Source organism: Phyllostomus discolor, chromosome 13, assembly GCF_004126475.2.
Source record: "Phyllostomus discolor isolate MPI-MPIP mPhyDis1 chromosome 13, mPhyDis1.pri.v3, whole genome shotgun sequence".
NCBI classification, from domain to species: Eukaryota; Metazoa; Chordata; class Mammalia; order Chiroptera; family Phyllostomidae; genus Phyllostomus; species Phyllostomus discolor.
This window is the reverse complement of record NC_040915.2, coordinates 2421342-2544943: the sequence shown is the minus strand read 5'-3', so window position 1 is coordinate 2544943 and position 123602 is coordinate 2421342. Positions and strand designations below refer to the sequence as shown.

Below are 123602 nucleotides of genomic sequence, written 5' to 3'. Positions count from 1 at the left end.
TGGGACAAAGAATTGAACCAAACACCCAGAGTTTATAGCAGAGAACATGGGAGCAGGCCAACTCCAAGCAGAGATTGACTTATGGGCTGGAAGGACTTTATTCTTATAGGGCAGATCCTTCCTGGCTAGTTTTGGTGGGCTTTACTGCGCATGTAGTCTCCCATGATCCTCCCCGATTGAGCACCAGGGAAGAGGGTCCCACAGTGCTACCAAATTGATCTCCATTTCTTCTGGGGTCCCCCTGTACTAGGTTTGCCTTTTCCTAGGCCAGAGAATTATAGCTCTCCATGTTAGGGATTGGTGAAAAGGAAAGGAGTTATTTATTCAAGTTACACAGCCTTAAGAGTAATGGTTTAATGTCTTTGTTAAAATCCCAAAGTCCCTTAAAACACCCACAAACACACACAGTCTTTTTCCCCCCTTTGCCCAGTTTGGGGTACCATATCTCAGGGAAAGAAGTTTAAGTCCGTGGCTTAGGCAGGTTCAAGTTCTTCCTAGTAATCTGTGCTTGGCTGGTAGGACTCCCTCGGTTCCCAGCACCACCAGCTGTGGTGCCGGGATCCCCAGCTAATGCTGCGTGATGATTCTTTGCTAAAGCCGCTTGGTGATTTTTCTCATGGCTGCGGGGAGGGGGGGGTGTCCCCCTGTGCCAAAAGTGCGTGGTCCTCCTCACACGGCTGCAATGGCGTGCTTCTCTTTAATGGGTGCTGAGTTTGGGTTTAAATATCCTTCCAGCTTTACTGGGCTTCATTATGAGTCTGCTCAGGGGTGGCCCCATGTCATGGAGCCAACCGAGATATCCAAGCTTTCACGCAGGCACTGTAACTAGGGGGGTGGCCTCCTAGGTGCTGTAACTAGGGGAAGTTCCTTCCATCCCCTTGGCTCAGAGTGTGGCCACAGCTATTTAACGTATCTATGCAACCAGTTAAAGGTTATAGATATGTTAAATGACCATGGCAGAGGTTAGCTGCAAAGGTTAGTTGCTATGCAAAACAGCTCTGAATGGCCCTGCTCCAAGTGTCCCTTCCCCCAAATCACACCTGTAGTGGAGGGTGAGGACATTCTATGTATCTTTATAATATTCCCTGGACACCTTGAGTTCAGAACCCCATTACAAATCCTTCTTTTGGGGGCCCTCTGGGTGTACCCTCCTGCACCATCACGCAGGTGAAAGCACAAGGCTCCCAGAAGGTCAGGGGCTTGAAGTGGGGGGGGGCAGAGGCCAGAGTCGGGGCGCCCCGTGGAGGCTCGTCTCAGCCTGGCAGAGAGGCCAGTGAAGGAGGCCTCTGCCAGCTCCCTTCTGTGGGATTGGCCGGGGCGCTGTGCCTGTGGAGGGCCCAGGGCTCTCCTTCAGCTGTGCCCTCCTGTGGGTTTGGGAGAAAGATCCAAAGGTGACCACACCTTCTTGCCCTGCAGCAGAGATTGCAGATGTGGCTTCTTTCAAAATACTGTGACCTGCACAGTGACTAAAAAGACTAGAGTCGCTGCCAGCGGATTTAGTTCCCAGAACTACTGTGACAATGCCCGCCACATGTGGCATGTGGCTTAGAGCAACAGAGTGCCCGTCTCTCCTGGAGGCGGGAAGTCCAGGTGTCAGCAGGGCCATGTCCCAGGGGAAGGTCGTTTTGGCTTCCTCTGTCTCCCCGCCACCTCTGAGGTCCTTGGCCTGTAGATGCATCACTACAATCCTGAGTTCACCTTCGCATGGCCTGTCCTCTATATGCGTCTGTCTGTCTTTGTCCCGATTTCCCCTTTTTTATCAGGAAAACTAGTCATGTTGGACTGGGGCCCGCCTTAACCTCATTTTCATTGGGGTCTGTAAAGACCCTATTTCCAAATAAGGTCAAATCTGAGTTTTATGATTGAGTTCAACATAGCTTTTTAAGGGTACACAGTAATGGTAACAGTTAAAAAATAGTGACTACCCAGGAATATAAAGTACAGCATAGGGAATATAGTCAATGATACTGTAATAAGTGTGATGGTGTCAGATGGGTACTAACTGGGGTATTACTTTGTAAGGTATAGAAATGTCTAATTGATAGGGGTTTAAGACTTGGGAAAATTTAGCTTAAGGTAAATAGTCATAAATCCAGCAAGTAATGTGTATGTTAAGTTTTTGTTTCAGTAACTACAGATAAGGCCCATCCTGGCACCTGGGATTCAGCAGTTGACCTCCTGGGTCACTGGCTGGAGATTACCTCAGTCTGAAGACGTTTGTACCAGGAAGAAGCAAGCGACTACCCTTCCCCCCTGGAGGCAACTGTTGAATTTCAAAGGCTTTCGCTGACACCTTGTTTGCCCTCCTCCAACCCCCTTATAAAAGACCTGACTGGGAAAGAAAGAGGGAGATGGTTTGTTAGGGTATGAACCCGCCATCTTCTGGGATCTCCGGCCATCTGGATAAAGCGCCTATAAAAGATTCCATCACTGTCATTGCTTATTGGATTTGGTAGTGACAGGCAGCCCGAACGCCGGTCTTTTCTGGTTACATAATCACTATGTTACACACCTGAAACATGAAATTGTATGTCAACTAACTAAAAAATAATTGTTTAAAAATAACTTTAATTATTTTTAGGATTTTATTTATTTTTAGAGAGAGGGGACAGAAGGGAGGAAGAGGGAGAGAAACATCAATGTGCAAGAGAAACAGATTTGTTGCTTCTTGCAGGTCCCCAACTAGGGACCTACCTGGTCCTCAACCCAGGTAAGTCCCAGACTGGTAATCTAACCAGTGACCTTTTGGTTTGGAGCCCGGCACTTTTTTTTTTTTTTTTTGCCTTGCTGGGTAGTTCAGGTGGTTAGAGCTTTGTCCTGATACATTAAGGTTGTTGCTTCAAAAATCTGGTCAGTGCACATACAGGAAGTAACTGGTGAGTGCATAAGTGAATAGAACAACAACATGATGTTCTTCTTGCTCCCTTCCTCTCTAAATCCATTGAAAACATTTAAAAAATTGAAACCCTGGCTGGTGTAGCTCAGTGGATTGAGCAAGGGCTGTAAACCAAAGGGTCACTGGTTCAATTCCCAGTCAGGACATATGCCTGGGTTGTTGACCAGGTCTCCAGTGGGAGCCATGTGAGGCAACCACACATTGATGTTTCTCTCCCTCTCTTTCTCACTCCCTTCCCCTGTCTTTAAAAGTAAAATGAAAACTTAGTAAAACCTTAAAAAACATTTTAAAAATTGTAACCATCCTCTTTAGTTGTGCCATAGTCCTTATCAATCTATATCCTTGAGTCTTGAGGCAAGGGACACCACAGTGTACTGCTCTGTACACATTACCTTTGCCTTAAGCTGAGAGACCACAGGGTGGGCAAGCAATGTAGCTGACCCCAGTCACGCACTCCTCAAATCTAGACTGTGTTAGGGTGATCCAGAAGTGGGTGTGTCTTCTTTACCCACTTTTTCCCATTCTGGCTGCTTGCAGCCTGTGTTGGAATTAATGGAGCCACACAGGAAAGGAACTAGGTCCAAATCGGCACTTCTGAGCTGACAGCAACCACAGACCAGGAACACCTGTTTGACAGTGCACATGAATGCAAAAGTGACAGGTGGCCTGTCTTGCAGAGTTTGCTCAGGTCCCCAGCCTCCTTTCTTCCATAACTCCAAGACACCAGGCACACAAACCACTGACAGGCTCCGGAACGGTGCCCTGTCCACCCCACCAGACTGATGTCTGAGCCCGTTCCCCATTCTGTTAAATGCAGCAACAAGCACAGCAGGATGGTCTAGATTCATGGGGTCTTGGGTGCTCTCAGGAGGTGGGAGGGGTGTGAGGAGCAGAAGCACAGGGGAGGACTGAACCCCTGCCTCTGTCAGGACCAGGGCAGGCCTAGTCTTAAGGAAGGCTTGTCTACTGCAAGTTTGGAAATTATTGGAAAGATCCTCTTCCCTCTCCCAAACAGTATCATCCTAGGGAATCTCTGCTCTTTATGAGTGCCCTTGCTGCAGGAAAGTTTGGGCATCAGTAGGTCATATAATTTGTAAGGGTCTGTGCAGTGTTTAGTGCGTTTACACCTAAAACCAAAGACCAGACACCTTGTGGGTGAGACTGAGAATGAACTGATAAAATTGCAAGTGGATCCGAGTTTATTAAGTAGGGAGTGGAGAAGGTGCGGCAGAAATAGTAGTATGCAACACCCAAACGGAAGAGAACCTAAGATTCCTGGAAAAAAAAATCAGGCACTCAATTGGCCACTTCCTCCCCCATTGACACAGGGACTTGTCAGGGCTGGTGGTTGGTCCTGGGCCTGGGAATGAACTACATGGAACTTTCAAGGCTAGGCTTTGGGCGCAGCCAAACCCACCAAGATGGCTGTGACTGTGAAGCCCTGGGAGGTGATCTGGGAGCGCATCGTGAGCTGGGGTCGCCGCCTCTGTCCCTGGTGGAAGCAACACAAGTCGTAGGTGAGGGCAGCCGCCGGTCCCAGTCAGCCTGTGGAAGGGACGAGGCAGGTGGCGCGAACGACCGCTGAGATCCCTTGGAGCTTTGGACCTTCCTTCCTCGGGTTCCGTATCTCAGAATAGTCGGGAGCGATCTAGGGGGTCTGCCTAGGTGGGAGGGGCTAGTCAATGCCGGATGTCTGGTGTTAGGAATCTCTACAGCATCTCAGGTCAATTTTCCTGCTCCAATCAGGTTCAGCCCTCACGGCAGTCTCCGCCTCTGACATTTTCTGGTCCATTTCTTTTTCCGGCCCCCTTTGGCGTCACAGGTCCTATCCTATTTCATTCCTCTCGCCATCAAAGTTTTTGTGGTTTACAGTTCCTACAACACTCGCTTGCCTATTGATAGTATTGGGTTTTCGCGTGTCTTGTGTTGGATCATTTCTTGAAAAGTTCCCGTTGTTCTAGAGCACTCTTTCAGGGTCTTTGGTGGAGCCCAAGCCTTCACATCTGGGCACCAGGGCGTTCTGCCACACTGGACCCCGTCTCATTGCCTGGGCCTAGGCCGAGGCATTTGTCGGAGGGGACAGCCTTGGGGTGATTCAGCTGCAAACAAATGACCCAGTCGGCCGCCTCCAGGCAGAACACCAGGGTTTTCCCTTGCTTACAGGCTATCGGCCTGTCTCCTGCCTTCCACTCCCCAAAGACCTTCCTTTCCTCCAACCCCTCTCGGGATAAGAGGGAGCCTGAGCAAACAAGTGTGTGTGGGGTGGGGGGGGAGGAGAAAACCCCGCCTTGCCTGCAATATTCAGGGCAGGGGTGGCCTCTTCCCGAACTAGACCCCTGCTATCGAGTGCCCACTCGGGGAGCAGACGCCGAGCGTCACTCCCGCACCTTCGCGGAGTCTGGCTCCGGCAAGTAGACTTAGGGCAGAAGCCCAAGGAAACAGACGTGGTAGGTAACTCCCTGAGTCTCCATCCCTGCGGGGTACTCCGCCCACGCGGACGAGGCTTAAAGGGCCAGGAGGGCTAGCAGGTGCCGCACAGCCCCTCCCGCTCCTAGCGCAGGCCGCACCCATTTGGGGGCGGTGCGCCCGGGCCTATTCCTCCCGCGGCGGCCCTGCTTTAAGTGGGGGCGGGACTGCATGCGGCGGTTCTGCGGAGGCCTGTGCTTCGTCGGTGGTCACGGGTCGGGGCTGCAGGGGGCCGGCCGCCGAATTCCGGGTAAATGTGGGAGAGGAGCGAACGGCCCCGGGAAGCGCGTGCGGCGGCTCCCACGGGTGCGATGCGGCCCAGGCTTGGGGAGATCTCTGGGTCGCGACGGCTCCGGGGGTGGCAGAGGGAAGCCAACCTGTGCCGCGTACCCTCAGTCTCTCACGGGGCCCAGCCCTAGCCGCAACCTATGCTGTTGTCCTTTCCACCAAGGGAGGCGGGGGTGGGGGGTGGGGGGTGGGGATGAGCGGTGCGGATATTGGACCTCGGCGCTTTCCGTAGCACGGCCTGGGAGGCGGGCGCTCGGGGTCTGGGGACGGTGACAAAAGGAGGGAAGCGGAGGGCCGTTAGAGCCCGGGAAGGTAGAGCTTGGGGTTTGGGCGCCGTTGTCCCGAGGTGCCTCTGCTCAGCCAGGCCCCTCCTGGCCTCCGCGCAGATACCTGGCCCGCCTGGCCCAGCGTGCGGAGCGAAGGTAGCAGCGAGGACAGCGCCCCCTCTGGCCCGGTGGCGCCGCCTCACGGTCCGGTGGCGGCGGGCGTTGGGGCCATTTGCCCGAGTGCGCTGCGGCGCGAGTTCGGGCCTCTCCACCTGGGTCCGGACGTAGGACTTCCATGGAAGCCGGGCCTGGACCCTGGGCCTCCCGGGTCTTCGACTTACTCCCCAACAGATAGGCGGGATGGGACGATTTAGCACCTTAGGCACCCCCACCCCTTCCGGGCCGGAAACCGGAGCCAGGCCCCTGGGGTCCCTGGGAAAGGGAAGAGTTGAATCCGTTGGTAACGTTGGTCCAAACGGTTAAGAAGTTTGGGGTCGACCAGAAATTTCTTAGGCAGGGAGAGGCCGTGACCCAGAGTCTTGGGTGTCCCGAATGGGGATGCGGGTATGGGACCTTCTGCGTTTGGAGGAGGGAGTGTGATCTGAAACAGGAAGCTGTAGTCTGGTCATCATCCTGCAGAATGAACAGAATCCCTTCCTTTGGCCTCTTTTGGGCGTCTTCCTTCCTTGAGCCAGAGGAGTGGGACTTGTGGTGGGCTGTGTGTGCTAGGGTGGTACAGCTCTGGGTGTCCATTTTGCATCGGAGCAGCGCTTTTGGGGTTCTGGGAGAGTGGCCAGAAGGGGCTTTGCGGTGTTAGGGTGCCCCCATCGCTGGGGGCAGAAGTGTGAGCTGCAAGGCAGTGTATCCGGTAGGGCAAAGCTTCTGAAAGGTCTGCAGAAGAGTCATTGGTGTGTCTGTTGAAGAAAGAAAATCAAGTCAGGAAACTTCCTGTTAAGGCAGCCTAGAGTAAGGTAGATACAAGGAGGGTGGGTAAGCAATTGCCCCAGCTTCTACAGACCCTTGTGAGGTCTTTTAAAATAGAACCTAAGTTTTCCTCGATTTTCCAGTCTGAAGTGGTGTTTCTCAGAGTGTGGTCAACAGCCTGTTTGTGACTCACAGAGATGCTATTTTAGATCATTTATCCATTTAGTCAATGTGCATTTTTTGAATGCCTACTGTATTCCATCTGCAAACTATTTTCAGCTTCCTGGGCTGCTCACTGAACCACTGTCTCTGGGTTATGCTTGGGAATCCATCTCCGGCACCTGGTGATTTAATGCACATTGAAGTTGGAGAACAAGTGGCCTAGGGCAGAATTGGCCAGACCCCAGCCAGCTGACCCAATGCAGCTTGATACCTGTTTTTCAGCCCGTGAACTAAGAATGGTTTCTACATGTTTTAAATGGTTGGGAAAAAGTCAAAAGTAATGTTTCATGACACATGAGAATTATATGAAGTTGAAATTTCAGTGTCCAGAAGTAAAGTATTGGATCATAACTACTGTTCATTTATGTGGTGTCTGGCTGAATAGTTGTAACAGACTTCATGGTCACAAAGCCTAAAATATTTACTATCCATCTCTGTTTTTATAGAGAGAATATAAAGAACGTTGTTAGCCCCTGGCCTAGTGAAAGAAGGAAATATGGAAGGAAAGAAAGTATCTGTCTAGAAAAATCATGTTTAGAAATTAATAGGTAAAGTGGATTTAGGTAAATTTTAATTAAAAAACATAGGGAATAGTGTATTCTGGATTAATGGAAAAATATTTAGATAAATGCAGACATTTACATAGGGTTTTTGTAGAGATTGTGAGCTTGTGTCCTTACTAAATTGGCTAATTTAGCCCTGGCTGCTGAGGCTCAGTGGATTGAGTGCTGGCCTGAGAACAAAAAGGTTGTTGGTTCGATTCCCAGTCAGGGCACATGCCTGGGTTGTGGGCTAGGCCCCCAGTAGGGGGCATGTGAGAGGAAACGGCACATTGATGTTTATCTTCCTTTCTTTCTCCCTTCCCCTCTCTAAAAATAAATAAAGAAAATCTAAAAAAAAATAAATTGGCTAATTTATATATTTCTTTTCATAGGCTGGGTGAACTCATGGACCTGATACTTTTCTCTTGAGAAGTAAACTAGATCAAAAGGAAAATGGCATTTGTTGCAACACAAGGGGCCACCGTGGTTGACCAAACCACTCTGATGAAAAAATACCTTCAGTTTGTGGCAGCTCTCACTGATGTAAATACCCGTGAGTTGATCCTTTTTTGTTATTAAGAAATGCATTAATAAGACTCATGCATCTCAGTTCAAAGACTGTACACACGGAGATAAATAGGAATATTAACTTTATCCTGATTTCTTCTTTCCCTGCCTTGTGGAGAAGCAAAGTGATGAGCATTACTGGCTGGAGCCCCAGAGGCACGTGTGTGCATGTGTGTGCATGTGTGTTTCTCTGTTCGGGTCTGTGCATGCACATGTATGTCTGGGAGTGTGAATGTGTGTGGCTGGCTGTAGGGACCTAGTTATGTGCCTTCTGTGGGGCCATGACAGTCAAACTGATAAGATCTGATTGCTTCTCATATTCAGTCTAGTAATTTTAGGAACATCCTTAATGTAATTGCAATTATCTGATGATTTGTTTTGTCACTTTACAGCTGACGAAACCAAGTTAAAAATGATGCAAGAAGTTAGTGAAAATTTTGAGGTATGATCTTTATTATATTTTATGCTTTTCATTTTGAAGTAAATACTCTCATAAGCTTTCCTGTTGCTTCTCTGTCAATCTTTTCACTAGTTACTCCAAAAGTATTATTTCTGTTAATGGAATTTATTGTATTTTAAAATTGAAACTCGAAAGTTTTTACATAGTGTTGTCCAGCTTTTTCATACTGATGATAGTTGCTTTGGTTTGGGTTGTTTAACATTTTTTAAATTGAAAAAACAACTATTTACTTTTAAAGAAAGGGGAAGGGTGGGAGAAAGACAAGGAGAGAAACATTGATGTGAGAGATACATCGACTGGTTGCTGATTGGTTGTGATCCACAACCCAAGCATGTGCCCTGACTGGGAATCTAACTGGAGACCTTTTGGTTCTCAGGCTGGCACTCAACCCACTGAGCCACACCAACCAGGGCCACTTTTTAATTTTTAAATGTAACTTTTTAGGTATATACTGTATTTTGCCATGTATAATGTGCACCTGTATTTTTGGCTCAACTTTTCAGGAAAAAAATCTTTCACTTTAATTTTTTAATTCAGTTATTTATTTCTTTATATTTAGAAACAAAATCATTATCGTATTCCAGAGTAGTATTTTGCACATGGGTATTTCTTTTTAAGATTTTCTTTTCTTTTTTAAAGATTTTATTTATTTATTTTTAGGGAGGGAGAGAGAGAGAGAGAGAGACAGACAGACAGACAGACATCAAATCAATGTGCGGTTGCTGGGGGTTAATGGCCTGCAACCCAGGAATGTACCCTGGCTGGGAATCGAACCTGGGACACTTTGGTTCCCAGCCTGCGCTCAATCCACTGAGCTACGCCAGCCAGGGCTTGATTTTATTTTCTTTTTAGACAGAGGGAAAGGGAGGTGGAAAGAGAAGGAGAGAACCCTGGCTGGTGTGGCTCAGTGGATTGAGTGCTGGCCTGTGAACCAAGGGCTTGCTGGTTCGATTCCCAGTCAGGGATATGCCTGGGTTTTGCATTTTAAAATTTCGGTTGTAGTTTCAGTTACAGAATTTCCATTTGGTTCTTGATAGATTTCACTTCTCTACAAATTTCTTGTATATATTTATTAAGACCATATTTTCCTTTTATTCTTTGAACGTATTTATAATGACTGCTGGAAAGCTCGTTACGCACAGCGTTTGGATTGTGAAGTTGGTTTCTGTTGACCGTGGGTCACTTTGTCGTGCTTGTTTGCATGTCTAGTGGTTTTGATTGTGTAGTGGACATTGTGTGCGAACTGTAGGGACTGCATTCTGTTACTTCCCTTTGAAGAGTGTTGACATTTTTTTTTTAAGATTTTATTTATTTTCTAGAGACGGAAGGGAGGGAGAAAGAGGGAGAGAGAGAAACATCAATGTGTGGTTGCTGGGGGTCATGGCCTGCAACCCAGGCATGTACCCTGACTGGGAATCGAACCTGGGACACTTTGGTTCGCAGCCTGCGCTCAATCCATTGAGCTATGCCAGCCACGGCTGAGTGTTGACATTTTATTGTAGTTGGCATTCTAGTTGCCGGCTAATCTTGGTTTTATGCCATGGTATGGAGGATCTGTGGGAAGCCCAAGGTGTTAGGTGAGAGGGTAAATTTAGATAGGATGTGTCGGAAGGAGTCTAGAATGGTCCTTACTTTAGGAAATTGTCCTTCTTCAGCTGTGGGGTGTTAAGGTCTTTGCACTGTGGCTAGGTTGGACCCAGCACCCTCAATTTTGTCAGAACTCTGGTGTTTCCGGCCATCTCTTAGCCTCAGAGCTGCCACTCTCTGTTAAGCTTCAGGTAGTCTTACGCTACCTTACCTGTACATGTAGCTCAGCCCTCAGTCAAGGTCTCAAGGACACATGGCAGACCATACTCACCCTCATCCTGCAGCTCCTTTTTCTCTGGGGCTCTGCCTGCACCTTTGCTCTCTGGTGTGTGCTCTGCAGGAGAGAATGTGGTATATGCAGCACAATCTCTTTGGGCCCCAGCCTGCTGAGCCCAGGTTCGGAAATTGGACCTAGGCAGAGAGGCATGGTGATCATGGGCTCTGCTTGTGAGTTCCCCTTCTCTCGGAGGTCGTGGTCTTCCACTGCTTCTTGTCCAGCACCCGAAAACTTCTCTCATGTTTTGTCAACTTTATAGTTAATATGGTGCCATTTAGTCTCCTGGGCAGATTAGTCAGTCACATGTCTTATTTTTGATGTGGGAATTACTAAACCTTTCACAATATGATTAAGAACAATAGATAAAATATTTCCTAGCCTCTGGCATGGTCATTTGAATTAGTAAACATTAAATAAATGCTAGTGGGATTCAACCAGATATCTTAGTATCTGTAGTAATGGACAGTATTTTCGTTTAAAAAAAAGATTTTATTTATTTGGTTTCAGAGAGAGGAGAAGGGAGGGAGAAAGAGAGGGTAAGAAACAACAGTGTGCAAGAAATACACCGATTGGTCACTTCTCACATGCCCCCAACTGGGGACCTGGCCGGCAACCCAGGCAAGTGCCCTGACTGGGAATCGAACCTGTGACCTTCTGATTCACAGGTGGGCGCTCAATCAACTGAACCACACCAGCCATTTAAAAAAAAAAAATAGTTGTTTTCAAAGGTTTACTGACTTAAACTGAGCTGGAAAAAAAATCCCGAGATATTTAGAGATTAAGCTAAAGAGCTTCTCTTTTGCCCAAGCCGTTAATGCAAATTGTTAAACACACAAAAAGCCCTGGCTGGCGTAGCTCAGTGGATTGAGCGCAGGCTGGGAACCAAAGTGTCCCAGGTTCGATTCCCAGCCAGGGTACATTCCTGGGTTGCAGGCCATAACCCCCAGCAACCGCACATTGATGTTTCTCTCTATCTCTCTACCTCTATCTCCCTCCCTTCCCTCTCTAAAAATAAATAAATAAAATCTTAAAAAAAAACACAAAAAAACAAAAAAGAGGTGGGGTATAGAAAAAGATAGTCCTGCATTCTGAGTTTTTTAAAATAAATTATTCTTTTGAGAGAGAGAGAAACTTTGATTTTTGAGTCTCGCTTATTCATGCATTATTGGTTGATTCTTGTATGTGCCCTGACCGAGGAGGGTAGAACCTGCAAACTCGGCCTCTCAGGACAACTTGTTAACTAACAGATTTCTGGCCGGGCTGCATTCCATGTTTTATCTACAGGAAGAACCTGTAGGGGAGAGCTGGCGCCCTGATGGGGCTAAGGGCTGTGTGAGGGGCTGAAGCCCTGGAGCAGCCTGAGCCTGCTGGAGCAAGCACACTTGGGCCGGCACCTGACTGTGGGCCTGGGGCTCTCTGGGTCGAGTGTCTGATCTCTTTTTCTCCTGTTTAGTGTTCTCCAGTCAGCAGGTCAGTTCCTGGCTTTGGTCTCAGATGTATTGACTACATTAACAGAATTAAAAGTTACTGAAGCAGGATACTTGGGCTTTTCCAAAAAGTGACTTTTGAAACTGGTACGGCATAGATATTTACCTTAAATTCAGATGACGAAGTCCCTGAAAGAATTAAATGCTGGAATGACAATCACTAGGTGATTTTAAATTGCCATTGCTGCCATCCCAGAAAAAAATACTTAAATGAAGTGAGTGAAATTGAAAAATAGCACTGATGATTTCAAGAGTCTTAGAAATTCATTTCACTAACCACTCAGTGGTGAGATTTTAGGCTAAGTAAATATCATATGGGCCATCTTCTAGGACAGGAAATAAGGAAACTGTTGAGTTAGAAGTCACTGAAAAATTCACATGGATCAAAAAGCTCAGGGCTGAGTTAAAATACTGGCAGGATAATTGGACAGTTTGTTTAATGCATCTTTTTATGGGAGAAATTTGGCACTCAGATGTTTTGAAGGCTATGGAATTATTGGTTGGTAGGGGCTGCTGTGCAGGTGAGCTTGGTTCCTGGATAATCCTGATAATATTTCAGTGTGAAGCTCGTTCCTCTCCCGTAAATCCTTGAATATGAGTGTTTCGTAAAGTTTTAACCTTTGGGGATGAAAGGTGATGAGCGGTTTTTTAAAATAACTTTATTTTTCTGTTACAGTTGACATACAGTGTTGTATTAGTTTCAGGTGTAGAACATAGTGTTTAGGCATTTATATACTTACCAAGTGATCACCCCAGTAAGTCTAGTACTTGTTGGCTGTCACAGTTACCACAGTATTATTGACTGTATTCCTTATGCTGTACTCTATGTCCCCGTGACTGCTTTTATAACTGGCAGTTTGCACATCTTAATCCTGTCTCCTTTTTCACCTGTCCTCCCAGCCCACTCCTATCTGGCAACCATTGACATGTTCTCTGTATCTATGAGTTTGTTTTGTTTGTGGGTTTAATTTATTTTCTAGATTCCATGTATAAGTGAAGTCATATAGTATTTGTCTTTCTGTTTCTGCTTATTTCATGTAGCACAATGCCCTCTAGGTCCATCCATGTTGTTGCCGATGGTAAGACTTCTTTATTTCTTCTTTTTTATGGCCAAGTAATATTCCATTGCAGATGTGTACCACAACTTCTTTATTTATTTATCAGATTGCTTCCATATTTTGGGTATTGTAAATAATGCTACAATGAACTTTTTGATCTAGTGTTTTGGGTTTTATTGGGTAAATACCCAAAAGTAGAGTTGCTGAGTCCTTATTTGTCTCTTGTTATAGTCCTTGTTTCGAAGTCTATTTTGTCTCATAGTAAGTATTGCTACCCAGCGTTTGCTTGTGTACATTTCCATGAAATATGTATTTCTCTTTTAAAATTATTTTTTATTGTTTATGCTACTACAGTTGTCCCAGTGTTTCCCCATTTGCTCCCTTCAGGGAGTCCCCACACCATTGTCATGTCCATGGGTCATGCTTGTAAGTTCTGTGGCTACTCCATTTCCTGTGCTGTACTTTATGTCCCTATGGCTACTCTGTAACTGTTTGTACTTCTTTAATCCCCTCACCCCGCTTGCATCTGGCAGCCATGAAAACGGTCTCCATACCTATGATTCTGGCTGTTCTTATTGTTTGCTTAGTTTGTTTTTCAGATTCATTTGTTGATAGGTATGTCGGTACTACTAGTTTATTGTTCATAGTTTTGATCTTGTTTTTTTTAAATAAGTCCCTTAACATTGCAGATAATAATGATTTGGTGATGATGAACTCCTTGAGTTTTTTCTTGTCTGGGAAGCTCTTTATCTGCCCTTCGATTCTAAATGATAGCTTTGCTGGGTAGAGCAATCTTGGCTGTAGGTCCTTGCCTTTTCATGACTTTGAATGTTTCTTGCCTGTCCCTTCTAGCTTGCAAAGTTTTTTTTTGAGAAATCAGGTGATGGTCTTATGGGGATGCCCCTGTAGATAATTAACTGCTTTTCTCTTGCTGCTTTTAAGAGTGGGCCTCTTTGCATCCATCTTGTTTAGGACCCTCCGTGCTTCCTGGACTTGCATGTCTGTGTCTTCACAAAATTAGGGAAGTTTTCTTTCATTATTTTTTCAAACAGATTTCCAGTTTCTTGCTCTTTTTCTTCTCCTTCTGGCTCCCCTGTGATGCCAGTGTTGGAATGCCTGAAGTTGTCCTGGAGCTGCTGACACTGTCCCTGGTTTTTTTGGACTTTTTAAAAGAAAGATTTTATTTATTTTTAGAGAGAGGATAAGAGAGGGAGGGAAACATCAATGTGTGGTTGCCTCTCATGTGCCCCCTACTGGGGAACTGGCCCACAACTCAGGCATGTGCCCTGACTGGGAATCAAACCCACGACCCTCTGGTTTGTAGGCTGGCACTCAATCCACTGTGCCACACCGGCCAGGGCATGGATCCTGTTTTTCTTGTTGTTGTTCTGATTGGTTGTTTTTTGCTTCTTTATGTTACAAATCCTTGATTTGATTCTCATTCTTTAACCTCTCTACTGTTGTTGCCCTGTAAGTTGTTCTTTATTTCAATAAGTGTATCCTTCATTTCTGACTGGATCTTTTTTATGCTGCCGAAGTCCTCACTGAGTTCCTTGAGCATCCTTGTAACCAGGGTTTTGAACTCTGCATCTGAATAGATTGCTTGTCTCTATTTCGTTTAGTTCTTTTTGATCTGTTCTTTCATTTGGACCATGTTTCTTGGTCTCCTTATTTTGGCAGCCTCCCTGTGTGTATTTCTGTGTACTAGGTAGAGCTGCTTTGACTCCATGTCTTGGTAGCATGGCCTGATGTAGTAGGTGTCCTCTAGGGACAGTGGCACAGCCTCCCGTATCGCCTAAGCTCAGTACTGGAGATGTGCCCTCCATGTGGGCTGAGCACTGCCTCCTCTTGCAGTTGAGCTTTAGTTGCTGTTGGCAGGTCAATGGGAGGGATTTACCCAGGCCAGTCAGCTGCAAGGACTGGCTGTGACCACTGACCACCAACCTCTGCCCTCCACGGAGGGGGTTAGGGCGGTGGTGCTTCGATGTGGTCTGTAGTTGTTCACTGGGTGCACAGGATCTGGGGTTTCCCCGGTGGTGCAGGCCAAGGTCAGCCCCCACCTGGGTTCTGCCGGGGTTCACCTGGCATGAGCTGTAAAGGAGCGTGAGATGGCTGCTGCTTATGCTGGTCGTGGAGATTCCCAGGTAAAGCCAAGCTGTGAATTTAGGCTGGCTGCTGCTAGTGCCGGGCCTGTTTCATAGGTTTTAGGAAGTTGTGAAGCTTGAGCCAAGACTAGCTATTCATATGGAAAAGTCATGTTAACAGTTTGGGTGGGCCCCTAAGTTGGGTGGGATGGAATCTCTGGGGATCTCCAGGGTGGGGTAAAGTGTTAGCCAGGCCTATGGAGTCTCAGAGATGATTCTTGTGTGCTGGCTATTGGCTCTGTGGGTGGAGGGCTCAGAAATGGACAGTGGCCTCTGCCAACCTTGATTCCTGACACTTCAGTTCCTCCCTGTATGCCACTGGTGTCTTTCAAGCTATTACCCTGGTGCTGGATCTCAGAGAGAGTAAATCTGAGTTAAGTCCGTGTGTGAGTTCTTTGAGAGGAACTGCTTCTGTGGTGTCTCCTCCTGGTCTGTTTGTTCTTTTATGGACTGCTCTTATCAGACTGCCTTAGTGTCATCGACAGCTTCGAGTCCAGACCAGCATCTGTGCTCCAGACGCCAGATTTCACTGCCCAGATGCTGTGTCTCGCTGGCTTCTCTGACTCAGAGTTTTGTTAGTGCCTTTTACATTCACACTTTCTCATAATTTCATGTCTTTGCATCTGCTTTCCTTAGAACCTTCTTCTTTTTACAGTTTTTCACATGGTTAAGTCCTACTGGCCTTCCATGTTTTCGTATAACCATCACCTCTTCAGGAAGATGGTCTCTGCCATTGGTTCTGTCCACAAATTACGTTCCATTGTTAGATGTTCCTTTGTCATATTGTTAGTTTTTCTTTTGATATCTGTCTTCTCCAGCACACTGCTGCCTCCTGCATCCCTGAGGGCATGAACTGCATACTGTCTTCATTTTATTTCTACTGAGTACCTGATAGGAGCTTAGCGTCTGTTTGTTAAATAAGCAGGTGAGACTTTAAAAGGAGGAAAGGACTTGGGTGTCACACTGAATTTGAATCCACTTCCAGAATATCAATTCTGACATTCAGCAAGTTTTCAACCCTTTCTTTATCTGTGAAATGGGCAGAATATTCACCTGAGGGCTGTGGGGAGGCCCGATGGGACAGAACAGAAAGCATGCAGCGCAGTATCCATTGAGCACACAGGTGTGCTGTGGACACTAACAGAATGCTTGTTGAGTGTTCACTGCACATGCTATTGTAAGCTTTATATATATCAATTTGTGTAATGTTTACACGATCACATGAGGCAGGAGATATACTTCCTTTTCATTTTTAATCTTCACCTGAGGATATGTTCACTGATTTTAGAGGGAGAGGAAGGAGGTGGGGAAGAGAGAGAGAGAGTGAAGGAGAGAAACGTCGATGGGTGGCCTCCTGCCTGTGCTCTGACCAGTGATGGGACCTGCTACCTTTTGGTGTTCGGGACGATGTTCATCCAGCAGGGCCTCGGGCCAGGGCAGATGGGACGGACCCTTTCCTTAACAGGTGGGGTTGCTGTGGCGCAGAGGTTTATAATCCTAAGTGGGGTCCAGAAGCTGCAGAAGTAGCCATTTTACTCAAAAGTATAGTGTCATTTCATATTTTCCTTTTACAATTAGTGCTAGGATAGAGAATGGATTAGATTAGATTATAATCTAATTCATCTAGACCTAATTAATAAATTACATTTTTAGATTGGAAAAAGGTGTCAGTTTGTTTCAGGTCTTTGTTTCTCTCGTAAAGAAACTCAGCTCTGGAAGCTAAATGACATCTCAGAGGTCTTGCATTTGGGGTGGCAGAGTCAGCCTGGAACTGGCCCCAAGTTCACCATTTTTCGCGGCGTTCGCATTCCTGGTTTCAGCAGTGAATTTTAGCATTCATTTCTCTTGGATTGGATTTCAGAGGCAACAGTCATCCTGATTTATTTAAAACTATGTTATCACCATAGCATCTAAAAGTATTAGAAGTTACTCTTGACTCTGGTAAAATGTTTTATATTCTTTTTAGGTTATTGTAATACTGTGTAAATTTGAAATGAAAATATGTACACAGACTTAATGGGGATTTCTTTTATTTTTGCATAATTAGAATGTAACGTCATCTCCTCAATATTCTACATTCCTGGAACATATCATCCCTCGATTTCTTACATTTCTGCAAGATGGAGAAGTTCAGTTTCTTCAGGAGAAACCAGCCCAGGTAATGTGTTTAAGAATATCAATGAGAAAAAATTAGCGTGTGGTAGGATTAAAACAACTAAAAAAATCCCGTGGTTCCACTTAAAAATGGAAGAGGTTTTGTCACATAAGGGTGACTGTGCCCAAGGCCTTTGCCTGCTCACTTGAATGTCTCGGTTTTATTTTGTCACGTCCATCTCTTTCACAGTTTTAGTTTTTCACGTTTGCTGACTTGGTGGTGTGTGGTGCACTTTTTATTACAAGTGACCAGGAAAATGTATGAAGGGAGGAACAGTGGTCTTATGATTCTCCCCATATCTGTTGTCCCAGCTCTGCTCTTACTCATTTTAATTCTTGTAGTTCATGGCCAGTTTATTTTACTTCTAGCCCCACCCGCTCTTTTTACCCTCTCCTCTTTGTGCTTTTTTAAAGCAGTCCCATCACATCATTTTTCCTTTTTAAAGATTTTATTTGTTTTTAGAGAGAGAGTAAGGGAGAGAGAAAGAGGGGGAAAGAAACATCAATGTGTGGTTGCCTCTTGTGTGTCCCCTGCAGGGGACCTGGTCTGCAACCCAGGCATGTGTCCTGACTGGGAATTGAACCAGGGACCCTTTGATTCACAGGCTGGTGCTCAATCCACTGAGCCACACCAGCCAGGGCCATTGGTTGATTCTTTCATGTGCCCTGACCGGGATCAAACTCGCAACCTTGGTGTATCTGGTTGATGCTTTAACCAGCTGAGCTCCTTGGCTAGGGCTAAATAAAGCGTTTTTATGTTGTACCATTTCAAGGTGTGTGTGTGTGTATTTGATCTATGTTTTACTTGTGAGCTCCATAGACAGAATCATGACAGCTCAGTGTAGCTCATGATGAAATTAGTCCTTGGGCCTAGGGTAATTAGAGAAAACATTGGAGGTGCTAAACTGAGATTGCAGACAGAGATCTCAGTGAAGTTCCCTTGCTGTTTTGCTCTTTCCTCGTAAATCCACTCCACTCATACCCTAATTAATGCCCTGTCTGCCTGAGGTAAGGTGTGAAAGAGGAAAAATTCGACATGCTTGATTGGTTTCGTACACTGTTGTGGAAGTATTGGACACGGTGATTTGCAGTACATGCTCTGGGTTACAGCGAGAGGGTACAGGAGCCTTCCTAAGCGGGACCCCCGCGTGGTTGGGGGTTGCCAGTGCCGGGCCCAGACAGCGGCGTGACACTTGGAGAGAGCAGGAGGGTTACTTTGGAACTTCTGCAAGGGTTTCATATTTATGTTTCTAATTTTTTTTCCCACCAGCAACTGCGGAAACTAGTTCTTGAAATAATTCATAGAATACCAACCAATGAACATCTTCGTCCTCATACGAAAAATGTTTTGTCTGTGATGTTTCGCTTTTTAGAGGTAACCTTTGGAGAATTCTTGTTATTTTGACATATTCAAAACTTTCAATGATTTTCTTAATGTAAAATCCAGTGTTATATAGCTCTTTCCTTTTCATTGAAGTTCTGATTCACAATGTCTGTTTTCCCTGTTTTGCCCACCAAATTACTCAAAGGTTATTACTTTTAATTGAACGTTCTTTTTTTCCGAGTCACTGAAGAATTGACTCTGCGTGGTGGAAATCTCCGAAAATGACTTGCATGGTGGCTGATGCACTCTGTGCAGGGCTCTTTGGCTTTGTGCATTCTGATTTTTGTGTGTGTCAGGCAACAGTAGAGGCTCACAAGGAGTTTCTTAGATTCTTGGGGCTAATCCATCTGACACCTCTAAAGTTAACTTCTAAAATTACTTTCTTGCTGTTCTTAGTATTGATGTGTTTCGCATTCTCTTGTGTCTCTGGGCCCCTTGGGAAGGTGAACCTGGGACGGGGGGAGAGCTGGATGCTGATCTTGGCTCTCACGTGTCAGCTGTGTCCTATTAGCCACGGTGCTGGTCTTTGAGCCTCAGCCTCCTGGTAGGTGCAGTGTGGGTGGAACCCCCCACTTAGAGAGTGTAGGTGTTTAGCTCAGTTCAGCACATGGGGGTGCTCAGTAATTGCTCATTCTTTTGGCAGTACCTCTAGACCTTAGTTCGTGCTGTGACTTGCCACAAATGCCAGTTACCTTGTCTGTCCGAGTGTTACTGCCGAGAACTCACAGTGGGCTGCCCTTCAGGTGGTCCACCAGGAAGACCGCAGGAGCTTCCTGTTTGGGCAGTTGTGTTCTGTGGTTCAAGGAATCTTCAACAAATCAAATCTGAGTTGGCTGATGGAGCATGTGTATACAGAAAAATACTTAGAAAATAGTCTTTAGTCCTGAGGTTAAAATAAGTCTTCAGAATTGTAACTCTTTAAATGCTTTTTCTTTTTTAAGACGGAAAATGAAGAAAACGTTCTTATTTGTCTGAGAATAATTATTGAGCTGCATAAACAGTTCAGGCCAGCCATCACACAAGAAGTAAGTGTTTTTCTTGCGAGCGTTTGTGAAGTGTGCTGACGACAGTTTTTATTCTCTTGGAGTGTTGACGGAGTGCGTACTGCTTGCAACTGCAGAAAACACAGCCTCTTTGGGGGAGGTCCTGTGTGGGGTTAGCAGTTACCTGTTCCGTTTTGAGTGTGTACACGAGTATCTAACTGGATTGTCGGCGGCTGATATGTGTTACCCACCACATTGGCTGGGCTGTCTGCATGCCCCCGGCTCTCAGAAACGTCTTAGGGGCCGGGAGGCGCCAGTCACTTCATGTTTCCAAGGGTCGAGATGTGGGTTCTGAAGGCAGAGCTGGGTGTGAACATCAGCTCTGCAGCTCAGTAGCTGTGTGACACTGGGTAAACTTTCGCCTTTTGGAGCCTTTTCTGCAAAGTGAGGACACTCACGGTATTTTCTCAAAGATTGCTTGAAGAATTTAAATGTAAAAGTTACAATTCTTAGCACAGTGCTTAGCATCTATGGAGTAAATATTAAATACTCTGTGCTAGCAATAATTAATAGTGTCTTCTGTGATGAAGACATGCTTAGTACATGCCCATTATAGATTATTTGGAAATTAGAAGCATAACAATGAAATACAACTCTTTCCATCTTAAAGACAATATGGATTTCCTTTCAAAGTTTTTAATGCATGTATAGTATTCTTAGATACTGGTGCTCTTGGTTTTAGACATTTAAAGTTATTTCAGAAAACTGTTCTTTGACTATTATTGAATATCTGTTTCTAGTTCAAATTACTTCATAGAATGGGTTTGTTAACCTAGGATTACTAGGTTGAAAGTATTAATGTTTAAACAAAAATTTTTTTTAAAGATTTTATTTATTTATTTTTAGAGAGGGAAGGGAGGGAGAAAGAGAGAGAGACATCAATGTGCAGTTGCTGGGGGCCGTGGCCTGCAACTCAGGCATGTGCTCTGACTGGGAATCGAACCTGTGATGCTTTGGTTCACAGCCCGAGCTCAATCCACTGAGCTACGCCAGCCAGGGCACAAATTTTTTTTTTAAGATTTATTTATTTATAGACAAGGGAAGGGAGGGAGAAAGAAAGGGAAACACCAATGTGTGGCTGCATCTCATGCGTCCGCCACTGGGGACCTGGCCCACAACCCAGGCATGTGCCCTGACTGGGAATGAAGCAGCGACCTTTCAGTTCACGGGCCGGTGCTCAGTCCACTGAGCCACACCAGCTGGGGCATCTTTTTTTGTTCACATTCATTGCCAGTTTGTATTTTGGGTCTGACATTTTTCTGTTTAAGAGTTCTTGTATGCTAAGATGACTAACATTTTTCTTATTTATTGTAAGCATTTTCTGTTTATAAATAACTTCCTTATACTGTCTTTCTTTTCCTTTAGATTCATCATTTTTTGGATTTTGTGAAGCAGATTTACAAGGAGCTTCCAAAAGTAGTGGTACGGTTTTAATACCAGTTGAATTCATTACTTACATTTAATCTGGACCACCTGGGTTGAAGTAGCAATGGGGTGCCAAATGTAGAACAGCAGGTCATGTTTATTGATGATGAGAATCTAGGTTGATAAATCAGTCATTTAAAAAAAGAATTCTTTTGGTTTTACTGGTTAGAATAAATACTTTATTTAATGTATTCTTATTGTAGAAATTTTGCCAGAAAACCCAGAAGGTATATCCAGAATGTTATCACTTGCAAGTAACCATTGACAGTTTTGGATTGTCTTGTGTTTTACTCGGTGCTTTCTAAAGATGGTTGTGCTTACGGCCATGAGGCCTTTCGGGGAGGTGGTGTAAACTCCTGCATTTTTCTGTATAATTATAGCTCTTTCCTGTCTTGACCAAGAGCTATTTATTTCCAGGCAGTGCTGAGAGTGTGCAAGTGTGTGGGATCAAAGAGGGGAGTCTCCTCTCCCTCTTACCCTTTCTAATAGGAGGAGTCGCTGTTAACAGTTTGGAACATCTGAGAATCTCTGTCCGGCGGCCATACCTTTTAGTGGCCCCATAATTCTTTGTCATGTACGTGCACCTCAACCGTGCGTCTCCCTGTGCTGGCTGTCCCGCTTTTCAGTTCTTTATGACAGACAGTGTTTCGGTAAAAATCATCTCGCCTCAGTCTGTTGTGTGTTAAAGATTTTTTTTAATATTAAAAAATTATTTTAAGTGAACATATGCTAAAGTTGACTTTTTTGGTATTTTGAGGATTATAGTATGCTAATTACATATAAAATTTAAAATTAATTACATTCTAAGTTATGTCACCTGCAGTTTCAGTCAAAGGTTTTCATAAGAAGCTGTTTTGTTTGCCATGAAGTCCAAATTCCCTTGAGAACTAAGGGTGTTAAAAATACCTTCTGTTCTTTGCTTCTGGTCCCGTCTGTGATCTCTACTTAGGAGACGCTTTGGAGAGTTGATTTGGTAGGGACGAAGTCCGAGTTTCTATTGCTGGAGGGATGGGGTCCGTTCTTCCTGCTGTGCTGAGGTAGTAATGTAGGCTGGTGTGCATTGCCTCTTTTCTCAGCCAGGAAGGAGCAGAAAGTACTCAGGACAAGTATTTATTTTCTGTTGGGAGGTGGAGAAATGTTGTCTCTGCGATGTTGTCTTTATGGTGTTGGAGAAAGAGGAGCCCAAATACTGTGTGATTGAGCCAGAGAAATACACAGGGTATTGGGTTCCTTCCACCACATATCAATGACATCTGTCTCATTAAGGAATGTTGTGTTGGACCCAAGGAAAAAAGGCCTTCTCCTGTTTTTCTGTAGAACCGCTATTTTGAGAACCCTCAGGTGATCCCTGAGAACACAGTCCCACCCCCGGAAATGGTTGGGATGATCACAACGATTGCTGTGAAAGTCAGTCCTGAGCGGGAGGACAGCGAGACAAGGACAGTGAGTTTCTTCAGTCGTTTTGCTTTGCTTTTATCCATGTCTTTGTATTTGGCAGAGGAAAATATGAGATAGTGACTTTTTAAAAACATTTTTAAAAAGATTATTTATTTATTTATTTATGTTAGAGAGGAGAAGGGAGGCAGAAAGAAAGGGAGAGAAACATCAATGTGTGGTTGCTTCTCTTGCGCCCCCTGCTGGGGACCTGGCCCGAAGCCCAGGCATGTGCCCTGACTGGGAATCGAACCAGTGACCCTCTGGTTGGCAGGCTGATACTCAATCCACTGAGCCACACCAGCCAGGCTTGTTTTATGAATTCTTATATATTAATACTATTAAATTTTTTCCTATGTTTATTGTAACCATTTTCTGTTTCTAAGAATCTTTGAATAAAACTTGGTAAATGTGCCCTTTTTGATACTATTCTTTTAAGTAAAATAATAGACACTAATTTAAAACTTTTCTCACATGATGTGAATTTCTAAGTTTTGAAAAATTGCCCCAGAGTTATTTACTACGGGGGGCTACACTGGAAAATATAAAAACCTCTGTATTAAATCTGTGTACCTGGCTTTAAGGACAGTGTGGCTCTTTCTCCACGGGTAGGCACGAAGGTGTGCCGGCGGTTCCGCCCTCCTTTTGTTGCAGCGGGCGAGGCTCAGCGGTGGGCTCTGGCAGGGCCTGTGGCAGCTCAGCGGGCTGACTGCAGCCCTGCCTATTGCTCTCTTACAGCACTCCATTATTCCAAGAGGATCCCTCTCTCTGAAAGTGTTGGCGGAACTGCCCATTATCGTTGTGCTAATGTACCAGGTACGTTTCCTGGGCTTTGGCGGCTGCTTTTACAGCAGAGCTCACATATGACAGTGCATCGGTGTGCAGGGTCCACACGGGCCCGCTGATGTGACGGCCCCTGTAGTGTCTATGCTGCCCCAAGTAATTTTGCTGTGGCAGAACCTGTAAAAGCATTGAAATCTGGTTGTTTGCTTGTAGCTGTACAAACTGAACATCCATAATGTCGTCGCTGAGTTTGTGCCCTTGATCATGAACACCATCGCAATCCAGGTGTCTGCGCAAGCCAGGTAAGGCCCCTTCGGACAGCGACGCAGCTGCCTGTCATGGTGCTGCATTCCAGGTCAGAACACACACACTGTTGTCATTTGTAAGCCAGAAAAATTTCAAGTGGTAAGATTTTGGTAAAACTGTATGTATTTTTTACTTTTCGAACTTGCGTTTCAATGATGGCAGTGATAGTTTCCTAATTTGAAAAGATGAGCTAATGCCTTGGTTTGTGGCATCTCGTACATTTGGGACTACCGTTAGGCATTACTGTACTCACTTCTCTCTGGGATCTCCAGGCCTTTCTCACCTTCAAGCCATTCTTTGTTCTTGCTGTTCCTTTCCGTGTGAGTGCTAGAGTGTTCTGTTTTTTGTTTTTTTTTTTTTTTTTTTTTTTAAAGGAATTTATTTATTTATTTTTAGAGAAAAGGGGAAGGGAGGGAGAGAGACGGGGAAACATCAGTGTGTGGTTGCCTTTTGTGAGCCCCCTACTGGCCCGCAACTCAGGCATGTGCCCTGACTGGGAATCGAACCAGTGACCCTTTGGTTAGCAGGCCAGCACTCAATCCAGTGAGCCACTCCAGCCAGGGCTAGAATGTTCTTTACCCTCTTTATTTCCTTCCGTTTCCCCCACCCATTGCTCTCAGTCCCGGACTAGGTGAACTATAGTCATTCTCCCAGTGAAGCTTTTTCTTAGAGTTGACAGCATTCCTCCCAAGACCTTTGTTACCTGCTTTCTTGACTTGTAGCCTATGTGGCTCTGAGTCATTTGAGGGTAGGATCTGAGGGCGAATCAGCATGAACAGTCGCGGTGGCCCTAGCATGGGCTCCTTCACTGGGCAAATACATGCCCCGATGCTGTCTGCTGGGCTAGGGGCTCTGTGGGACACGTCCTCGGGCCACTGTGGGGTGGCTGCAGAGCTGTTCACTGTGTGCCTCCGAGCCTTTGTGTTGCTGGGAACTGCGTAAGAGTGTGAGGCGCTCGTCGTTGCTGCTGTGCCGTTCTAGTCTGTGCAGAAATCGAACTTCTGGGCTCAGTAGTCCTAGGCTAATGTAAATTTTATTCATTTCTTTTTTTTAAATTTTATTTATTTATTTTTAGAGAGGGAAGGGAGGGAGAAAGAGAGAGAGAGAAACATCGATGTGTGGTTGCTGGGGGTCATGGCCTGCAACCCAGGCATGTACCCTGACTGGGAATCGAACCTGCGACACTTTGGTTCACAGCCCATGCTCAATCCACTGAGCTGTGCCAGCCAGGGCTAATTTTATTCATTTCTCATTCAGGCAACATAAGCTCTACAACAAGGAGTTGTATGCTGACTTTATTGCTGCTCAGATTAAAACATTGTCATTTTTAGCTTATATCATCAGAATTTACCAGGTGAGTTCTTCAACCTTGTTTTAAGTCAGGTGTACTGAGATAAAATTTTCATGCAGTAAAGTTCCCCTTTTGTAGGCGAATCGTAGGTCAGTTGACAAATGCATAGAGTTGGTAACCAGCAGCATATCAAAATATAGAACGTTTCTTCACCCTGCACAATTTTCCTTTGTGCATTTGTAGTCCACTTCCTCCTCCCGTCCCCAGACCCTGTCAGGCCCTGAAGTTGGAACACTGGGTTCTAGAAGTTTGAGTTGGGTCCCACTGACTCAGATTTCCAGTGAGCTTGAGCCTCCGTGGTCAGTCACCTTCCCACAACACCTCACAGGAGGTTGTGATTGGAGCTCACTGAGCTGACCGAACGTGTCTTCGGTGTCATTGGGACCTCGCCTTGATGGGGGGCTGAGGGAGGAGTATCTGTTTCATCTTAGCTTCCGTATTCCTCCTCCCCTTGTGCTCAAGTCGTCAGCACTCATTGTCAATTGAGAGCTGAGAAAACTCGGAGAAGCACGGGGGAGACACCCGTTCTCCCGCCGTGCCGAAGGGCCTGCATTTGTGCAGCTCACATCCTTGTGTGGCCGTGTGCATGCTCACAGTTAACACTCCCTGTGTGCGATGCTCATTTACCAGGCCTCTTGCTTCCAGGGGGTTGTTTGAGTCAAGCTTAGTTTTATTGAATTTTCAAAAGAGTTTATTGATTTTGGGTTTTCTCAATACACACCAATCAGTGTAACTCGGTTTCCTATTTTCGCAGGAGCTGGTGACGAAGTACTCTCAGCAAATGGTAAAAGGGATGTTACAGTTACTTTCAAACTGTCCGGCAGAGACTGCACACCTCAGGAAGGAGCTTCTGATTGCTGCAAAGCACATTCTCACGACCGAGCTGAGAAACCGTATGTCTCTTGTCTGGGGTCCTGGAGTGCCCGCTGCCCGCATCCCTGGGGCCGGGACTGGTAGACAGCCATTGTTCCCACACTGAGGGTTCCCTGCGGGAGCTTAGCACAAGTTGTGTCTGGGTGGCAGAAGGCAGCTTGGGCGTCCTCTCTCTGCCTGATGTTACCTTGTCTTGGGGAGTCTTCTTCTCGCTTCAGTGGTCAGATATTTCAGGCTTGCCTTGTCCTTTCTTTATGACTGGCATGAGTATGTCCTTCCACCTCCTTTCTCCGCCTGTCTGTCTCCACCTCTCTCCGCCTCCGAGCCTGCCACCAGGGTCCTCCCTTTGTCCTCTCAATGGTCTCGTGATTACTGTGATGGTTTCCTCTGAGTAGCTTACTTATGTTCTGAGTTGCCCTTGGTACTTTTCTGCCTCTGATCGAGTAACGTTTGAAATTCCAAATAGCCATTTGCTCTCTGACTTTGAACGTAAGAAGGAAACGGTGCTTGTGTTCTTTGTGCCGTGTAGTGATGGGTTGGTTCTGTTTTGATGCATAAGATTGATACTTGCTTTTTAGGCTGATCTGATAATTACACTTTTTCTATCAATTTTTGAATTTAAATTTTAAATACTTTTTATATTTGATATGTCCAAATCATTAGGTTGAAGTTCCATTCTAATTGTTGTGATATGATTCATTTCCTCCAGTAATTTTTCAATATTAAGTGTTTTATTTGCTTGTAAATCAGAGCATACGTAAAACTGAGATCGAGCTTCCTTACACAGTTTTTAAACATGAAAAGACATGTACAGTTTGAGAGTTTACACTTGAGTTGGTACCACAGCTCAGATAGTTTTGTGCTATTAAAATACAACAATTATGGTGTGACTCCTGTATGTGGATATTGCTGAAGGAAGATAGATTTAAAACATTTTTTGAAAAGTAGCACATACAGGAAATTGCACAGAAGTGTATGATTTCACCAAAAGTCACGAAACACACACGTGTAAAACCTCACCCAGGCCGAGCACTGGAGCGCTTGCTGCCTGAGCTGCAGCCCTGCTCACCCTCGGCACTGGCGGCTGTCGCCCCCTTTGGGGGGCTTACTTGCTGTCTGCCTTTGCTGTGTGTTTGCTTCCGAGCGGCGTCCAAGTAGCATCGTTTCAAGTGGAATGTTTCAGATCTCCCGAAGGTACCGGGCTGCGCCTGGAGTGTCGTCCTCACACCGGCATTTGTGTTCCTGCCTTGCTCGCAGGGCGGGTCTGGGGTGCGCCCGGGGAGCTTCGCAGCAGGAGGGCTCTGCCTTTCGGAGAACTGACGGATCGCAGACGCCTCCTGCTCCCCGGCGCGCACAGCCAGGCCTTCTTTCAGGCTGTGCGATGCTGCTCTCCAGGGGCCGATCGCTCAGACTGTTTATTTTTTTGTACTTTTAGACTTGCTGAATTCAGCTTTTAGGATGGTTTATTTTGAAGCACATAGGAACTCCTGGAGTTAAATCCAGCATCACCTCTCAAGTTTTTATTGTAAGAAATATTGAAAGATCATGTTAAATATTAACCATGTTGTTACAGAATATGAAAATGTCTGCACGCATTTCACACTTACACATCCACTGACATTTTTCATGTAGCCTTACTTTCTTGGCATCTCGGATGGTTTCAAATGGTAGCCCAGTTGCCCGAGTTCTGAAGAGCAGTAGTTTGTGAAACCCTGATGGTTTACCGGAGTACTCACCCATCTCTTCCGACACTCTGGTGTTCCCTCACGGAGGGGAGCTGGAAACAGTGCTGCACAGCTGCGTTTCTTATCCTTCTCCCTGAATGCATCCCCTGGCCAGCCCGCCAGCACTCCGTGTTTACGCCCTCTGCCGCTGTCCTCCTGTGCCTCCTTCCTCCTGGCCACCGCACAGAGGGCAGTGCGGGGATGCGGCCTCCGACCCTCTTGCTGTGGGCATGTCCCCCTGTGCTGCTGTGCTGTGTCTGTTGCCCAGAGGTGGTGCTGCATCTCCAGTGCACACAGTTCTTTTCTGTCTTCGACCCTCCCAAGCTGTTTGCTGGGAAGAGGGTACTTCATTTGGCTCGTTGAAGCTGGCTGTGATGGCAGGCTTGTTCCAGAATCTAGAAGGCCTTTGATGTGTATGGCCCGAGTTCCCCCAGAGGCACATGGAATAGAGGCCTAGAAAGTGCAGGCTGCCACCTGTCTGCACATCCTCAGAAATACGGAAGTGTCCCTGAGTGGAGACCAGATCTTTCTGGTCCTGTTAGGTCCTCAGGCCCGCGGGGCAATGGTTCCATCTGCAGGGCCAGGGAACAGAGGAGCCCCCCAGCTTCTGGTCAGTTTCCTCCAGGGACTTGGGACCCCTCCCCTGAGGCCCGTGCCTTTGCGAAGACCAAAATTTCCAGACCTGTGTAATTTACATGCAGAAACGTTCTTAGTTCTCCCTAAGGACTGATTGTAAAATGTGTAAGGAGGGCGGCTTTAGGGTGGTAGCTAAAGGGGGTTTAAGAGATGCCGCCGCCGTGTCCAGACAGGTTTTGGTGGATGGCGGCAGCTTTCTCAGGGTGATGGAACACACCCCCAGTGAGGGACTGGGTGGGGGCACGTTCTCTGCGGTGGGACCCGAAGCTTGCCTTTCCTCAGCTTATTCTCTGACGCAGACTGTGGCTCTGCCTCCTTCGACAGCAGAGGGCTTCCGTGGCCGGTGAAGCCGATGTCTTTGACTAAGACACAGTGTGCCTGCTTCTCTCCTCCTCCCCACTTTCACGTCTGGATTGCCAGTTGATGGGGTCGGCTGCTCTGAAAGTGCTGTTGTGCAACGTGTAACTGGTTCAGTTGGTGACATGTGCAATGGATATTTGTGTTCTAGAGTTCATTCCTTGCATGGACAAGCTGTTTGATGAATCCATACTGATCGGTTCAGGATATACTGCTCGGGAGACTCTCAGGTACGCAATTAAACTCATGATATCTGGCTAATTAAGTGTGAGGGACAGTGACTCCTGGCACTTGGTATCGGGAGCCTTTCAAACACTGGCTGTTGGGCCCTCATTCCCATTGGATTTAGAACTGCAGGACTTTCTTGAAATGCCTGAGCTTGCTTTTTGTGCCTTAGCTTAAAGGGAAAAATCAGAGTGGTCCTTTTGTTTTTAACTGTAGGTAAAACTATCTGTCATTAGCTTTGTTTTTTGCTTTCTGTGTAAGTGAATATCTTCATTGTAAAAGAATATTTGATAACCTACCAAGAAGAGAGGAGAAAAACTTCTGGTCCTACACAAGGAGCTCAAATAACACGGTTAATTCTTGGGTGTATTCTAGTTTTTATTTCTTAGGTATTTATAGGAGAAATGTATTTGTGGTCATGTTTTTGTTTCTCAAGGAAAAAATTTACATTTGATCATCTTTACAACATAAAATGAATCAACATCAGTAATTCTTTTAACTTAAATAAGGGAGGCATGGTGGATCTTCTGAAAAATAGGCAGAACCCTTTGAATGTGGTGCAGACGATTTACTGTTTTCTGTATAAAAGATGTAAAATAGTAAGTAAGACCCTACTTACAACCTGCGGTTGCACCTGCTTGAATTTGGACGTTGGATCACCTCACTCCTTCCTACTGGAAACCCTCCAGTGGCTTCGTGGCCCCCCCCCCCTCCCCCCCACCTGCGGCCCTGCCCTGGCCTGCAGCTCCTCCAGCCAGCTCCCCCTCAGGGCGCTCCTGCCTCCTCCACCTGGGAATTTCCCTGGCTTTTTGCCCCACAGCTGCTTTTTGTCCTGAGGTCTCCGTGTGGATGCTGCCTGAAAGGGACTTGCCAGGCTCCCTATTTCAGAGCGGTCTCCCACCTATCTGTCCCAGCGCCATTTTCACAGCTCCCAAGCACTGACCAGTGTGCACACTTTGTTCTCTGCTAGTGCGTTTCCCTTTCCATCATTAAGCTTCCTGAGAGCGGGGCCTCTGTTTACTTGGGTCACTATGGCCTCCCTGCTGTCTGGCCCAATGTCTGGCCAGTGGCCGATTGTTCAGGGGGTGAAAGCTCTTAATAACCCAGATGTTACGCTGCAAAGTGGCTCCAACATGGGTGGGCAAAAGTAGTTTCACAATTGTTGTTAGGGAAAATAATGCAGTAATTAATAAATAATAATACAAGAATAAGCTGTTTTGCCTACTTATAGGAGTAAACCTACCTTTTCCTCACTCTGTATACAAGGTATTAACTGACATACTGTTTGTCTTTAAGCAACAAGACCCATTTAGGGCATGATTGGGCTCCTAATTATCTCTGCTCATGTTAATGAGCCCATGTGCCTGTGTTACTGTGACATGCACGAACTTGGAAAGTAAAGAATTTAAACTCTGATGTTAGAGCTTCAATTGGTAGCTGGGGAAACCAGAGCCCTGCGAAGTGTGCCCCAGACTTGCTGTCACAGTGCCGGTGCCCTGGGTGGGCGGTGGTGGAAGGGGTGGCCTGTGGGTGTGGGCCTGCGACACACAACAGCCTAGCTCTCTGCCCGCAGGCCCCTCGCTTACAGCACGCTGGCCGACCTGGTACACCATGTGCGGCAGCACCTGCCGCTCAGCGACCTCTCCCTCGCTGTCCAACTCTTTGCCAAGAACATCGATGATGAGTCCCTGCCCAGCAGTATCCAGACCATGTCCTGCAAGCTCCTGCTGAACCTGGTGGACTGCATCCGCTCCAAGAGTGAACAGGAGAGCGGCAATGGGAGAGATGTCCTGATGCGGATGCTGGAGGTACCGTCTCGAGAGAGGCCCTGTACCCTTCTACCCCACACGCTGAAAAACTTGCACTGGTGCTTTACGGGAGAGTTTGTGGGGCCGCCAGGTAGCCAAGCATGGTCCCAGGCGTCAGCCCATTTTGGTTCAGGTCCCCGAGCCTCCCGTGAACTAGCTGAGTGAGTGTGGGTGGGGTCTGAACGTCCCTAACCAGGGATGCGCACGGTGTCTGCCTCATGGGCTGCTGTGGGAGAGTAGACACCACAGAAGGCCTCTGAGTGCGGCGCCTGGCGTGGTCCTGGCACACCCGCAGCCAGGTGCAGAATTAGCTGTGCACTCCACTGAGCGGTGTCCGGCTGGCGATGTGGGAGGGGGTAACGTGTGGCTCCTGTAGCCAGGGAGCTGTCGTGTGGGCCATCGGGCAGTCCTAGGTCACAGCCAGGCTCTGCCTGGCCATCTCCCAGCCGTCCCAAGCACATTCTTCATGGGGGCAGTGGAAGTGGTGAGGCATCTGTAGCCACCACAGGGGAAAGGTAGCGCACTATTTTTTTAAATAAAGTAATTTTTCTTTTTTTAAAGATTTTATTTATTTTTAGAGAGAGGAGAAGGAGAAAGAGAGGGAGAGAAACATCCATGTGTGGTTGCTGGTTGCCTCTGGTGTGCCCCATACTGGGGACCTGGCCCGCAACCCAGTCATGTGCCCTGACTGGGGATCAAACCGGTGACCCTTTGGTTCACAAGCCTGTGCTCAATCCACAGAGCCATACCAGCCAGGGCTTTTTTTTTTCTTCTAATTTTAAAAGAATTGACTAATCTATATTTTACTTTTTGTTTTATTGATTTTTTTTAGAGGAGGGGGAAAGAGAAACATCAATTTGTTCTGCTTATGTATTCATTGGTTGACTCATTTAAAAAAATCATTTTTATTTATTTTTAGAGAGGAGAAGGGAGGGAGAAAGAGAGGGAGAGAAGCATTGATGTGTTGGGAGACACATCTGTTGGCTGCCTTTTGCACGCCTCCAGCCGGGGACCTGGCCTGCAGCCTAGGCATGTGCCCTGCCCAGGAAATGGAACCGACAACCTTTTGGTTTGCAAGACGATGCCCAACTCGCTGAACCACACCAGGCCAGGCCAGGCCAATGGTTGATTCTTTTTTTTTTTTAATTTTAATCATTGTTCAAGTACAGTTTTCTCCCACTTGCTCCCATTCCAGCCCACCCACCCAACCCTCCCCTCTTCTCCTCCATTACCCACGACCCCTACTTTTTGTCCACGTGTCCTCCAAATTTGTTCCTGTAAACCCTACAATGGTTGATTCTTGTATGTGTTCTGATCAGGTGTTGAACCTGCAACCTTGGAGTGTTGGGTAGATGCTCTAACCTACCAGGCCAGGACACTCTCTCTTTTTTAATACGCAGCAGGTGGTTTCAGAGAGCTGTTCTCACCCTGCCTTCTGAGAGGGTGGTTGACCTGTTGAAGAGGAATGATTTCCGTCTTCCCTTCCACTTTCTCATCCTGGCAGGTTTTTGTTCTCAAGTTCCACACCATTGCTCGGTACCAGCTCTCCGCCATTTTTAAGAAGTGCAAGCCTCAGTCAGAACTCGGAGCCGTGGAAGCAGCTCTGCCCGGGGTGCCCACTGCCCCTGCAGCTCCGGGCCCTGCCCCCTCCCCGGCGCCAGTTCCTACTCCAGCCCCACCCCCACCACCTCCCCCTACCCCGGCCACCCCTGTGACCCCAGCCCCTGTGCCTCCCTTTGAGAAGCAAGGAGAAAAGGACAAGGAGGACAAGCAGACGTTTCAAGTCACAGATTGCCGAAGTTTGGTGAAAACCTTGGTCTGTGGAGTCAAGACCATCACGTGGGGCATCACTTCCTGTAAAGCGCCTGGTGGTAATTCCCCTCTTGAATTTTTTAGGCAACCATTGTTTTTCACAGAGTGGGTTTTATTTGCATTGACTTACTATGCTGTCTCTTTTCCAGAAGCTCAGTTCATTCCCAACAAGCAGTTACAGCCCAAAGAAACTCAGATTTACATAAAACTTGTCAAATATGCCATGCAGGCTTTGGATATTTATCAGGTAGGGAAGCGCCCTCACATCAGTCTGTCGAATGTGGAAATTACCCCTTAGCATTAGAGATGCTGCGTACTGAACCAAGCGGGTCCTGAGGCCCTGTTACTTGTGAATGGTCACCGCAGGGGTGCCCAGCCTTTCAGCGTCTCCACGCCACACTGCAAGGAGGTCGTCTTGGGCCCCCCATCAAACATACTGTGACATGTAACCACAACAAACATCTCGTGGTGTTTTCGGTAAATTTACAACTTTGTGATGGGCCACAAGGTGGACACCCCGGCAGTGTCCGTGTCCGCAGGTTTGCTTCAGCCTATGGCACAGCAGTGCATGTAGGGTGAGACACTTATTTAGAGTGTTCACATGTGTGTTTTGGGGTGGAAGTGTAAATGGAGTGGAATAAAAACAAGATTTAAGTTACCAAATTTGTAGTTTGTTCCTTTTGGACCACTTAACCTAAAATATTTTGAAACATTTTCTAAAATTAAGCTAAGAATAGAGAAATTGAAAGATTTTAGGGGGTGGCATTTATTACCTAATTCAAGTGCTTACTTTGAAAAATGTAGCCGTCTGATTAGGTGATGGAATGTGTTCAGAGACATGCGGTTTTAACAACCATGCTGGGTGTGTTTTTTCCTGCGGCAGGTCCAGATAGCAGGAAATGGACAGACATACATCCGAGTAGCAAACTGCCAGACTGTTAGGATGAAGGAAGAGAAGGAGGTGTTGGAACACTTTGCTGGCGTGTTCACAATGATGAATCCCTTAACTTTTAAAGAAATCTTTCAAACTACAGTCCCCTATATGGTGGAAAGAATCTCAAAGAATTATGCTCTTCAGGTATAAAACTCCTTTTTTATATTCACGTGCTTCGTTTATATGTTGAATTCTTGGTATTGTTTATTTTGAGGATTTCCTATAAATACTAAGCAAATTTAGAGAAATAGTAAAATATTTCCTCAAACTCTCAAGATACTTTGCACAAAAGTTCCTTTCTTTCTCTTTTTCCTTGTCCTCCTTTTTCTTCAAGATGTTTATTTTTAGAGAGGGGAGGGGAACAGGGAGAAAGGGAGAGAAACATCAATGGGTTGCCTCTTGAACACCCCCAAATGGGGACCTGCAATCCAGGCAGGTGCTGTGATGGGGAATCAGACTGGTGACATTTCAGTTTGCAGGAGGGCACCCAACCCAGTGAGCCACAGTCAGGGCTGGACAGGCTCCTTGGTTCGTAGAAATCCAGTGTGTGGTAGGTAGGTCTAGGTTCTTGGTATTTTATGGTCAGAATAGAATGCCAGATTAGTACTTGGATTATTCAAGTCAAGGCTCAGTAAATCTCTTTCATTATTTTTTCCCTTAGTGAATAATTTCTTGGACTGTGTGACAGGTTTGGTTTTGCATTTTTGGAAAATTTATTTCTCTTAAAGATGCTTTGAGGAAGGAATTCTTTTTTGTCACATTCGTTTCTTGTTTTGACAGATCGTTGCCAATTCCTTCTTGGCAAACCCTACTACCTCTGCTCTGTTTGCTACAATTCTGGTGGAGTATCTGCTTGACCGCCTGCCAGAAATGGGCTCCAACGTGGAGCTCTCCAACCTGTACCTCAAGCTGTTTAAGTTGGTCTTTGGCTCGGTCTCCCTCTTTGCAGCTGAAAATGAACAAATGCTGAAGGTAAAGCTCATGTAGATCCAAGTAGGGCTTTGTTTTAGGGTTTATTGTTGCTTAATTCTTGTTTACACTTTTGAACAAAAACTAGAATGGCTCTTTTTATATTTGTAAAGTGCTCTTTGAGTTCATAAAACATTTGTAACAAGTAAGGGCCAAGTGTGAAAAACATTTCATATGTTTCTGGACAAAGCTTGATTTATCTGGTAATTTAAGATGAAAACTTCAGAACACTTAGGACAGGTAGGTGGGTGGTTATTAATATTGCTGCCAGTAATTTTCCTTTTCAAATTTTAATTTTTATTGATTTTTAGAGAAAGGGGAGGGGGAGAGAGAAACACTGATTTGTTGTTCCATTTATTTATGCACTCACTGGTCACTTCTTGTGTGTTGCCCTGACTGGGGATTGAACCTGTAACTGTGGTGTATCAGGATGACACTCTAACAGGCTGAGCTACACAGCCAGGGCCTACTTTTCTTTTTTAAATTCAATGTCTTTTTCTGGATTACAAAAGTGAAATTAGAAGTACATCATCCTTGCTTTAAAAATTAAGTGATGCAAAAAATAATAGAAGGAAAAAATGTCTTCCCTTTCCTCTTATCTGATGAGATACATTAGCCATTTCCCTTTAATTTTGTTTCCTCTGTGTGTTCATATTCTCTGTGGCAATACATCAACATTCCATTTGAGGACTGTTCATTTTTTCCCCTTTAAGTCAAGAATTTGTATCATTTTTGTTCCTTAATTACAATCATCTTGGAGGAGTGTGATTCCAACATTTTTACAAATGACTAATCCTGTGTGATTTGATTCCATCAGTTGTTTGATTCTAGAAAATGGGTAGAAGCCCAATCATGGTTCTGTCACACCCTCAAAAGTGTCCGATGGCAGAACACAAGCCTTGTAAACATTCCCTTGTGAACTCATGGTGAAACTTGAGCTCCCGTAGGAAGTTGGATGTTGCCACCAGTTGAATCTGAAGAGAGACATTTTGCAGAGAAAGTCTGAAGCTGTAAATAAGACCCATGTTTGTTAGCAACCTTAACGTTACTTTTGTGTTAATGTGAAAGAAAAATACTTTTTTTTTTAAAATGAGAAGTATGTAATTGTCATATATCCCCATGGCTTGATATATTCACATAATTCAGTTTGCACCCACACTAGACACAGCTGTACAGAACCACAGCAGCAAAAACAAACCTGACAGGGTTGGTAGCTCAGCTGGTTGGAGCACTGTCCCAATACTCCAAGGTTATGGGTTCGATCCCCGGTCAGGAACTGTATAAGAAGCAACCAATGGATGCATAAATGAATGGAACAACAAACTGATGTTTCCCTCTCTTTCTCCGCCCCCCTCCTTCCCCCTTTCTCTCAAAGCAGTAAATAAAAATTGAGCATCTTCCCAGTAGGTTACTTTTTTAAGAATATACTGAAGAACAAATTCATAGAACTTTTGGTCTAGAGGACATGTATGCAGTTGGTTTATTTTGTAAAGGAAATGCATCATGCCGTATATAGGAACAAGTTCAGAATTGTACCAGTGACCATGCCAACAGTTCACAGTTCTTGGTTCACTTTGAGTGAACCTGCAAGAAAGTGTCATGTTAAATTTAACTTACCGCATGTCAAAACCAGGATTTGAAGTACAAGATTAAAAGCTCAGTGTGGGTTACAATGTTGATTAAAATTATTATAAGCTAATAAAATGCTTTTTTAAAGAAATACCTATTTTTCAACCAACTCTTCCAAAAATCTTACCTTAAATGTCTTTTGAGGCTGTTCCAAACTTTACATATTTTTAAAAAAGATTTTATTTATTTATTTTTAGAGAGAGAGGGGTGGGGGGAGAAAGTGAGAGAAACATGGATGATGTACAGGAGGTCTTGTGTATCCATTGGTTGCCTCTCGCATGCATGCATTCCCAGGCATGTGCCCTGACTGGGAATCGAACCAGTGACCTTTCGGTCCATAGGCCAGCACTCAATTCAGTGAGCCATAGCAGCCAGGGCCAAACTTGACATTTTTGATTGTTAGGGAAGTTTAGTTTCTTTAGGTGGCTTGTGGCATTTAGACTGGCATAGGACACGGGGTTCTTGCCTCTTGTTTGATTATTTAGTTGACCATATTCACAAGAGGTGCAGAGCCTACAGATGGGAACCTATTAAATGCTTCTTCCATAGCCAGACTGGTAGGAAGCAACATACATGTTGAGAGAACTGAATTTGAGTCGAATGTAGGTCGGACAGTGCTTGTCTGGTTTTCCTTCTGGAGTACATTTGTCAGATCGTCTTCCGTCTCCGAGTGATTTTGGTGAACGTTCGATGTCGCTCTCAGGGGTGCGGGCCCTCCTCGTTAACCTTTCCCCTTCCCCTCCTTCAGCCCCACCTGCACAAGATCGTGAACAGCTCCATGGAGCTTGCGCAGACTGCCAAAGAGCCCTACAACTACTTCCTGCTGCTGCGGGCTCTCTTCCGCTCCATTGGCGGGGGCAGCCACGACCTCCTGTACCAGGAGTTCCTGCCCCTCCTCCCGAACCTCCTGCAAGGTGAGAGCAGCCCCTTGGGTGCATGCCGGGTCTGACTGCTTTGGTTGCCGGGGTTCTTCTTCTGCACCCATTGGAGGTCATGGTGTGGGTGTCTGTGTGCATGTTCTCCCCTGGGGGGGTGCGGGGGTGGGGGTGGGGAGAGCATGCTCACGCCCAGTCCCAGTGTTCCACTCTTTCAAGTCAGTGGGACTTAGAAAGGAGCCCCCTGTTCAGGCCCAGGCTGCTCCTCTCTCTTCAGAGTTGCATGAGAGCTGGAAGGTTTTCGTGTCTCCAGTTAGAACTTGGTTGTGTTTTTCAGCATTTGGTGAGCAAATCTAGGAAGAAAGTTGTTTCTAGTGGTTTTGTGAGACTAGGAATCCCTAGATTTGAAAAAGAATCAGAACAAGAAGGGAAAAGACAAGTTATAAAGCTGATTTATAAATTTATATCTTTATTTAGTTGCCACTTGAAATAACCATAGTCCTATAAATCCTGTATAATTAGGAGTGCTTTCAAGGTACAGAGCTAAAGGGCATCTTGAGTCCATTCGGTGTTCATGGGTGTGAACTGATTGGAAACGCTGTCCCAGGGATTTGTGTTGTTAAGTGTGTGAGCCCCTGGCCCCGTGGCCAGGGGAAGTCATTTACAGCGTAGTGTGTCCAGGAAACAGCTTGGAAGTGTTTGTGTATGTTGCCTGTGACATGCTCATAGGCCCACCAGACAAGGCGCTGAACCACAGTCAGGCGCCACTGTTGATCTTTGGCACCATCTCTAGGCAGCCCTCAGCCTGAGCCCTCTGCATGCCCTCGGCTGCCCCAGGCTTACCTCTCCCATCCATGTGTGTTCAGGCGGAGCCCTTTCTGGGCACTTAGCCCCTCTTCCCGTCCTCCTCCTACCACGTGATGCCTTCCGTCCGCTGCTCTGCTCTGAGCTCGAGTTAACCTGCAGTACCTGGGAGGCACCTCGTGTCGGGTCTGCTGTCACACACTCTCCTCTTCCTGCTTGTCTCTGAGGGCCCTGAGAGCCTCTTTTCACCTGCCTTGTGCCGGTTAGGAAGGAGCTTGGCACGGCCTTGGCTACCCTCATGCAGAGTGGGGAGGTCGGCTTTCTAAGGAGGAGGTGTTCCTCTCTATAAAAATCAGAAGGGGAGCCTTAGAAAAATAGTTACATTTTAGAGCGTAGACATCAGTCGATCTACTGGAGGCTTGAAAAAGGATGTAAGATTGTAAATCGCAAACTTGAGATGAACATGTCATATCAGAAGCTTGTGTCTTTAGATTGGGCTTATTAATAAGTATAACATTTTTGAAAGGTCAATGTGTGATGTTTGTTTTATTGCAAGAGCACAATAGTATAGTTACAACTTAGTTTGTAATTAGGTGCAACCTGCTGTTGCTATGACTAGTGTAGACAAAGGGATCGTGAGGCAGTTATGGAACAGGTTGAGCTAATGAACATAGCAGCTTCCACAGAGGGCGTGAAGCATGTCCCCAGTGTGCAGGGCAGAGCAGTCGTGCTGTGCAGTGACTCGGGCTGGTGCCTGCACGGTGACCCCCTCTGTGCATGCCCCTCCCACCCTGCAGGGCTGAACATGCTGCAGAGTGGCCTGCACAAGCAGCACATGAAGGACCTCTTCGTGGAGCTTTGCCTCACCGTGCCTGTGCGGCTGAGCTCCCTCCTGCCCTACCTGCCTATGCTCATGGACCCTCTGGTGTCCGCTCTCAATGGCTCGCAGACGTTGGTCAGCCAAGGCCTGAGGACACTGGAGTTGTGTGTGGACAACCTGCAGCCCGATTTCCTGTACGACCACATTCAGCCGGTACGCGCAGAGCTCATGCAGGTAAGTCTGGTTCTCCTCGGCGCCAGCAGAGGGCGCCAGGTGCTCACATGTGTGGTCTTCGCTGAAGACGTAGGCAGGCAGGCAGTGCCTGGCTGCGATGACCCTGTTGAGCTCTCTACGCTCATTGGTGGACTGTCTGCAGGATGATGTGGCGAAGCTGTGAGGGACTTTGTGCGTCTTCTGGCTTGTGAGAAGGCGTAAAGACAACTGTAAGTACTGAGTGGATGCCGGCTGTGCAGCGCTGCCCCTCCTGGAGGCTGTCACAGGTGCCGCCTTCTCACCAAGTTGATGGCGTGCAAAGGCAGGTGTTGTGGCCATTGGGGAGATAGGTCCCTTTGTTCACAGAAGGTCTTGAGTTACCCAGTAAAGAGATGCAGATTCCCAAGGGAAGGCGTAGCTATCTGCACACATTTTACGTTTTTTGTTCATGAGAGCTCAAATGTCATGTACCAGATTTTCCCTTCCTGTTTTGTTGCTGTTACTGATTTGTAATGCGGTTGGTAGTTGTTAAAGGTTTGTCTGTTACTTAACCCATGTGCCATGTTAGCACATAGTGTGTGGCCCTAGGCTGGGGCCAGAATTCTGCTGGCTGTATGTAGTGGAGGCTCAGCAGTCCCTAGAGGACAGGGTCTTGGGGCAGAGTGGATTGGAGGTGGCACCTTGGAAGCCCTGAGCCAAGAATGGGTGAGCACCCTGTGGGAGAAAGAGGCAGGGAGGGCTTCCCTGGCTTCTTGCCAGCCTGTCAGGCAGGCAGCCCTAGGGAGAGAAAGGGCTCAGGCTGCTTTGGGGGGGGCACACGACCAGCCTGTCCATCAGACAGTGGCGTGAGCTGTCTCACTGCAGCTGGTCAACCAGTTCAGGCCACTTGGGCACCAGGACGCCAGCCCCCCGGGGAGTTCAGCAGATATGTGAGGAGTGGGTGGGCCAGGGGGAGGGGTGGAGGTGAGGGGACTGGGGCAACACCTCTCAACAGTCCTTGAGGAGAAGCCTCTTCGGACCAAAGGAATAGAAGAGAAATTTTTGCTTTAGAGGAAAGTACCAAGGTTTTATGTTGATTATTGCTAGATATTAATATTAGGCATTGTACCAGAAGGTGATTTAAGAAAATTATGCTTTATTAGTGAGCTTGGTAATTTTTAAGACATGCTTAGTTAGCTGGGAAAGTGGGAAAATTGACAGTTTTTTGGAATAGCTGAATGTGTGTATCCCCTTTACTAATCGTCAGTACCAGGTGCACGGTATTTGCCCCCCACAGTGCTGGTCGCGGCGTGATCCTCGTTTCCCCCCTGTGCCGTCCTTGCTGATGTGAGGTTTGAAATGCATGATTTCTGTGTCATGTTTTGAAGTTACAGAACCTAATAATAGAAGTAAAAACCTGAGAACTCACCATCTACTCCCAGGATGAGAATTAACCAGTAAATTACATTTTCCTCTATGCTCTTCCCAGTCCCATTTTGTAAAGATGCCTAAACTCTCTGTTGCTTAGTTTTCTTGCTTTTAAGCTCTGCAACATTTACTGTATGCCACCATTTGTATTTCCGGAGCATAGAGGAATGTCTGTATTTATATTTACATTTCTATAAACACAAAAAACTTTTCCGGGAGGATATACAAGACCAGTCACATGGTTTTCCCTAAGAAGAGGCACTTGGGTGTTGGGGGGGCAGGTGTGGAAGGAAGAGCACCTGCTGCACAGTCTGTTATAACTTCTGAATTTTGACTTGTGGACCGTGGGAGTGCATGACCTTGAAAGGGTTTTAATGGGGGCGTGTTGGTTTCCAGGCCCTGTGGCGCACTTTGCGCAACCCTGCCGACAGCATCTCTCACGTGGCCTACCGGGTGCTGGGCAAATTTGGTGGCAGCAACAGGAAGATGCTGAAGGAATCCCAGAAGCTGCACTACGTTGTGACTGAAGTTCAAGGCCCCAGTATTACTGTGGAGTTTTCCGATTGTAAAGCATCTCTTCAACTCCCAATGGAGAAGGTAAATGTGGAAGTCTCTGGGAACTTCTTAAAGATACTATAAGTTTCATTTTAACAAAGTTAATTTCTATTTGAAAATATGTGAACAAAGCATGTATTTCTTTGGGGATGGAATTTCTAATTCAAAAAAGAACAAGATTTATTTGGGGAGCAGCTTGGTTGGCAAGGGGCTTTCATACCACAGGAGGCTGGTGGGGGGTGTTGTCCCTGAGGCTTTGGACCCTTGAGCAGCTCCATCTTCCTGAGGGACGAGAAGGTGAGGCCCTGCCCGCCCAGTGCTGGACTGCGTTTTGACACACAGTGGGCTTTACCTTGAATGGCACTTAGAACCCAAGTTCTTGCCATTCTTGCTTCTCACCCTCGTGTCTCCAGCGGACCTTGCACTCTCCTGGCCTCTGAGCAACCCCCGCTGCCTTTCCTGGCTGCCCAGTCTGCTGTGAGCGGCTCTCTGCACGCCCTTTGGAACACTTTTCCATCGCATAAGAAATGAACAAACTGTGCCCCCAGTATCTTGCAGTGTCCCATCCAACTACTTTTGCTTTATCCTCATTGAAAAAACTGTTCTGCCCTGGCCGGGTGGTGCAGTGGTTTGGAGCGTTGTTTAAGCACACCAAAAGGTTGTGGGTTCGATCCCTGGTCAGGGCACATTCCTAGGTTGTGGCCAGGGCATGTATAGGGGGCATTTTTTTTTTAGGAGGCAACTTATTGATGTTTCTCTCTCATGTCGATGTGTCTGTATGTCTGTATCCCTTGCTCTCTAATATCAGTAAACATATCCTTGAGTGAGAATTAAAAAAGAAAACCATTCCCTCTTCATCTGCTGACCCCTCTCGGGGGTTACATGTGTATTGTTGTATTGTTCTGCGTACTTGTAGTCTGCATTGTTGCATTTGAATTTTCCTCATTGTATAACCAGCTTCTTTCTTACTGTGCTCTTTATATAGCCTTGGTTGTCACGTGTTTTCATAACATCCTTGTGTTCCTTGTATCCTGGGTATTTTAAAAAGAGTTAGTGTAGGCTTTTACATGTATCCGAGAGCTGAGTCTGTTCATTGAGCCCCTGTTGGCGGAGACTCCTGTGCCACATGCAGATCTGGCCTCACACCAGTGTTCCGTGACCCGGAGCGACTCAGCCTCTCCTTTGCTCAGGCCAGCTCTGTTCTGTCCTGCTGTTCCATCTTGTAGGGCTTGGCCTGTTAACCTGTCTGGGTAAGAATTCACCCACGTAGTGAGTTCTGTGTGGGTTTTTTAGTGTATTGGGATAGCATTGGCTAATAATGTTATAGAAGTTGCAGGTGTACAACTTTACGATACACCATGTGTATACTCTGTTGTGTGCTCGCCACGCCAAGTCTGGTCTCCTTCCGTTGCCGTATGTTTGACCCCTTAACCTTTTTCGTTCTTCCTCCACCTCCTTCCCCTCTGGTGGCCCCCCCTTCTGTTTCTGTATCTGTGAGGTTTCTTATTTGTTTTCTTTTATATCCCACATGAGTGAAATTATACAGTTCTTTGCCTTTTATCTTGACTTATTTCACTTAACATAACACTCTCAAGATCCTTTCATGTTGTAAATGGCTGTGTTGCAGCTTTTTTTATGGCTGAGTAATATCCATTGTATACATGTACCACATCTTTATCCATCCATCTATCCATCCATCAAAGGGCACTTAGATTGTTTCCATGTCTTGGGTGTTGTAAATAATGTTGCAACACAGGGGTGCATATATCTTTACAAATAAATATTTTCAATTTTTTTGTGTAGATACCCAGAAGAGGAATTGATGGGTCACATGGTAGCTCTATTCTTAATTTTTTGAGGACTCTCCATACTGTTTTCAATAGTGTATGTACCAGTTTACACTCCCGCCAGCTGTGTGTAAGGATTCCTTTTTTCCCACGTCCTCTTCAACACTTGTTTCTTGCCTTACTGATAAAAGCCATTCTAGCAGGTGTGAAGTGGCATCTCATTGTGGTTTTGCTTTGTATTCTCCTTATAGATTAGTGATATTAAACACCTTTTCATGTACCTGTTGGCCATCTGTATGTCTTCCATGGAAAAATGTCTTGAGGTCCTCTGCCCATTTCCTTCCTTTTTCCCTCCCTCCCTCCCTCTCTTCCTCTCTTCCTTTCTCCCTCCTCACCTGAGGATACATTTATTGAATTGAGAGAGAGAGAGAGAGAGAGAGAGAGAGAGAAACATCGATGTGAGAGAGAAACATTGATCGGTTGCCTCCCGTACGCTCCCTGACTGGGGATTGAGCCCACAACCCGGGTACGTGCCCTGACTCAGGATCAAACCTTGAGCCTTGTGGTGTATGGGACAGTGTGCCAACCCCCCAAGCCACCCGGCCAGGGCTGCTTACTTTTTAATCACATTGGTGTTTCTGTTGCTGAGTTGTGTGAGTTCTGTGCATGTTGTGGAATTTACTGCCTGTTGGGGGTGCTGTCTGCAGAGTGCTTCTCCATTCAGCCGGCTGCCTGTTCGTCCTGGTGGTGGTTTCTTCGGCTGTGCGGTCCCGTTCATTTTCCCTTCCGTCTCACTTTCCTTTGGGATCAGGTTCACAAAAGTCCTCTCAGACCACAGCCATACGTTTAGTGTCTGTGTTCTCTTTGTATTTTATTGTTTCAAGCCTTACAGTCAAGTCTTAGTCCATTTTGAGGTAATTTTTGTGTGGGGTGTCGGGTGGTGGTGTGCTCTCACTCTTTTGCATGTGGCTTTCCGGTTTCCCGCAGCATTTGTGCATAAGACTTTCTTTCTCCATTGCATGTTTCTGGCTCCCTTGCTGCAAGTTAGTTGCTCATACTGTGTGGTTAATCCCTAGGCTGTCGGTTCTGCTCCTTTGGTCTGTGTGTTTTTCTGCCAGCTCTAGACTGTTTTGATGACTTTTTGAGTAGCTTTGTGATATGACTTGAAGTCAGGGAGTGTGTTATCTACTGCTTTGTTCTTTCCTTCTAAGGATCACTTTGGGGCTATTTGGGGTCTTTTGTGGTTCCATACAAATTTGATTTTTTTGTTTTAAATATTTCTATGAAAAATGCCATTGGGATTTTGATAGGGATCGCATTAAATCTGTATGTTCTTTTAGGTATTATGGCCATTTTAACAGTGTTAATATCTCTAATCCATCAGCACAGAACATTGTTTCTGTACATGGAACATTATTTCTTTATGTCATCTTTAATTTCTGTCAACAGCGTCTGTACTTTTTGGTGTACGGGTCCTTCTGTTAAGTTTATTCTTAGGTATTTCATTCTTTTGTTTTGCTAGGATTGTTTTCATTTTTCTTTCTGCTATTTAATTAGTGCATAGGAGTGCAGCAGATTCTTGTATATTGATTTTATACCATTCAGCTTTACTGTATTTGTTTACCTTTTCTAATACTTTTTTCTGTGGTGTCATTAGGGTTTCTGCATATAGAATTGTGCCATCGGCAAGGAGTGACAGTTTAACTTCTTCATCCCCAGTTTGGATGCCTTTGTTTCTTTTCCTTGCCTCGCCGCCCTGGCCAGGACTCCCAGCACTCTGCTGCCGTGTAGTGTTGGTGCTGGGCATCCTGTCTTGTTGCCGAGCCCTCAGTTCTTCCCCTTTGGGCGGGAGGATAGCTGAAGGTTGGTCCCATATATGCTTTATGAGGTGCTTCTGTGCCCATCTTTACTGAGTGTTTCTGTCATAAGTGGGTGTTGTCTCCTGTCAGGTGCTTTTCCTGGGTTTGTTGATGAGGTCATGTGACGTTTCTTTTATTTTGTCAGCGTGGTGCATCATACTTATTCAAAGATGTTGGATCATATGATCCCTGCATCCCTGGGATGAACCCCACTTGATTTCGTGATTTTTTAAACCAGACCTGGCTAAGTGTTTGGGAGGGAGGATGCCCATCATGGGGAATTGTCAGGAGCTGTTTTCTGCCACCTCTCAGTCCAGTTGCCCCCACTTCCTTGCTGAGCACGCACCATTGTCCCCTTCCCCTCCCAGCTCCACCCCATGGAGTAGCATTGCCTTCTCCAGACCTGGGGGTGAGATGTGATCTCAGCTTCCCATCCAAACCTTTATCAACATACTTGCCGAGGAGATGCCGCTTCCCTTCTGAGAGGACTGACGGCTAGAATGCTCTCTGTGTTCAGGGCGAGAGTCGCTGCTGTGAGCTCCCTGTGTCGGCAGCATGTTCTCACAGTCACAGTTGCGGCTTTAAGTTAGGGCCTCTGTTTGCTTTAGCTCTGTCAGTGGCAAGGTTGATGACAAGTAGCGAAAACTAAGGCAGCTGACTCTGATTTGACGTCTGCATAGATAAGCGGAGCAAGAAAATCTCTTTAGAAGTAGTTTTTCCCCAAAGCTGCTACAGCGTGGGGGCCCGAGTTTGACAGAGAGGCGTCCACTGTCCTGCACACGCACGGAGGTGCATGGTGCCTGCTCCCCGGCGGTGCTGTGTCTGGCCTGCTGTACAGGCCTTCACTCCTTTCGGCGGGTCCTCGGCTCCCAGTTTACACTGGTTCTTCAAATTAAAATTGGGGAAATTACCCTCACATGATTTACTATTACCTGTCAATGACCGGACCAGAGGATGCAGGAGAAGCGATGGTTCTGCTGTGCCCAGAAGAACATGGGCTCGCAGCTGGGCCATGCGGTGAGCAGCCGTGTCACCTCCATGTGGCTGAGCATGCTTTGTCGCCTGGCGGGGCCTCAGGTGCAGAGCTGTTTGTCGGCTCCCTCCGGCTGCTCACACGGAGCCCTGACAGACCTTTGACACAGATGAGGTCTCTGCTGTGCATGTGCACAGGCACCATCAGGGTGATGTCCTAGTGGTCACAGGCTTCAGACTGTTTGTGTGTGAGACTGTGCGTCCCCTGCCTCCCCGGTCAGAGAGATGGAAAGGGTGAAAGTGCGAGTAAGTGTTGCTGTGCAGGTTTTCTGGGGAAAACAAATGACCTAAAACATTTTTCTCTTCTAAAGAGCAATTTAGTGAAATTTTAGGAAAGTTGTCTTTTAGTTCTGAAGTCAGACACAGGGAAGTCTGCAGAAAGTTTGTCATTCTCCTGAGCACTGTGACCCGCGTGGAGACAACCCAGAGTCCAGTGTAATCCAGCAAGTCTGCCCCCGGGGTCTGAGCTCCCTGCATTTCCAGGACCTCCCGTTGGCTATTTAAGGGCAGAATTAGCGATCTCCATTTGATGTGTTAGTGTGAACCGTGCAGTTCCTTCCTTGCTGATGCATCCACACAGGGAGCGCCCGCTAGCCTGTGTAGGCCCACCGTGATCGCTTCAGCAGGGCATGTGCATGAAGACTCTTCTGGGCGCTGCCCGGGTGGTGGGTGCGGGCCTCTCAAAGCCGTGCGGTTCCACGCACTCTAATCTCCATGTTCCTTGTCACCGCAGGCCATCGAGACTGCGCTGGACTGCCTGAAGAGTGCCAACACGGAGCCCTACTACCGCAGGCAGGCATGGGAGGTGATCAAGTGCTTCCTGGTGGCCATGATGAGCCTCGAGGACAACAAACACGCACTGTACCAGCTCCTCGCACACCCCAAGTATGTCGGTGGTCTGCTCCTCTGCATTGGCACGCCGTGTTTCGGGAGCGAGGGGCGGGGGGGGGTACTGCCCAGGTTCCTTAGCGCCGCGGGCGCGCTTCTCCAGACTGGGAGAAGGATGTGCCGCTGGCTGATGCTTGTGTCAGCTGCTGGAGAAAGACGGGAAGGAGCTTGGGTGCTGTGTGCTGGTGTTCACTTCTGCGGTGGTTGCCTTTGTGACTGCCTCCTTGTTAGGTTGAGAGTTTCAGGAACCTAGGGCCATGCACTTCTCCCCCATCTGCTTGCCCCTGTGGCCGCAGCACCTGTCATGTGGTGCGCACTCAGTGGTCCTTTGCTTTTCCAGTCCTTGGGGACACTTTGTTCCCCAGTGATTTGTCGCATGACATTTGTGTTTTGCTCCCACTGTTTAGGTTGTGGTCAGTGGTTGCCCTGGGGGTGGGGTGGGGCTGACTTTTTGGGGTCGCATGTTTCAGGGTTGGATTGTGGTGATGGTTGTGCAGCTATGGAAATGTAAATCTTGTTAAGCTGTCTAATTAAGATAAATGAGTTCTATGGCATGTCAATTATTATTCAAAAAGCTATTAAAGATCGTAATGGAAAAGAACAAATGTCAAATTGAGCTAAACACTTGCTTTAAAAATGAGGAAAAAATAAAGTAAACAGAAGAAAAGGAGAAGAAATGAACAAAAGGAAAACATACAATAGAATGTAATTAAATTAAAATTGGGGAAATAAAGCCAAAAGTTGATTCTTTAAAGTCGTAATAAAGTGGAAAAACTTCTGGCAAAGGGGAAGGAAGAGAGTTGGGTGCCAGTCCCTCCTTCCTCAGTGCGAGGCGGAGGAGGCACAGGGAACCAGTGCTGGAGGCAAGAAGGTGGTGGCAGCCCAGTGTCTTTGACGTTGACAAAGTCATGAGGAACTACTTTGTTCAGTAAGGTTTCAAATTTCAGTTAAATAGGTGAATTCATAGAACAATAGGGTAATTATTTGGCCTTATAAACTCTTTTATGACATTGACATTTCTGGAAGATGTAGGCCAGTCACTTTGCAGCGTGTCCCTAGTGCGGGTTTGCCCGTGTTTCCATGATTAGGTTCCGGCTGCTTGGCTGCCAGGACCGGGAACTGCCCTCATGGACCCCGAGGTGTTTTCCGCACAGACCCGCGAGGGGCTGCGATGCAGGCCACTCCGCTTGTGGGAGTGTTGCTGCCCTGTCCCCACTGCCAGGTTGAGATTTTACTGTTTGTAGTTGGTAAATAATTGGTGGGGAGATGGCCTGAGATGATGTGAGTGTCCTGCTTGTCATCAGGGTGCTATTTGCCAGTTACAGCGTTTATTGATGATGCTTTCCTGATTCAAGTATTAGCATGATGATTACAAAAAGGTTTTCTTTCTAACAACTTTTTTGAGGTGTGTTTTATATATCTAAGATTTATCTACTTTAGGTGTTACAATTTAATGATTTTTAGTAGAGTGTTGCAAATATAAATCAGAATGAGAACATTTTCATCCCCCCGGGAAGATTCCTCAGTGCCCATTTATAGTGAACCCCCTCCCCAGCCCCAAGCGACCAGAGATCTACTCCCCGTCTCTGTAAGTTCCCCCCTTCTGGACACTCTGTGTTTGAGCTGCTGTGTGTGCTGATGAAGGGCCTTGTGGCCTCAGGCAGAACCAGAGAGTTAGTGGGAGAAACGAGAGGCGGATTTCTTGTCCTAGGAAGAAAGTTCTGTTAGCTGGAGCTGTTCAAATTTCAAAGAAACTAATGATTTTTAAAATACTGTTGACCGTTACTTATCCCTGTGTTTGATGTCTGCTCACCTGCCTCTGCCTGCTCGGGTTCTAGCTTGTCTCCTGTCATTGGCTGGGCAGTGAGCGCTTCTCGTCCGAGGGCGCCGCAGCTGGACTCAGTGCCTGAGGTGTGATTGTTACTGTGTGACAGATGTGTAGCTGCCTTTATTTAGGTAATGGCTTTCTTTGTCCCTATGGGATCATGTTACTTCTTCGAATATCTCACACCAGGCAGGACACGTGTGGTGTCTGTCGAACCGCTGGCTGTGAGTGTTCGTGATGAGATCACCGTGTTCAGGTCCCAGTGCTGCTGGAGTCACAGCAGAGGGACTGTTCACTCAGGCCTCCCTGAGCTAGAGGAAGGGGGGCAGGTCAAAGATAAGTGCTCATGGTGGAAGCTAAGGACTTCGATGTGTGATGATGGACTTAACTTTGTCTTCCAGCTTCACGGAGAAGACCATACCTAACGTCATCATATCACATCGCTACAAAGCACAAGACACTCCGGCTCGCAAGACGTTTGAGCAGGCTCTGACCGGGGCCTTCATGTCTGCGGTCATTAAAGACCTCCGGCCCAGTGCCCTGCCCTTCGTGGCCAGCTTGATCCGCCACTACACCATGGTGGCCGTCGCCCAGCAGTGTGGTGAGTGGGGCCGAGGCAGTGGTTGTGTGGCTTCTTCAGGGCGCCTCAAAAACTGGGTCAGGACTTGGTGGTGTTTCAGAGAAGCTGAGTTTGGCTGATTGAATTCTGGCCTTTGCTTTCTGATTTTCTGCTTCATTACATTGCAAAAGATGGTTGGTGTTTCGGCAATGGGTGCTGTGTTGTGAAGACTGGGGTGCATAAAAGTCACACTAATTGTGGGCCGCCCCACCCTTGGGCCGTTTTCCACGGTGCCTCTGCTCCCCACCAGCTCCTCCGAGGCTCCCTTGCCGCCCGTCTCTGCTCCTGGGTGGCCTCCGGGCCCTGCCCCATCAGGAGTGGCCGCTGGCTCTGCTGCAGGCGTCCTTGGGCTCTGGTGGGGAAGGGCCACTTTTGTCTCTTTGGTTGTGTTTCTGACCCATCGCAGATAGTGCTTCTGTGAGAAACAGCAGGACTGTCAGGGCTCTGCCCAGTGCTTTGTAGGTTTTTGAGCACACTCAGTGTTTGTAGCTCCTCCTGACCAGTGCTGGTCAGAGGACATGCTTGGGCAGCACCACTCTGGCCCGTGTCCTCAGAGCCCTCGCCCTTAGGAACACTGTGTGGCTCTCTTGGGGCACTGTAGGATGTGGGGCGCTCTGCCTTCCCACTGGCCTTGGCCTCAGCAGTCAGCACTGTGCGGCTTTGCACTGTGGTGGTTTCTCAGAGTTTCCTCTGTTAACGTGAACGTCCCAGCACACCAGTAAGCCTCCCGGTAACCCCCTCCTGGGTGGTACTGGGCCACACCAGCCAGGACTTTTTATTGTTATTTTATGGCAGGAATGTCCAGAGGGTAGCTCATAGTCATTCCTGCGCTCTGCCCTTTGGCCTATTTAATGATTTTTTTAAAAAAGAAGGTACTCGATGGTGGGTCTCATTTTAAATTAATACATTTTGATTTATGATTGAGAGAACCTGAAAATAATACATTCAGATTATGGAATATAATGGAAAACATTCAGAAAAATTGCCTTAGTGCAAATCAGACTGCTTAGTTTACAAATAACTACAGTGCAACAGAAGTTGGTCTATTGAGTTCCTGACCCCAAAGGAAGGAAAGATGAGGTACTTTGGCAGCTTGAGGAACAAGAATATTGTTTGCATGTGCACGCTTGCTTCTCACGTGCCTGTGCACTCTCTCAGGTCCGTTCCTGCTGCCTTGCTACCAGGCAGGTGGCCAGCCCAGCACGGCCATGTTCCACAGCGAGGAGAACGGGTCCAGGGGCATGGACCCCCTGGTCCTCATTGACGCCATAGCGATCTGCATGGCGTATGAAGAGAAGGAGCTGTGCAAGATCGGGGAGGTGGCCCTCGCTGTGATTTTCGATGTTGCGAGTATCATCCTGGGCTCCAAGGAGAGGGTAAGGATGGACTGAGGTGGGTCTTCTGGTGCTGGGCCTGACAGGGACCTGCAGTAACACGGGGGCTCGTGTGCTTGTGCTTCTCCGCAGGCATGCCAGCTACCTCTGTTTTCTTACATCGTGGAGCGCCTTTGTGCATGCTGCTACGAGCAGGCCTGGTATGCAAAGCTGGGGGGTGTGGTGTCCATTAAGTTTCTCATGGAGCGACTGCCTCTCACCTGGGTCCTGCAGAACCAGCAGACATTCCTCAAAGCACTTCTTTTTGTCATGATGGACTTAACTGGAGAGGTAGGTGATGGCCGGCACCCTGACCCACCGGGCTGTCCACAAAGCTGATTAGCCTGGAGAGGAATAGTTAGCATGAGCCAGTTCCACACATTTGCTCTCCTAAAAGCTTAAGTTCTGTAACAGTATCTTTAATAAAAGGGCGCGTCGGGACCCCTCTAGCTTCTCTGGTTGTCACGAGGAGCAGTCAGAACAGACCGCCTCTGTGGGGGGAGCAGCGCTCTCAGTCTTGCCCCAGAACTCAGGTGTGTGCATGTTCCAAACATGTCTGCAGAAGCTGCTCTCTTTGGGTGGGAACCTGGCTCAGCTGTAGTGAAAAAGAGTACGGTGGGCGTTGCTGCTGGTCTGTTCCGTGAAGACGAAGATCTTGCCTGCATCCATATTCTCTTCCAAATGACAGACAGGAATTATGTATAAGAAGGTGATTTAGCTGCTGAAGTACCTGGTGCAGGTTATGACATCGTCTTAAATGAGTTAGCTGTCATGAGGGGTGCCCCCTACCCCCCGCCCCGTGGGAGTATTCGTGGTGGGCGGCTGTGCAGGAGCCATGGGGGCCCTGGGCCTGTTCCGTCTAAGGAGCCCCTGGCCTGCAGGTCTCCAATGGGGCGGTTGCCATGGCCAAGACCACCCTGGAGCAGCTTCTGATGAGGTGTGCAACACCATTGAAAGACGAGGAGAGAGCGGAGGAGATCGTGGCCGCTCAGGAGAAGTCTTTTCACCATGTGACGCACGACTTGGTTCGAGAAGTCACCTCTCCCAACTCTACTGTGAGAAAACAAGCTATGCATTCCCTGCAAGTGTTGGCCCAGGTCACTGGGAAGAGTGTGACAGTGATCATGGAACCCCACAAAGAGGTGAGATTTCTGTCACTGGAGCAGGGCAACTTGAGCAAAACTTGTGAGACTTTCTTCCCTTCAGACCTGAGGTGTAGAAGATGCATAATTTATAACTCTGTGTCCACAGAGCGCTGTGTACACGTGCTGGTTTTGATCTCAGATATGCAGAAGTCAGTGTGTTTATGTGAGCAGTGGCTGTGTCGGTGACTGTCGGAGTCAGGAGAACAGAAGGCTGGTTCCTGAGGCCAGTGTAGAGGAGTCGGGTGGTGGTGTTTTTAGGAGAGGTGACTCTGGAGCCTTAGGAATGAAATGTGTCAGACACTCACGGCCCAGGTTTAGCACGTGAAGCATCCTTTGTCACCTAACTAAAAGACATTTGTCATAGCCTGTCATCTCTTGGGGTTCTCAGATTGGTCATTGTTTTAGAGTACTGGGATGAGAGGCATTTGCTTTTTAAGGGGCAGGCGGTCAATGGTGCTTCCGCCTTGCCTGTCCTAGGTCCTCCAGGATATGGTCCCACCCAAGAAGCATTTGCTCAGACACCAGCCTGCCAACGCGCAGATCGGCCTCATGGAGGGGAACACGTTCTGCACCACGCTGCAGCCCAGGCTCTTCACGATGGACCTTAACGTGGTGGAGCATAAGGTGTTCTACACAGAGGTAGGGGGGTGGTGGTGCGCATGGTGTGGGTGGCGATGGCGTGTGTCTGGTCGCCTGTCTGTGTGTGCGGATACTGGTTGGGCAGCATTCGGAGAGGGCCGGGGAGGTGCCACAGGTGACCAGCTATAGCCCGGCCTGATGCACCACGCTTGCACATCACGTCTGGGAGTGGGGAGAAGTGGGCACAGTGACTGCAGATAGGTGTCCTGCATCCTTTGAACTCTGCATGCCCTCTCCTAGGCACCTTGCTCTTCGGGGCCTGCAGGTCGTAATCTGGAGCTACAGCCACTGTCCATGTTAGTCTTGGTCCCATCAGCTGCTGCCCAGAGTAAGACGGCCCAGAGCAAGTGCCAGCTCACTGCATGTAGAGATTGCGTGGATGTGCCGTGCGTGGTGAGCACTCCCACTTCACACGGATGCCCTCTGCAGCTCTGATGTCGAGAAGGTGCAGACACTGAGGCTGGGAGTTAGTTATTCCCTGAGGCCACGGCAGGGGCACCCTGGGCCGTGAGTGGACGCCATGATGGCGGCTTTAGAGCCTGCGTCCTGATTGCTGCCTGGCCCTGCCGGCCTCTCACGTTCAGTGGACTGGACTTGCCCTTTACTCAAGATGATGGGCCGAGGCAGATGGCATCTCACAAGTGTTTGTCACTGTTAGCTTTCCAGTGTGTGGTGATACCAGACAGTGACAAGTAGAGATTAAACTTCAGATACTGTCAAATTACAAGCATTCTGAGACTACATACGGGACTGCTCAGGTGGTCAGTCCCAACCTGCGCTGTGAGACAATCACGCTCCTGGAGGCATTGCGCTGTGGAAGCAAAGGCGTCCTGAGTCACACTTGGTCTGAATTTCCAGTTATGACAGTTTACCTCCTGGTTTTTCGGGTCCTGTGTGTCTGTTTGGGCATAGGGTCATTTGATCGTGTGGTCTGGTTCTGACTTTTTGTGCCTTGTGTCTCTTGCATAAGAGTCATCACTTCTGGGACTTGACTGAGGGTCCAGCAGAACCATCGGCAGTGGGAGGACAGCTTCTCTGTTGGTTCTGGAGGCAGATGCATTGTCACCTGCATGGAAATTTCCTCACTAAGCTCCAGACCAGAACCTGGTGGTGTTGAATGACAAATCTTGGAGAGGGAAACTAGTTTTCTAAGTGCATCAGTGTGCTAGCTGCAGCAAAACATGAGAGGTTCTTTTGAAAAATAGAGACTCTTGAGTCGTCTCTCTGGTGATTTGGGTTCAGTAGATAAATGGGGTTAGGCTGGGAATTGAACTTCTGAAAGCTTCCCAGGGGACTCTGGTGTACGGCTGTCCTGGGAACCCTGGCTTTATAGTGTGGCCACCCAGATACAGGTGTGGGTGTTCACGTCTGTGCATGCGTGCACACACCGGCCCATCTGAGGGGAGGAGAGGGGAGGGCGGTTCCTGGCGCAGGGGGACAGGGTGGCCCTTTTCCGTACTTAAAAGAAAAGCGTGGCCACTCAGATTTGAATTATAGCACGTACACATGCTGAGCACTGGCCCAGTTCTGAACAAGGAGGAGAAGGTACTTGCCATCCTGGAATTTGCAGTGAGATAAAGTGACTCTCTGTGTAAAGAAAAAACATCATAGTCTCAGTGGGTGAGAAAGTGTAGGGATTCATTTCACTAATGAGGCTGACTACGTTTGCTTAGAATTAGGAAGCTGAATCACATTTTCATATGTAAATTTTTTAGGGTTTGAGCTCTGACTGGTGTAACTCAGTGGATTGAGCACAGGCTGCAAACCAAAAGGGTCACCAGTTCTATTCCTAGTCAGGGCCAGGGCCTGGGTTGTGGGCCAGGTCCCTAGTATGAGGCACCCGAAAGGCAACTAAACATTGATGTTCCTCTCTCATTCTCCTTCTCTTCCTCTCTCTCTAAAAATGAATAAATAAAATCTTTTAAAAAGCCCCAGAAAACTGACTTCATAGTAAATAAGTAAGTAAATAAATAAATTATTTAGGGTCTGAGTTCCGTCTGTCAGTTGTTGTGTGTGTTGTGGGGTGTGTGGAAGATCGCCATGTTCTCTTATTTGCGAGGTTCTTTTGTCTTTGCAGCAGAGTGGGCTAAACCGGGGGCTTCGTCTTTTGCAGCTCTTGAACCTGTGCGAGGCCGAAGACTCAGCTCTGACGAAGCTGCCCTGCTACAAGAGCCTCCCGTCCCTTGTGCCGCTGCGCATCGCAGCCCTGAGTACGTGTGTGTAAACCCGAGAGGGGCTGCTGGGGGCAACAGTGAAAGGGGACAGGGGCTGCTTTTTGTCATCTAGGGGTTTTTTGTTTTTCCATGTTGTTTCTAAGGTTGGATCAGAAATTACATTTGTATGTTTATCAAACTAGATAATGAGATGCCAGGGTTTTTTATAGATTGTTAGGGTTTAAATTATGTGCTCTGTGATAAACTGGATTTTACTCTGTAATAACTCCTTACCATTCTCTCACACATCTCATGTTCTGGCTGTGCCGTTCACATTGCCATTTCCGCCCGACTCAAAGTGTAGGCACGAGGTGCCACAGTCTGCAGACACGGTGACTCAGTGGTGTCTGGGAACCCTTCTGTCTCAAGGCTTTCGTGGGTGTCAGTCTCCAGGGTTTGGCACTGGAATTGTGCTAAGTTTAGGAAAATACACTAGATCAGTTCTCCCTCTTTCTTTTCCCTCTTTCTTTTGGTAAATCCCAGTACAGATTTTCAGATTTGGCACTGGAATTGTGCTAAGTTTAGGAAAATACACTAGATCAGTTCTCCCTCAGTCATTTCCCTCTTTCTTTTGGTAAATCCCAGTACAGATTTTCTCAGTTGACTGTCTCTTGCTTTCTGGCTATTCTTCCTCTCAGTGAACTACCTGTAGACCCCTTGAATTAGTTAGTGGCAGAGGAGCTGAGAGACAGAGGTATAGTATAACACCCGATCCTGAGGATGGGGCTGGTGTGCTGAAGACACAGCGAGCCAGAGTGGGGGTGTAAGGCAGGCGTGTTTGCCAGCTTCTCATTCTGATGAGTTTTCTTACCTTTGGGATGCCCCTCATACATTTCCATGAGCAAATGTGGGCATTCCTCTTGGTGGAATGTTATCTCTTAATGAACATAGGATTGAGGGATGTCCCTTTTCCTAAGAGTATTTGTATTCTCAAAGCCTTGATCTCTCAAGTTGGGAGGAGGCTGCCTGACTGGACATGAATGCTGGGGGGAAGCCAGGCTGTGAGTGTCCCTTCCTTTCATCGCCAGAGCGCCAGGCTGTGCCCCTCGCACGGGTCCATCCTGAGGCTGCCTATGCAATGGCCACTCTCACCCTGTGTGCAGGTGTCTTGGTCCCAGCCGTGTCGGTGGGAACCCCCTTTGCTCCTTCGTCAGCCTTTCTCCCTCCTGCCCAAGCAGTGGGAGCTTTACCATGGCCTTTCAGGCGGGCTGTTGACTTCACCTTTAGATAATGTGAGCAGATCGTGTGTTCTTTCGTCCTTCTCGAGGTCAAACACTAGGAGAGAGGTTTAGTGATGCATATTTTTTTGTCGGTAAGAGTCTTTAGACAGGGAACTTGTTCCTGAGTTTTTCATGTTAATAATGAAATTGTATATTTCTCTCCCTAAAGATGCGCTTGCTGCCTGCAATTACCTTCCTCAGTCCAGGGAGAAGATTATTGCCGCACTCTTCAAAGCACTCAACTCCACGAATAGTGAGCTCCAGGAGGCTGGGGAAGCCTGTATGAGAAAGGTGAGGGGTGTGCATGTGTGTGTGTGTGCGCATACGCGCATGTGTGCGTGTGAACTCTGCCTCAGGAGCTCTGTGTGCCTGGCAATATCTGGGGTTATTACTGCACAGTGATTGCAATAATGTCTCTACCGGATCCACAGTCATACTGAACCTTTTAAAATATTAAGCAGTGATGACTGGTCTTCCTCATGGCATAGAAACTTCTGGAATGTGTATGTTTAACAGTCCACTTTCCCAAGAAAGACAAAAACTTGCTGCTAGAGGTGCATACAAGTTCTGTTCTATTATAAAGTATATTCTGTTACTTGTTTTCATTTGTAACCTTTCTTTTAAAATAGTTTTTAGAAGGGGCTACCATAGAAGTCGATCAAATCCACACACACATGCGACCGTTGCTGATGATGCTGGGGGACTATCGAAGCTTGACGCTGAACGTTGTGAACCGTCTGACTTCAGTCACCAGACTCTTCCCGAACTCCTTCAATGATAAGTTTTGTGATCAGATGATGGTAAGCCAAACACATGTGAACACACTCCGATAAATGGAAAAGTTTGTATCTTTAAAAATACGTAACATACGAGGTCTATCCAGTAGGCATCCAGCCATATAATATGAAAAAGAGGGATTTATTGAAGAAGATAAAAGAACCATGTACACAGGACAGTGACACCTCAGTCCCCTTCAAAGTAGGCACCTTGGGACCTCATGCAGTTCTCCAATCGCCATTAGTTGCCCTGTTGTATTTTCCTGAATCTCATCGGTGGTCTTAAATCTCTTCTTTCTCAAAGGTGATTTTAGTTTTGGGAAAAGCCAGAAGTTGAAGGACAACAAATCTGGGCTGTAGGGGGGCTGAGTCACCTGAGTGATTTGATGTTTTATCAAAAAACTCTGCACAAGACGTGATGCATGATGAGACTCCCAATCACTAGTTGCCCATAGCTGTGGCCCTCTGAATCATCTGAATAGTTTCCAAGGAGGAATGTTCAAGTTTATTGCCAAATTTGATGCAGATTCTTTGCTCTACGCACTCAGTCATTGTGAATGTGATGGCCACACAGTATACCTGCTCACTCAACAGCGTCTGCCGGGAGCCCCCACTGACTGGTACAGTGAAGTCATCATTGTTCACACATGTGCATTCCAGTCCACTCTCCATGCCTGCCAGGTTACATCGCTGTTGAGCAAACCGTTCTTGCAGTGTTAACGATAGTGGGATCTTCCTGGACAGATCTTGTATTTACGTAGTTTAAACTTCAAAGGGTGAAGAAGAGTGTGCTGTGAAAAGTCTCTCCCAACCCCTTTCCAGATTCATCCAGTGTTAACAGCATCCTGCATGTTTTTCTAGAGGTGTTTTACATTTTCAGCGGGACGTGTATCCTTTTGCTGCCCACAAAAGGAAGCATAACATACACACAGTTCTTACCTTTCCTCTTTACCACCCCACCATTTCGTATTGGAACACAAAGTGTTTCTTCACTCTCTTCTGATGACGTGATATTTGGTTATATGGGCATGCCCTTGTTTATTTCTCCATTCCCCTGCTGACGGTCACCTGGGTTCCCAGCCTTCTGCCACTGTAGACAATGGGACAGTGAAAAACTTATAAGAACTTTTAGAAGTCCTTTGGATTTTAAGAATTACCAAGGAAATAATGATGCAAATAAAATCTGGGAAAAAGAAGAGAAAAAAATTTTGGGGGGCAATTTTTTTAAAAAGATTTTATTTAGAGAAGGGGGAAGGGAGGGAGAGAGAGAGAGAGAAACATCAGTGTGTGGTTGCTCTTAGCGTGCCCCGTACTGGGGACCTGGCCCACAACCCAGGCATGTGTCCTGACTGGGAATCGGACCAATGACCCTTTGGTTCACAGTCCTGTGCTCAATCCACTGGGCCACACAAGCCAGGGCCTGTTTGGCAATTTTTTGTAAAGATTTTGTTTATTTTTTAAAGAGATGGAGAGAAAGATCGATGTGAGAGAGAAACATCAGTTGGTTGCCTCTTTTACACACCCTGATTGGGGACTGAACCTGCAACCCAGGCATGTGCCCTGACTGGGAAGTGAACCTGGTGATCTTTTGCTTTGTGGGATGATGTCTAGCCAGCTGACCCACACTGGTCTGGGCTGTTTGGCTGTATTTAAATTAGATGTGTAAATGGATGAAGGAGATTCACATATTAACTCTCTTATGTATTTGACTTTGCTTCTGCTAAACACTTATAAATGATTTAACTTACGACTTCATGGAATGTTACCGCAAATATGCATGTATTTTTCATGAGTATCCTTTGGCCACTTAAATATTTTAAGACACTAGAGCTTGAGCTGCGAACCAAAGTGTCGCAGGTCACTGATTCCCAGTCAGGGTACATGCCTGGGTTGCAGGCCATGACCCCCAGCAACCGCACATTGATGTTTCTCTCTCTATCTCCCTCCCTTCTCTCTCTATAAATAAAAAAAAATCTTTAAATATTTTAAGACACTAGGGGAGGATGGGTTTTTTTTTGTTTTGTTTTTTTTCGTTGTTTTGATACACCTTTCCCTCAGTTGCAAACAGGAGTGAGCAGATAGATTGCTACATCTAGATATAGATACACTAGTTTCTTTGTATCAGTAGACACCTAAACAATGAACAGTGACCCAAGCACCTGAGAGTTGACAGTATTATGATTGGCCCTAAAAGTTGTGATGCCCTAATTGAAGAGTAGAATTGGGAAGCAATGTTTTATGCAAGTGAGTTTTCCAAATTGGAAAACTCCTTCCCTTGGAGATTCCATACATATGTAATACAGGTGCATACCTGCCATTTACACCCACACACTGACAAGTGTGGTTCAGGTAAGTGACCGTGAGCACTTCCTCCTGGGGCACAAGCACCATTGCTGTCCTGCATAACCTTACCTCAGTGGTGCTTTCACACGGCAGGTGTGTACGTGTCTTCTCCTTGTCCTAGCGCTTCTGTATTTGTCTCCTGTTCAAAACTCGTCTCTTCCTTCTGGCAGCTGCCATTTCTCACAGTCTTTGTGTGCTGGCCTGAGGCAACTTTGTTGGGTTGTTTTTTTTTTGCACTTTTTGTGTTTTTTACCCCAGTCCAAACCCTTCAGATCTGCCCTGAGCCAGTTCCTTCAGTGAGCTTTGTTGGCCGGTCTCTTTAGAGCAGTGTGCTGAGGGCTGCCTTACAGCCTGTGGCTTCTGAGCCCAGGAGACTTTTCCCTAAAATAAAGTTACATGAGTTTGGGGGACTTCTTCCCTTCTCTGGCAGGATAGGTGCTTTCTGGGCGGTTGAAAAGCCTCTAAAAGCAGCGAGTGTTGATGTACGTGGCTGAAGAAGGGTCAGCGTTGCTGTTTGGCCATCTCCATCTGGCACCTTCTTGCCCGGGTCCACCTGGGCCCGTGTGGGTGTGTGTCTTGTGTTTGAGGCTCGGGTCTCCCCTACGGGCCAGGCTGCTGGGCTCTGCCAGGTGGGGGGTCAAGGACACACTTGCCCTTACTTCGTCATGGCCTTGTCAGCCATGCTTAGTTGCTGAGCCTTTGTTTTCCCTCATGATATATACCTTTGAGGTTAACAGCTCAAGCCTTCAGCATAATTTTGAGAGGTAAGATACCTTAAAATGGAGTGTGGGTGTTTGTGGAAACAGCCCAGGGATTTTCCTGTCTTAAAGTTTGAATTGTGAAGTCTTTTATGTGGCGAGTTGTTCTGGATCTCTCTCTGTTGAACTGGACATGGGTTCTGCATACCAGTGGCATTCTTCTGTTCCTGTGGGGACTCTGCATAGCCGAAGGGCGTCATCGGCCTCTGTGTGTGTCTTTAATGTGGTTACTTTCCCGTCTTTGTTATAAATAGCTATTCTAGTAAGGTAGGTTTTAGGAATATATATTCTGGTGATTTCCTTGAAGGAATTTTACTGGTAGAACACAGTTAGCTTAATGCACTTAATTTCTTGAAGAAATGTTTGTTGTTTTAGTGTTTCTTGATGTGTTTCTTGGAACATTGCCCCTGCAAGATGCAGGCTTTCCATGGAAAACCTACATTGGCCAAGTCTGGGAAACACAGCTCCCTGTATTCCTCCTGAAGTTCACACAGAAGGCTCACAGAAGAGTGTTCGGATGTATTTAAACCGTCTGTCCCCAAGCCCGTTCAGCCTCGAAGTCCTTTCTGAGCCACTCAACTGCTGTCCTGCAGGTGTCCGCGCCTTGGAGAATGCCTTGGGTCAGCGTGGGGTAGTGAAGGAGGACGCTTCTGGTATCTGGATGCTCCTGTGGTTTCAGCTGTGGGCGCTGAGCGCTTGTCTGCCTGGTTTTGCTGGTCACTGTGGGTGCGGTGGGTGGGACCGTGACCGCCACACGCCCATGTCAGGCAGCGGTGGCTTCAGGCTCAGGGGTGCTCTCCTGTCGCTCTGGCAGCGGACCCAGAGTCTGCACAGGGCGATGGCCCATGTTCTGCACGGAAGGGCCTGGCTGCCCGCCTGCCCTCACCTGCAGGGCCTCTGACCAGGTGGGGTCCTGAGCATTCTCGGCGGCCCCTACACTGCCCCTACTTGGCCCCTCAGAGCCCATTCCCCTCTTCCCTCTTCTTTCTGCCCGCCTGTGGCTGGCCCAGGTGCCCTGCCCCTGCAAAGCAGGCTCCTGTCACTCTGTCGCAGGCGTGTTCCTGTGCATGTTGGCACCCTCTCCCCACTGGCACCCCAACTCCGGGAGCACTGGGGACACTGGCGTGGTGCTGGGCCTGTTTCCGCCCTTGGCGAATGCACAGCTATGGCGCCGAGTTCCGGCCTCAGACATAGGCAGGGGCAGCGGCGGCGGAGGAGGACCTTAGCATGCACCCAGGTCTGGGAATGGCGCGGTTTCAGGACGTTTTCAGCCTTTCTGGTTCCAGAACACTAACCAGTTGCTCTCTGCTGGTTGGCTGGCCAGGCTGGTTCACGCACGGAGACACCGCCGTCCGCACATCACGTTGGACGGGAATGGACAGTGACTGTGTTTTCTCCGAAAAGCAGCATGTTGGACTTGGAATGCTCCCGTGGTGGGAAAGCTTGTCTAAGGGTGTCTTTTCTTCCCACAGCAACACCTGCGGAAGTGGATGGAGGTGGTGGTCCTCACCCACAAAGGGGGCCAGAGGAGCGACGGAAACGTGAGTGGCGCGGTGGCTGCTGGGAGGGCCACGGAGCCTGCCGTGGTGCACGGCATGGTGCCGGCCGGGGTCTGGTTGGCTGGGGTCAGAGCCCGTTGAGTCGCTGCACAGGTTTTATTGGCATCACGCTTTAAAATTTTCTCTTATTGTTATCGATCTTTTTTATGTTTCTTTAAAATCTCCCTTTTCTCACTTTAACATGATGTTTTTCTTGATGAGAATTCGGGGAAGCTCGAAATGTTCGTGTTTTCGTTTTACTAGTTTTGCTTTGAAGTGTATGGAGTGTGCTTTCTGGACGTTCTGGCAGCTGCTGTTCGCTCGGCGGTGACTTCTCAGCGGCTGTTATCCATCGCTCTCCGTCCCCATCACCTCATAACAAACAGCGGTTTTAGGAGAATGTAACAGAGAATTACGTAAAAATAAAAGAATGTATGTTTTCTAGGTCTGTGTCCCCCACCCCAATTGTTTGCCGGAAGTCGAAGGGCCAGTATTTGAAAACACGTATTGGTGGTTTTGAGGGAAAACCACTTTAAGTCTTTGTACTTGATAATGGTTATTGAAGATGAGCAGCTCTTGCTGCTTTGACTCTAATCTTATTTATACATGTTACTGTTAATCAAAAATATTTCTGAAGTTGGTGCCTGTCCTGTCAGTGAGGTGGCATTTCCTGGGTCCCCGTGTCGCTGGGTGCCATTGTGTCCTGGGGAGGGACCCCTGTAGCTCCACAGAGGCATAGTCCCCATGACTTTTGTCCTCCTGTGCCTGTCTGTCAGATGCCATGTTTCATCCTGACTTGGTTTTTTGTTTTGGCTTTGTTACACTTTGTTTCAACCGTTCCATGTCATGTGTTTTATTTATGTAAGTCTTGTTTCTTGCTGCTTCTAAAGAGGGAACTCTGAGCAAAGTTAAATCAGGGTTTTTAACTTTTGGGATTGGCATACAATCCGTGACCTCTCTGAAGGGTCGACATTTATGTAAACAGGAAGAAAGCCAGGGAATCTCGTGGGCAGAGCAGAGTGCATTTTAAAAAGCCTGAGCTCTTGGGAGTAGGTGCAAGTGCCTCTGTGCTTTTCCTTTCCATCTTTTGCCTCTTAGGTATCGTTGCTGTAAATTTCACACTTGTTTTTACAGTAAGCGGTTAATTATCTGAAACAGCAGTTTCAGAATAAACAGTTAAAAACCTGTGGGTAGATGAATGCCTTCCCTGAGATCACGTTGTTTTTCCAGGGGTCGTGGGTGGGGACAGTGGCACAGGGGACGCATGGTGGGCACGGGGAGCCCTTGAGCTCCTGCCAATGGAAACGTGCTGGTGGTCGCATGGGCATAGTCCTCGAGCTGCTCTGGGACACCCGGCCGGCTGCGTGAGGGAGGCCGTGGGCCTGAGCCCAGGACAGGGTGTGTGGTGTCTCCGGGCTGCGTGGCCATGGCTCCACCTGCCTCCTTCCAGGGCCAAGCCTTGCCTTCCTGCTCCTGGGCCCTGGTCACCTTCCATGCATGCCATCCAGGGTTGGGAGTGGGGCTCGGAAAGCAGTTTTTTTCCTCGTTGGTCAAGTCCCTGAATAATATTGGTTTGTTGGGAAGCCACTGAAGGCATGTTAAATAGTTGCCTGAAAATCAATAAAAGCCTCTTTGTAATGTCAGGCACCCCTGCTGATTGGAGGTTTGTACATCATCATGTTTAGGAAGGCTTGCCCATGTAGCACTGGACGTACAGGGCAGAACTCACCACCACTTGTGATGCCATGTCTGTGCACACACACCCAGAACACCCCCCCAACACATGACACACTCCCAGTGTGCACGCATGCACATACGTGTGCGCACACACACACACATACACACACAGCTTTACTTGACTGGACGTGGGCTCTTCTGAGTGTTGGGGCCTCAGAATGCGTCTCATGGGTGGAGCTTAAGCCCCCTGGTGATCTTGACTTTGGCTGGCATAGAAGTTTTTAAAAGTGTCTTAGCACGTCACAAAAAAGCTTGAAGTATTCATTCTAAACAAAACAGTTATTTAAATGTATCTGCCTACAACAAGGCTCTGCAGTCTCTCCCCTCCACAAGAATTCTGGAATTTCTGTGTTTGAGAATGTGGCGTGTGGCAGGAATGCCTTCCACTCGACGCCATCAGCGGGGCTGTGCTTGACGCCTGAGGGGGGAGGTGCTGCTGCTGCTTCTTCTTTTTTTTTTTTTTTTTTTTTGCTGTTGAGCATTTATTAATGATTGTGTGCTTTCTGATAATTGTGTCTCTACTGTCTTGTTTACTCCAATAACCCTTGCTGTGTACGAGTATACGGGAACTTTTTGTGTAAATAACATGAATAGAAAAAAGATGATTTTCCTCCCCACCCTCAGGAGAGCATTTCAGAATGCGGGAGATGCTCCTTGTCTCCATTCTGTCAGTTCGAGGTGAGAACAACCTATTAAAAGTCAGTTTGTGACTTGCAATGTGAAGAACAGTTTATATTTTCTTTTCTTTTCTTTTTTTACCTTTCTGTTGCCTTTTTTCATGCTGTGATTTTTGTTTTGGTTCAGCCTGCCATGGAAGGGGTGGAGGTGAGAATTCCAGTGGAGGTGCAGGAGGGTCGTGGCCGTGCCCGGTTTGGCTGTGACTTGTGGTTCTGTGGTGGACAGAGTGCGTTGTGCCTCGAGTGCAGTGAGCCGTACTGTCTGTCTGTGGCAAAGTCGTGTCAGTGCCGTTGCTGTGAACTGTCCGGGTGCCACGCATGTTCTCGCCCAGGGTGTCTGACCCAAGATTCTAAGTTCTCTGGTTTTCTACATGTCAGATTTGCAGTATCTCAACATTTAAGATTCCCCTGGATTTTGCTGTCATAGTTTGTATGAACTCGTACATCTAACCACTCTGGAGAGGACACTCCACAGAGACCATATTATTCCTGCTAGAAAATGGGGACAGTTAGAGAGTTACGCTGATGGGCTGCCTTGAACTTTAGACACTCATAGCTACTCTGCACCGAGCCCCTGATGTGGTCACCACACTGGGACTTTGATAGTCCAGCTCCAAGGCTTCCCTCTTCTGTAAAATGGGGACGATAATACGTCATTTCTATCCTCGGGTAGTTTTGTGACAGTGCTTTGGAAACGGAGACCTGCGACCTGAAAGCACCGTTACTAGAATGGCGCTCTTATTCCGAGCTAGAGCTCCCTCCCTCTGTCCAGAGACCCAAAAATGCTGTAGACGAGAACTCCAGAGATGGCATGGAGGTGACAGCCAGCTGACTTTTCTCATTTCTTACCCATCTCATTGTTCTGCCTTTTGGTTTAAAGGGGATTTTGGAGACGTACCTCACATGCTGTGGTCCCTCACGTCTGTGGCTTATCATCCCCATTTTACTGAGCCGAGGGCAAAGAACGTCCTGCCGCCGCACACCACCTGGGCACGTGTGCGTCAGAACGTCTTCCCGGCCTGTGGTCATGGGGGATTCCCTTTGATGGCAGACGCAGCCCTGGGGGCTGAAACTGAGAACTACACCCAGCAATTGGCCACTGAGCTGTTAGCACATTTGAAAAGTGCAAAATTCTTGGTGTTTTTCATTTTCCAATATGATTCAGTGAAGCAGTTGTCAGCTTTATTTTTAGGCCTGGCTCACAAATAATCAGTATCATGGTCAGTCATTTATTGACATTGATATTTCCAGGGCAAATACTTAAGTATTTTTTGAGGACTTAGTGTTAAGTTTTGAGGGCAAAATAATTCTTTGCCTTCAGAGCTTGGCACATTGGGAAGACCCCATGATGCCACAGAAAACCAAGGGAATCCTGCCACTCTCACGATCATACCCTCCCCTGTGGGGCCAGCCCAGGCTGCTCCCCCTCTCCTTGAGAGGGTCTGCAGGCCGAGGGGAGTTAGCTTCCTCAGGCCACAGCTGTGCTGTGGTGTTGGTGAGTTGTGCGTCTTACATGTTACCTCTTTGCTTCTGGCAGCCAGCCTTGTGAATGCAGCTAGACTGTAGTAGGGCCTGTAGTGATGTGGGCATCTCTAGCTGGTGAAGTTAATCGGCCTGTTTTGTAATTTGTTTTTTTTTTCTTCAATAGGAAATGAAAATTTGTTCGGCAATCATAAACCTCTTTCATCTGATCCCAGCTGCCCCTCAGACACTGGTCAAGCCTTTGTTGGAGGTCGTGATGAAAACCGAGCGGGCCATGTTGATTGAGGTAGTGGTCGGACTCCGGTTTAGTGCTGAGCCTTCCCCATCTGTTGCTTGTAATGCTTTCCCTTGGGTATATTTTAGGTGGGGTAGTCTAACAGTGTAACGGTCCCAGATACTGATGGTTGCTTGTGGTGTTAGCACACGAACAGTCACGAGGGAGAGAAGTGCATGCGCCTCCCATGCATTTGTGCCATGTGTTTTCTAGGCCGGCAGCCCGTTCCGGGAGCCGCTGATCAGGTTCCTGACGCGGCACCCCTCGCAGACGGTGGAGCTGTTCATGATGGAGGCCACGCTGAATGACCCGCAGTGGAGCCGGATGTTCATGGTAGGGGCGCCCGGGTGGGGTGTCCCTACCGGCCCAGTCAGTGGTGGGGCTGCAACCCGAGGTTCTGGTCTCAGAACTTGGTGGCTGGCTCCCTTCTTCCCTAATGTGCAGGGCCCATTTCCAGTCACGCCCCCTTTTTGTTACAAAGTCTTGTAGTGCAAGGTCATGAGCACGTAATTCTGTAACAGCAATATCACACTCATGCATAACATATGACATTTTAGGTGAAATGCCCAAGTTGAAACTGTAAGTTATCACACCCATGTTAGTATCTGACCAACCGCCCTGAGGCAGGCCTCACTGCTGCCAGACCCTGCGTTTATAGATCAGAAACCGCCCTGTTGTGCTTGTAAGGAGTTCGTGTCCGAGGATCGCTCCCCGCAGGTTTTGGTGGTGGTAACAAATGAGTGAGCTGCTAGTATCGTCAGAATCATAATCGTAATGTGTGATTACTGGCTAAAATGCATTTTTCAAAAAGAATGTTCAATGTTTTTCTTATTTTTTTCCCAGTTTGCCTAGAGAGATTTAAAAGAACCTTAGGAGTTCATGTCATGTAAACTTTTTGTGATTTTTTTTATTGGCTTGCTTTGTTTTTAGAGTTTTTTAAAGCACAAGGATGCCAGACCTCTGCGAGATGTGCTGGCAGCTAACCCCAACAGGTTCATCGCTCTGCTGGTGCCCGGCGGCACACAGACTGCCGTGCGCCCCGGCTCGCCCAGCACCAGCACCATGCGCCTGGACCTGCAGTTTCAGGCCGTTAAGGTAGTGTCCCTTCGTGAGACACCTGAACTCTGAAGAGCTTAGTTGAGACACAGAGAGAACCCTGCTGGGACCCTAATTTATCTTCTTTGACAGATCATCAGTATTATAGTGAAAAACAATGACTCGTGGCTGGCCAATCAGCATTCTCTGGTGAGCCAGCTGAAACGCGTGTGGATCAGTGAGAACTTCCAGGAGAGACACCGGAAGGAGAACATGGCTGCCACAAACTGGAAGGAGCCCAAGCTGCTGGCCTACTGTCTGCTGAACTACTGCAAGTGGGTGCACTGCCCGGGTTCTCATCCCATGACCCGTTCCTCCAGTGTGCGGTCTTTTCTCATTCTGTTGGGCACATGCAGTCCCCTGTGGTGTGGAGAACGGGTTACGGCACAGCCGTTTAGAATTAGACAAGGCAGAGGCAATACGTAGTTAGGAAAATCGCCAGCCACAACATACCCTGTTTTCTTCTCCCCCGCTGCAGGAGGAATTATGCAGACATAGAATTGCTGTTCCAGCTGCTCCGAGCCTTTACTGGTCGTTTTCTGTGCAACATGACATTCTTAAAAGAATACATGGAGGAAGAGATTCCCAAGAATTACAGCATCGCTCAAAAACGTGCCCTGTTTTTTTTCTTTGTGGATTTCAACGATCCCAGCTTTGGAGATGAGCTGAAAGCCAAGGTCAGCCCCACTGTCACACAGCAGAAGCTGAGGGAGTTTGAGCCAGTTTTCCAGGGAGCCAAGGCTGCTGCTTGTGTTCTGCTCCGCCTGTGCTGGCGCTCCAGCAGCAGCGCAGGGGCCTGGGGGCAGTGGCGTCGGGAAACCCAGGGCAGTCTGGCAGCAAGCCAGTGTCAGAAAGTAGCTTGTTAGTTTCCTCATTTTCACTTTTTCTAAGTGGAGTTTATTGGGGTGACATTGGTTAATAAAATTATATGGATTTGAGGTACAGTTTCCTTGTTCTTAGAAAATCACTCATTTTGAAGTAAGAAGAGTAAGCCAGACTGGTGTTCAGCCTGCCTGTGCAGTGGGCCCTTCGAGTGCGAGTCGGGGTTGTCAGTCGTACCTGTGACTGGGTTCTGCTTCAGGGGCTGCAGTGTGACCGCGCCGCAGGCCTGCCCACCGTGTCAGTGAGACACAGAGCATGGCTCTGCCCTCCTCCTTCATGACCGTCCATCTTTTTGTAGGTTCTGCAGCATATCTTGAATCCTGCCTTCTTATACAGCTTCGAGAAGGGGGAAGGAGAGCAGCTCCTAGGACCTCCCAACCCAGAAGGCGACAACCCAGAAAGCATCACCAGCGTGTTTATAAGCAAGGTGGCCGACTAACCATGCAGGAGCTTGAAAAGTCACTGGGTTGTATGCGTGTGTGTGTGTGTGTGTGTGTGTGTGTGAGAGAGAGAGAGAGAGAGAGAGAGAGAGAGAGAGAGAGAGAGAGAGAGATGGGTCCCCTGAAGTAGGCTCAGTTCTCCAAGGCTTTTATTTCCCATGATTGCATGAGTTTGTAGCTGAGCATTGTACAGCAGTCTCCCTTATTGGTTAGAGGGACCCATTCCGAGGCCCCGAGGGGGCACCTGAAACAGCGGGTGGTATTGAACCCTGTATGTGCTGCGTTTTCCTTCACCCACAGGCCTGTGGTCAAGTTCGACTTTCCAGTTAGGCACAGTTAGCGGTCAACAACAGTGGAATGGTTACAGCCATATGCTGTTGTAAAACTTGCGTGAACGTGGTCTGTCTCTCAAAGTAGCTTACTGTGCTGTGCGTACCCTTCCTCTCTGGACGCCGTGAGATGGTTCAGTGCCAGCTGTCCTGCCAGGCCTGTGGGTCACCACGCGCCCTCAGCAAGCCACCCGGCACCGCTCACCTCAGGGCCTTCCTGCTGACATCTCCATGGAGGCTCAGTGCTGACCCACAGCACACACTTCTGTCTGTGTCTTCCACCCACAGATTTAATACCTTTTCCATCTCAAGTACGTGCTTACCACGCTCGGTGGTCCTAATTTTTGCAACAGCAAAACCACTATGAAGTTCTTTCTCCTTATTCGCAATTTCACAGATAGAAGCCTCGTTCTTTAGGAAAGATCTTAGCAACCTCTCCAGCCTTTTAGCATGCTTTTTTTCTCTTCGTATTAAGTTGAGAATTTTACCTTTCCACTTAAAGGAAGCATGTCATGGCCTCTCTGTGGCACATCCGATTTGCCAGCATCACTACTCTTCAGGTCTGAGGGTGTTGTTCAGTAAAACCAGGGCTGCTTGACCATGACGCTGCGGCATCCCAGCCGCCAGTCAGATGCGGAGACAGCTCTGACGTGAAATGGGCAGGGGGCCGGTACTGTGTGCACAGAGGGATGATTCAAGTCCGGGGTGGGATGGGTGGGATGGTGAGAGATTTCATCCTGCGTCTCAGGAAGGCACACAGTTTAAATTTAGGAATTATTTCTGGAATTTTCCATTTAATACTTTCAGATCATGGTGGACTGTAGGTAACAAATTGGGGAAAGCGAAACCATGGGGGGAAGGCAGACCCTACTGTGGTTGTTAATAGTGAATTTTTAAAGGCAGCCTTGCTTTGGAGTGAATTAACTTTTCTACATTAATAGAATTCCAGTGAGAAATGATTATCATAACGACAATTCAGACACCAGAGTATTTTTGTGTAGACCCCTGTTGCCGGTTAGTAGAGTTTTGATGTTTTGTTCCATCTTTAGCTTTGCAAAGGAATCGACTACCAGCCAGTGAGAGCACTGGGCTGGATCCAGGGGTTGCTGTGACCCTTTGTAATGAAATGGCTTTGTGGCAGGACAGTGTCTGAACTTGGCTTAGGCTTTAAGGTCTTTGAATTTTCACAATAGTGTTTCCAGTTTGCACTAAAGGGTTTTTTCCATTCAGTGTTTCCTTGGGAAATGCCTGCTTTGTGTTTTCCCCAAAGCCTGGCTGGCTGTCCCATGCAGGTCCGACCGCTGGAGGTCCCGGCAGGTGCTGTCAGATGGAGTGCTCTGCACACGGGTGGCTCGTTGGGGTGTTGTGAGCGGCGGGTGGCCCAGGCCTGCAGCACACCACGTGCGTGGTGCCGCTTGCTGGACGCCGCCATCTTCTCGCCTGTCCGTTGCCTTTTCATTCGGGGGCCCACGCAGAGTGGGCTGTCGTTCCCACTGGCAGGTTGCTGGTCCTCACGTAGTCGTGCCTTCTGCAGTTCTGACCCCACTCCCACCCCCCAAGGGAGTGAGAGCTGAGCCCAAGGAAGCCTGTTTGGTCCCCATTACTGACTCAGCCTGAGTGAGGAGCTGGGGTTTTGAGTGTCAGGTGAGGATAAAAGGCTCTAGGCCAGCTGGAGCCCTGGGCGGAGCCGCAGCCAGTCCCGGGGAAGACAGACCTCAGGGCTATAGGGACCCTGACGGAGACACCGTTGTGATGGAAGGTGTCAGCCTTTCAGGTGCTCTGGCAGGCGGAAAGTAGTTAGTGTACGAAGTAGCTGAATTGGATGGTGCAGTTTAATACTTGATTCAATAGAGATGTACAGAATGGCGATCAAAGAGTGTACATTTTCTTTCCTTATATCCATGAAACACATATAAAAATCTCTCAGATACTTGACTACATGGAAAACCAGAGCAGTTTTCTTAACAACTGAGATAATATTTTTTCAGGTAACATTTTCTGATCCTAACACTGAAAAATAAGGACTGGATAATTAATAGTTGAACAGGGAAGAAAGTCTCAACTACTTGGAGATTAAGAAACTCATTTCTAACTTACCTTGTAGCATTGTAGCAAAGAGGAAGTCCTCCTTTTCCACATCAAGCCCCTTTGACCCCCTGCATTCTGACTATGAGCCTGCTCTTTTTCTCCACAGTGTTGGAGCAAATCAGTGAATTGCTACTACAGATATTAAAGGAAAATTGATAAGACATTACTGGGACTCTCGTTGTAAAACTTACATAATTCTATAGATGGGGTGTGTGTGTGTGTGTGTGTGTGTGTGTGTTTTTAAGGTTTACACTTGTATGACTCTTGGTAGGTCGCACATTTCAAAACCAGAAGTGAGTTCCTTTCCGCTGGCCTTTCCCGCAGGCCCTGGACCCAGAGAAGCAGGCGGACATGCTGGACTCCCTGAGGATCTATCTCCTGCAGTACGCCACGCTGCTGGTGGAGCACGCCCCCCACCACATCCATGACAACAACAAGAACCGCAACAGCAAGCTGCGCCGCCTGATGACCTTCGCCTGGCCCTGCCTGCTCTCCAAGGCCTGCGTCGACCCAGCCTGCAAATACAGCGGACACTTGCTTCTGGCGCACATCATCGCCAAGTTTGCGATACATAAGAAGATTGTCCTTCAGGTGCTTTGCAAGGCTCCCTCCTGTCTGCCTGACAGTCACGGGCATTTCCACACGTGTGCGTGTTGCTCCTGCACCATCGCACCCCTCCTCTTCTGTCCTACCCGATGCCAGTCAGTAGTGCCGGTCTCTGCCACTTCATGAGCACTCATTCCCGCTTTCTCCCAGCCACCGCTTTGTCACATCGCCCTGCAGCCTTGCCTTTGAAACAACATAATGTCTCTATTGTCCACCTCACTCTCCTCTACCCATTGCATTCTGGCTCCCAGTTCTTGTTTCCATTGCAAATGTTTTGGTCAAGGGCCCTGGCCACCCCTTTGCTGTGGACAGTGGGTACTTGTGAGCCTTCACCTTGGCAGCCCCTGCCATGCTGACGGTTCTGAGCACATCTTCCCCGAGTCCTCTGTGGCTTAGTTTTGATGTCAGGCAGCCCAGGGGTGTGAGTCATTTCTTCCACTCGGGAGTTCCATGGCCGCGAGTGGGCTGGTTACTGTCTCTGTGTGAGAATTCAGTGTAGGGGCAGACTTGAGTGCTCAGCCTGTCTTTCCCATTAAGCATTTGGGAAGTAGCTGCTCTCGTCCTGTCTGTGAGGTCACTTTGTTTCCCCCTCACCGCCCCCTTGTGACTGTCTGTGGTGGTAAAGCCCGGGCCCTGAAAAGCCAGTGGCCTCTCAGAGGTCACCTGCCACGGACACTTGAGCTCTTGTAAACACAGTCTCTGTCATTGGCCCTGCTCGCCCCAGTTGCCCCGGCCACAGCCCTGAGGGCCGTCTGCAAGGCCCTTGCGTCCCCGCCGAGTCAGGGCCTGGGCAGCCCTGTTGATGTCCAGCCCCTCCTGTCCCTCCACCCTCAGTACCACTGGGCAGTTGTGGTGTCCCCTGAACTTAGGTACCTGAGCACCTCACCACTCATGTGAACTGTTGTGAGATCACTTCTGATTATGGCCCCTTCCACTCCGTTTTTCCTACTGTGGCCAGAGTGGAAGGGTTTGTACACCTTGGCTGACTTCTCACAAGTAAAGCCAGACATTGGCCTCAGCAAGGAGCTAGTCTCGTTCCTCTTGCTGCGCCCCCCCAGCCAGGCCTGGGCGAGAGGGGAGCGCGAGGGGAGCGCTGGAGTGCGTGTGTTCATTGGTTGGGATTGACGACGGTGGGAGCAGCTGTGTCGTTTCCCAGTAAGTGAGCCTGGAGGGGTTTTGTGAAAACTGTTTTGTGTCAGTCTGCCTGGGTTCTAAGAGACTGTCTTGTTTTAAAGCCTTCACTCTCACCTTAGGGAAGCCTTTCTCTCCTGCCTCAGGTTTTCCACAGTCTTCTCAAGGCTCACGCGATGGAGGCCCGAGCCATTGTCAGACAGGCAATGGCCATTCTGACTCCAGCCGTGCCGGCCCGGATGGAGGATGGGCACCAGATGCTGACCCACTGGACACGCAAGATCATCGTGGAGGAGGGGCACACGGTCCCTCAGCTGGTGCACATTCTGCACTTGATAGTGCAGCATTTTAAGGTTCGTAAGGAAGTGCTATAGATTGGCGTGTGAGGCATTTTCAGGCTTTCAGTTTCTACAGTAATAAGGGTTATTCATCTTTCAGTAGAGGGGTTTCAGGTCCACTGGTTGTGTGTGTGTGTGTGTGTGTGTTTGAGTAGCTCCATCAACATGGAAGTCACTGTAGTGCAGAGAACGTGGCCGTGTCTTCTTTCCATTTGGACTGTGTGTTTCTTGTAAATGCTCAGTGAGCAGTGGACACAGATGGAGTGTTGCTTTGGGTGGGGTCATCATTAACTGTAGGTTCTGGTGACTTGGCTCAAAAAGTTATTCTTGTTGCTGGCATCTCCTCTCTCTAGCCATTGCCTGCCTCGTTGCATTTATGTAAATTCAACAAGTGTAAATATTGTAAATATGTAAGTATTTCGTGTGGATTTTGGGTCGAGGAGAAAGGAATTCGTGGTATTGAGTTGAAAGCTGTTACAGCCAACTCTGTTAGCATTGGGAATGTGCTTCTTGGCATGGCTGAATCGCGGTGACAGCGAGTCTGAAGGTGGATAGACGTGACCAGACCGTCTATCTAGAGAGAACTGAGTGATCAGCATTTTTAAGAGATGGCGCTAAAACATGGAGACACACACTGGTGTATTGGAACTCTGCCAGGGACAGGGGAAGTGTTTTGGGTGCAAGGCAGGTTGTACGTGTGCCCGTGTACCTGTGTGCTGGGGTCACAGCGTCCCCGGTGTGACCGAAGCCTCGTGCCCACAGGTGTACTACCCGGTGCGGCACCACCTGGTACAGCACATGGTCAGTGCCATGCAGAGGTTGGGCTTCACCCCCAGCGTCACCATCGAGCAGAGAAGGCTGGCCGTGGACCTGTCCGAAGTCGTCATTAAGTGGGAGCTGCAGAGGATCAAGGACCAACAGGTAGGGGCGGCAGCCCTCTCCCGTCGGCCCTGCCTGTGTTCACTGCGCCGGGGGAACCCGCAGAGTCAGACATGTGTTCTTTTTAAGCCGGATTCCGACATGGACCCGAACTCCAGTGGGGAAGGAGTCAATTCCGTCTCGTCCTCCATTAAAAGAGGCCTGTCGGTGGACTCCGCACAGGAAGTGAAACGCTTCAGGACGGCCGCGGGAGCAATCAGTGCGGTAAGCCTGCGTGTGCGCCCTCCCAAGGGCTCTGCACCTCCTGTGGGGTGTGTGCCCTTCCTCCGCAAACTTGGAACGCGGCCGTGGGCCCAGGCCAGTGCCGGAGGTGCAGCCAGGAAAGGCTGCGCTTAGCAGAGACACCTGGTGGCCCACGCTCTCCCGAGGTGTCCCTGCCCTACCAGACACGTTTTCCTTCGTGCCCCTTACTGCCGTTGTAGCGTGGTGACGTGATTGATTACTTACAGAAAGGCACCAGGAGAAACGCTTCGGGGCAGGAAAATTGATTGAGACCATGTGCGCCCAGAGTGTGCTCAGTTTTATAAAAGATAGTGTGTTCCACTTCATTTGGGGGGCATGGTGCCACAAGAGCCCTGGGGTGCTCACTGTCCCTCCCACCCCTCTGTTCCTCCTGCGTTCACCCTCGCTCAAGTTAGAGACCTGGAATCATCTGCACTCTGTCCGTTTCCTTCTTTGCACACGTCAAGAGCAAGTGCTGGCAGCCCGGCCACAAATCCCCACCCTCTTCTGTTGGTTCTGCCACCACCATTGTGGTGCAGGCCGGCGCCCCATTGCCTCTCCCTGGGGTCCCTGATGCTGCCTGCCAGTTCCCTCGCTCCTCCTCCCTCTGCGTCACATTGTCACAAGCCCGAGGACCAAAACACTCTCTCTCCCCAGCTTCAGCCTGGGCAAGCTGGGTGAAGCGTACATGGGGCCTCTGTGCTGTCTTTGCACCTTCTTGTGAATATTCTAGTCATTTCAAATAAAAATCTTAAAAAATGAAGACAGGCTGTCTTTTCCCTCAGCCAGCCTTCCTCTTGACTCTGGCCTCCAGAGCCTGCGTTGCCCAGCCCTCTGATGGAGTCCCTGCCCTGTGCCTGCTCACGCCGCCCCAGCTACCCATCCTTCGCCCCACTCTGGAAGCACACTGGTTTGGTGCTGTTTTAGGGCTTGTGTGCTGGGCCAGCCCCTTACTGGCTTGGGTCTCCCCCACAGCTGGGTCTTCAAAGTCCGAGCGCCACCTCGATGGCAGCCTTTCACTCTGGACCACGCCCCCTGCCTGTCCCAAGCACGTGACCCATCACCTTCTCTGTGGCTGCTTTGTTCATTAGTTGTCTTGTGGCCGGCTGCCCCAGGTGTCCCCTGTGCCTAGAACAGCGTCTGTGCCCTGTCGAGGGCTGCTCGGGTCAGCTCGTCACTGAGGGGCTGTCCTGCTGTTGCAGGTGTTCGGGAGGAGCCAGTCTCTGCCCGGGGCAGACTCCCTGCTGGCCAAGCCCATCGACAAGCAGCACACCGACACCGTGGTGAACTTCCTCATCCGCGTGGCTTGCCAGGTGAGCGTTCTGAGTGTCCTGTGTCCCAGGCTCTTCAAGACGAGGACTGCTTGGTCACCTCTCGAATGTCATCCGCAACAGTTTAGCCAGAAAGGGATAGACAGTAGACAAACCGAGGCCTGACAGCTAGTCCTGTGACTTCATCCTGAGTGTGTTTGCTCGCATGACAGGCTGATAATTCTGAAATCAGGCCTTGCCTTACATTTTGTATGATTTCTAAGAAATAGGTTTTCTTTTAGTGGTGATGAGTGTCTTGTAATTGACGAAATCATGGTGCTGGTGAAACTCGGCCCGGCCATTCAGCGGTCCTGGGCAGATGACTGAACTGCCGAGGGACGTGGTTCACAAAGGGGGTGGGACGGCCTCCACGGCACCGAGCAGCTCGTGCGCTTTCACAGCTTGAGTTTGCGTGACCCTTCTCGTCAATGTACATTTTCACGGAGTTACTGGGGACCTGCCTCTAAAACTTCAGTTTTATATTTCATAAAAACATTGTAAATGGAATTTCTCTAAGTAGTTTTTTTTTTTGACTTGGGAATCTTAAGTTTTTATAATTACTAAAAAAAAATAGTGTGTCATGTGATACTGTCGAGGCTTCCAAGTACTGAAAATAACCTACTAAACCAGCGATTTTCCATCTTTCTCCTCTTATGGCACACATAAACTAATGACTCAAATTCTTCGGCACACCAAAAATGTATTTTTTGCTGATCTGACAAAGCAAGTAATTATAATTTTGATCCATTCATGCTGGATGGCTACTGTTGTGCTGGCTGTTGTCATTATTTTATTTGACAACCTAAGGGAAAGGAGGTCAGTACCCTGCCTCCATAGTCAGGGACTGCATGTGTTACAATCCCTTGCAGCTCGAGGGCTGAAACATCTACCCAGCCAGGACCTGGCTGCCTGCTGCTGTGGGTAGTCAAGGTCCAGAGGGAAGGAGCCCAGGTCCTGCCCTTGGGGAGCCTCTTGGTGTTAATCTGTCAGTCACACACGTGATTGCGAATCACCACCCACCCGCTGCAAGGGAGAGGGAGGGCCCTGTGAGGGAGGCTACTGGAGCCCCAAGGACTGAGTTGAGGCAGCCAGGAGAGAGAGTGGCTGTGAGGGAGCTGGGGTGTGGGGTGTGGGGTGTGGGCAGGGAGCGGTGTCCCGGCAGGACTGTGAACATGCGGTGACACTGAGTGACTGGACTTCCAGGTCAACGACAACACCAGCACGGCCGGGTCTCCTGGAGAGGTGCTGTCCCGCCGGTGTGTGGCCCTCCTGAAGACGGCCCTGCGCCCGGACATGTGGTCCAAGTCTGAGCTCAAGCTGCAGTGGTTCGACAAGCTGCTGATGAGTGTGGTAGGTGTGCGGGTTGCTGCTGTGGCCCGGCCCGTGGCTGAGCTGCCTGAGTTCGGGTGTTCCGCCTCTGTGGCCGGTTGTGGTCTCTTCCACTCTCTCTTCTGGCCACTGCTGACCTTAAAACCCAAAGCCAGACAGTTTACCAGCAAAATGGGACTAGCAGAGGAATTCTAAGCTACAGCAGAAAACCACAGAGCCAGTCAGCAAGCAAAGGAGGGGAACGTTGCTTCCTAGAGGAAAAGCAGGAAGGTGGGCGGGGTTGTTTCAAACCGAAGGGCTTTGGAGGGATGGAGGAAATGGGGAGTTCAGAGCGGTGACGGTTTCGTGTTGGCTGCTGTGCTGGGGTAACAAGGTTTGTGCAGTTTTTCCCCTGTTGAGGTCTGTGATTGACGGTTCTTCCCAGTGGGGTCTGTAATCAACCGAGTGGCGGTGCCCAAAGGCTCCCCCTTCTTGCCTCTTCAAACGAAGCTTCATTTATTTAATTTTCATACTGCTAATGGGTTGGAGGAAACTTCACTTCCTGTGAGCGGTGGTGAAATTTCAGCTCTCACAGCACCAGGTGTGGTTAGTTTTGAAGACGTGGTCTCATTTCTTAAGTTGACATATTGACTGGCATGAAATAAACATTTTTAGTTGACTTATGCAACAGCCTTTAAAATAAACTCAAATTTTTAGAGTTGGTGGATGTAGAATTTGTTATGGAACACTGCATGGTCAGGTGACAGAGAAATAACCGCCTAATGCTGATTACTTGTGTCGTGTTTGTAAAAACCTGGGTTCTGTGACTGTCTGGGGTTGCAGGCCTGCTGCAAGCGCCTGTCGCTGTGCGTGCAGAGGCTCCCCTCCTGCGCAGGCGTTCTGGCGGGTGGCAGCGGCGCCTGGCCTGCGAGCACGGTGGGACCACAGGCCTTAGCTCGTGCTTTGGCTGCAGCTCGAGAAGCAGCTTGTAGGCTGTCTGCAGTGTCCTTTCTTCTCCCTTCGGAAGGTCAGGTTTCTTTCCCATCAGGTGCGTGCGGTCACAGTTCAGTTGGGCTTAGCTGTGAGTGGCAGCCTCTGGCTGTGAGGAGGCCGACGCTCTCCTGACATCACACGCCATTCCCACAGCGCCGTGCCGCCTTTCCCGCAGGCAGCGAGCGCCTGGCCCACACCCAGTGCACACCACGCACGTGCGAGCCACAGGGACGGCTTCACGCAGGGTCACTTCACTGCGAACCATGGGCTCTGTTTTGTGTCACTGTTTCATTTTTTTAAAATTCTGACATTATCTGTTATGTTGACTTCATGATACAGAGTTTCATAGATACTTCCTTTTGGAAGAATATTTGTATTTCAACTAAAAATGTGGAAGGAGCCTGGCTGGTAGCACAGTGGATTTGAGTGTGAGCTGTGAATCAACCTTGCTGGTTCGATTCTCAGCGCACATGCCTGGGTTGCGGGCCAGGTCCCCAAGTGGGGGAGTACATGGGGGTGCAACCACACATTGATGTTTCTCCTCCTCTTTCTCCTTCCCTTCCCCTCTCTCTAAAAATAGAAAATAAAAAGGTGGAAGGAGACAAGCAAACAGGATTGCAGTAATTGCCTTTTTAGACCAGAGTTTAGTGATTTTCAGAATTTTAACATTAAGTGTTAAATATTTTTCATGGGCTTTTTAGAAAGGTTTGACTACGTATTTAAAGCAGATTTTTATTAAAAGAGACATGAAATCACACTGTATTAATAAGATGTGGTGGCCACATGTTTTTAATGTGTATTGTGTTTATCTTCAGTGATTTTTCCCTCCATTTCTAACTCCTGAGGAGCACGTCGTTCTCCCTTTTGGCCTGCACTGTCCCTGCACTGGAGCATCTGTCTCATCCCTGTGCGGCCCGTGTTCTGTGTTCCAGGAACAGCCCAACCAGGTGAACTACGGGAACATCTGCACAGGGTTGGAGGTGCTGAGTTTCCTGCTCACCGTGCTCCAGTCTCCGGCCATCCTCAGCAGCTTTAAGCCGCTGCAGCGTGGGATTGCTGCCTGCATGACGTGTGGGAACACCAAAGTCCTACGAGCGGTGCACAGCCTCCTCTCACGCCTGATGAGCATTTTCCCGACAGAGCCAAGTACGGGGCCTTTGCCGTTGGTGCCTTTCCTTCCGCGTAGGTGGGCGGGCACAGAGCTGTGACTGGAGAGTGCTCCTCCTCTAGGGACCATGTGGAGCGTTCTGTTCCCTCGCTTGTCTTCTTACTGGCAGCCTTTGAAAATGCTGGCGTAAGACCTAACGGCATTAGTCACGGCAGTCTGTCTGTCTGTCTTCTGCTTTGGAAATGCAGTTGCTCCCTGCTGAGCGTTGCTGTTTCCTTCAGGCATCAGGGCATCAGGTGAAAATATTTGTCATGTGTCGAACAGTTGATAGGATAAACGCTGTGAGTGTATTTAGGGTGAGTTCAGGTGTGACAAAAGTTCGCCATGTACCTCAGTGAAGTCACCAGTGGGGGAGGAGCGCTCAGCCCAGCTGGCACAGGCCCTGGAGCAACTGAAGCTCAGCTCTGTAGTATAGCGGAGGCACCGTCCCGGGGCCTGAGCAGCCTCGAGAGTGCGGACCGCAGAGCCCAGCTCTTGCTTCTTTTTCAGGCACCTCCAGCGTGGCCTCCAAGTACGAGGAGCTGGAGTGCCTCTATGCAGCCGTTGGGAAGGTCATCTACGAAGGGCTTACCAACTACGAGAAGGCCACCAGCGCGAATCCCTCCCAGCTCTTTGGTGAGTGTGTCACTTTCTCCTTTTTATAAAGTGAGTTCACACGGCAGGTCCAGCCATGCATCCTGGCTTCCACTGCAGTGTAGCATGAGCATCTTGTTAAATATATCTGCAGAGGACTCTCTGTGGGAAGAGCCTACCACCCTTGGCCCTGCCCCCTCCCTTGTTGGGGAGGCAGTGGGCCAGGGCAAGCGGGTCGGTCAAGTTGGCTACTCTGCTAGACCCAGGGCACCATTACTGATGGCTGCTCAGTAGAGGCGAGCATGGCAGCCAGGAATGGCCAGAACACGCTCCCTGTATTTGTTGTCGTTGCTCTGCAGTGTCGTGGGTTCCCTGTTGCAGGCTCAGATTGGTCATGTGTTTACCGCCAGACTGAGAGCCAGCCTTTCAACACAGCAAGCTTGAAATTGTCCAACTCTGCAGTGATTGTACCTATAAGTGGCAAATCAATAAATAGCCCTTTATTTTTCTATGATGTGAGCTGTGAATACAAAATTAAAATTTAATCTGTAGGTCAAGGTCAAGATGTTTATAAAAATGCCAGTTATGAAAAATGCAATTGTTTTCATATAGTCAGGGTTCATGTTCTGATGTTCGTTGTGTAGTTTTTCAGTTTGGTGGAAATTTAGTTTTTTTTTTTAAGATTTTATTTATTTATTTTTAGAGAGGGAAGGGAGGGAGGGAGGGAGAGGGAGAGAGAGAGAGAGAGAAACATCAATGTGCGGTTGCTGGGGGCCATGGCCTGCAACCCAGGCATGTACCCTGGCTGGGAATCGAACCTGGGATATTTTGGTTCCCAGCCCGCGCTCAATCCACTGAGCTATGCCAGCCAGGGCTTTTTTTTTTTTTTTTAAAGATTGTGCTTATTTATTTTTAAATTTGAATCATTGTTCAAGTACAGTTTTCTCCCTTTTACTCCCTGTGCTTATTTATTTTTAGAGAGAGGGGAAGAAAGGGTGAAAGAGAGGAAGAGAAACATCAGTGTGTGGTTGCCTTCCCCAGACCCTCTACTGGGGACCTGGCCTGCAACCCAGGCATGTGCCCTGACTGGGAGTCAAACTGGCAGCCCTTGGGTTCACAGCCAGTGCTCAGTCCACTGAGCCACACCAGCCAGGGCACAAACTTAGTTTTAAAACATTTGTCATGCCCAGACAGTCTAGATAAAAAATATCCTTCCTCCACCTCAAACATGGCCTGGAACAAAAGTTTTACTTTGGGTGGTTTGCCATACGTAACACAGAGATGAAATGCAGAACTGAAGGCAGCAGTGTGTCTCCTGAAATGCAGGAGTCAGTTTTGATTCCTGAATGTGTCGCTCATGCTCACATGCAGTGCTTCGGAATGTGGTCTCTGCCGCACAGAAGCTTAAACTGTTGACACTTGGGATTAGTGCATACGTTTGTTGGAAAGAGCATATTTGTATTTAGCACACTATGAAATGTTTTAATTAGCCCATTTTTTGTCAGTTACTCCATTTTCGAGACCTTTCTAAAAGATAGCTGGCACCTCCTACCCCTTAGGGACCCTTATGATCCTGAAGTCGGCCTGCAGCAACAACCCGAGCTACATCGACAGGCTGATCTCGGTCTTCATGCGCTCCCTGCAGAAGATGGTGCGGGAGCACCTCAACCCCCAGGCAGCCTCGGGCAGCACAGAGGCAACCTCAGGTGACAGACTTGCCCTGGTCCCCAAGTTTCCCCCCAGACTTTGTGTGACACCTGGACAGCGTGCGCTTGTGGCTGGACTCTGGCGGGAACACTAATGTCTGTTGTTCATGTGCAGTTCACTGTCAGCTGCTGTAACAAAGGGTCTACGTGGCCCGTTTCAAACCAGAATGAGACTCCTTTTTAGAAAGAATTGCTTTTAACATTTGTGGCTGGGAGAATGAAGATAGTTAAGAACAATTGGACATTTATGTGGAGCACACACCCCTTGATGAGAGCTAACTAACAATTTCGCTGTAACATGGAGGTTGCCCAGTCACTGGTCACGTCTGACAGAGATCCAGGTCGCAAGTCGCAGACCTGAGGAGTGGGCTCCAGGAGCCTGGGAGATGCATCGTGTGGGGGGCGGAGCAGGTTGTGGGCGGTCCACCGCTCAGTGCACCCTGGAACAGAATGCCGCGGATGTGACTTCAGGACATGGCTGTCCCCCAGAGTCCCGCACCAGTGCCTGCAGACCCATCGTCTCCTCCCCTGGGGAGCCTCTTCCAGGGCCACCCTTGCAAGGTCATGGAATAGCAAGAAGTGATGTGGCTGGAGAAAACGTTTTAGGGAAAATGGGAAGAGTCAACATGCCACATAGTACAAAGTGGTTGTCTGTTGATGTATGTTTGTAGAAATTGTTGAGCTGTGTTCTCTCTTGGCCTGAGCAGGAACTAGTGAGCTGGTGATGCTGAGTCTGGAGCTGGTGAAAACACGCCTGGCGGTGATGAGCATGGAGATGAGGAAGAACTTCATCCAGGCCATCCTGACCTCCCTCATTGAAAAGTCACCCGATGCCAAGATCCTCCGGGCCGTGGTTAAGATTGTGGAAGAATGGGTCAAAAATAACTCCCCAATGGCAGCCAATCAGGTGAGCAGGGAAGAGGGGCTGCATGTTGGCCAGGCAGCCTTCCTTTTGCGGGTAGAAGAAAATTCGCTTTCTCAGCTTTTCTCCTGGAAGTTTCCAGTCCAGCAAAAACACTTTTTTCCTCCTGTATTTGCATACACAGTATCTTTTGTTCAGGTAGATTTTTTTCACTTAACGGATTTGAAATAGGAAGTTGAGAAAATTGGCCACTCACCTTAATGTGGTTTTACTTGTTAAAATGTTAAACCTTTTTTAGTCTTTTATGGTGGTGAAGATAAGGCAAGGAAAACAGGCGGGACTATGATTCAATATAATAAGATGCTTACAAGCTCCTAATTTGTTTTATAATTTAGTTACTTTCTCTCCGAAATGAGTTGTAGCTCCCAGGACAGTTATGCTGGGGTCTGTCTTGATTTTAAATGTCCAGAGATAACCAGGGCCGTTTTTGATTTTCTTTTCCTTTTTCTTTCATTCATAAACAACCATTTAATTTTTCTTGACTGAATTGTAGGAGTTTAAAAAGTAGCAGAATAAGCCCTGGCTGGCATAGCTCAGCGGATTGAGCGCGGGCTGTGAACCAAAGTGTCGCAGGTTTGATTCCCAGTCAGGGCACATACCTGGGTTGCAGGCTATGGCCCCCAGCAACCGCACATTGGTTTCTCTCTCTCCCTTCCTCTCTCTCTCTCTCCCCCCCTTCCCTCTCTAAAAATAAATAAATAAAATCTTTTTAAAAAAAGAAAGAAGATATGTTTTAAAAAAAGTAGCAGAATAGAAGTACTTTGGGAAATAATCTTCTCCCAGACAGAATTGACCTTTTGTTTTAAAAACTCATACAGACACCTACACTCCGGGAGAAGTCCATTTTGCTTGTGAAAATGATGACCTACATAGAAAAGCGTTTTCCAGATGACCTTGAATTAAATGCACAGTTCTTAGACCTCGTTAACTACGTCTACAGGTAATTACAGCAATTTTCATGTAGTTCAACCGTCAGTCCATAATGTGTTCTCTGACTAACCAATGTTACGTGACATGAATTTTTTGGTTATACCTGAGTTTCACACATTCATTTACATTCTGGGTCATGTGACGTGTTTCGGTGTTGTTGCTGGATGCTGTGTGCACGTGCTGCGTCAGCCTGTGATGCTCTGTAATGCGCTCTCGGTTTCCCCAGGCTGTTTCAGGAGCGGCACCCACATGTCCTGTGCTTGTTTGATGACGGGTGCCTCTGGGTGCAGCTGTTTCATCTCGGTGTGCCTCTTTCGGTTGCAGGGACGAGACCCTGTGTGGCAGTGAGCTGACGGCAAAGCTCGAGCCCGCCTTTCTCTCTGGGCTGCGGTGTGCCCAGCCGCTCATCAGGGCAAAGTTCTTCGAGGTATTTGACAACTCCATGAAACGCCGGGTCTACGAGCGCCTGCTCTACGTGACCTGCTCCCAGAACTGGGAGGCCATGGGCAGCCATTTCTGGATTAAGCAGTGCATCGAGGTAGGCCACGCGCAGCTCTCCCTCTCTGGCCGGGGGACACTGAAGCTGAAGTGGGCACCCCCTTCTCTCTCTGTCCACCTACTGTTCCTTGGCTGCTGTCACGAGTATGTGTCTCTTCACGTGTTGAGGTTGCTCTTGTCCTTCCGACACTCCAGTGTCGTGAGGGTGGGGACACCATCTCAGTGAAGTGGACACATGAGTCTCCAGGGCCTCACACCCAGTGGGTGCTCAGTGAATGCTTGCTAAGAACACTCAGGTGGCTCGACTGGGGGCAGCGTGAGCCAAGGCAGGTGGGGAGCAGGTCAGGGGGCCGGGAAGGAACAGTCTCAGAACTGTTATGGGCAGGCGAGGGTGTCGCTTTACAGAGGTCTCGAGAGCCACGCTGGGAGGAGCTGGCACTGTCCCCTGAGGGCTGTGGGAGCCACTGGAGGTGCAGGGAGGGGGGCCTGGGTCAGTGGTGTGGAGGGAGAGTGTGTTGGGAGGAGTTGAGGCTGTGCGTCCAGGCAGGAGGGGCGGCTGCCTATGTACTTGGGGGCGTGTGAGTGACAAGAGAGAGGAGGAGGCAGGCAGGTGAAGCAGAGGAAGCTGTCTTATCTGAGAGACAAGGAGAGTAAGCCCGGCTGGTAGAGAGACGCTGAGCTGAGCCGGGACCGTAAGGCCCCCGAGTGAGGGGCGTGTGCAGAGGTCCTGACTCTCCGTCCAGGCCAGGTGAAGTGAGGAGCAGAGTCGTGGGCTCAGGAGCCGTCAGAATGGGCTCGCCTGTGGAGGTGACCAGGTGACTGGCTCCACACGCCCACGTGCAAGGCATGTGTGCGAGGCTTGTGTTCATGTCCCCACCCTCCAGCTCCTCTTGGCCGTGTGTGAGAAGAGCACTCCCATTGGCACCAGCTGCCACGGAGCCATGCTCCCGTCCATCACCAATGTCATCAATCTGGCGGACAGCCACGACCGTGCGGCCTTCGCCATGGTCACCCACGTGAAGCAAGAGCCTCGGGAGCGAGAGAACAGCGAGTCCAAAGAGGAGGTAGCATCTGCTCGGCGCCCCTCTCTCTGACCTCACGTCCGCCTCAGACCTTTGTCTCAGGGCACGAGCAGTGCATTGACATTGGCGTGCACCTGAGAGCCCGGAGTGAGGCGCCTGTGCTCAGCCAGGTGTTCTCAGTGAGCCGGCGCTGGCACTCTGGGCCAGCTCTGTGCGTGGCCGGAATTCTTTTTCTTGTGTCGGGGACTTTTAAGAACTGCTCTGTGGAATACTCAACAGGTGCAGTGTGGCATTGCTAACTGTAGCCACCGTGCTGCTCATTACATCCCTGTGACACACTGGAAGTTTGTGCTTCTGCACCTTTCACCCTCTCCTTTCACCCCCACGCCACCTCCCCTCCACCCCGCCCCCGGGAGCCACCAGTCTGCTCTCTGACTGTTCCACTTAGCATTGCACCCTCAAGGGCCATTCTTCTCTCCTTCTCTCCTCTCCTCTCTCCCCTCGTTTTACTTATTTATCTTTGGAGAGAAGAAGAGGGAGGGAGAGAGGGAGAGAAGCATCAGTGTGTGGTTGTGTCTCACGTGCCCCAACTGGGCACCTGGCCTGCAACCCAGGCATCTGCACCTGAACGGGGAATTGAACCAGCAACCTTTTCAGTTTGCGGGATGACCCCCAACCCACCAAGCCACACTACTCAGGGCCCTGCCGTTTAATTTTGACATAGAGCACTATACTGTGAGCAAGTGGTGCTTAGAACGGGGTATTTCACTGCTCGGTGATTGTTCTCTGAGTGAAAAGTAGCCCCTGTTGTAGTAGAAGGCACTGCTTCGGGGAGGGACGCCCGCCCTCGAGGAGCTGGTTCTGCCAGCAGCCTCCGCTGCGAACCTCCCACTCTTCTGCCTAGTCCTGGCAGGCTCGGCCAGGGAGCCAAGGGCTGGCCAGCATGGCAGCCGCCTTGGTCGCGCTGGCACTCAGCGCTGCACAATGGAGGAGCCGACCCCACTCACAGCACAGACCTTTCAACTGTGTTGCCCTGAGGTGGTTGCCTCTGGGGCCCTGTCTCTCTGGGTGGTGGGTTTTAGGTGACAGGCACCCAGTATTGAAGGAGGCGGCACCTTTTCTATCCTAAAAAGGATCGTTTATTCCGTCTCCTGTATGTGAGATATGGACTCATTTTACTAACAAATGAGAATTAAAAATTTTGTTTTACTATGTTGCTACACGCTAGGGCATTCTGGTGATAGGACCTCCTTTTCTGTCTGTATCCTTGTCTGCAAAGTAAATCGCCAACTTTGAAGTGGTTCCTCTGAGTGGTCCAGGTCCCGTGCCAGATATCTGGCACCTGGACCTAGAGCACAGGTGGCAAACATAAGGCCCGCGTGCCGAATCTCGCCCTCCACCTGGTCTTATCCAGCAGCAGCACCAAGCTCCTTGCCCCTAGTGAAGGAGTAGTTACATTTACACAGTCCTAAAATTACACAGTCCGCCCTTTGAAAACAACTTCGAGGCTGACGTGGCCCCAGTGAAAATGAGTGTGACACCCCTCCAGGTTCTAGAGGCTCATTTGGTGATTGAATTTTGACTGTGACTTCCCAGAGGCCTCAGACAGTTTGGGGACAGGCTGGGCGAACCGTTGTGCTCTTGGAGGACGGCCCCGACACTGCCCTCACTCCTTGGGGACCGGGCAGTGAGGCGGCGCCACTCGTTCTGAGGGAAGAGGGGCTGTGTGTGATCCCTGACAACCCTCGTTACTGTCGTTGTTAGCACTTCATTGTGCTTTCTATACCCCGGGTGTGAGAGCAACACAAGGTCATCAGAACAAAGAGGAGGAGGAGGAGACAGGTCTGGTCACATGACTCTGTTGTTTGTTTTACGATTTACAAACATTTTAACATTTATAAACTTCTGAAAGTCAACTAAAATTTTACTTGGTGAAAGTGTAGTAAGAAGTTTGTAAGAGTTCCGTTTGTTGGGTTTTAAGCATTTGACCTCGGGGTTCTGCTCATCTGTGTGTGTGTTGTTTGTCAGGATGTGGAGATTGACATTGAGCTGGCCCCCGGCGACCAGACCAGCACGCCCAAGACCAAGGAGCTCTCCGAGAAGGACATCGGCAATCAGCTGCACATGCTGACCAACCGGCACGACAAGTTCCTCGACACCCTGCGGGAGGTGAAGGTCCGTGTGCGGCCCCATGCCCTGTCCCCCTGCATGTTTCCGTCCCGAGGCAGGACTCCCTCCACAGTAGTTGAGGGGTTTTGTGTTCCCAGTTACACCCGCTTTCCTTTCTCAGTGGAAACCGTTGTAAGTTCCGTGCGACTCGGAAGTGGATGTTTTGTGTAGACTCAGGGAGGAGTTACGTTGTCTCATGGGAAAAAATGAGAAAAGGCAGTTGGTTCCCCATTATTGTGCCGTGGCAGGAGTGGTAAAATTGTTCACTGAGTATGAGGAGACATCTCTGGATTACTTTTCAAGTGCCGTAGAAAAGGAGGGAATGGGAGCTACATGGTGAGTCAGGTTCCCTTTGGGGAGTGGGGGGCATCCGTTCTGAGATGTGTGCAGGTCTCTGGCTTCCATGCCCTCTCGGGTCAGTGACAGGCACGCCCTTGTTCAGGGAACGACTCAGTCGCTCGTGGCTCCGCACACCGAGTTACTTTTGAGGAGCATTACAGAGGAACCGGTGATTCTGTCTGTGTCAGGTGCTAGGCGGGCCCATGGGCTTCAAGCAGGCTAGGAGCCAGGCTGTTGATAAGAAATACTGTCAGCTAATTCAGGTTTCCAAAACCTACAAAGCTGTGGACAAAATCAGACGCATGTGTGGATTGGACAGCTCTTCAGGCCCTCGGGTTCCAAGGCCGGCTGCTTTCGTAGGGCGTGTCCTTCCATGCCGGCCAGTGTTCCTGTCTCGTCTGCACGGTTCTTGATTTGCTCTTCAGGATTGTGCCTGCTGATAGATCACTTACCTGCTATACGTGTGCCTTTCCCCTTTCGTCTTGTCGGTAGCCTTTCCTCGGTGGCACCTGTGCATCTCTTGTGTATTTTCAGCATTGGCCTGGGTGGAAATGCCCTTGGAGTTAAAAACACAGGTGTGACACTGCTGAGTCCTTTACCCCATACCTGTGCTTGGCTGCTAAGCCCAGTACGGGTTGGTTTCTGGTGCCCAGGATCTGTTTTCACTTGGATGTGATGCTTGCTCAGGTTGTTGGGAGTCTGAAAGTGGAGCACGTCCGGCAGCTCTGGGGCAGGATGTCTGTGCCAGCCCAGGCCCAGCGACACTTACCCTGTTTCTTTCTCTAGACAGGGGCACTGCTCAGTGCCTTTGTCCAGCTGTGTCACATCTCCACCACCCTGGCAGAGAGGACCTGGGTCCAGCTTTTCCCCAGACTCTGGAAAATTCTGTCTGATAGACAGCAGCATGTGAGTATATTTTTAAAATTCCGCTCTGGAAAATGTTTCAGCTTTTTTTAAAGGTTTTATTTATTTTAGAAGGAGGGGAAGGGAGGGAGAATGGCAGGGAGAGAAGCATCTGCATGTGAGAGGCACATTGATCGGCTGCCTCTCACGTGCACCCAGCCAGGGACCTGGCCGCAGCCCAGGCACATGCCCTGGGATTGAACCGGTGACCTTTTGGTTCGTAGGCCAGTGCTGCATCCACTGAGCCATACCAGCCAGGGCTGTTTTAGCTTTTGGTAAGTGTTTATGATGAAATAATTTTGATTAAGTTTCTAAGGATAAGGAAATTACTATTATCTGAGTGAATTATCAAAAATATTGGCAGATGCTGAATGAGAGAGTGAAGACATGTTGATTTGGAATGAAGACCTGAATGAACACGGTCTTTGGTTTCAGGCTCTCGCTGGGGAGATCAGCCCGTTCCTGTGCAGCGGCAGCCACCAGGTGCAGCGGGACTGCCAGCCCAGCGCACTGAACTGCTTTGTGGAGGCCATGTCGCAGTGCGTCCCGCCCATCCCCATCCGGCCCTGCGTTCTGAAGTACCTGGGGAAGACCCACAACCTTTGGCTCCGCTCCACATTGATGCTGGAGCACCAGGCCTTTGAGAAAGGTCTGAGCCTGCAGATTAAGCCGAAGCAAACCACGGAATTTTATGAGCAGGAAAGCATAACGCCGCCCCAGCAGGTGAGCTCCGGCCGTGTGTTACCTGTGCCGTCCTTGCAGGCGACACCTTGTCTCTATAGACCAGACATCCCCTCTGGTGGGCAGTTCTAACTCCCGGCACAGTGAGGTGGTTTTACTGGGGGAAGTCCTCAGAAGCTACGCCCTGTGTTTCAGGAGATACTGGACTCGCTCGCAGAGCTGTACTCTTTGCTGCAAGAGGAAGACATGTGGGCTGGCTTGTGGCAGAAGCGTTGCAAGTACTCTGAGACGGCGACAGCTATTGCGTATGAGCAGCACGGGTTCTTCGAGCAGGTAGCTCTTCGGGCAGGTAGCGCTGTTGGGTGGGGTGGACGAACTTCACGGCTGGGTGATGGTCACGGTGTTAGGGTACCGTCATGTCCTCGGGGGTTCACGTTTACATGAGTTTCTTGTTTCACTTGAAGGGTTTGTCCTGTATATGAAAAGTCCTTTGAAGATTAGTTTCAGAGAAACACACACAACACGGACATTTTTAATGCTCAGTCTTAAACCCTTCACCGCTAGAAGTGAACGTGGATGGTTTTCACCTGCGCTTGTTGGTCCTGTTGGAAGTGGAAGGTGGACGACGTTTTGTGTTGATATTAAGTCTCTGTGCTTGTCCTTTCAGTGTGGCACAGTCCTGTTCTTCGCTCTGATTAGGACACCGAGCCACAGAAACACAGGCACACACTGTGGCCTCTGTTCTGGTCGCCGAACCCGGGGCCAGGCAGCCTCCCACTCCTGCATTCTGCGTGGGGAGTGGCACCCCTTGGTTCTCCTCCTTCCCTCTGTGCTGTGGGGACGGGACTCCAGGGGCACGTGACTGCAGAGAAGGTTGTGAGGTGCTCCTAGGTTTAGGACCCAACTCGCCCTAGATTGTTGAGCAACATCTGTGGACACTTTCCTAGTTAAACAGTAGTTTGAAAGCACTATTCACCCTTGTAGGCACAAGAGTCCTACGAAAAAGCCATGGATAAAGCCAAAAAAGAACACGAGAGGAGTAATGCATCCCCTGCGATTTTCCCCGAGTACCAGCTTTGGGAGGACCACTGGATTCGGTGAGCTGGACTGGGCTGGGTCAGGAGCCAGTTAAGGGAACCCATGGCAGATTTCTGGAATGTTCTTGTGACGCGTGATCCTAACAGGGAACTTTGCTGTTGTCTTATGGCCCCACAAAGAAAAGAACAAACAAACACCTGTGAACAGTTTTAAGGTCTTGAGTAATTACAAATGCCTGCTGGAGGAATCAGTTCCTGTGTGCCCCCTGCTCCGGCACTGGCGGCGCTCCGCTGCACAGTGGGCGGTTCGAAGTGTTCCAGGGAGTGGCTCCTCCTGGAGGGCAGCTGGGACTTACAGGCCGGCACCCCACAGAAACCTGTCCTTCTCTGGGGGAAGGACGTCAGTCTTCCTGTGTGGGGTGGAAGTGAGCACCTGTCCCCATGCTTTCTGACTTCGTGGGAACTGACCCACTGGCTCTCTCGCCTCCAGGTGCTCCAAGGAGCTGAACCAGTGGGAGGCCCTGACGGAGTATGGCCAGTCCAAGGGGCACATCAACCCGTACCTTGTGCTGGAGTGTGCTTGGCGGGTGTCGAACTGGACCGCCATGAAGGAGGCGCTGGTGCAGGTGAGACCTCCCTACCCTCCTTGCTGAGCCGTCCACTCTCAGGCCACGTTCCCACAGCTGTGTGCGTGCCTTTTGCCAAAGTCACGAGCCAAAGTCACGAGGTTGCTCTTTGCTGAGAACAGCCTGGGCATGTGGGCAGGTGAAGATAGCTTTTGGGAAGCAGGAATGATTTTTGGTGATCTGCAACACCTTTCCTGAATTTGACTTGAACTGTAAATTAAGTGTGTGTTTACATTCAGTCACACTAAGTGTCAGGTGTGGAGACCTTGGACTCTGAGCATACAAATGAATAGCAGAACCTGGAGAAGAAACGTGGAGGAACAGAGTCAGTTCCACTGGTGGCTTTGGTCGGTGGAAGCACGGCCAGATGCGAGTGCAGTGGGGGTGACTGGTGTAACCGCAGGGGCTGGCGGAGGGGCTGCTGCCAGCACCCGTGCGGTGTGGCAACCGGTATGGCACTCAGCACGTTTTGTGTCAGGGGAGCGCTGGTGGCATTGTGTGAGTGAAGTTGTCACTAACTTGGTTGAGCTCCACATTTTAAAAATTCACCACCATCCAGAGGGGTTTGGTACACAATGGGAGAGTGTGCACACCAGTCCAGTTCCCTTCCGCCCGCGGGGTGCTTCTGTCGGAGCGCCAGCAGTGCCGGACAGTGTGGCGCAGTTGGACAGATCTGCCGCCTGACCCCACAGTGTGGGGCTCTCACCGCCCAGTCTTGACTTTGGAGGCAGCCACCCATGTCGCGCCTTGTTTCCTCCAGCCGTCCCGCGCTCCCTCAGCCTGGCCCTGCTGCCGCTGCCGCCGTCCAGTGTCAGCTTCTCTGGGTGGTGGTCACATGAGCGGGGTCCTCGGGAAGGAAATGTGGTCATTGCATCTTCCACCCCTGCCCCCAACTGGGGCTTGCTAATCTTCCCGCCGGTGGTTTCCTTTCCTTGGTGTGGAGGCTGCAGAAGCACGTGGAGATCGCAGGCCCCTTTCTTTGAAGAGACGAACCTCAAGTATAAAGCTCTGCTGTGGTTCCAGTGCTTAGCTCGTTACTGATGTTCTTTAAGCAAATACAGAAGAGTGAAGAACTGATGTAGGGAGCTTGAGTTACTCAGAAATGATCGGTTGATTGTAAAGATGTATATGTGTATCTCTCTGACAGAGTGCATTTACAGTTGGTTGTTCTTTTTCTTAGTTTGATAACAAAATTTGCTGAATAATGTTTATAGTTCACTTTACCTTTTTAAATCTCCTTTCCAAGATTTCACACTGGGTATGTGTTGTACCATACTGTCAATAGGTCTGGCAAATGTATTTCTTTTTTCACAAAATCTTGATTATTTTCCAAAAGTTGCAAGGCACTTACTGATTAGAAAAGAGCTCAGTATGTACAAACATTCTGAGTAATCTTTAGTAAATTAGTTTCAGATGGCCTTTATAGGAGTAAATGGTGTACTTATTTGCCGGTATTTAAAAGAAGAAACTCAAATTACTTTTTTTAAAAAAACATTTTTTAAAGATTTTATTTATTTATTTTTAGAGAGGGAAGGGAGGGAGATAGAGAGAGAGAGAGAAACATCAATGTGCAGTTGCTGGGGGTTATGACCTGCAACCCAGGCATGTACCCTGGCTGGGAATCGAACCTGGGACACTTTGGTTCCCAGCCCACGCTCAATCCACTGAGCTACGCCAGCCAGGGCATAGTACAATTTATTAATGTTCACTCATATTCTTATAAGCCTGAATCACTGCCCTCTGCTTCCTTGTATGATGTGGAACAAGTTAGATTAATTTCCCAGAATAACAATTGAATTGGAAACAACCCATAATTTTATTGATATTTATCAGAATCAAGATGAACATATATTGAGTGCTTTAAAACTTTGCTTGTATATTGAATACTTTAAAACTTTGCTTGCTGGCTCTGACCAATGTGTCTCGGTTGCTTGGGCATAATCCCAAAAGCTGCTCAATTAGTTCCCAGTAGGGGCACATGCCTGGGCTTTGGGCCAAGTCTCCAGCTGGGGGCGTGAGACAGGCAGCCAATGGATGTGTCTCTCACACATCTGTGTTTCTCTCCCTCTTTCTCCCTCCCTTCCCCTCTCTATAAAAATAAATAAATAAAACCTTAAAAAAAATAACTTCTCTGGCTGGATTTGTACCCTAGCGACGGTTGTTAGCCCGGCCTGTCACAGCAGTTTGCCCTTTTGTGGAACTGCTGATACCTTGAAGCAAGGGGCCTGTGGCATGGCTTTGCAGCTGGAGAGATCGGCCATTGGCCGGTATTCAGAAAAGGAGGGTATCTGAAAAAGCACTGTAAATGTATTATTGCTCTAAAGAAAATAAATGTCTGTTGATGCTTAATTTCTGCTTATCGCTTTGCACAATTGACTACAAAGAAATTGACTTCTCTACTCTGTGCTGAGAGGAGGTACCCACCGCTTCCTGTGTCTTTTGCTTCCAGGTGGAAGTCAGCTGTCCCAAGGAGATGGCCTGGAAGGTCAACATGTACCGAGGATACCTGGCCATCTGCCACCCTGAGGAGCAGCAGCTCAGCTTCATCGAGCGCCTGGTGGAGATGGCCAGCGGCCTGGCCATCCGTGAGTGGCGGAGGCTGCCCCACGTGGTGTCCCATGTGCACACTCCGCTTCTCCAGGTGGGTGCTGCTTGCTGGGGGCAGCCTTTGGGCCCGTCGAGGGTCTGCAAGTTCAGCAGCACTGCAGGGAGGAAGCTCCTCCCACTGGTCTTGTCCTTTCCCACACAGCTCCTCCTGTGGGAAGGGGGCCCGAGAGAGCTCACAGAGGGCTGAAACGCTGCTTCTCATTTTTGGAGCTTCCGAGGGATTAAGTGACAGATGGCATCCTTAGGAGTGGTTTTGACGATGCGCATTTTCGCTTTAGGGATTTTCTTTAGCAATACTCTGCCACCCCCAGTGTGACGCCTTTGTTCAGTTCAGAAAGGTCCTTGTCCCCTGAAACTCTCAGAGTTAAACAGGTTGTGCCTTGGCCCTTCCTCTGTGTGTTGTCTTCACTGTTCCTGGACATTTGTTCCAGCCACACGAGCCACCCTGCAAGTGCTCGACCCCACCCTGACCCCGCCACATGCTGCTCCTCTCCGCAGAACACACTTCTCCCTGGTTTGATGTGCGTGTGTGCACACGCACTGGGGCTGAGCAGCTCCTGTGTGCCAGAGTCAGGCTGTGAGCTGATGCTGCAGCCGGAGTGCAGAATGGTCACACTTTCTTTTCTTTGGAAAGAGTAGTTTTGAGATTAGATTGGTATGTTGATTTTTATCATAGTATAGTTGCTTATTAATGTAGTTAGAATTTTCTGTCTTCTGCAAAATGAAATAGTTTATTGAAAACAAGGATTTGTTTGTTTTGATACTTTTTATATCTATTATGTTTTGTTTTTTTTCAAGGTATATTAATTATGAATGATTGTTGTGAAGAACACAATTCTGAGTAACTTAGGAGAAATTATTGGGAGTTACATATTTAAAGCATAGCGTTTAAAATGCAGTATTTCAGATAGTCCGGATTCAAGTACTTTGGAGGTGAAATTAGAGGTAGTTTTGTTTCTCATCCACCGCTTCACTCGTGGTTGATGCTGGATAAATATTTGTTGATAGCTTAGTTACATGCCTGACTACAAAAGATGATTTCTACCACCAATAGAACTGTCAGCTAACGTAGCTGAGAAATCTTAGAGAAAAAAAAGACTGTCCATGCGAATGATTTTGGGGAACCATTTAACATTTCAGTTTGATCATTTCGATAGCCATTCTTACGTAGAGGGTCACATTCATACATGATTTGAGACAAGAAGGGTGAAGAGAATGAATCAGAGGAGTGCTTATTTTAAATAAATCAAACCAAGTAAGTACCTTTTGCCCAGACTATTATGTTTTAAAACACATATTTGGAACTGTGGCTTGTGACTCTACCCCTTCCTCCTCCAACTACCACCAAAAAAAATCAGTGAAGGGAAAGGTCTTGGTGCTTTTGCCCAGTGACATCCCCATCTAGCCGATTTTAGATCTCAGGCTTTGACAGAGATGTCAGATGGCCAGCCTGTTGCTCTGGCGTCCTGAAAACACCAGTCTGGGTCCCCAGGTCAGCTGCTGAGGCGGAAGCAGCACAGAGTCCGAGGGTTGTTTTGGAGAGAGTGACTTAAATACCGTGATGTTCGGGCAGATCATGTGCCACAGCAGAACAAGGGCTTCTGAAGTTCTTTGTAAAAGCAGCGACTACACTGGGGAAAATTGTCAAAAGCAGCTTTCAGGATTCTGGAAATTGAATACAGACTTGCAACAATCGAGGAGCATTAAACAAAAACAGACGTGTTTTAGAAAGAACAGCGAGCTTCGTAGTGTTTAGTTGTCCTACCCCCGTTCTTTTTCTCCCCATCTCTGCAGTGGCGGTGAATGAACCCTGCAACTTTCACCCGCAGCAGCTGTGAGGCCAGTGGCCAGTCCGCCACCAGTGGAGGGTAGAACAGACTTAGAGACTCAAACAAAAACAGACAAACCAAAACCCTAGCCCCAGAGATCTGGCACCATTTGACCAAGCAGCACAGCTTTCTAGAAAAGCCCTGTTCACAGGTTGCTTTCTGTTTGACCTGACTTAGAGCCCACTCAGGAAAGTCATGCATGGGGCCTTTGTCAAAAACAGCCGGTGGCAGTTGTTTAACATCACAGCTGCCTGGTGCGGCAGTCCCCGCTGGGGCACGGAAGAGACTGGTCAAATGAAGGGAAGGTTAGGGAATAGATGTCCACAGAGATGTTGGAAAACTCTGTCCTAGAAACCTGGAAGGGTCATGGACCCATGCACATGCTCAGGAGACTTGAGAAGATCCTGAGCTTTCACCACTGGCTGACCTTGAGGCACTAGACCAGCAGGAAGTAAAGGCAGAGGCCGAGTTGAAAAACTGCTTGGTCACATGTGGAAAGCGTGTGCAGCGGGCACCCATGGCCTCTCTGCGGCGGCCGGTGGTCTTGTTGTTTCAGGTCTTGAAGGAAACCTCTGGCTGATTGTTAGCTGACCACCAAGCTAACCGAGCAGCAACTTCAGTGGTTACATTCTACAAATAACACGTACTTTATAGAATTAGTTCCAGAAAGTCACTAAGTAAATAGCAACAACTGAAAAAAAGAAGAAGGAAAACACCTTTACAAACCCCTAGACTGGAGGAGTTTGATTTGCAGAGTTGCCACATTGTAATATCTAAAATGTCTGGCTTTCAGCAATGCCAGGCATGAAAAGGAAGAGGCGAATGAGGCTCCTGTGAGGGTAAAGCCGTCAGCAGAGGCCACCCCTGAGGGGAGGCCCGTCGGTGGGCTCACTGTCCAGAAACTCTAAATCAGCATTGGCGGGTGAGGTGTTCATGGAGCTAAGGGCAACGTCTGTAAGGATCACAGGGGAGGGTGGGGGCGACACGCTCGCCAGCTAGAGGGTGTCACTGAAGAGATGGCTTTAAACAGTAGTCTGTGAGTGTGACCGAAGGTGGAAGCTCACTGGAGACGCCCCACAGTGGACCCAGCGGCCCGAGAAGAAGTTGGCGCACTTGAAGGCAGATGTTTCCCATCCGAAGAACAGAAAGAAGAGCTAATGAAGAAACATAGGCGGGGCCTCAGAGATACTGGATGTTGGCATTCACACCAGCATGCTCACAGTGGGGGTCCCAGAGGGAGTGGGGGCATGGAGGGATATTTGAAGAAGTCATGGGTGAAAACGGCCCAGATTTGGTAAAATTAAGAAACCAATTCATTCACAATAGGAGCAAAAGGAATAAAACACTTAGGAGTAAATTTAACTTTGCATTTCAAAGAACACCATTGAGAAAGTAGGACAGCCTACAGAAGGAGAAAACATGTTTGCAAACCGAGTAAAGGACTTTTATCCAGATGGGTAAAGAACTCTTGTAGGTAAACAAGGAAAGACAACTCAGTTTTAAAGTGGACAAAAGATTTGAATAAACATTTCTCTAAAGAATATATATGAATGATCTATATGCACATGGACAGATACTCAACATCTCTAGTCACGAGGGGAACGTGAACCAAAACTGCACTGAGATGCCGCTTCACACCCACTAGCCCTTGCCCATTGCTGGTGGGAATGCGAAGTAGTTCTCTCTCTTTGGGAACGGTCTGGTGGCTTCTCAAGATAGTAAATATGGAATTACCATGTGATTTCGCAGTTTTACCCCTCGGTGTAAGTCTAAGAGAAATTGAAACATGGCTACAAAAACTTACTTGTAAATGTTCAGAGCAGTAATATTCATAATGGCCCAAATGACCATCGGCTGATACGTGAAGAGATAAAATGTGGTACACCTGGGAAATGGGGTGTCACTCAACAATACAAAGGAATTAAATACTGATAGCACGTTGTGTCTGGAGTAAACCTTAAAAATAGACCGAGTGAGGATGCCAGACACAGAAGGGCACAGTGTTTTGACTCCATGCGTGTGAAATGCACTGAATAGGCCCGTCCAGAGAGATGGAAAGCACACGAGTGGTTGTCACCGTCTGGAGGAGGAAGAGTGGGGGGTGGCCCCCAATGAGTACAAGACTTCTTTTGGAAGTGATGTAAAGGTCCTGTAATTAGATAGTGGTGATTGATGGTTATGTGACTTGGAGAATATCGTAAGAATTGTTGAACTGTACACTTGAGGAGGTTTGATATTTTAATTATATCTCAGTAAAGCTGTTCAAAAGGAAATATCCCATTCTATTTTCAGTAAGCTTTGGGTGGGAGGGAGCATTAAAGGCTTTAGAAATGTACATGTAATGAACTAAACTTGAAATACAGGTAATTCAAGTAGGCAATTAAAATTAAGACCATACAGCAAGACACTGGGTACTAACCTAGGTGCTGTGTTTGGGAAGTTAAAAAAGAAAATTTCAGACATAGAGTCTGCCTGAAAGGAGCACCCAACCGGAGGGAGATGGCAATCTCTAAGAAGCAGACTGTGATGAAACAGTGATTAGAGGGAGACTGTGACTCAGTGCCGTGCAGGGAGAAGCCCCCATGGAGGGGGTGGGACCTAGCAGGCAGGGTTTGGGTGGGCTTGGACTCGTGGCCGGGGCCTTCCCCGTGAGAATGCGTGCCAGGAGGCTGGAGCAGCAACACGCCTGGGATCGGAAAGGTAGTGAACTAGACAGACTCGTCAGGGATGGGATTGAAAGTGTCTGTGCCAGCCCAGAGAGACCCTCAGAACCACGTTTTAGAATTGTTGGTGTGGCTGTGGGGTTTTAATGTTGGTGGAGGAAAGCCTGAGGTCAGGGCTAGGCTGCTGTCTTCTCAGATGGTGGACAGCCAGCTGTGGCTGGGAAAGAGTTGTTTGCGGGCTGCCCATTAGCAAGTTCTGACGTCCACCCCATTCTTCATTTCCTCTCCTGTCTCAGTGGCCATAGCTGAGGTTTTAAACTGGGGGCAGGGGGAGCGGCAGGATTGGGAGAGAGGTGCTGGAGGTGAAGGTGCTGGTAGTCTGTGAGTCAGACTCTTCCTTTCAGGATCGAACTGTGAGGTCCTCGCAGTACATCAGGTTCCTGACAGGTCTGGCTTGCTTGCATGCGTGGTCCTCGGTAGAAGGCTCACTGCAAAACCTCTCGTGTCTGTCTCTCTCAGGCCGCCCAGCAAATCATTGAGCTCCAGGAAGCCGCGCAGATAAATGCGGGATTGCAGCCGACCAACCTGGGGCGGAGCAACAGCCTGCATGACATGAAGACGGTGGTGAAGACCTGGAGGAACAGGCTGCCCATCGTGTCTGACGACCTGTCCCACTGGAGCAGTGTCTTCATGTGGCGGCAGCACCATTACCAGGGTACGCCCCCTGCGCTGGCAGGCGCCTGTCGTGTTCTCCAGACGCCTTCCTATTCTGGCTTTCTATCTCCGTTTTGTTTTGGCTTTTCTTTTACCATATGGGACATGGTGGTGGTGTGGCAAGGCAAAGGTGAAGGTGGTGAAAGATGGAAGGATTTCTTCTTGCCTGTTGTATTTTCCTAGCTCGAGTAGAAACATGGCTAGACACTGCTGGGTGCCCCAGGGGCCCAGGCCAGTGCGGCCGGAGCTCTGGGTTGTGGCTCTGTGTTTCGAAGCGCGCCTCCCACCCCCTCCCTCAAGAAGTGTGGCCTCCTCTATTTTTCTGGCCCCCTCTGCTCACACCCTTCATGGTTTAGTTAGCCAGGATGCTAACACTCAACTTGGTGTTCGTGCTTTTTATAGCTTCCTTTTGATATAAAATACAAGGAAAAATAAGGAGAGTTTATCACCGAGCTTTCCGTTTTCATAAGCTGTGTGTGTGTTCACTTTTTATTTAAGCCTTATTTCGGAGTACTTGGAAAACTTTGGCCCAGTCCAATAAGCCATTTCTCTGCCATCTAGCTATTGTGACGGCGTATGAAAACAGTTCTCAGCACGACCCAAGCTCTAACAACGCTATGCTCGGGGTGCACGCCTCCGCCTCGGCGATCATCCAGTACGGGAAAATCGCTCGGAAGCAAGGGCTGGTCAACGTGGCCCTGGACATCCTGAGTCGCATTCACACCATCCCCACCGTTCCCATTGTGGACTGCTTCCAGAAGATCCGGCAGCAGGTCAAATGCTACCTGCAGCTGGCGGGAGTCATGGGGAAGAATGAGTGCATGCAAGTAGGTGCTTGGGTCTGTGGAGGGGAGACGCACTGTGCATGCGGGAGCTCCTGGCTCAGATGATGGGGGGCGGGGCGGGGGCCCGGGCGGGGTGCTGTAGCACCTCCTGCAGATGCGGCCTCAGTCCTGCAGACGCGGCCTCAGTGGGGGCACAGTCCTTCCTAAATAAGAACGGGAAAGGTGCCCCCCTACCCCCCGAGTGTTTGAAATACATCATTTTATCGTCTCTGTTCTACCATATACTTGGTTAATGTGTTAAAGGAAAAAAATTAGGAACTGCAAAAGTGTGAAGGTGTTGCAAGGTAGATTTTTGGCTGTGTTCAGAGAAATGTTAATAAAAGCAGTGATTAGAAACTGATTAGACATATAAAGCTTGGAGAAAATAACACCCTTAAGGTGTCTAGGACTGAATTTGGCATTTAGTGATTCAGCCAAATACTTTTAGTCAGCAAATACTCAGGGTAGGCAAATCTGTTGTCAACCTAAAGTACATTTGTCAGTGACCTTTAGGACTTAATTTCCTCGATAAATATTTTAATGAAGTTATTATAATAATATTGTCTAGAAATTTCAAGAGTTTTTTCTACACATTTTTTTAAAACAGGGCCTTGAAGTTATAGAATCTACAAACTTGAAATACTTCACGAAAGAGATGACAGCGGAGTTTTACGCGCTGAAGGGAATGTTCTTGGCTCAGATCAACAAGTACGTGTGTTGCTGGGGGCGGGGGCCAGGGAGCAGCCTGTCAGGGCTCCTCGGTGGTTACTTACTACTGCAGCCATCGTGAAGGTCAGCTGGAAGCTGGTGTGGTTCAGTGAGCGTTGTCAGGTGGGGTATTTCTGTGTTGCACCTCTGCAGGGAGAGGGAACTTACAGCCGGTGGATAAGCCGGTAGGTTGGGTAGTACTTGAAAAGCTGTTTGAAAAGGAGCGGCTTGAGCACAGAACAGCTGGCGCTGGCGACGTGGATTCATTGCCCGTTCTCTCAGTGTGCTCAGCGTAGGAGCAGAGTTGGTCCCTTTTGTGGAGTGGAGTCGCACTTTGGGGCAGGGGCCGGTCGAGTGGCCTGCAGGCCAGACGCCCCTGGGGTCTGGGTTCCGTAGCGGGCGCATCAGAGCACGCCCACACCACCACACGTCTATGACTTGTACTCAGCGCAGCCAGGGTTGAGTCGTGACAGGAGTTGTGTGCCTGAGAAGCCTAAGCCAAGTTCTTAGTGGCCTGTTATAGAAAAGGGCGGCCACACCCCGTCCGAGAGAAAGGGCTGGCAGGCGAGATGCTGTAAGACACCAATGAGATGCGTGGTACCACCGGTCGCCATCTGCAGGGTTTTAAAGTCCACTTTCCACATTTTTAATTACAGGGCTGGCCTTCAAGCTTGTTTTTAAGAAAGGAAGTGATCTTGTCAAGATAAAAGGGATTTACCCTCTTAAAAATTTTTAAATTTATGTGACATAAAACACACCATTCGAAAGCGTGCTGTTCAGTGGGTTTTCGTATGTGCACAGTGTCAGATAGCCATCACCACTCGGTAATTCAAGAACATTTCCGTCATCCCCAGAAGCAGCCACACCCTGGCAGCATCACTTCCTGTTCTCCTTCCCTTTGTCCTTGGACGGCCACCAGTCTGCTCGCTGTCTCTGGTTCGTCTGTGTTCCACGTTTCCTGCCAATAGAACCGGACGCATGACCTTTGAATCTGGCTTCTCAGTGTAACGTTTTTAGGGTCATCCGTGCTGTAGCCTGTATCAGGGCTTCGTTCCTTCTCACACCCAGTGCTGCTCCGCAGTGTAGTCACGTTTTCCTTCTCACCCAGCAGTCGCTGGCCAGGTTGCTTCCACTCTCGGCTGTGACGAGCGAGGCTGCTGTGAGCGCTTGGCCCACGTGAGCCTGTGTGGGAGCATGGCCTTGGCTTTCTTGGCTCCGTATCAGTGCGTGGAGTGGAATTGCTGGGTCCCCTGAGGGTTCTTTGTCATTTTGAGAGACTGCTGGCTTTCTGCAGTAGGCGCTCCCTCCTGATCCCTGTGGGGCTGCTGGTGGGCCCCAGTGTCCCCACACTCCTGCCAGCACTTGCTGTCTCCCTCGTCCCCGTGAGTGTGAGGTGGCAGCTCACTGTGGTTTTGCTTTGTATTTTTCCAGTGGCTAAGGAAGTTTAGCATCTTTTAGGTGCTTTTGTGCCACTTACTCATTTTTTCTAAGGAAATACCTGTTCAGTTACTTTGCCCACTTTTAAATTGGGCTTTTGGACTTGTTGAATTCCAATTTTTACATGTCTGGGTGTGTTTCTTTCAGCTACATCACTTGAAAATATTTTCTCACACTCTGCAGGTGATCTTTCTGCTTTTTTATTAGTGTCCTTAATGTACAGAGTTTATCACTTTGAGGAGTCCCATTTATTTATTTGTTCTTTCATTGCTCGTGTGTTTGTTTTTCATGTCTAAGGCATCACTGCCTCACCGAAAGTCGTGTGCATTTACTCCTGTTGTTTCTCCACCGTTCCTTCCTGTGGCTGGTGGGCGAGCATTGTGCTGTCCCAGCACCACGCACTGGGGAGACTGTTCATCACCCACTGAACGGCCTCCACTCTGAGTTGGCAACGTGGCTGGACTCTGGACACTCCGCTCTGCACGCCCGTGTGTCCTCACGCTGCTGTCACTCCGCCCCGACGGGGAGTGGGGAAGCGCGCTGCAACTTTGTCCTTCTTCATGACTGTTTGGGCTTTTTGGGTCCTTTGCATTTCCACGTGGATTTTAGCTTTCTTATTTCTGCAGAAAAAGGCCGTTGGAATTGTGACAGAGATCGCACTGAATCTGTTGATTGACTGGGGATGTGTTGCCATGGTAACAGCGCCACGCCTTTAATCTGCAGGATTCGTGTGTTTAGGTCATCTTCAGTTTCCTGTAACAGCACTTTATGGTTTTCATTATCCAGGTTTTGCATTTCTTATGTTAATTCTACTCTTAAATATTTTATTCCTTTTGTTGTTATACGTTGTTTTTTAAATTTTATTTTCAGACTCTCCATCACATCATCTCTAAGGTATAGAAATACAACTGGGTTTTAAATACTGATTTTTCAACTTTGCTGTATTTGTTTGCTATAGTAGTTCTTTTGTGAATTCTTCAGGGTTTTCTGTGTATTAGATTGTGGAATCTGCAAGTAGAGATAGTTTGTATGTTCCTTTCAATCTGCATGCCTGATTGCTCTAGTTAAGAATTCTAGCACGAAGTTGAAGTGGAAGTGCCGACAACAGGCAGGCATGCTTGCCTTGGACCTGATCTGAGAGGAAAACCTCAGGCATTGGTTGTCGTGTGTGTGTTAGCTGTGGGTTCTCATGTGACCTTTATTGTGTTGAGGTAGTTTTCTCTGTTCCTAGTTCGCTGAGTGTTTTTACCATGGAAATGTGTTAGATTTTGTCAGATGTTTTTTCTTCATCAGCCGAGATGTGTTTTTCTTTCATTCTGCTGACATGATGCGGTATGTGGATTGATTCTCCTGGGTTGAGCCACTCCTTGCAATGCTGGGCTGAGTCCCACCGAGTCACCATATGCAGCCCTTTGCATACGCCACTGGCTTTGGTTTGCTAAGACTCTGTCGAGGAGGTTCGCATCTGTACTCATAAGGGATGTGGGTGCACAATTCTCTCTGACGTCTTGTACATTCTCAGTGCGTTACTAACATGGTGCGACCGCCATGGAAAGCAGTCTGGCAGCTCCCCAGAAAACTGACCGTAGGGTTATCATACGACCCAGCAGCTCCACTCTTTGGTGTGTACCCCCAGAATTGAGATGGATGTTCACTTAGGCACTCATTGACAGTGGTCAGAAAGAATGTCGAAGCAGCTGAAATGAATGGGTGAACAAGGCATGGCAGATACAGGTAGTGGAATGGTACTCAGTCACAGAAAGGGTTAAAGCACTCATACGTGCCACACGTGGGGGAAGCTGACTCTGTGCCAAGTGAAATGCCAAACACACACAAACTCGTGTGACGTGTGATCCGCTCACCGGGAGACAGGCAGGTGGGCAGACACCCAGAGATGGCTGGCAGACTGGTGGCCATGAGGGATCGTGGGTGGTGGGGAAGGACTGCTTTGTGGCCAGAAAGTTCGTTTGTTTTTTTTTCCATACGATGGCTCTAGTAGTGCTTAGAATCTGGCCAAGTAGTGCTTCAGAATCTGAAGTCTTTTAACTTCATTTGAAACAATTTTGTTAGATTCTGTTGTGACCGCTCTTGTAACAGCGTGCATCTTAAAAAGCTTATCAAAATTGGTGAGTTTTTGGGGTAGCCAATTTAATATTAAAGATGAAAGAAAACGTGACATTTTCGGCCTTTTATGCTTTATTTCAAGAAAGGCAAAAACACAACTGAAACACAAAAAAGACTTGTGCAGTTGTGTGGAGAAGGTGCTGTGACTGATTGAGTCAAAGTGGTTTGCGAAGTTTCACGCTGGAGATTTCTCACTGGACAGTGCTCTACAGTAGGGTAGGCCAGTCGATAGTGATCAATCTGGGACATTAACTGAGATCAGTCACCATTATACCAAGGAGGAGATAGCCGACATACTCAAAATATCCAAATCAATAAAGTTACTGGTGAAAATGAAAAATGTGTCTTTTATCTCACAGAAAAATTTAAATGGACTTCTGGCCCACCCCATTAGGTGGGGGTGGTAAGTAGTGGCACGACTTACGTGAACATACCAAAGGCCACTGAGTTGTGGCTTGCTTTAAAACGATTGATTCTGTGTATGTGAGGTTCGCCCAAGAGGAGAACCCAGTTAAGGCTTCCGTTTGCGTCCCCAGGTCTGAGGAAGCGAACAAGGCCTTCTCCGCAGCCGTGCAGATGCACGACGTGCTGGTGAAAGCATGGGCCATGTGGGGCGACTACCTGGAGAACATCTTCGTCAAGGAGCGGCAGCTGCATCTTGGAGTGTCTGCCATCACCTGCTACCTGCACGCGTGCCGGCATCAGAACGAGAGCAAATCGAGGAAGTACTTAGCCAAGGTGAGGCCGAGAGAGTTAGCTTTGACCACAGATTACCCAGTGGCCTTCAGGTGTGGACAATAGCTTAGCTGTCCCACACTTGTGCCGGGCGAGAGGCTTGTTTCATGCCTTCAGTCTTCATTCTCATCAGTCTTTGAAGTTGAGAGTTAACGCTGAGGAAACTGAGGCCTGGACATACTCAGGGTGCCAGGACTTTGAAGCAGCAAAACTGAGCCTGGAGTCTGGGTCTTAGGTCTCAAGTCCAACATTCTCTGTGGGATGAACATATCAAAAGGCCACTGAGTTGTGGCTCACTTTAAAACGGTTGATTCTGTGTATGTGAAGTTTGCCTGAGAGGAGAACCCAGTTAAGGCTTCGGTTTGCGTCCCCAGGTCTGAGGGCACCCTGGACAGGGGTTCCTTCGGAGTGGTGAGGGTCTGCAAGGAGGACGTGCATGCTAGATACCTGATAGATTCTGATCTCTCATCTGCATGGCCAGTGCGCGTGGCCCTAGAACCTGTTGGCTCCAGCTGCAGGTCGTGGTGCACCCCAGGATCTCGGCACACACCGCAGGGTGGGGTTGTGGTCTCTGGCATTCTTGACCTGTGTTGCTGTGGTAGCGCTGGGCTCAGGACTGGCAGTTGGATGAGTGCCTGCTGCTTGGCTTGGTCTTCCTCCAGTGTTGCTCTGGCCTGTGCCTGCCATGGAACAAATACCACCCAGAATGAGTTCTTGCAGAAAACTTAAGAATAAAGTGTTCTTTACTGTTTTGTCCAATTCAAGATTTGGACATTTTTAGAACTCCTTGATGTGATCCCAAAGTTTGGAATGTACACCATCAGCACATAGTGGTTACAGCCGACTGTGAAACAAACCAGCTGGCATAACGGAGAAACTACCTAAGTATCTGACTCCAAATCTGCTGTTTTAGACGTCATTGTTTCTGCCATCCTGGGCTACCAGGCTGCCGGCCTGTGGCTGACCTGATGCTTGGGTGGCTCCCCAAGGTCTGCAGCCAGAGGCGTCGTGTCCTGGAGGGGCACGAGGTGACTCGGGGGGGTGGGCAGCCTGGGCCGGCTACCCGTTGTCTACTTAGGGCTGCTGATCACACTGATTAGGTCAGCTGGCAATTGGCAGTTCAGCTAAATCTAGAAAAAAAACTTTATTCAGGTGTTTGGTTTTATTTATGTGTTCAGTTGAGCTATATTGTTGGCCCTTTCATAGACGTGTTTCCCGGTAAAACTACATGGCATTTCAGTGTGGGGAGGAAGTCACTGGAAGGCCTCAGGATTTTCATTTAACTCCAGAATCGTCCCTTTTCTCTCAGGTGCTGTGGCTCTTGAGTTTCGACGACGACAAGAACACTCTGGCGGACGCGGTGGACAAGTACTGCATCGGCGTGCCGCCCATCCAGTGGCTGGCCTGGATCCCCCAGCTGCTCACCTGCCTGGTCGGCTCCGAGGGGAAGCTGCTCCTGAACCTCATTAGCCAGGTCGGTGTGACAAGGTGTCTGCGTTCACAGAAAGTCACGTCTTCCTTTCACCTTCTTCTTTCCAGAAAGAAAAGGCACGTGTTCAAAGTGTGGAGGATAGGTCAGAGAGACGGGAACATGTACACATTTAGAGACCACTTCATATAAGGCATGGTGACATGTGATTGAAGAATGTATCAGGGCTGAGGTGAAGTAATCTACTGTAGTGTTACAGTATTAAAATGGAGCTTCCTTGCTTGAACGTGTTGCCACATGAGATGCAAGTAAAGCGAACAGGCTGTTAAAACATAAACGCACTAGAGTGTACCTGGGGCAGGAGTCACAGCGAAAGGTGGGTGTGCTCTCCATTCTGGGTGGGCTTCAGAGCTTCCCTCCAGAGCGAGGCTCACCCGCGACAGTGGAGGTGGCTGCCCTTGGCAGAGGTGACGGTTGTGAGCACTGGGGTTGGGGACAGGTGTCGGCAGGCAGCTTTCAGGACCATTCTTGGGGAGTGGTTCCAGAATGTTCCTCTCCTAAGAAAGGAGTGGGGTCAGAGGAAGGACCCAAACAGTAGCTGAGAGACACTTCAGTCTGGGACACATGCAGTGCCTTTGTGCTCCTTTTATGGAATTATAGTCATGTAACCTTTTATAAATGAGGCGCGTTGGCACCAGGTGCGCTTCTCTCTGTGGGTTTACTCGACTTTTTACACTTAGTGCGTCATCTGCGTTGTACCTAGAGATGGTTTTATCTTTTTCCCTAAGAGGAGATAGCTGTGTTTCTGCATACTGGCCTTGTTTGGGATGTAGATTCAGTGTATTTATTTGTGTTGTCACTCACTGAACATCTGAATGTACATTAGCCATCCACCCTGTGGCCTGTGCCATAGTGTGGTAACACCCCCTTGGCTTTTTGGAAGGAGCCCTGCACCCCAGTTTGGTGAAGCTGGGTTTTCTCACTGTAACCTGCAAACACTTCTCCCCTTGCTGTGGTTATGCATTGTCAAGTTATTCACCAGTGGGCCGTCCCACAGTTCCCAGTGAGCTGTGCCAGATGCAAGGCTGGAATTGTGTCTTCCTGTTTGCCTGCGTGAGGTCCCGGGCCGTGGGCACTTTGCCCCCCTGGGATTTGCTCAGCCACGTGACAGGGTGGTTTCTGTGTCGCTGATGTCCCCAGGCAGAACCGCTGAGATGTAGGTGCTGTGTAGGTCTCGCTTGGATCTTTAAAAGCTGCACTGGATGTTTTACTGGCCATTTAACCTGTTAAACCGGGCGTTAGATTGGGGCGCAGCACTAGCTAGCTTCCTTGGCCCGAGTGCAGATGGCGGCCCATTCCTGGTTCATGTCAGTTGCTTTGGTACGAACTGACTTGGTGCAGAAGCACAGTGGGGGGCAGGCTTTTCATTGCTCTGTGTCTCTGAGCAGGTCGGACGAGTGTACCCCCAGGCAGTCTACTTCCCCATCCGGACCCTGTACCTGACCCTGAAGATAGAGCAGCGGGAACGCTACAAGAGCGGTACGTCTTGGCCAGGCTGGGAGGGCTTGTTCCACGGGCCACCCGTCCATCTGCTGTGGACACACGCCGCCCCACAGCTGGCTGACTTCCTTGGGGGGGCTGGTCTTTCTTCAGCTGAGTCTTCAGCCCCGAGAGGGTGGCTGGGGACCAGAAGACAGAGCCTGATCTCTTGAGTAAACTTCATGGTTCTCCTTTGCCACTGTGTGATTGGATGTCCGTTTATCCGAGTGATTTGTCCCATAAGTAGAAATCACTTAGGGAGTTGTTAACTATAGATAATTACAAATGACTTGCCTTGTTAGTTATAAGTACATTCTGGTAAGCGGTATAAGTGTTTATTACTATATTTATGTTATTTAGGTTATAAGGATTAGCTTCAGCTGTCAGATGGATCAGTATAGAAATCTGTCTTACCAGATGTCAAATTTACTCAAAATATAATATTTTAAGTCTATGTTAAGTACTAGTATGTAAAGAAATAACTCCCTTAACGGGTTCAGCTGCCCGCTAAGCACGGCACTTTGTGAACACGTAAAGGACTGTGTCGGACGGTTCAGTGCACAGACGTCAGTGCCACACGCCCAGGCTGTCTGCGCAGGTGCTCGTGCGGCCAGCGGAGCCCTGCCTGCCCTGCGCTGGGCGGGTTAGGAGCCGGCACAGCACTTGTCGCCTCTGGCCCCCTAGGCTCCCCGGGGGGATTCATGTTTTGGTCATTTGAAAGTTAAAACTTCATTGAATGAGCTGAAGCTAGAAAAATGGGGTTCAGGGGGTTTAATATCATTTTTCCTATAGCAAGTGACCATACTTTTCAGAAAACATTTTACACCTGTGATTTGGCTTTGCTAGCTGAAAAATGTAGACTTGCTTGTTAAATACTTTTAGGTTCTCTGAGCTACACTATGAGGAATGTGTTGCCAAGCACTTTTTCTAGACGTTTAAAAAATGTTCCTGCGCTAGGGTCAAGTTGAAAAAGAGAGCGCAGCGAGCACTCGTGTAGCCTTTCCCGGTTCCCTGTCAGCACAGACGCATCCCACCGAACCCAGGCAGCCGGCTGCAGACACTCAGAACCCCTGTGCCTGAGTCCCCCTGCCCCACCTCCTAAGAACCAGGCCTTCTCCCAGGCAGGCCTGGGAAACGGTCTTGTGGTGTGTTAGCGCACCGGCAGGAACCAGCGTTCCTTTGGCCGGTGGGTCCTCTAGAGCACCAAGCTCTAGCCTCGGTCGGTTTTGCGCTGACATTGGCGTTGTGTGTGTTGCTCTCAGATTCTGGACAGCAGCAGCCAAGTTCAGTGGGTAACCAGTCCCATTCTGCATCAGATCCAGGGCCCATAAGAGCAACAGCCCCCATGTGGCGCTGCAGCCGAATCATGCACATGCAGCGGGAACTGCACCCCACCCTTCTGTCTTCCCTGGAAGGCATCGTCGACCAGATGGTCTGGTTCCGAGAGAACTGGCACGAAGAGGTATTGGGGCATAATCTTGAGAGTGTCGTTCCGTACGCTTTTGTGGCCGTGTGGTCTTCATGCAGCTGCCTGGTCCTTTCATAAGTTTGTGGTCGAGCTGAGCAATGGGACAGGCAAGGAGTGAATGTCCGCACACCAGTGCGGCCTTCAGAATTTGAAGTGGGAGGTTTCCAAAGAGGATGAAATTGAGAAGACCATTCCTGCCCTTAAAGTGCTTGCTTCGCTCGCTTGCATGAGCTCAGTCACTTCCACTGCACAAGCTGACCAGGCGGCGACAGTGGGTGTGGGCAGGAGCGGGGGTGGCGGCTGACCTTGGTAGCCCCCCAGCGCAGGAGTTAGTTCTTCAGTGGTCTTCTCAGCCGCAGGGCCACACCCATACTGGTTTGTATCTGAGTTGACGATGAAAGAGTCAGCCTTTGTTGCTCCGATACTTACTCCTCAGTGGGCCCGAGGCCCCCATGTTGTCACACTGCTCTTGTGTGTACTCACGCAGACCTGCGGCCGTGGCCGGAAGCCTCTCTGTGAGGCTTTCCTGGGGTCAGCCAGCAGGGGGGTTGCACGTGGCTGAGGAAGTGGGGTTGTGTCCTTTCTAACGTTCAGGGCACTCGCTCCACAGTGCCAGGAAACAGCTCACGGCGTGCAGCACACACGGAGCCTGCCCTCCTGGTGCTCCGGACGCTGCCCTGGTGGTGGCGGGGCTGTACTGGCCAGAGGCTTTGGGGCAGGTGCACTGCTGGAATCATGTGCTTGTATGTGAATTGTGTTTGGTCCCTTCCTGCCAGGTGCTCAGGCAGCTCCAGCAGGGCCTGGCAAAGTGCTACTCCGTTGCGTTTGAGAAAAGTGGAGCGGTGTCCGATGCCAAAATCACCCCCCACACGCTGAACTTTGTCAAGAAGCTGGTGAGCACGTTCGGGGTCGGCCTGGAGAATGTGTCCAACGTCTCCACCATGTTCTCCAGCGCGGCCTCTGAGTCGCTGGCCCGGCGGGCGCAGGCCACTGCACAGGACCCTGTCTTCCAGAAGCTGAAGGGCCAGTTCACCACCGGTGAGTCTGCCTCCGTGCCTCCCACGGCAGGGAGGGGGCCTCGCCAGTTTCCTCGGGCTTTCTCATGTGGCGACTGTAGAGAAATGGATACTGAGTGGTGCACAAAGCCACTCCGAAAAGGACATCTACTGTGTGACGTGTGTTTATGGGATATGTGTGAAACAGCACGCTAACCAGAGATGGAGAGTGGATCAGTGGTGGCCAGGCGGCCAGGGGGGAGGATGAGGTGGGAGTGGCTCCAAGGGGCTCCGCAGGGAGCCGGGGGATGGACAGGAGGGCGCCTTGGTGGGGGTGCTGGTCACACCGAGAACAGGCTTGTGCTGGGACAGCTACACCTTCCTTGGTGCCTCCTGTGTCGGTGTGATCGGGCCTTCACTGGTTTCTGGTTCCACCTTCACCTTGGTGACCCCTCCACTGTTTGCTATGCCTTTAGCTGCCTTCCAGCCTACAGCAGCCCGGGGCAAGGGGGAGGTGGGAGGAGGCCGTCTTTGCAAAGTTGGTGGGAGGCTCTGCCCCCAGCAAAGCAGTGAGAAGCGGACAGGAGCCTGCCCTGGCCTGGCCCACTTGAGCTGACTCGGGGTGGGGAGAGCGCAGGGCAGCCCTCGGAAGGTGTGGGAGGGGGCCTGGCCCCGCTGCCCTCGGCTGGTGTCAGCAGCTCCCTGTGCTGCGTCATGGGGCTGGCCGTCTCGCTTGGCCTCAGGATAATCGGTCCTTGTCAGCATGAGGACAGTGTCCCTCGTGGCTCCCACAAATCCCTGTCTCAGACAGAAGTTGTTGGGCTTTTCCTGACCTTTGGGCTCCAGCAAGTTAGGGGGATGAGAATCAGGTCCACCATTGGTGTTCTTCTGGGTAGGCATTGAAGGTTTTTTAAAGGACTTACTTTTGATAAACTCTGAGAACTGCATCGACTGGAGTGCTTTAAATGCTTGGTGAAAGTACACGTTTGCCATTTTTGTCATTTTGATCACTTGCCCTAATTTCTTCTGATGAAGCTGATTTACAATTTTGTCTTCTGGACAGTTTCTCCTTCCGCTTTGCCGGATTGTTGTGCGGGCTCTCACACAGGGCCTCAGTTCCCAGGGTAGCGCCTGCTCTCAGAGGTGCCCTCTGTGCGTGGCTGAGGGGCTCCCGGGGTCTCTGCACCATTCCTGAAGAGGGCAGGCTGTGGTGGGAGTGAGGGTCCAGGTTGGCGGCCGTCTTTGGCCCTGGGAGAGCTGCCACACCAGGACTTCGCTCTGTCCTTCAGGCCCAGCTGACACGTTGAAGACCAGGAGGGATTCTGGGGCGTGGTGCTGGACTGGGTAGACACAGGCCTGTTCCAGCTGGGAGGTGCTTGTGCAGTGATTTTGGGGGTGAACTAGAAATAGCCCTGATAACTAAAAATGTTTATTCATATTTTATTTTGAAGATTTTGACTTCAGTGTTCCAGGATCCATGAAGCTTCATAATCTTATTTCTAAATTGAAAAAGTGGATCAAAATTCTGGAGGCCAAAACCAAGCAACTTCCAAAGTTCTTCCTCATAGAAGAGAAGTGTCGGTTTCTGAGCAATTTCTCGGCACAGACAGCAGAGGTGGAAATCCCGGGGGAGTTTCTGATGCCGAAGCCAACACACTATTATATCAAGATTGCTCGGTGAGTGAGCCCGGCCTGGCCCCGCCACCGACCCGCTCCCTGCAGACAGGCAGCGCCTACGGGTAGCTCTGCGCATGTCAGAGAGCACGGGGCTGCCCCAGGAGTTGAGTGGCGGGGCCCTGAAGGGTCTGGTCTGACTGGTGGGTTAAATGTCTTGTTTGAGTCAAGTTTGTATTTGTTTCCAAAGGACTTTTTCTGATGGCCCACAGAAACTTGACAAAATCAAGTTTCCTGGTCTTTCTTTATACGCACAGCACAGTATTCGGGCAGATTCAGATGGTTGTAGGTGTAGTGGAGTGTGTCGCATCTCGTTGGGAGTGTGAAGAGGGCCGGGAAGAGGCTACCTTGTCCAGCAGTCAGGTGTCTGGGTTTCTTTCTCTCAGGTGCAGAACTGTGTTTTCCCACAGTCCCGGTTTCATTTCCCTTGCCGCAGACCTGACCTGGCTCCTGGCCGGGTTCCTCCCTGACCTTTGTCAGTGGTCGAGGAGGTGAGGGTGAGGGCGGGCCCGTCCATCCCCATGCTGGCTCCTCGGGGTGCCTGTGGGGGCCAGGAGGGACTGTCCTGGGCCCTCCCAGCCCTGCTGCCGCAGTGCTCAGTGCAGGGCTGGTGCCCCATGAGGCTCCTGGGGTTAGGCCCTAGGGCGAATCTTTTGAAAACTCCATTTCATCTTCTGCCTTTTGTTTTTCCTTTGCTGTGGTTTTTCTCTCCTATTGTGATGTAATTGCACGATCTGTAAACCGAGTCAGGGCAGGGGTGGGTGTGAATGACCGCCAGTCCGGGGAGACCTCTGCCTCCTGTTCAGAGAAGAGGAGCAGGCTGGAGACAGGCTGTGCTTGTGCTGCAGGTTTATGCCCCGGGTGGAGATTGTGCAGAAGCACAACACCGCCGCCAGGAGGCTGTACATCCGTGGGCACAACGGCAAGATCTACCCGTACCTGGTCATGAACGACGCCTGCCTGACGGAGTCGCGCAGGGAGGAGCGTGTGCTGCAGCTGCTGCGCCTGCTCAACCCCTGTCTGGAGAAGAGGAAGGAGACGACGAAGCGGCACTTGTTTTTCACAGGTGGGAGGCCGCACTGGTGGGCATCTAGTGGTGCATATTAGCTGTGAGGGCTTCACGTGTCCTGTCCATCAGCCCCGAGCAGGCACCGAGCTGCACCGGGTAGGGAAGGCCTCGCAAGGAGGACCGGCCCCTGCCCGACCTGTAGGCTTCTCACTGCAGGGTTGGTGCTCTGATGGGTCTCTGGAAAAGGAGGCACTGTGCCTGGGCCTGCTGTCCCCCAGAGCCCTCCCCTACCCTGGGCTCTGGCGGAACCCAGACTGAATGGAGGCTTTGTCCCTGGTCCGTAACCAGTGCACCTCAGTGTGCGGGGAGGCCTCTGGACTCCTGGACCCCACATGGCCGCATGTGGGCACTGCCCGAGCTCGCCTTCAGGTAGTGAAACACAAGCCTCGGGCAAGTCGGGGTCCTGGAAAGGCCACAGGGGTCATGGGTGGGTGGCAGCCAGCACCACCCAGGTGAGGGCTTCCCGTAGCTGAGTTGTCCCTGGCGATTCGTGAGGGACCTGTGTCTGTCCATAACGGGAATAGATGAGACCTGTCATCCCACCCAGAGAAGAAAACCATTGGTAAAGAATTTCAGTGTTAAATTTCTGTGTTTAGGAGCCATCACAGTGCATTCTCTAGTCGCATGTGGGGCTTTCTTAAATTCAGTCTCGCCAGAACAAGACGTCGACAGAAAGCTGTGTGCGTTTTAACGTGTGTGATGCGATCTCTAGTGTTGGTCCCAGCCATGGATAGTAGATGGTTCTTTCCTTCTTCCAAAGCTACACACTCGTACAGACCACCCAGTGGCAGTCCACGTGTGCGTGCGTGCCCTGGAGCCCTTGTGAATTCCCTCACTGTTGGAAGCCTGGCAGCATGCCAGCAGCTATGGTTTGCCTGGCCCTCGACCGAATGCACTGTGTGCAGGGCACCAGAGCTTCTGCGTGCGCCTGCTGACAGTCTGGGCAGGTGGTCCCGGCTGCTGCTGCCCTGTGCAGCAGCACCTGCATGGTGGGCGGTCTCTGTGTCCTTTTTTAAGATTCCTGCTAAAGAATTTCTGTCTAGCTGTGTCTAAGCACGGTGATGGCAGCTCGGGCTCCATCCCCGGCGCTTGGAGCTCCACGCCAGCTGTGCTGCCTCAGCATGCAGAGTGTGACCAGAGTTCTTCCGGCTTTGGCCCATCCCGCTGCCTCTGCTCCCAGGACACACCTGAGGCCGAGGCGAGTGCCGACCCCGGCTCTTCTCTCAGCCGCCCTGTTTCTCTTGCTCCTCTCTCCTCAGTCCCGAGAGTCGTGGCAGTGTCCCCACAGATGCGCCTCGTGGAAGACAACCCCTCGTCTCTCTCCCTTGTGGAGATCTACAAGCAGCGCTGTGCCAAGAAGGGCATCGAGCACGACAACCCCATCTCCCGGTACTACGACAGACTGGCCACCGTGCAGGCACGAGGGACGCAGGCCAGCCACCAGGTGCAAAATCAGGACAGGCAGGGTCCCAGCTGCAGCCCGAGGCCTCAGCCGCCTCTGCAGTGGTGCCTCTGTCACGGGTGCTCAGGAAACGTGTGTGTGTGTGTGTGAGGGGGGAGAAGTTTCACCTTGGATTGTGAGATGGTAGAAATGATGTGATCGTGGACTTGGTGAAGGGACATTTGCTGCAGATCAGTTGTTCTAACAGGAAAAAGAGGTAAGTGTTAACCTTGGAGAGGTTCCCAATTCTTTACCTGCCCTTACAAAACAATCCAGAAACTAGAACTTTAAACATTACTTCCTGGCAAACTCCCTGGCAGCCACACCTGGTCCACTTGATGTAAAGCTGTTTGTCTGCTCGGTGCTCTGGGCACTGGGCGTGTGGCCTGTGCTGCTGTGTTTTGTAAACCGCAGAGGTTGACCACTGAAGCTGGGGCCTGGCTGTCTGGGTCCCACAGACTCTGCCCGCACCCATTGCAGGGACAGAGCTCTCTCCTCACCTGCGAGTCCTGGCCTGTGGTGGACAGCAGGGCAGGTTTGGGCTCGAGATGAGAAGGGCTTGTGTGGGACCATGGGCATCACCGTGGGGCAGCTGCCCCGGCTTGGTCCCCGGAGGCCGCAGGGGCCCTTGTTGTGCTGCCTGGGAGGGCCTCTCGGGTCCTGGGAGTGACACCACAGGGCTGGAAGCGGCGGCCTTACCTCCATCCCCCGGGGAGCTCATTTCGGTCCGTCTGGGTTCCGAAGGACTGGACTCTGTGGCAGTGCTCTGTGTAGGCCGAGCCCAGGTGGTTCAGGCCATGGGTCCGGTGCAGCCTCCACCTTGGTGCTGGCAGGGCCAGTGGGGTCCCTCTGTCTGGCTGGCTTCTGGGGACAGCTCATCCACCTCCCTTGGAAATCCATGTCAAGTCCTCATTGGGGCCCAAGTCACTCTGGACCACAGGAAGTTTTGAGGTGTTTGTGGGAGATGGATGGATGGTGTGTGCTTGAGGCTACACTCACCTTTGACAGTGTGGGGCCCTCGACCTCTGTTTGCACATGCGTGCCCCGTCAGAGCTCCTGTCCTTCTGCGAACAGCACATCTGACGGACGCTCTCTGGACGAGTGCAGTGCTGGGTCGTGTTGGGCCCGCGAGAGGCAGCCAGCCAGCAACTCGAAGCAGCCCCAGCTTCACCTCTGTGTGCCCCAGTTTGCTGCATTATTAACTCTCCTCCTTTGTTCTTTATGTTTTTACAACACTTTTATTAAGATATAATTCCTATGCCATGGAATTCCTTCACTTTTAAAATGTACAGTTCTGTGGGTACAGAATGCCCACAGCTGTGTGGTCATCACCACTGTCTGTACCACATTTCGTCAGCCCCATAGAAACCTCACACCCACCTGTTGTCACCCTGTTCCTCTCTGTCCCCCGCCCCTGGCAGCCACAGTCTTTTTGTCCCTGCATGTGCTTGTTTTGGACACACCATGTGAATGGAATCAGGCAGTAGTTGGTGTTGGCGGCTGGCTTCTTAGCTTACCCAGGGCTCGTTCATTTGGTAGCATGAGTCAGCAGTTTGTGCCTTCCTGTTGCTAAGTAGTGTTCCTCTGCATGCACATTGCACATTTAAACTGCCCGTCCATTAGTCAATGGACTTTTGGGTCATCTGTGCTTTTCCGGTAGGACAGTGGATGCTGCTGGGCACATCTGTGTGTGTGCTTCTGTGTGGACGTGCATTTTCACTTTGCTTGGACGCGTAGGTAGGAGTAGACCTGCTGGGTGGATGGTGGCTCTGCCGTGTGTAAGGTTTGATGAACTGCCTGTTTCCCGAAGTGGCCGCTGCGGATGCGGGTGCTGAGTTCCCACGTTCTTGTCCATGCTTACTGTCGCCTGCCTTTCTCACTGTGGCTCTCCCAGTGGGTGTGAAGAGCTGGCTCCTTCTGTTCGTGAGCAGTAATGCTGCGCGTCTTTTCATTTACTAGCTGGCTATTTGCATATTTTCTTTGGAGGAAAGTCTATTCAAGGCCTTTGCTCATTTTTAAGGTGGGTGATTTGTTTTTTTATTGCTGATTTTAAGAATGCTTTGTATGTTCTGGGTATAAGTAATTGATACAAGTAACTCTTGTCTTTTCTGAGTATTGGCTATCTTTTCCTGATTGTTTGCGTGTAATAATTTTGTTGACAACTGAACATTTTAAATTATGTAATTATTTAAAACAATTATTAAGTAATATAATTATTAACTAACACAATTATTTAAAAGCATCTAGAAGGCAGACCCTCCTCCCCCTGGGTTTGTTGTCATTGCTGGTTTTGTCAGGTGCAGCCATCAAGGCCGCCTTTCTGGTACAAGCTGTTTGATGGAGGTGGTCTCAGGTGCCTTGAACCAGTGAGTCTCCTACTTTTTCTGAGGGCCCACGCATGCGCACGTCTGTGCGTGTGTCTCATGGCACACCTTCAGCACGGTCCGGGGGTGTGCTGCTGCCTGGCCTTCACTTCCCGCTTGTGCAGGTCTCAGGGTCCACCAGGAGTGAGCGCACAGGGGCTGCCCAGGGTGTCCCATGAGCGTGGGCATGGCCATCTAGGCTCCCAGGACCTTTTCACAGCCCCCTGTCCTCTTGCTCCCCAGCTCTTCCTCTGGTCTGGCTGCCTCTGGGCACCGCAACTGGCATTGGGGCCTCTGCACCCTCTGTGCAAAACAGTCATTACAAATTGTTTTCAGCAATTGCCGCAAACAGGCTGTTCCTCACTGAGTGAGCCCTGCGTGCACTTGAAGACTAGCCTGATGGGGGACTTTTTTTCAGGAAACTGCCTGACAGGTCCGGTTGGGCATCCCCTGGGACTGAGGCTTTCTCTGGGATCACAGACCCATTCTGCTAACTGCTTCGCCTGCTAGTTCCTGCAGCTGTACCGCATCCAAGGCTGTTCTGGAGCTGTGGACAAGGGTGGGATACGTGACTAAAGTACCACAAAGCTTGCCCTGACCAGGTGGCTGGTGGGTTGGAGCACTGTCCCATAACCAGAAGGTTGTGGGTTTGATCCCTGGTCAGAGCGCATACAGGGGACAGTCGATCGCTGTTTCCCTTTCTCTCAAATCAATAAAACATATCCTTGGTGGGAACTTAAAAATAATAAAAATAAAATGCTGCAGACTTCATTGCTTTCACCAAGATCCACCTTTATTTTATTGACTAAGAGATGCTTGGAGTATTGTAAGCTTTGGTTTGATGTCTAGAGTTTAGGAAAAGATTGTGTGATTTTTGCCAGTGTTCTGATTGCTTTTACAAAGGAGTAGATTTTGAAAGTCCACACTCTGCTCTCCCAGAGTCGCTCCTTTGCATTTCACAGATGAGGACACGAGCAGGACGGGGATGTGGGCCAATGGGCTGCATGGCGCCTGGTGGCCTGGGGCTTGCACTCCGGTGGCCGCACAGAGAACGCAGCAGGGCTCAGCCCAGAGCAGACCTGTACTGGTCTGTCCAGCGGGACCTGAGTTACTCGGTGAACCTCTCACTGGGGCCGACGCTCAGCTGGTGATGTTTCAGATCGTCTCGTGAGCGTTCCGGCACAGGGTCCAGTTTGGAGTTCAGTGTGGCGTTTGCTCTGATGGCAGGCTGCCCCCTTCATTGCATGGAATTTCGTAAGTCTTTGTTACGAGGTGGTGGTGTTGGTTTCTGACCATTCTTTTGTTCATTTTGTTAACTGGCCTGGCGTGTTCTGTGGTTAGTAAGTTGTCATGTGCAGGTGTTTGTGTGAACATTTGGTGAGACTAATGTCACATTTAGTCATGAACGAAGGCTTCTGTGGAGGCAGCTCTGTTGTCACCTGGAGCAGGAGATGCGGACCCTGGAGGGAAACCGAGCGCTCTGTGTGTCCTGAGCCCGGTCCAAGGACACTGTGTGCGTGTTTGTCAGCACAAGGAGCTTTGCTGGTGCCGTGTGAGACGTTAGTTTGAGAGTTTCTGTTTGAAGGGAAAAAATGGAGCGTTAGGTGGAGCATTAGAATCTTGGCGTGATACACCATTTCAGGTCCTGCGAGACATCCTCAAGGAGGTGCAGAGCAATATGGTGCCCCGCAGCATGCTGAAGGAGTGGGCCCTGCACACCTTCCCCAACGCCACCGACTACTGGACCTTCCGGAAGATGTTCACCATCCAGCTCGCACTGATCGGCTTTGCGGAGTTCGTCTTGCATTTAAATAGACTCAACCCTGAGATGCTGCAGATCGCTCAGGTAATGTGGGTGCGAGCAGGTCGACTCTCTCCGTGAGGACATGCCTGCGTTCTCTGTGTAAGTCGCTGACACATCCCCTCCCGACGTTTAGGACACCGGCAAACTGAACGTTGCCTACTTCCGGTTTGATATAAACGACGCGACTGGAGACTTGGATGCCAACCGTCCCGTCCCTTTTCGCCTCACCCCCAACATTTCCGAGTTTCTGACCACCATCGGTGTCTCGGGCCCCTTGACTGCCTCCATGATTGCGGTCGCCCGGTGCTTCGCTCAGCCAAACTTCAAGGTAGGCTGTGGGGTTGTCGGCCAAAAGCCGGGCTGGGGTGGCCTCACGGGAAGTGCGCTCGATGAGGGTGGGCTTCTGTGCAGCTAAGGTGTCTTGTCTTGGGTGTCAGGCGTGTTCGAGGTGCTCAGGAGCCTGCTTACAAGGGGAACCAGCAGCCTTCACTGGGCTTCTCCCCGAGTGCCAGCATGGTGTGTCCGTGGGGTGCGCTGTACTGCACAGCGCCTTCTCTCTGTCACTCTACAAACCCCGCTGCTCCAGATGGCAGGAGGGGCCTGCAGGGTGGTGCCATCTCGCTTGAGCTGTGGTGACGGGCACACGGATGAGGCTGCGAGCTGGCAGCACGCCCTCGGCCACACTCGTGGGGTTTCCGTTTCGTTCGTTCATTTCGTTCTTTAGATTCTGTGTATAAGAGAAACCTTGTGGTATTTGTTTTTCTGTCACTTATTTTGCTTAGCATACTGCTTTCTAGGTCCATCCATGCTGTTGCAAATGGCAAGATTTCCTCCTTTTTTGCGATGGTCTGTTGCACATGTGACCTACAGCTTTTTATCTGCTTGTCTGTCCATGGGCACTTAGGCTGCTTCCACATCTTGGTTGTAACAAATAATGCTGCAGTGAACATAGGGGTGCATACATCTTTTTGAATTAGTGCTTTGGATTTCTTTGGGTAAATACCCAGAAGTGGAATTGCTGGATCCCGTGGTAGATCTGTTTTGATCTTTTGAGGAACCTCCACACTGTTTTCCACGGTGGCTGCACCAGTCTGCCTTCCCACCAGCAGTGCAGGAGGGTTCCCCTTTCTCCACGTCCTTGCCAGCACCTGTTGTTTGCTGGCTTACTGGCTCTCCTCAGTTTAAAGGCCTGTTACAGCTTGGGGTGACGCCATGCATTACTCATTGCGTACACTGTGCTGGTGCAGATGGGAAGGAGTTGGGCCTTCTCCATGCGCTGGGCCAGATTTCTCCACAGCCTGACTGTGGTGAATGCCTTCACATTCAGCTAAAATGTAGACCATTCCATGTGGGAATCTCCTCTAAAAAAACACACTGTCAGCACCTGGTAACAGAAGTGAAGCCCTTCACGTGTCATGTGAAGTCACTTTGGAACAGTCCTGGCGCCTGAGATGAAGGCGCTCAGCGGTCTTTGAGGCCACGGTGGGTTGTTGCTGGGTGGCCTAGTCCCTGAAGATGCTCGAGATCTGTAGTCAGTCTGCCTCCTGAGTGACCCTGCCGTGTCTACCAGCGTCCTCCTCCCGCCCTGGTTCCCCGCCCTGCCCCTGCCAGGCTCCCTGGGGCACTTGCTTCCTGTCCTGCAGAAGCAGCCCCCAACCCCCACCTCCTGCTCCCTCCCAGGAGGACAAGGTGCCTGGCTTCCTGACCCTGGCAGCAGCAGCCTCTGGCCCCGCCCTCTCTGCTCCCTGTGCGTTCAGCTCAGGGTCCCTGGGTGGTCGGTCGTCCTGCAGCCTCTGACCTCACTTGCCCGCTAAAAGCCCAGCCCTCGACTCTTTGTGGCTCGTAGGAGACAGGCAAGTGCAGGAGCCCCCACCACAGTGTCTGGCACTGTGAGAATAGAATGCCAGACGGTGTGGCGCGTGCATGCCTGTGTCTTCAGTCTGTGCCCTGGGACTTGCCCCCTTTGTGGCCTCCAGCTCTGCATCCCCGCCCTCAGTGGCACTCTCGTTAGCCTCTTTATGAGGAACAGCCGGTGGGGGGCCGCCCCTCGGGCCCTGCTCCCCAGCATCAGGAGGGGGTCTTGGCGGTGTCCTGCTCTGGACTCTTACATTCGCTCTGTCTTTAGCCTTCACATGTTTTGAGGAGAGAGGCTCTGTGAGTCTGCCCTGTACATGGAAGGGGAAGCCTCGGCACTGAAGGCAGAGCAGGTCGGAAGGGGTGGGGCGAGGGCTCTCCTGGGCCACCAGCGCCCCCAAGTGGGCTCGCACGGCTCAGGCCTCTGTGTGCGTCCCTTGTCCCAAGACACTTGCCTTGTCGCATGCACCTGCGTGGCACCTTGGGTCCTTCCTGTTTGTCCTGTGACCTCCTCACAGACCCCTGAGACCCCTCCAGCCCCCCCTCACCTGCTCTCCCCTGCCGTACCCACTGCCGCTTCCTGCAGTTCAGGTTGTGTCTCCTGTGCTCTGTCTACTCTTAGCTGCAGGCCCTCGTGGGCGCAAGGGGGTATGGGCCGAGCAGAGGGGCAGACAGGCTGGCCCGGGGAGCAGCATGCGGCGGCAGGTCCATGTGTCCCACCATGGAAGACCAGACAAGAAGCTGGGGCTCGACGCTGAGGCGTGGTGGCTGCGGCTCCCTGTGGAGGAGGCTTTGCCCGAGCAGTTTCCCCCGCGCACACGGGGAGGGGGGCCTGGGCTGCCTCTCCCTGGGCAGCCGCCCCTGGCCCTTCCTGCTTGAACACGGACTCTTCCGTTCTCCCCTCACACAGGTGGACGGCATCCTGAAAACCGTGCTTCGGGACGAGATCATCGCTTGGCACAAGAAAACGCAGGAAGACACCTCCTCGCCGCTCTCGGCTGCCGGGCAGCCGGAGAACATGGATGGCCAGCAGCTGGTCTCCCTGGTGCAGAAGGCCGTCACGGCCATCATGACCCGCCTGCACAACCTCGCCCAGTTCGAAGGCGGCGAGAGCAAAGTGAACACCCTAGTGGCCGCCGCCAACAGCCTGGACAACCTGTGCCGCATGGACCCGGCCTGGCACCCCTGGCTGTGACACGGCTGCCCCCCTGCCCTACCCACTCCCGGAATGTGAAGGGCACCTCCTGGGCTCCCCGCTCCGGGCTCCCAGCTGGCGCCTCCCCTGGGTCACGTGATCCGGAAGTCCTGGTGCCGGCACTTTGCTGGCCCTGCACTTGGGAAGGAGGGTGGTTCAGCCGGGAGGGCTGAACTGTGGGGAGGCGGCTCCAAACGCCAGCACAGATACCACTCTAGGTTTTTAAAATAACCTCTCAGGAAGGCAGGCCCCGCCTCGGCTCCTGTGTGGGTCCCCGTCCCTCCCTCTGGGTGAGCAAGCAGCCGGCCTGCGGGGACGGTTCCTGGTGTCATTTGTAAGGCGCAGCAGCAACCCCTCGCAGGACCTCCGTGACGACTGCGCGGAAACCCGCCTGGTCAGAGAGGGGACCTGGGGAGCGAACCTCGCTGGTCTGGCCGGAGCACACACCCCTGTGCTGCGCGAATCAGCGCTGGGCGGCCCCTCGGCCTCTGACAGGCCTCCGGGCAACACTGTCCCTGTGCCGTCGGGCGGATCCCGCCGGAGAGCCCGTGGGGGCTCGAGCTTCTTACCGGCCGGCTCTCTGAATGTCTTCTAGACGTTTACTATCATTGTACCCCCAAATCACCTCTTCCTTCCTAATTTAAAAAGAACAACAGAAGTTTGTCTGTTAACTCCAGTCTGTGTTCACATTTTTATACATATGAGTATTGAGAATGTTCTATCTAAATTTGTACAGTGTGATTTTTTTAGAATAAATATTTTATAAAAGGATGCATTGTCCGTTCTGTGTTAAAACGCCTGCTTCTCTGAGGTGTTTCCTCTGCTTGCAGGGATTGGGCAGCCCCTGGCCTGTGTGGGCCATGCCATGGTGACGCCTTCATCCTGCCTGGAGCTCGGGTCTGAGCCAGGTGGTTTGTGACCATGACTCGCAGGCTGGTCGGCCTTTGGTGGCGTGAAAGCGGGCCCAGGAATCTGGTTCCTCTCGGCTTTGTTTCCACATGTCAGGGACATTGCACTGTAACCTGTGTGTGTGGATAACCTGTGTGTGCATGTAGCCTGCGTGTGCAGATGGGAGGTGGCTGGGCACGCAGCAGCTCCATGTGGCTGGAGGCCTCCAGCGCCCCCTGCAGGGCTGTGTCCCTGGTTTGGAGCATCCATACCTCAGCTCCACCAGCTCTTGTTCTTCCTCTGGTGTCCTAGCACCTGAGGGAGGGAGTGGACAACACAGAGCCACTGTCCTGGGGGATGTGGGAGGGACAGTCCCCTTGGGCAGTCTGTAATGTCCCAGGATGAGAGACCATGAAGCAAGACAGAGAGGGCTGTCTCTCTCTGTGGGCTGGTGATGGCTACTTGATTTCTAAGAACAGTTTTGAGTTTAAAAGGACTGTCCCCGCTGGGAAGGGCTGCCTCAGGAGGACAGTCTTAATACAACATGGGCCGGTTGGTAAGGCCCCTTCGGGGTTAGGGCTCTGGCTCTCTCGGGCCCTGGACTCCCTCAGGCTGTGTTGTGCCCTCTCTGGTCCTTGGTGTGCTGGCCAGCGTGGGGTGAGCCCGTAGCTGCGCTTGCTCAGTCCCACCACAGCCCAAGAGGCAGGACCCCGGGTGGTCTTGAAGCGCCAGATGGTGGTCATGCTGGGTCATGACCAGGCTGCCAGCCTATCTGCAGCTGGGGCCCCTTCAGGTCTTTCAACAGATCTCCCATCCTCAGAGGTGGGTGGGTCCCTTTACAGAGAAGGGGTTTCCAGCTCAGGGTGAGCAGCTCACCCTCCGTCCCAGAACCAGTTGTGGAGAATCGGGTGGAACGTTGTCCTCGCCACACCTTTGGACGTGGACGGAAGTCAAGGGACCAGGTTTTGTCCATCTGACCAGACTCTGATGACTGTACGTTATTTTACAATCCCTGGGAGGGCTGTCCGTGAGAAAGTATCTTGGGTTCAGATGACAAGCACCGTGTGTGTAAAATGACAGGTGGTGGCAGACCAGCAGCTAGGAAGTGGTGTCTGTAGACTGCATGCCTGAGGGGCGCAGGTGCCCCTCCCTGTCCTTGCTGTATGTGCAGCCGCCTCGCAAGCCTGGCATTGGGAGTCCTTTGGCCCCTGAGCCGTGACGTGCCTTTGCGCCCTGGGAGGGAGGCATGAGTGGCGTTTGGGTGAAGGAGGCCCAGAGTCCGGGTCCTGGTGAGGAGGCTCGCCCACACCCTGTCCAGGTACCAGCTTTGGTTTCTTGGAAAACCAGCCTTGGAATAGTGGGGGCAGGAGAGGCATCCCCCTTGGAGGTCCACTGTCTCCTGAGCTCTGTCTCTAAGTGGCCTCATCACGGACCAGGCTGGCGCCTCCAAGGCTGTGAGCCACGGCTTTCTCATGAGCAGTGCTGCTGTGAGCTGGGCCCTCGGAACGAGGGCGTCAGGAAAAGGGCTCAGGGGCTCCTGACCTTGAAACATGATTTCAAGGTGAGTGCTATTGTTAGACATTATTGTATTTGTTTGTTTTTATTGCTCAAGGAATACATTTTTAAAAAAATATATTTTATTGATTATGCTGTTACAATTGTCTCATTTCCCCCCTTCATTCCCCTCCACCCTGCACACCCTCTCCCCCCCACATTCCCCCCCTTTAGTTCATGTCCATGTGTCATAAGTTCTTTAACTTCTACATTTCCCATACTATTCTTTCCCTCCCCCTGTCTGTTTTAAGTACCATCTATGCTACTTATTCTCTGTACCTTTTCCCCCTCTCTCCTCCTCCCACTCCCCTGTTGCTAACCCTCCATGTGATCTCCATTTCTGTGGTTCTGTTCCTGTTCTACTTGTTTGCTTAGTTTTTGTTTTTGTTTTAGGTGTGGTTGTTAATTGTGAGTTTGCTGTCATTTTACTGTACATGTTTTTTATCTTCTTTTTCTTAGATAAGTTCCTTTAACATTTCATAAAATAAGGGCTTGGTGATGATGAACTCCTTTAACTTGACCTTATCTGGGAAGCACTTTATCTGCCCTCCCATTCTAAATGAAAGCCTGCTGGATAGAGCAATCTGGGATGTAGGTCCTTGCCTTTCATGAATTGGAATACTTTCCAGCTCCCTCTTGCCTGTAAGGTCTCTTTTGAGAAATCAGCTGACAGTCTGATGGGCACTCCTTTGTAGCTGACTGTCTCCTTATCTCTTGCTGCTTCTAGGATTCTCCATTTTTTCCTTGGCTAATGTAATTATGATGTGCCTTGGTGTGTCCCTCCTTGGGTCCAACTTCTCTGGGACTCTGAGCTTCCTGGACTTCCTGGAAGTCTATTTCCTTTGCCAGATTGGGGAAGTTCTCCTTTATTATTTGTTCAAATAACTTTTCCACTTGTTGCTCTTCTTATCCCTGTTCTGGTACCCGTATAATTTGGATGTTGGAACGTTTAGAGATGTCCTAGAGGTTCCTAAGCCTCTCCTTATTTTTTGGAATTCTTGTTTCTTCATTCTTTTCTGTTTGGTTGTTTCTTTCTTCCTTCTGGTCCATTGCATTTATTTGAGTCCCAGTTTTCTTTCCATCACTATTGGTTCCCTGTGTATTTTCCTTCATTTCAGTTAGTGTAGCCTTTGTTTTTTCATCTAGTTTGCAACCAAATTCAACCAATTCTGTGAACATCCTGATCACCAGTGCTTTGAACTGTGCATCTGATAGGTTGACTATCTCATTATTGCTTAGTTGTATTTGCTCTGGGGCTTTGATCTGTTCTTCTGTTTGGGCTTTTTTTTTTTTTGGTCGTGCCTGTTTACCAGGGTGGGGCAACCCAGTCACTGGGTTGTGACACTGTATGTGGGGGCGGGGTCTGAAAGGGAACAATGGTGCTAGCTCTGCTCTCTGATTTCAGTCCCTTCCACCGCTTCCCCCAAGCGAACTGGGCCCTTCTGGTGCTGATTCCCAGGTGGGTGGGTTTGTGTACATCCTGGGACCCTGTGAGTCTCTCTAACGAACTTTCCTGTGAGGCTGGGAGTCTCTCCCGGCACCT

General features: G+C 49.5%; 1 protein-coding gene across 9 annotated transcripts; it reads left to right on the top strand.

The window, feature by feature from the left end:
* Positions 1–5470: 5470 nt before the first annotated feature.
* On the top strand, positions 5471–120264 carry LOC114510032 (transformation/transcription domain associated protein). Of its 9 annotated transcripts, none has more exons than XM_036013995.1 (73): positions 5471–5612; positions 7997–8157; positions 8564–8613; positions 17232–17342; positions 18609–18713; positions 19664–19747; positions 21131–21187; positions 22508–22633; positions 23363–23440; positions 23621–23709; positions 24971–25067; positions 25819–25957; positions 28806–28884; positions 30453–30687; positions 32192–32558; positions 32649–32746; positions 33383–33577; positions 34214–34405; positions 36780–36945; positions 38508–38764; positions 40547–40747; positions 46117–46268; positions 48498–48697; positions 49874–50091; positions 50182–50379; positions 50970–51230; positions 51711–51872; positions 53986–54082; positions 55475–55596; positions 55935–56105; positions 60655–60723; positions 63082–63135; positions 63262–63282; positions 64783–64902; positions 65104–65223; positions 65821–65985; positions 66079–66260; positions 66464–66662; positions 67166–67294; positions 70049–70315; positions 71608–71814; positions 72562–72720; positions 72808–72942; positions 74163–74273; positions 75474–75620; positions 77504–77717; positions 78229–78354; positions 79872–80018; positions 80726–80925; positions 81759–81880; positions 82195–82408; positions 83253–83432; positions 85419–85565; positions 86685–86804; positions 87237–87524; positions 87678–87815; positions 88467–88579; positions 89010–89145; positions 91595–91786; positions 96764–96959; positions 97520–97785; positions 98390–98490; positions 102588–102789; positions 104096–104260; positions 105664–105754; positions 107071–107216; positions 107999–108260; positions 109669–109894; positions 110740–110957; positions 112220–112404; positions 116407–116610; positions 116702–116896; positions 119333–119617. In XM_036013995.1, exons 2-73 carry the CDS (start codon positions 8058–8060, stop codon positions 119615–119617), a joined length of 11571 nt encoding a protein of 3856 aa, XP_035869888.1. In that variant the 5' UTR covers positions 5471–5612; positions 7997–8057. The 9 variants fall into 9 exon arrangements, with proteins under 9 accessions (XP_035869888.1, XP_035869886.1, XP_035869887.1 ...); XM_036013993.1 differs by having other exon boundaries at positions 5472–5612; positions 32652–32746; positions 107017–107216; positions 119333–120264; XM_036013994.1 differs by having other exon boundaries at positions 5472–5612; positions 51711–51857; positions 107017–107216; positions 119333–120264.
* Positions 120265–123602: the final 3338 nt, after the last annotated feature.

Excerpts from the sequence above, each read along its gene's own strand:
- LOC114510032 (XM_036013990.1), top strand. The coding sequence starts at position 8,058 with ATGGCATTTGTTGCAACACAAGGGGCCACCGTGGTTGACCAAACCACT. Across the intron at positions 38,765-40,546 it reads TACGCGCAGAGCTCATGCAG|GCCCTGTGGCGCACTTTGCG; the intron begins GTAAGTCTGGTT and ends GTTGGTTTCCAG. Across the intron at positions 48,698-49,873 it reads GGCCGTCGCCCAGCAGTGTG|GTCCGTTCCTGCTGCCTTGC; the intron begins GTGAGTGGGGCC and ends GCACTCTCTCAG.